The sequence below is a fragment of the Pithys albifrons genome, chromosome 2, assembly GCF_047495875.1.
Source record: "Pithys albifrons albifrons isolate INPA30051 chromosome 2, PitAlb_v1, whole genome shotgun sequence".
Lineage (NCBI taxonomy): Eukaryota > Metazoa > Chordata > Aves > Passeriformes > Thamnophilidae > Pithys > Pithys albifrons.
The window spans coordinates 3,321,111-3,444,613 of NC_092459.1; the positions used below are offsets into that span (position 1 = coordinate 3,321,111).

General features: G+C 43.4%; 14 protein-coding genes and 5 pseudogenes across 14 annotated transcripts; 2 read left to right on the top strand and 17 right to left on the bottom strand.

Moving 5' to 3' along the window:
* Nucleotides 1–4,110: 4,110 nt before the first annotated feature.
* On the top strand, nucleotides 4,111–14,361 carry ANKRD66 (ankyrin repeat domain 66). The gene is made up of 4 exons (XM_071548237.1): nucleotides 4,111–4,215; nucleotides 4,312–4,556; nucleotides 6,214–6,442; nucleotides 12,604–14,361. Exons 2-4 carry the CDS (start codon nucleotides 4,418–4,420, stop codon nucleotides 12,782–12,784), a joined length of 549 nt encoding a protein of 182 aa, XP_071404338.1. The 5' UTR covers nucleotides 4,111–4,215; nucleotides 4,312–4,417; the 3' UTR covers nucleotides 12,785–14,361.
* A 1,310-nt stretch (nucleotides 14,362–15,671) lies between these two features.
* LOC139668229 (taste receptor type 2 member 2-like) lies at nucleotides 15,672–16,625 on the bottom strand. Its single transcript, XM_071547752.1, has one exon. The coding sequence runs from the start codon at nucleotides 16,623–16,625 to the stop codon at nucleotides 15,672–15,674; it is 954 nt and encodes a 317-aa protein (XP_071403853.1).
* A 2,107-nt stretch (nucleotides 16,626–18,732) lies between these two features.
* On the bottom strand, nucleotides 18,733–19,680 carry LOC139668230 (taste receptor type 2 member 110-like). The gene has a single exon (XM_071547753.1). It carries the CDS (start codon nucleotides 19,678–19,680, stop codon nucleotides 18,733–18,735), a length of 948 nt encoding a protein of 315 aa, XP_071403854.1.
* A 6,456-nt stretch (nucleotides 19,681–26,136) lies between these two features.
* On the bottom strand, nucleotides 26,137–27,087 carry LOC139668231 (taste receptor type 2 member 2-like). The gene has a single exon (XM_071547755.1). It carries the CDS (start codon nucleotides 27,085–27,087, stop codon nucleotides 26,137–26,139), a length of 951 nt encoding a protein of 316 aa, XP_071403856.1.
* A 2,602-nt stretch (nucleotides 27,088–29,689) lies between these two features.
* On the bottom strand, nucleotides 29,690–30,636 carry LOC139668535 (taste receptor type 2 member 9-like; annotated as a pseudogene).
* A 3,619-nt stretch (nucleotides 30,637–34,255) lies between these two features.
* Nucleotides 34,256–35,209, bottom strand: LOC139668232 (taste receptor type 2 member 103-like). The gene has a single exon (XM_071547756.1). It carries the CDS (start codon nucleotides 35,207–35,209, stop codon nucleotides 34,256–34,258), a length of 954 nt encoding a protein of 317 aa, XP_071403857.1.
* Nucleotides 35,210–38,811: 3,602 nt separating this feature from the next.
* Nucleotides 38,812–40,115, bottom strand: LOC139668536 (taste receptor type 2 member 123-like; annotated as a pseudogene).
* Nucleotides 40,116–43,393: 3,278 nt separating this feature from the next.
* On the bottom strand, nucleotides 43,394–44,341 carry LOC139668233 (taste receptor type 2 member 9-like). The gene is given in 3 exon segments (XM_071547757.1): nucleotides 43,394–43,960; nucleotides 43,962–44,206; nucleotides 44,209–44,341. Coding segments are annotated over 3 exon segments (945 nt in total).
* Nucleotides 44,342–46,293: 1,952 nt separating this feature from the next.
* LOC139668234 (taste receptor type 2 member 7-like) lies at nucleotides 46,294–47,115 on the bottom strand. The gene has a single exon (XM_071547758.1). The coding sequence runs from the start codon at nucleotides 47,113–47,115 to the stop codon at nucleotides 46,294–46,296; it is 822 nt and encodes a 273-aa protein (XP_071403859.1).
* A 3,898-nt stretch (nucleotides 47,116–51,013) lies between these two features.
* Nucleotides 51,014–51,967, bottom strand: LOC139668235 (taste receptor type 2 member 105-like). The gene has a single exon (XM_071547759.1). It carries the CDS (start codon nucleotides 51,965–51,967, stop codon nucleotides 51,014–51,016), a length of 954 nt encoding a protein of 317 aa, XP_071403860.1.
* Nucleotides 51,968–55,290: 3,323 nt separating this feature from the next.
* Nucleotides 55,291–56,859, bottom strand: LOC139668236 (taste receptor type 2 member 7-like; annotated as a pseudogene).
* Nucleotides 56,860–58,235: 1,376 nt separating this feature from the next.
* LOC139668238 (taste receptor type 2 member 9-like) lies at nucleotides 58,236–59,183 on the bottom strand. The gene has a single exon (XM_071547762.1). The coding sequence runs from the start codon at nucleotides 59,181–59,183 to the stop codon at nucleotides 58,236–58,238; it is 948 nt and encodes a 315-aa protein (XP_071403863.1).
* Nucleotides 59,184–61,844: 2,661 nt separating this feature from the next.
* On the bottom strand, nucleotides 61,845–62,798 carry LOC139668237 (taste receptor type 2 member 40-like). Its single transcript, XM_071547760.1, has one exon. It carries the CDS (start codon nucleotides 62,796–62,798, stop codon nucleotides 61,845–61,847), a length of 954 nt encoding a protein of 317 aa, XP_071403861.1.
* A 2,191-nt stretch (nucleotides 62,799–64,989) lies between these two features.
* On the bottom strand, nucleotides 64,990–65,702 carry LOC139668537 (taste receptor type 2 member 9-like; annotated as a pseudogene).
* Nucleotides 65,703–70,532: 4,830 nt separating this feature from the next.
* LOC139668239 (taste receptor type 2 member 123-like) lies at nucleotides 70,533–71,486 on the bottom strand. The gene has a single exon (XM_071547763.1). It carries the CDS (start codon nucleotides 71,484–71,486, stop codon nucleotides 70,533–70,535), a length of 954 nt encoding a protein of 317 aa, XP_071403864.1.
* Nucleotides 71,487–75,194: 3,708 nt separating this feature from the next.
* Nucleotides 75,195–75,896, bottom strand: LOC139668539 (taste receptor type 2 member 114-like; annotated as a pseudogene).
* A 3,126-nt stretch (nucleotides 75,897–79,022) lies between these two features.
* LOC139668240 (taste receptor type 2 member 2-like) lies at nucleotides 79,023–79,976 on the bottom strand. The gene has a single exon (XM_071547764.1). The coding sequence runs from the start codon at nucleotides 79,974–79,976 to the stop codon at nucleotides 79,023–79,025; it is 954 nt and encodes a 317-aa protein (XP_071403865.1).
* A 5,056-nt stretch (nucleotides 79,977–85,032) lies between these two features.
* LOC139668241 (taste receptor type 2 member 7-like) lies at nucleotides 85,033–85,989 on the bottom strand. Its single transcript, XM_071547766.1, has one exon. The coding sequence runs from the start codon at nucleotides 85,987–85,989 to the stop codon at nucleotides 85,033–85,035; it is 957 nt and encodes a 318-aa protein (XP_071403867.1).
* Nucleotides 85,990–92,659: 6,670 nt separating this feature from the next.
* Nucleotides 92,660–119,555, top strand: LOC139668540 (adhesion G protein-coupled receptor F5-like). The gene is made up of 20 exons (XM_071548143.1): nucleotides 92,660–92,825; nucleotides 94,462–94,683; nucleotides 95,608–95,757; nucleotides 97,995–98,174; nucleotides 99,707–99,834; nucleotides 100,299–100,357; nucleotides 101,614–101,756; nucleotides 102,584–102,790; nucleotides 104,741–104,974; nucleotides 106,747–106,911; nucleotides 107,044–107,262; nucleotides 107,524–107,742; nucleotides 109,550–109,702; nucleotides 110,936–111,132; nucleotides 111,647–111,826; nucleotides 113,247–114,617; nucleotides 115,544–115,585; nucleotides 115,683–115,742; nucleotides 117,109–117,187; nucleotides 118,606–119,555. Exons 1-20 carry the CDS (start codon nucleotides 92,660–92,662, stop codon nucleotides 118,683–118,685), a joined length of 4,254 nt encoding a protein of 1,417 aa, XP_071404244.1. The 3' UTR covers nucleotides 118,686–119,555.
* Nucleotides 119,556–123,503: the final 3,948 nt, after the last annotated feature.

Sequence of the window (123,503 nt, forward strand, 5' to 3'; positions counted from 1 at the left end):
TGGCACGGGAGATTGAACCAAAGAGCCATTTCTCATCACCAGGGCATGGAATTACTTTAGTTCCTGCCCCAGATACCAAAACATTTCAACATTCATAGATTCTGGGGGGAAAAAGCACATGTAAGCACTGTGACAGCATTCACCTGAGAGCCCCAGCTCTCGTCCCTGCTTTTAAATACCCCGCTTTAAGCACTGAAGAAACATGTTACTCTTTGCTTTCTAGTTTGGGCCTGCAGCCTGACTTGGGTGGTGGGAAACCTTTCTGCTGCATGGCTGGAACATGGGAATGTCAAGTGGAAGCAGCAGGATGTGGCTCTGCAGGCAGCAGGAGGCACTTAGGTTCAGTCTTTCCATAAACTGTGGAGTTTCTGGATCCAAGAGCCAAATTCAAGTTGATGTCTCAGATCAGAAACATCCCCTCCCAATTCTCTGGAAGTATGACTCAATCCTCTACAGAACAGTCCCTTTCTCCCTCGTATCAGCTGATTTTGAAGAGATAAAGTGTTTCACTCCCAGCAGGCAGAGAAGGGGTAGGCCATCTACTAATAACATGGAAGATGGAGATTGGAGTATCTCCCATTTCCTGAGCTGCCCATTAGAGGATCCTGTGTGACCCCAGCAGTAAGTCACAACACCTTCTTGGCTGCTGTAACCATGTCAGTGGGGATGGTAAATGCAAGCCCAGGCAGCACCACCACCCCCGGTTCCTCACCCGGTGGAGCCACCGCCTACTGCTCCTGGAGAGGCTCGGATGGTTTGTCACAGGGTAAAGTACAGGCAGGCACTTCTGGCGGGTCCACCTGGCTGCCCTTGCAGTCCACCTCACCCCTGTATATGAGCCCATCGGGCTTAAATCACACCAGGAAAAGCACATCCCAAAACCATCCCTCTCCCCACCAGCAGCTGTAGGTGCCTGGTCCCGTGCAGGTTTCAGGATGCTGGGTATGGGGAGATGAATGCTGTGCAGGCAGAGCACCCAAAACCTCCTGCTCTGTGTATCTCTCAGCCTCCCAGAGGTATTTTGGTGGGCAGGAACACCAGAGGTCACCTGGTCCAAGCCCCTGCTCAAAGCAGGACACATACGGGGCTGCCTCGGGGCTGCACGTCTCGGTGCTGGACTTCTAAAGCAGAGTTTAACCACTCAAGCTGTGAATTATTTTTTCCCCTTCCATCTAGTTGCATTTCCCCTGCTGCAGCCTGGCACTGCTGTCAGGACCAGTGGGTTACTTTTCCCCACTGGAAAATCTCCCGTACACGGAGCTGCAAAGGGGCATGTCCATCCTTCCCCCCTCAACTTATCCGGAGCGAATCCCACCGCTCCGCAGGGACGCACGGGGAGTTGGGGCCAGATAAGGCGCTGGATGGGAGCAAGCGGAGCAGCGCGATCCCTCGAGGATTGGGAAGAAGCGTCTGCAAGACCAGGCTGAAGCCGCAGCGGGAGCATTGACAACCTGTGTGAGGGTCTGCGCAGAGACGACTCAGCTCCTTAAAATCCCCCTCACGCGACCGTCGCTTCTCCCCAGACCCTTTTTTTTGCCCTTGAGCAGTGCCCGGTGCTTCACGTACCTGCTGTGCGGTGTCCTGGTCGCGCTGTGCCCCCTTCCCGCGGGCCGGAGGAGTGGGATGGCCACGCACCGCCCTCGGGAACGCGGGGAGCGGCCGCGCTTCCCAGGGCACGACGTGTGTCTCGCAGGCACAGCCACTGCCCGGCTCTCCCCGAAGGGGAGGGACCAAACTTTGCCTTGGTTTTCAGCTGAGACAACGTTCCCGGGAGAAGTTTCCTCTGGGCCTGGAAAACAAGTTTCTGGCACGGAGCCATCCCCAGCAAAGACTGCGCGTCCCAGCGGACCCCGCGGCCGCCAATGCCGGGCTGTGCCTCCGTGTGGCAGAGACGGGATCATACAGAATTCTGGCTTTCCCGGCGGTGCTGCCGAGCGCGGCGGCGTGGGGCTGGGTCAAGAACCAGGAACCCCACGAGAAAGTTCCCCCGGATGGGTTGCAACATCCCGTGGAGGAGCTGTGGCTGTGCGAGGAGGGGGACTCCCTGCGCCGGGTCGCTGCGCTTTGGCTCAGTGTTGCCCCGTTAAAAGTCCAAATCTTTTTCTCTGGCCTTATGAGGAAGGGGTAACCACACTCAAGGGAAGCGTATCCCATTTTGGGAACAACTTCTGGAGTGATTTAAACCAGGTTGAGCACAGGTCCCTCTGGCGGGGCAGATCTACACTCACCCCTTTTGCACTGCCCTGGTGTTTGCCCCTTTGGTAACGGTGAGTTCAGGGAATTAACCCTAAAACCAGCACCAATACTAAAAGTTTAATTTATGAGAGATCAACAGCTATGAAACGGCCATATGAGCTTCAGGTTAGCAAAGGGAAGCAGCAGGGGAGAAGGGGAGGTAAAATTTGGCTTGGCCTAAATCAGTTATGAAGCTATTCCAGAGACTGTCCCCTTGGAGAATTGGTGAGCTCCCGGAGATGGATCAGTGGCTTCGGAGATGGATCAGTGGCTTCTCTTCCTCTCCCTCTGCGTGTCTGTGTGTGGGTGTGATCTGAAGCTGACAAAGAATATGAAAGTTGTATGAAAAGGTCCAAGCAGGTTTTTTTTCCTTTACTTTTGTCCAGCCCTCATTTCAGTGATGGGCTGGATGCAGTAAAGTGTGACATTTTCAGAATAGGTTTAATGCTGTCGAAATGCCTTGAAAGATAAATCAGAACATCTCCGCTTAATCTAAAGGAACAGGTTCTTCAAGGTTAGCAGAAGGCAATGAGGAGGAGGAGGCAATGCCCAGCTAGTTGAAGTAACAGAGACATGTCAAAGCCAATACTTCTGTGACCCACTAGGAGTCCAAAATTTATTTCATTTTTTTAATATATTCAGATAGTCCCAGACATGCCAGAATCAAACTCAGTAGAAGACAAGTATGGGTCTTTCTTTTGGATCATATCTACACAGTCCAACCACATAAGTCTGAAGCAGGCTGTGAATCCCTCTGAGCTTTGTATCTCATCTTTTTCTTACAAGACAGAGTAGAGATGATTTCATGTCCTTCCAGGATGGGTTTGGGATGTGATTGGGATGTTTATGGGAGCTGGGAGAAGGGAAATGGCCCCATCCACCTCTGGCTCCAGATGTAGCCCTTAGGATTGCAAATCTTCCCTCACAATCAGCATCTGCAAGCTCTGATGTTGGCCCTTTCCAACATGCTGAACTTCAAAATCATACTCTTTTCAAAGCTGTGAAGATTATGAAGTGAATGCAATGCAGAGGCTGGAGCAAATCCTAAAATTCTTCTGGTTTCTCAGGGTGATGGGACTAATTAGCTGAAGACCAGCTATTGGTATGGAAATATAAAAGTTTTCTCCCCATTGGTGTGACCAGACTGGAGAAAATATTGCAGTTTCCATTCTCATGATGATGGAATAGCCTAGTGATCCTTGAAATCTGCTTAAATTCTCTGCTAACAAAGCAGCTGGGAAATACCCGCTAGCACAGGTATAATTATTGAACTCTAAAGCCTTGCAGGGGCTGGAGATCTGCTTGATGGGGGTCTGTTGTATGGGGCTGTGGAGGAGAATTTTAAGCAATGTGCCATAGCTGTTATTTCCTAGAATTATAGAATGGCCTGGGCTGGAAGGGAACTTAAAATGATTCACCCCCCCTGCCATGAGCAGGAACACCTTCCACTAGACCAGGTTGCTCCAAGCCTCATCCAACCTGGCCTTGAACACTTCCAGGGATGGGGCAGCCACAGCTCCTCTGAGCAACCTGTGCCAGGGCCTCACCACCTCCACAGGCAAGAATTTCTTCTGAATGTCTAATCTAAACCTCTCCTCCTTTAGTTTTAGATGATTCCTCCTTTCCCTATCACTATCTCCCCATCCCTTTTTTTTTATGAGTTTCATTATTATTATTATCCCTTATTATTATTTGCAGCAAAGAACATCAGAGGATACTTGCACAGACATTTCTGTCATTGCAATAAAATGCTACCAGTAACAGATCTGCAGCACTGGCAAGGGAGGAGCCAGTTTCCATAGTTAGTGAGCACAACAGAACCGTGGCAAATGTTCACTGTGAGCTGGATTTTAGCAGCAACTTCCTTCAGAAGGGTTTTAGCTACAAGTTCTTTATGTGAGTCCTTTATAAAAAGGTCTGCACTTTGCTCCAGGTTTCCACAACTACAGACCAAATGTCACCATCAGTCTGTGACCACAGGTTTGAAAATAAATTATTTCCCCTCCTCTCATTCCTTTCCCCTGATTTTTGGATAAATCCTGGTTTCTCAAAGTTTCCATCTGATTTTTAATCCAGGTGCTGCTTGATCTATTAAAACTGTTCTGAGAGGAGCTGATACATCAGAGTACACCCACCAAACGCCCATCACTCTGTTACCAGGCACCTTTCTGAAGGGTGCAGCATGACAGAGCTCCACGAAGCCGTGGCTTTGGGGGACTATGACCTGGTGGAAAAGATTTTGAAGACGGGACACTGCGACCCAAACCACAAGGATGTTGACTGGCATGACAGGACCCCACTGCACTGGGCTGCTGCCAAAGGTAAGGGCACCCTGGCTCTGTTTCCTCTGCTAACTGGCATCATAAAAGATAGTGCTGATTGTAATTAAATCTATGCTGGCAGTAATCACAGCTTCTATTTGATAGTTTTGTCCTTAATGAGCCAAAAAAAGATATAAAAATACCAACTTAAATGGGAACTTTGCTTATAAAATAATTCATGTGTTTGCCATCAAAGTGATTTTTAGCTTTTTTTCTTCCATCACATGAAAATTTGCACTTTACATAGTCTGTACATAGAGCATGGCTGCTTGTCCCCTACTTTAGTTTTCTATCTCTTTACAGCCCAAAACAAGAGATGATGCAACAACATATAATGTATAATTGTTCAGAGTGTAAAATGGCAGACTGGACCTCTACTCCTGCATGCTGTGGTGTTTGTTCCATGTTGGGATCTCATGTCATGGCATCTGTCTTTACTCAGAAATTAAGTGTATAATTTGCTGTTTTCAACTTGAGACCATGTGTTTCTTTGGCCTTGATGGATTATTATGCAACTAGGGATCAGCAAAGGGAACTGAGCTACTTAAGAAAATGATGAGAGACTGACATGGCCTAAATGCCATTGGAAATGATTTAACTCAGTCAAGGCAGTGTGAAGTGGGGTAGAATTAACTTTTTTGCTTCTTTAAGAAATTCCGCATCTTAGAAAAATGTGAAGGTGAATGAAAACAAGTAGTTTCTCTACCTCCTGTCCAACAGACTTTTAAGTAAAGCTGTTCACAGGTTTTCCTATTCTTAATGTTTAAATATTATATTGCATTGAACTAAAAAACAAAATGAAGGTAAGAATTAGACAATTGGTCCATGACTAATTGAGATGTGCTGCTCAGAAATTAGAAAGCGTTTTGACCTAATTTTTGTTTCTGTGAGTGACCCTTCCCCCCCAAAAACAGGACTCTGAGCACTTTAGTGTAGGGTAAGATAAAAAGTAAAGGTCCTTTAATATCACAGGGCCTACAGCCCACAGGAATACAGGATGACATGCATGTGCCCCAGTTCTTGTTTCCATGGCTTTATAATAAGATCCCTCCAATCATTGCTTTACACATTTCTCAGTCCAGCCCCAGTCCCACCCCTGGTCCAACCCCTGGAATTGGGTCTGGGGTCGTCAAGACCCTCTGTCTTCATCAGCTCTTCTTCCTCGGGCACACAGAGGTCTCTTGGAGCTCATCCAGTTCTGGCTTTTGGGTCACTCTGACCTGTGTTTATGTTTCATTCTGTGGGCCTTCTGATATCCTTCAGCTCTACCTTGGAAAGGAGTCTAAACAAGATTAATTAACTAAAGGATATTGAGCTCCCTGTTCTGGGACAGGGGTAGTGATAGAAAGGCATTAAACTTAAACTGTTAGAAATATTAACCCTCTAAAGATCCACAACTACTGTGTTCCTAAAATCTACAAAATGGGAAAATCAGAACAAAAACCCTTTCGGCATCAGTGGTAAAATTTTTGTGGAAGCAGTTTTTTGGGAAAAACTAACCAGCATTTCCTACTGAATATCATTTATATGATAAAACAAGTGGTCACGTTGTGGGTAAAATCCATGACTGAGGGAATTATGATCAGCTGTGTGGGGCTGAAGGTATAAATTCTAACTCAGTTGCATCTTCTCTCCTTATTTTGCTGCCCACTGCAAGGGCGGTCGGATCTGGTGAAGCTCCTCGTGGATCACGGTGCACGGCTTTGCCTGCGGAGCAACGTGGGCTGGACTGCGGCTCACTTTGCCGCCGAGTCGGGGAGGCTGAGGGTGCTCCGCACCCTCCATTCCCTGCATGCTGCCATGGATGCAGCCGACCTCTTCGGCGACACTCCCAAGAGGCTTGCGGACATCTACGGTCACCAGGACTGCTCCAAGTTCTTGGAACAGTGAGTAGTGAGGGCAGGTGCCAGTGTGGCAGCTAACGGGGCTCCAGCAATGAAAATCAAACAAACTGCTCTGTAGAGGAACAGAACAAACAACGTGTTACTTATCTGTCCACCTAAAGCCTACTGAAGCCATAAGGCACAACCAGTACTAGATAAGCAAACATGAGTCTGTTACAGGGAAGTCACTGAGAAGAAATTCTTTTGTTCCACTGCCTCCTGTGGTTTGCCTTGGTATGTTTTCAAAAGCATTGCCACTTCATGACATCATTGTTTTTGTAAGGATATTACAGGGTGATTATTAAGCAACAGAAATGAAAGCAATAGCTGACAAAGATTAACCCCTTAGTGTGGCAAATACTGAATACATGTCTTGAATTGTTTAAGAACAGCCCTTCAGCAGCAGTTTGTGTATATATATGTATATCACCTGGCTTTTCTTATAGTAAAGAGCCATCATGTTTTTTACATAATTATTGAAAATTAGACCATTTGATCTGTTAATACAATGGCCACATATTACTTCCAGATTTTGGGAGACTGTTGTCCTAGCTGTTTACAGTTAACACTGTGGCACCACATGCTGTGAGAAATATGCTGTTAGAGGATTCCCAATTACCATTCCTGTTTTTCAGCCACTGGTTTGACTCACAGTGTTATGGGCTCACCCAGGTGGGCCTAGATTTGGGCTCTGAAGTCTGGACTAGGCTGAAGCTGTCAGCTGACTTGAGCTGGGCTGGGCTAACAGCTGACCTCTTCTAGCCAGTAATTTTGTATTCCATACCACATTATGACATCATCTCCAGGGAAGTAGGAACCAGTGTGGGAGTGGTTAAGGCAGTCGCTTCTCAGCCCTCCTCTTGGGGGGACACACGATGCTGTCCCGGGGGGGATGGAGAGGACCAGGCCCACCACTGGCTCACAGGGTACCTCAGGAAAGTAAAATGTGTTGTTCTGGGTCTCTCCTTTCTGCTTGAGTTTGTCTCCCTGGGGAATAAGTCTTTTCTTAAGTAATGTGTAGTTAAGACAGTAGAATTTGTGTGATCGTTAAGAAGTGGGAAATTTGTTGTTGCAGACTTGTGTGAGTGAATATTTGTACTCTCTTCTAATTGTCTCTTCCTTTCTGCAAAAATATATGTAGTTTTAGCATAAACATGAAGTATTTTTTTTCTTTCCTCTCTCTTTTCCTCCTTTTCCCTGGTGTTAGGAGGGAGGCTTTTCTCTCTGTGCTTGGGGGGGTTGGCAGTTGCTTATCTCAAACCAAGACACACAGATAGTTTCATCCTTGCAGAGCTGTTTCTCTGCATCATGATGCTGTACTTCACAGCTGTGTCCCATACCTGTATCTCTCTAAAGCAGTGGGAGGGACACACCACCAGAGGCCAACCAGCTTGTTCAGTGCAAACCACAGTCCCACCCACTAACTGGTATATAAATGCACTGCCCATGAAACCTGCAAATGCCAGACCCCGGAAGCCTGAGAGCTCCCTAAATCTTTTTCTCCCTTGAGTTTTTATGTGACTTTACAGACCCACCATGGTCCTTCACTGTCATGTTTTTTACCACTGCCACAGTCTCAAGACTGCTTTGGCACCATATATATCCTAGAATTTTTTTATAGACACGTATCCAACTCAAAGTCTCCAGCTTGCCAGTGCAGCACAAGAGCTGCCAAGGTCAGAATCAGGCATGGTGAGTGGGCAAATGTCTGAGAAGGCCACAGTCTACCAATTGCTACTTTTCATTAATCCTCATAAACGTTTTCGTAGGTACTGCTGTCCTTTAACTGTGGTTCTGCAGCTTGTTTCCTACTGAAATGCTCCATGCCCACCTTTTATCTTCACACAGCATCAGTATCCTTCTACAGGAAAAGTGTCTTGGGTTGAGCTGGCTGTGCTGGTTTAAAGGCAAACCAGCAGGGGAGATGAACTCACCATGGAGAGATTATAAGTCAGAGCTAAAATTTAGTAATAATATTACAATAACAACACTGACACAAAAGGAAAATTGCTTTCAACTCACAAAACCCAGCAGTATAACCCAGTGTCCTGGGGCACAAACCCAAGGGGGTTTGTTTGCCCTTGTGCTGAGACCCCTGTGGCTCCCCCAAGTCCAGAGCAAAAGGAAAAGAAAAACCTGTTGGTGCAGGCGAGGGCTGTGGTCTGGGCGAGAGCGGTGATCTCCTCCTGTCGTGGTCCTGCTGCTCCTCTGGATCCAACAAGAAGTTATCAGACTTCTTACCCACCACTTATGTACCCTCAGGGAGCACCCAGTCCCTCCCCCTGGGCGGGGACTCACACAATGGGTGATTAACTCTGGGAGCCAGGGGGTATTGAACTGTTGATGGCCCATTGGCAGCTCCGCCCCTCAGGCTGGGTGTGAAGGTGATAATGGCTCCCTGGGCAGCTGCTGCTAATGGTCCATTGTCCTTGGGGAATGAATAGAGGGGGTAGAATACACAGCTTTGATCACTCCACACACAGTGTTAGGTGGTCCCTCCTGCTGAACTAGGACACTGGCTAAATGCCAACTGTCCAGTACAGAGTGAAAAGGGTTCCTCCTCCCCTCAACCAGCTAAGGGAAAAAGAAGAGGGAGAGGAAAAAAACTCCTCAAACCAGGTTTATGCTGAAACAAACTATATGTATTTATACAGAAATTAGAAAATTAAGAGAAAACTACAATATAACACACACTTACACAAGTTATGTATAACAAGAAATAACTTCCCACTCCTCAGTTAATATAACCCATTTTAACTGCAAATCATTCTAGAGAAGTCATTTTTTTCAGAGACAGACTTAAGCAGAGAGAAAAGCTAAGAACAAACATTTTACTTCCCTCAGATAACATGATGTAAGCTGGTGCTCTGGGCTTGGGCCTCCCCATCCCTCCTGGGACGGCAGAGTGTCTTGCTGGGACCACAGCTGTGAAGCAACTAACTAAGCCACTCCCACACACTGGATTTTACACCCTTTGAGATGATGTAGTATGGTATGGAATACAATATTATTGGCTGGAAGAAGTCAGCTGTGAGCTAGCCCAGCCCAGCTTAAATCAGCTGACAATCCCAGGCCTAGCTGAACTTTAAAACCTAAATTTAGGCCCACCTGGCCAAACTCGTAACAAAAAGGCACCCAAACTGTGCTAAATCTTCCTGTACAAAACCCAAAAAGCTTTCTAGGGGAGCCACATGTTCCAGTGGCTAAGCTCTGGCTGTTGTGGAAGCTGCTGGAGCCTTTGCATTTTACCAGCCTACCCAACACAGAATCAGAGAATCATAAAATGGTTGGGAGGAACAATAAAGCTCCTTTCATTCCAACCCACTGCCACAGGCAAAGACACCTTCCACTAGACCAGGTAGCTCCAAGCCCCATCCAACCTGGCCTTGAACACTGCCAGGAATGGGACATGCAGAACACCTTGGAGATAAAGCCTTGCTGATTTTGGAGCTGACATGCTGCAAACCCTCACTATTCACCACCTTCCATCCACACAAAAGTACCAGCTCTTCTTATTCTCAGATCTTCAGTTTAAAGACATTTGAATAACCAGCAGCTGACACCTAAGCTTTGCTAATTAGGTTCTTTCTACTTAGACCCTGGCTTGGTAGTAAAGCTCAAGTTTGCCACACGTTTGAGAATGGGCCACTGTGTTCCAGTGGGATTTCTCTGTGTACTGTTCTCAGCTCTTGGCATGCTTGGTTCTATAGCAGCACAGGTAAATATTGTCTAACCCAGAGAGTGAAAGTCTACAGGCTTCTCTCCCTCGATGGATCATTTATAGCCATTACTTATCTTTCAATGCTGTCCTTCACTTGGCTGCACTCTAAAGCCATGGCAGTGTGGTGACAGCAAGGGTAGGGGAATTGCCTGGATGATGCCAACGGGTGGTGCCCGTGGCAGGCAGAGGTGCCTGGGAGAATGATTGACAGGCTGATTGACAGGATGATTGACATCCTCATCTGAAACACCTTAGCAACAGCCTAAGGTGGCTCAGGTAGCAGATGAAGGGTTTTCTGAGCTGAAAAACTCATTTAAGGTGGAAATCTTGTCTTTCAGAGTCATGTGCTGGCCTGACTCACCCCACAGCTGAATGGCTCAGCTAGGAGCATGGCTGAGGGAACGTAGTAACTGGGAAGATGCTTTGAATGCCCATGCCCAGGACATTTTATAAGGCACACAAAGCCTGTGCAATCACCTCACATCCATAACACAGCCTGTGGGCAGTCAAGAGTTTATCACTGTGGCTCAGGAATACCTTTTTTAAATCCAGCCACTATAAATTATAACTGCAGTAGATGCCTTCACCCTCATGCAATGCCTTTACCTCCTCACTCAGCAAATCTGGAGCTGGAATGGCTGGCATTTCTAGTATAATTTTGATTACCTTCTGCTCCTTCAGATGTGAAGAAGATCTCAGAGGTGGTCAGGCAGTGTCAGCAGCTCTGATGGGAGCTGGGCAGTACTGGTGTGTGCTGCAGACAGAGAATTAACTGGGTGCCTGCACATAATGCTGCACAGCACAGAAAAGGCCTGCACTCCACTCACAGTGTCTGTGGTATATAAATATGAGGAATATTTTGTTGCAGAGCATCCCCTTCAGTTCTGGATATTTGCCTATCATGCAAAAAAAGAGAAAAAGCAGTTTATACATTTTTAAATCTGAGGGTCTGTGTCAAATGAAGGGCTAATGTGCATATCTAAATAGTGCTGTGAGCATCCAAGTCCTTCCTAAATCCCCCTCTAGCACTCCCATGACCCTTGAATGCTGTGTCTGTCCCCAGGTGTTGCCAGCTGTATAAACTACCTGCCTGCTTGGGCTGGGCCACTGCTCTATGCTGAAAACTGTTTGCATCCACATGGAAATACTACATGTATTGACATGTAAATATTATTAACATGCAAATATTGAGAATTTTCTGCTACCATGTGCCCATACCACTCACTGAGGTTTGCATGGACATGTAAAGGTTAGGAAACAGCCTTCAAAACAGCTGTGTCTGAATAACAAACACATATTTTGCATCAGATTTGTTTTGCATGAGAGGGCCTTTACCTTGATTGCTGTGAGAGCTGCCAAGGATGGTGCTGAGCTGGTACAGACACCATGGCCTGTGCCTGCCACAAGTGTATCTGCAAAGTACCAACTGTTGAACCTGCACCAAAGGCTCCTGCTATCTGTGCCCAGAGCGTATATATATACTCATGTGTGTGTGTATGTGTATAAATATATTTAAAAGTCTACAGAAAGAGGTTTCTTTCCCTCAGTAGCAGATGCTGAAGAGAAGAGGATAGTTCACTTGAAAGGGACCTGCCACAATCATTTGGTCCTTTGGCCTGACCACTTCTGTGCTGACCAAAAGTTAAAGCATGATATTAAGGGAGTTTTCCAAATGCCTCTTAAACACCAGCAGGCTTGGGGCACTGACAACCTCTGTCAAACACTGGGTCTGTGGAGACCTTAGAGCACCTTTCAGTACCTGAAGAGAGCCTACAAGAGAGTGGAGAGGGACTTTGGGCAAGGGCATGAGTGAGATGACAAATGGGAATGGCCTAGGTTAGTAAGGTTAGATTAGACATTAGGAAAGAATTCTTCACTCTGAGGGTGCTGAGGCACTGGAACAGGTTGCCCAGAGAAGCTGTGGCTGCCCTATCCCTGAAAGTGTTCAAGGCCAGGTTGGATGGGGCTTTGGGCAGCCTGGTTAAGTGGAAGCTGTCCCTGCCCATTGCAGGGGGTTGGAATGAGATGGTCTTTAAGGTCCCTTCCAACCCAAAGCATTCTGTTATTGCACTGATATGACAGAGCTGCCCTATGACAGAAAAAAGGATTTTTCCTGATACTGATATTATTTCTGACAGAACTGCAGAAATCCTGAGTGCCTACAAAATCAGAGCTCTGCAGTAGGAGGAAAGGGTTTGCCTTCTCTTGGACAAGACTTACACCTGGAGTTTCCACGTCCAGATCCTGGCAGTGGTGGGGCCCGGGGGGGGAACTCTGAGAGCAGAGGTTGGTGGTGCATCATTTTGGGCACATGGCAGGGTTTCCTCAAGTGTTGCTGGCAGCAGAGTTTTCACCAGACTGAGACACAATCCCTAGCCCTGTGGATGGGCCCTCATGAATGGAGGTGTGACTGTGCTATGCTCACTTTTGTTTTCTCTCCCAGAGCAGAGGTGGAGAGCAGAGACTACCACAGGACAGCTGCAATGAAAGGAATCTCCTTAGACCAGAGAGATGAAGACTGGGAACTCAAGAAAGAAGAGCTTGAGAGAAATCCACCATGCTTTTGGGAGAGCTGCACAACCTCTGGTCAAAAGAAAAATGGGGAAAAAAAGGGGAAGCAGTAGTCTGCCTGTCTGTTTTGTGCCTCTGAGCACTTGCAATGCAGAGCAAAGGCACTGGCAGATCTCAGGTGGATCTGCAGGGTGATGTACAGGTGAATGGTGGAAGCAGATGGGCTGAAAGGATGAATCCTTGAGATACACTGAAAACAATGTCCTTAACAGGGGAGAGGTAGAAGTGCTTCTGTCTTTCTGTGTGTTTCCATGTATCAGATCTCAAATGTCAAAAAACTGCAGCATATGTTTAAATATACCAATACTATAAATCATTGAAATGTTTAAAGTTATTGAGATGACCAGTAGTTACCCATATTGTGAGGGAGGGAAATAGTTTTGCTTCTACCTGAATCACAAAAGCATCTGGGACTGTGGTTCTGTTTGCTCTGCTGATGTCTATGGCCTTTACTTGTTTGTTTCTGGTCCTTCATCAGCCGGGAGGTTCTACACGTGCCTGTAGCTTCTCTCTTTTCTTGACAGTGGTGTGTAATTGTTTCTACTGGCTGAAGCTGAGACATTGATTTTGAGCTTTCGTCAGACACAGGGGTCTAACAGCCTGAATCTCCCATTCCTGTCCCAGCAAAAGAGAAAATGGGCTCCTCCTTGCTGCTTTTAGAGAGCTGTGCCTTTCAAGAGTGTTGGGGCACTGCCTTATTTTCAGCAGTGCTCCCAGCTATTTTTATATCTCTGCACTTAGGAATGCTGTGAAACTGGTCCTGAGCCTTTGATCATCAACACTTTCCATGGCAAAAGCATTTTTAAATGTTTCATTCATCAGTCATTAAAACTTTGAATGTGACCCAAAGCAGTTTTCCACAGAGTGCCAGCACTGGGCAGCCCCTGCCACTGACCTCTGACATCTCCTGTGTGTCAGCTTCCCTGGGCTGGGCACATCACTGCATCTCTCCATGTGGGCTGTGCTGGGGGATAACATGTCCCCTGCAGGTCCAGCTGAGTGTGGCTGGTGCACTGGGCAGTGGTGCTGTGCTGGGTGTCATGTTCTCAAGGCTTCCATGGAGCTGGCAGAAGGTATCTGCAGTGTGGTTTGCTGGGGCTGCCTTGTTCAGTGTGGTGACATCTGCCAGATGCTGGTTTTGCTTGCTGAGCCTTGTGGCATGTGAGGTTGTGAGGGGTGATGTTGCATGGGATGTGGGGAATAAGATGGATCTTCCAGGGCGTTTTTGCAAAATCAGTTTGAACTGTCATTTCAAAGGTTGAAGTGCATGAGCACCAGCAGGGAGAGAAGGGAGGTGTGTTAGTGCCTGTTGGGGTTGATTGGGTTGACAGTGGGTCTGCTGACCCCCTGACTCCTGAAGTAATTAATCTTGAGCATTTTAAAGTGTACCCTTGAAACAGAGAAAGACATGCAGATAAAGTAACAGATAAGTAAGTTAGAAGATGTATGCACAGTAGAACAGGATGTGTAGCACTGGTAGTATATGCAGACTTTGTAGCCTTCTGATATGTTTTTATCTATGCTTGAGAGGCCTGAATAAACAATGGTGAATAGGCCTAATGTTGTATTAAAGATATAAGAGAAAGCTGTAACCCAGAAGGGGGGCTCTCTCTCCCAGAATAAAGATTTGCTGCTGGGTGTAAATCCTGCTGTATCTTGGATTTGCTTTTGCTTTCTTGGCTGTCACGACCCTCAATTGGTGCCTGTCCTTTCAGGGCCTTTCAGTGAGGAGATGTGTTCAGATGAGGTTCTTAAGATCTGTCTCCAGACATGAGCTGGTGACAGAAATTACCAATGCAGGTTCTTCTATTTCATGTTTAGGGGACCTGCTGTGGAGGGTTGACCTTGGGAACCTGCCAGACCCCCACCCAGCTGCTCCTTCATTCTCAATGCATAAACAAGACAGGAGTGAAAAACAGAATGGAAAAGCTTATGGGATAAGGACAGGGAGATCACTCACCAATTACTGTGATGACAAAACAGACTTGACTTAGAGAAAATGAATTTCATTTATTTCCTATTGAAATAAATTGAGTTGGATGATGAGGAACAGACACAAAATTAGAATACAGTGTCTTCAACAGCCTTATTCATCCCAGGCTCAACTTCATTCTGTTGTTTCCAGCTTCTCCACCTCCTCCCATTCGGCAGCACTGGGGCAAGGTGATAGGGGTTGCAATCAGTTCATAACGTGTAGTCTTCTCCACTCCTTCCTCCTCACGGTCTTCCATTCATCCATCACAGATCCTATTTCCTGAGTATTTTACTGGGCCAATGTCTGTTAGGAAAATCCATTCTCATCTACAAGTTAAAACAGACCAAGAGAGCAGAACAGAGCAGGGCAATCCTGTTTGTGCAGAAAATGGGGCAGTGAGGACACACAGGGCTGGTGTGGGATGTGGGCTCTACACCCACCTGTGCACCCAACGGCCCTTCCTGCATCGCTGTTTGTGCATCAGTGACCACCTGTGGACAGTGACAGGGAGCAACATGTTCAACTGTCAGCTGTCAACCACTGCCAGACAGTGACACAGCTCATCACATTACACTGGAACAGAGCCACAGCAGCAAGAAATGTGAACCAAAACAGATAAACCTGTTGTTTAGGTCAGGTGTTTCAATCAGCAAATACCAAAGTGTTTGAGGAAGGTTTGCATTATTGTTATTGCCCTTCTTTGTCCAGCCCATGTACCAAGTCTAAGTAAAGTTGTTATTGACAATAATTTAACTCAAGAATTACCAAAATAAAATTAAAAGTGTTTTATTTAAGCGACACTATTTTCGTTCAAAGTATTTGAATGGTATCTTCTTAAACTCAGTGATGAAAAGTAAACATCCGTATCGCCTACACTGACTGGAAAGTTGCATTAGAGATTTAATGACTCCTTTTCTATAATGAAGTATCAATATTTTGCAAATGCTACAGCATTTTTACAGTTCCTACCTCATGCAAACCCTGAACTTCACACAGGGCAGAATCCTTAGTAATGCCTTTTCCAGTTTGGGATTGCTGAATATCAGAAATAGGGAATGAACACCTGGAAAAGCGTACTGAAATAGCACGATGAGAAACATCACAGGACTTCCCTTCTTCGTGGTATAAACCATTGTCAAGATCAAGGATGCAAAGTTGATGGTGTACATTACTAGGAAGGAGAGAATAGATTTCATGGCTTTGATGTGGGCATCCATGCTGAGGTCCTTCATGGAATTTGTCTGCATGTTGCATTTGTGTTTCCAGAGTGAAAAGAGAAGGAGAAGAGCAGCAAAGATGACTGCCATGAATGAAACAGCGTATTCAAAGCCCGTGAGAAAAAAAGAAGGGAAAAAATGTTTATCCATTTTGATATTTGTAATCCAAAAACTACCTCGTCCAGTGGAATTGCGATTGTTACAGTGCACTTTATCAGCAATGTCATAGGCAACGATGGCGATAACCAGGGACAAAAGTACAGCCCCAAACAACAGCCAGGGCACAATCCTGTCAATTTTTACCTTCAGGTAGATGAAAAAGCTGTTCCCGAAATTGGCAATTTTTATACAATAAAAGACACAAAGACAAGCAGAAACCCACAAGTTGAAACAATTAAAAAAGCCCTGACAAGATACAACTAGTTGAAGGGTGGGGTGAACATAAAGAGAATGGGGATAAATCCTTGAAAGAAAGGAATATAACCATGAGAAGAACAAATACCAAAACCTGGAGAATCCCAGTAACAGCAAAATCTTCTCATTAGAATTCAAGGTTTTCTTTTTGATGCAAGCCATGCAAAGCACAGTAACAATGAAAGTATTTATCCACATGACAGCAAATGCCTGGAGGGTCATAATGGCCACAACCATGGCATCATTTGAAGTGACATTGAATTGCTCTTGAGAGTGACAAGTTTCCATGGTCGGAGCTGGGGAGCAGTGCTGTGCTGGACAAGGGGGCTGTTGCACCAACGCCAAACACAGGTCAGTGGCTGCTGTTCCCTGAGTGTCACGAATGGCAAGAGGAGCTTTATAGAGCTGCTGGTGGGAGGGGGGATTTTGGTGCTGCTGTTGTTGAGAGCAGGGCAGGTTGCAGGGATGTAAATGTGCTGGGTATTCTGTTACCTGGTGTCAGCGTCACTGTTGAATATTTGAATTTTGGTTCAGGAGGGCTGTGTTGGGTGGCACAAAGAACAGAGATGTTTTTCTGCAGTGGACAGTGTTGTGATTGTGTGAGTGACCCATGTTTGGTCCCTGTCAGGATTCAGGATCTGGATTTTTGTATGCTTTATTCTCCTACAATGATCAAGTTAGTTTTGGATGCAATCATTCAACAATATTGTTTCTTTTCATAAATTTTAATATGGAGTCAGGGGAGAGTATTTTCATTTCCCGATGCTATCTGTCATCTGGTTTATGCTTTGGTGTGAGTTTCTTCTTTTTTTTTTTCTGGTTTTATTTTCCCCCTCAGAACAGTAAATATGATGTTGTATTCTGGTGGGTTTTTTGGTTACTTTTCTTTCTTTCTTTCTTTCTTTCTTTCTTTCTTTCTTTCTTTCTTTCTTTCTTTCTTTCTTTCTTTCTTTCTTTCTTTCTTTCTTTCTTTCTTTCTTTCTTTCTTTCTTTCTTTCTTTCTTTCTTTCTTTCTTTCTTTCTTTCTTTCTTTCTTTCTTTCTTTCTTTCTTTCTTTCTTTCTCTCTTTCTTTCTTTCTTTCTCTTTCTTTCTCTTAATTCAACCTCAAATCCTCCCTTAGACACAGAGGGATAACTGGCATGTTCTAAAGTAACATTAGTTAATTGTTTGCTTGTTTCTGGACAGTTGCTGTTCAAAGAGAGGTGGGTTGGTTGGTGAGGCAGCCTGAGAGGTTGTGTGGTGTTTGGAAAAGGAGATATTGCAGGAGTTGAGAGGTTGCTCTGGCCTGAATTGTTCTTTCTCTTATTTCGTGAACTGAAAGGAAGATTTTTGAAGGGGATATTGTGAGAAATGCAACCCTGGCACTTGGCATGAGGTAAAATGTCCCTCTGAGCCTGAGCTGGGACAGCCATGAACAAATCAGATTTTTTTCTGTTGATGTTGGAACTATTTTACATTTACATGACCTGCTCTGGATGGTGAAACTCAGACACTTGCCAGACCCTCACTTAGCCTCTCCTTTACTCTCACTGTACAACAGGGCAGGGGTGAAAAATAGCCCAGAAAAGCTGATGGGTCAAGATTAAAGACATGGAGATGACTTGCCAGTTACTTTCACAAGCAAAATAGACTTGACTTGCAGAAAAGTAAATTTATTGTTGCCAGTTGAATATAGAGTAGGATGATAAGAAACAAACACAAAACTAGAACCCTTCCCTTCACCCCTCCTTAATCACAGGCCAAAACTGACTCTCTCATTCCCAGCATCTCCACATGCTCCCCCACAGTGGCAGAGTGTGACAGGGAAGGTGGGTTGTGGTCAGTTCATAGTGAGTTGTCTCATCCGGTTCTTTCTGCTCTTCTGTTGCTCAAGTGTGGATCCCACCCCTGGGCTGCAGTCCTTTTGGACACACCATCTCCAGTGTGAGGTCTCCATAGGGTGCAATCCTTCAGGGAACACCCACCCCACCTACACTGGCAGACACTCATCCAACTGGTAATATTGCAAAGAGCAGCAGAAAGAAATGGAAACGAAACTTGAGACAAATCTGTGGTTTAGTCCAGTCATTTCAATCAGCATAAAAGTCAAAGTGTTTGAGGCAGGTTCACACTATTGTTATTGCCCTTTCACATACAGCCCATGTGATGAGAACTCAATGAATTCCTTATTGACAATAATTAAGTCCAATGATTTATATAAGTGAAATGAGAATGATTATTTTAATCATACATATCTGGTTTAAAGAATTTTCATGAAGTTTTCTTCCTTTCAATGGTGCAGAGAGAAATTCTGTATCTTCCACTCTACCTGGAGAGTTGCATTAGAGATTAAAGGACTTGGTTTCTGTCATGACATATCAACATTTTGCATGGGCTCCAGCTCTTTTTACAGTTCTACCTCATGCAAACCTTGCACTTGACACAGGGTAAAATGCTTAGCAATGTCTTTTCCAATTTGGGATTGCTGAAAATCAAAAGAAGGGAATGAACAACAGGAAAAACATACTGAAACACATAAATAAGAAACATCATGGGATTCTCCTCCTTCATTGAAGAAATCAGTGTGGAGGTCAAAGATATAAAGTTGATGGTGTACATTACTAGGAAGGAGAGAATAGATTTCATGGCTTTGATGTGGGCATCCACACTGAGGTCCTTCATGGAGTTTGTCTGCATGTTGCGTTTGTGTCTCCAGAGGGAAAAGAGAAGGAGAAGGGCAGAGAAGATGACTGCCATGAGTGAAGTGACAAATCCAAAGCCATAGATAAAAAAAATAGGGAGAAAACCATCATCCATATTGACAGTCACTTTTGAAAAATTTCCTTGACCAGTGGAATTGTTACAATTCTCTTTACCATCAATGCTGTAGACAAGGATACCATTAGCCAAGGCTAACAGCAGTGATCCCACCAGAAGACAAGGCACAATCCTCTCAATTTTTACTTTGAGGTAGATGAAAAAGCTGTTCCTGAAATTGGCAATTTTTACACAATAAAACCCACAAAGACAGGCTGAAACCCACAAATGAGAACACTCAAAAAAGTTCATAATAAATAAAATTAGTGTATATGTGGGCTGAACATAAAGAAAATGGGGATAAATTATTAAAAGAAAGGAATATAACCATGAGAAGAACAAATACCAAAGTCTGGAGAATCCCAGTAACAGCAAGATCTTTGCATTGGAGTCCAAGCTTTTCTTTTTGATCCAAGCAACACAAAGTACAGAAACAATGAAAGTATTTATCCACATGCCAGCAAACACCTCCAGAGTGACAATGGCCAGAATCGTGGCATCATATGAAGTGACATTTGGTTGGTCTGGAGACTCACAGGCTTCCATGCTCAGAGCTGGGGTGCAGTGCTGTGCTGGACAAGGGGGCTGTTACACCAATGCCAAACACAGGTCAGTGGCTGCTGTTCCCTGAGTGCCACAAATGGCAAGTGGAGCTTTATAGAGGTGCTGGTGGGGAGGATTTTGATGCCACTGCTGTTGAGAGCAGGGCAGGTGCAGGGATGTAAATGTGCTGGGTATTCTGTTACTTGGTGTCAGTGTCACTGTTGACTATTTGAATTTTGGTTCAGGAGGGCTGTGTTGGGTGGCACAAAGAGCAGAGATGTTTTTCTGCAGTGGACAGTGTTATGATTGTGTGCGTAACCCATCTTTGGTCCCTGTCAGACTTCAGGATCTGGTTTCCTCTGTCCCTTGGTTGCTTTCAATGACCAGGTTAGTTTTGGATACAGTCATTCAAAATAATAATTTCTGTTGATAATTACTAATGTTGATGAAGGACAGAGAATTGCCTAAAAGCGTTTTTGATGGAGTTTTCATTTCCTGATGCTGCCTGTGCTCTGTTTTATGTTTTTTTGTAAATGTTTTCTGGTTTTGCTGATAGAACAGGAAACACAGTGTAGGGTTGGATGGTTTTTGTTTGCTTCTTTCTTTCTTTCTTCTTCTCTTCATATGTATGTGAGGAGAAGTTATATCTACAACAACCTTCTGAAGATTGATTTCCTTCCATGGGAGTTTCGTTCAGGCTGAATCTGTTTCCTCTAAAATATATCTTTCTATCTCATTTTATGGTATGGGGAATCCAAGATAATTGGCCCTGGTTATCTCTGTACTCAGGCTATTGTTTGCCTAAGTTCTGGCCAAAGCCATTACCCCTCTATATCAGGTGCACTGCACAAGCATGTTGATGTCATTAAGAACTGGAGAGGAATGGTCTGAGAAACAGCTCCCACAGTTGGAAATTTCCCATTGCCCACTATAACCCAGCTGAAAGCCTGAGAAAATAAGACTTTTCCTTTTGGAATGCCTGTGTTACTTGCATTACATATAGGCTGGTTTTGCCCAGCTGTATGGGCTGCTCTTGTTTCATTTGCTCTGCAGTTTGGCTGATTAATGCCCTTGTTCCTGCTGGCCAAACCGAGCAGCACAGCTCTGCCCCAGCACAGGTCACTCCCAATGTGCCACCTCCAGGGAGCACTGGGGTGCTGAGGAACAGCCACTTCAACTGGTATCAGTGAACCCAGAGAATGTCTGTAGGTGATGAAGGCAGGGAATCCTGATCTCAGGAACCTGCATGTTGATTCCTGAACCCTTCCCACCTTATCACTTCTTAATAGCCCCAGCTCAGTACAAGCAGGGAGGAAATGAAGATATTTTAGCAATAAAAATGTTCAGAGCATCCTCCTTCTTTTATTTTTTTTATTTCCCCTTTTTTTTTGGGGGGGGGGGGCACTCTTTTAAATTTTGAAGAATTCACGATTAAAACCAAACTGTAAATGTGTGTTAAAATCCTATGGATATCAACTCTGTTTACACTTTGGAAATGAGAAAAAATGAAAGCTTCTTTTTAAGCATTATATATATATATAAATGTGTATATATATATTTATACATATATTTACATTTAAATATGCATGAAACTGATATTTGATGCTATTTCTGACAGAGCTGCAGAAAGCCTGAGTGCCTGCCAAATCAGAGCTCTGCAGTAGGAGGAGAAGATTTGCCTTCTCTTGGGCAAGACTTACCCTTGGTGTTTCCATTCCAGATCCTGGCAGTGGTGGGGCCCAGGGAGGGTCTCTGTGAGGAGAGGTTGGTGCTGCACCATTTTAGGCACATGGCAGGGTTTCCTCAAGTGTTGCTGGCAGCAGAGTTTTTACCAGATTGAGACAAAATCCCAAACTTGTAGATGGGCTCTCATGAATGGAGGTGTGACTGTGCTGTGCTCACTCTTGTTTTCTCTCCAGAGCAGAGGTGCAGAGATCCACCAGCAGGACAGGTGGATTGAAAGGAGTCTCCTTAGACAAAAGAGATGAAGAGGGGAAACACAAGGGAGAAGAGCTTGAGACAAACCCAAATTGTTTTGGCTGAGAACAATGTTGCCCTGGAATATACTCGCAATGGCTTCTCTGTGGGAAAAGGAGATCAGAGACACCTTCTGCTCACGGAGGTGCATTAAAGGTTGTTGTCAAAAGGCAGCAGGGTGAAAGCTCAACAGCCCCTTATGGACAGAATCCATGTCCAGCTGGGCTGATGCTACCCTTGACATGATGCTCTGAAGATAATTTTGGATACATCTGAATTCTGCAGAGTTTCGAGAGGCCTCTCATGTTTGGGCTTCACACCTGGCAGACATTTTCCTTCTGGGAGGACAGAAGCCAAAAGAAAAACTGATGAAAAACATGAAAAACACACCTTTGGCAAAAGGTGGGAGGCAAGGTGCCTGCAGACCTGAGTGACATTTCTGGAGACAGAAATGACCAATTCAGGTTCTGTTCTGTTCATACTGGAACTATCTCATGTTTAGAGGACGTGCTGGGGACAGTTGACCTTGGGCACCTGCCAGACCCCCACCCAGCCACTCCTTCCCTCTCACCCATACACTCATCAGGGTGGAAGATAGGTTGGAAAAGCTCATGGGTTGAGATAAAGACAGGGAGACCACTCACCTGGTACTGTCATAGAGAAAACAGACTTGAATTGCAGAAAAAAATTTAATCTATTGCCTGTTGAAACTAGAGTGGGATGATGAGGAAAAAAGACAAATCTAGACCCCCTTTCATCCAACCCTCCTCTTCTGCCTAGGATCAGCTTCACTCCTCACTCCGAGATTTCACCTCCTTCCCTGCATCAGTGCATAGGGACTGGGATAGGTGTTGCTGTAAATTCCTGACAAGTTTTCTCTTCCACTCCTTCTTCCTCATGCTCTTCTCCTGCTCCAGTGTGGGTCTGTGTCAGGGTCAATGGGTTTGACAGCAGGTCTGCTTGGCATGGGTAGATCAGGTTCCTGAAATACAACGGTCTCCTTTAAATTGAAATCCATTCCACCCAGCACAACTTGAGAAGGGGAAAGAATGTCCCAGACTTGGTATTTTGTAGCCCATGTTGTTATTTTAGGTGCCCTTGTGCATCTGCAATGGATCCTGACCCCTGTGTTTCAGCATCTGAATGAATCCACCTGTATGAGGGATCTGAGAGACACCACACAAAAACTGAATTGTTTCCTTCAGAGCTTCATTCAGGCTAAACCTCTTCCATTATCCTTGTCTTTCTTCTTTACCATGGGAAATCTGAGATGATTAGCCTTGGTTGGCTATCTACTTAGGCTATTACTTGCCCAGTCCATCCATAACTCAACTTCAATCTTCAGAAAGTCACAAATGTTTCAGGATTCAGTCCTAGGAACCAAAATAAAAATCTCCTCTGGGCAGGTGTTATGATCTTGTTATGAAGACCTTAATTCAATCCCAAATCCTGCTTGGACACAGAATGAGGGCTGGCATGTTCTTAAGTGGAGTAAGTTATTTGTTTCATTGTTTCTGGGCAATTGCTGTTCATAGAGAGATGGGTTGGTCGGTGAGGCAGCCTGAGAGATCGTGTGGTGTTTGGAAAAGGAGATTTTGTGGTGTTTGGGAGGTTTCTCTGACCTAAATGGTAATTTCTCTCATTTCATGAACAGGAAGGAGGCTTTTTGAAGAGGGTATTTTAAGAAATGCAACCCTGGCACTTGGCATGAGGTGGAATGTCCCTCTCAGCCTGAGCTAGTGAAAGAAATAACCAATTGAAGTTCTGCTCTGTGTTAGGGAAACATTCCTGTGTCTCCATCCAAGAGACACTCTCTCAGGTCCCACACCCAAACCAGAGACTTTCTCTGCTGGGACCAAAGGCCCTTTGCAGAGGCAGCTCCTGTGAGCCCATAGGTGCCCCTCTTGAGCCCCTGTACACACCACACACACAAAGTCAGACCACCTTTCCTTACCAGCTTGACACTGTTTCCCAGAGCAGAGTCTCAAATGTCTGGATCCTTAAAGCAATTTAATCATGGCACAGTAACAAGGAAGCAGCTTGAGCTGGGTTCTCTGAGAAGAGTCTCTCGGTTTGGGCTTTTGCATCCTTCCAGTGTATGCACATGGTATCTGGGGTCTTTCTTCTGAGTCGTTTGCTCCTGCTGTGTCTCTGAGTGTCCTGTCACCAAGCTGGTGCCTCATGTCCCTGGGCCCTTTGTTGTGCAAGGCATTGACACCATGCCTGGGGCTGCCTCCATTTCTCCACAACCTGCAGCTCTCAGTGCAGCTGCAGACTGATCTGGCTGCACCGTGTGTATTCCTCAACACTGGATCTACTTGATGTTTAGAGGCTCCATCATGTTGGGTTAACGTTGGGCACCTGTCAGACTTCACCCATTCACTCCTTCACTCTCACTCCATAACAGCGCAAGGGTGGAAAATAAGATGGAAAACTCACAGGTAGACATAAGGACAGGGAGATCTCATATCAGTTACTGTCATTGAACAAAACAGACTGAACTTGGGGAAAAACAATTGAATTTATTGCTTATTGAAACCAGAGAAGACTGATGAAGAACAAACACAAAACTAGAACACCTTGTCTCCACCCCGCAATGATCCAAGTCTCAACTTCAGTCATTTTCAGATCCTCTACTTCCCCCTCCCTCCCAGCAGCACAGGGGGACAGGGAATGGTAGTTACAGTCAGTTCATTCTGTGTTCTCTCCTTCGCTCCTTCCTCATGCTCTTCCCCTGCTCCCATGTGGGTCTCTTCCATGGGATGCAGTTTTTCAGGATAAGCTGGCTCCAGCATGGGCTCTCCATGAGCTGCAGTGGTTCAGGATACACCCACCCCACCTACACTGCTGTGGGATCATCCAGGGACTGAAGGTGGCCTTTCATGGGCTGCAGGGGCACAGCTACTTCCCGACAGTGCTCTCCATGATCTGCAGGGGAACCCCTTCTCCAGGACATGAAGGAATCTCTCTCTGTGCTTCCCTGGCCCTGTTTGCTGCAGGATTGTTTCTCACAATGTTCCTTACTCCACACTTCCAGGCCTGTTTTCTCCTGTTCTTCAATATATCCTTCCACAGGAGCCAAGAGCATTTGCTGGTGGACTGAGCTGTGTCTTGAAGAGGGTCCTTTGGAGCATCTGCCAGAGGCTTTCCCTGCCATGGGGCAACACTGACTGTGCCTCATGGAGACCCCACAGATCCCCAGCTGCCAGCACTTGGCCCAAGTACCCTGTACATCTGCCTGTGGGTCAATTGGAGGTGAAAGTAGGATGTGATCCCATGCTGCAGGTTGCATACAAACAAGTGAAAGCAGACCAGGAGAGCAGTCACACAGAGCAATCCTGTTCTTGTAGGAAATGGAGCAGTGAGGACACCCAGAACTGGTGTTGGAAAGGGGCTCTGAACCCACCTGTGCACCCCACAGCCATTCCTGCATTGCTATTTGTGCATCAGTGACCACCTGGGGAGAGTGACAGGGATCATCAACATGTTCAACTATCAGCTATCAGCCACTGCCAGACAGTGATATAGCTTATCATGTAACATAAGTATAGAGGCACAACAGAAAGTAATGCAAACTACAATTGAGACAAAACTGTTGTTTAGTTCAGTCATTTCAATCAGTGAATGCGAAAGCATTTGTGACAGGTTTGCAGTATTGTTATTGCCCTTTTGCAGCCAGCTGTAACAGGATGGGTTCTAGGAGATGTTGGGAAGTGAGACAAAAGTGCTGCTCAGAGGTTAGCAAAACAGTATCCTTATTACCAGAAGTGGCTAAGTAATGGGACCCCACTCACCAAGGGGTTACTCATGTAGGTTGTCTTACCAACTCGGGACACTCCCTCAAAGGCAGGGACTACGTCTTCTAGGCATTGGCAGACAGCAAGTGTCCCCACTGTCTTCTTTGGGAAAATACCCACACCCAGAGCACGAGTCCTCTCACCTTTATTCAGCCTGCTGGTGACGTCTACCTAGGGAGGTGTGGCCAGCACCGCCCAGGTAGAGGTCTCAGGCTCTGCCCTCTTTCTTCCTCCTTGCTCTCTCTTCTTCAGCTCTCCTCCAAAGGCTGTCAAACAATAGGAGAGACCCAATATGCAAACTCTGTCTTCAAGGACAAACCCTTCACTTTTATTCCCTAGAACTTGGCAGGAAAAGAATAAATCTTCCACAGGGGGCATGAGCGAAAACACAGAATAAAACGTCAACACTTTTAATTCCCAATTCACCCAGCCCATGTATACAAGGTGAAAATGACTTTGCTACTGACAATTATTAGCTCTAGCAACTATATAAATTAAATGAGAATAGTAATTTATTTAAATCACTATAATATTAGTTCAAAGAGTTGAATGATAGATTCTGAACATCAAATGTGAACATCTGTATCATCTACACTGGCTGGAGAGTTGCACTGGAAAATAATTGACTTGTTTTCCATAGAGAAATAACAACATTTTGCAAGGGTTCCAGCTTTTGTTACATTTTCTATTTCATGCAAACCTTGCACTTCACCCAGGCCGGGATCCTTACTGTGTTTTCCAATCTGGGATTGCTGAAAATCAAAATAACGGAATGAACACCTGGAAAAGCATACAGAAATACAGAAATAAGAAAGATCACATTATCTTGGCCCTTCGTTTCATAAATCAGTGTCAAGATAAAACATATAAAGTGGATATTGCAGATTACAAAGAGGGAGAGAATAGATTTCATGGCTTTGATGTGGGCATCCACACGGAGGTCCTTCGTGGAGTTTGTCTCCATGTTGTGTTTGTGTCTCCAGAGTGAAAAGAGAAGGAGAAGTGCAGGAAACATGACTGCCATGAATGAAGCAGCAAACAAAAAGGCAACGATAGCATAATTAGGGGGCAAATATATATCTATTCCAATATTGGCTTTCCAAATAATTCCTTGGCAGGTCAAATTGTGGTATTTAGAGAGAGCTTTACCAGCAACGTCACAGACAAGGATTCCAATCAACAAGGAGAGAAGCACTGACCCCAACAACAGCCAGGGCACCATCCTGTCAATTTTTACTTTCAGGTAGATGAAAAAGCTGTTCCTGAAATTGGCAATTTTTATACAATAAAAGACAGAAAGACAGGCTGAAACCCACAAGTTGGAACAATTGAAAAAGCTCTCAGCACTCTGAACTAGTGGAAATATGGAGTGAACATAAAAATAATTGGGATAAATTACTTCAAGAAAGTAATTCACCCATGCAAGGCACAAATACCAAAACCTGGAGCATCCCAGAAACAGCAAGATCTTCTCATTAGAGTTCAAGGTTTTCTTTTTGATCCAGGCCACGCAAATCACAGAAACAATCAAAGCATTTATCCACATGCCAGCAAATGCCTCAAAGGTGACGATGGCCACTGTCATGGCATCATATGAGGTGACATTGGATATGTCTGCAGAGTGACAAACATCCATGGTCGGAGGTGGGGAGCAGTGCTGTGCTGGACAAGGGGGCTGTTGCACCAATGCCAAACACAGGTCAGCGGCTGCTGTTCCCTGAGTGTCACTTATGGCAAGAGGAGCTTTATAGAGCTGTTGGTGGGGGGGATGTTGGTGCTGCTGTTGTTGAGAGCAGGGCAGGTGCAGGGATGTAAATGTGCTGGGTATTCTGTTACATGGTGCCAGTGTCTCTATTGACTATTTGAATTTTGGTTTAGGAGTGCTATGTTGGGTGGCACAAAGAGCGGAGATGTTTTTCTGCAGTGGACAGTGTTGTGATTGTGTAAGTGACCCATGTTTGATCCCTGTCAGGGTTGTGGATCTGGGCTCTTCTGTCCCTTGACACCGATGCAGCTGGTGCAGAGCAGAGCAAAGTCAGGGCAGTCACTGTGTTCTTTCATCCCAGAGTCTTGGAGCTTCAAAGTTCATCTAAGATGCTGGAAAACTGGTGTTCCTTTTAATCCTCAACGGGCATTCAAGTCTCTATTAGATTTCCCCCGGTAATGTCTTAAAATTAATCGAGGAACCACACAGTGGTGTGGGTGGGGAGGCTCTGATAGGACAGCTGAATGTTTTTTCTTCCAGGGTTAAGTTAAAACTTATGCAGGAACAGGGTAAAAATCATCACAAGTCCCTGTGCAAGCACTCCAATCTCATCTGCTGGCACTATGAGATATTTTAGGGATGAGACCATGCTGGGTTCCTCCCTCAACTAAATACCCACAAGCTTACAAATGAATTTCTGTCCTGAAAACTCTGAGTTTTTAAACAGGCAAGGTGTGTTAAGCTCTGTAGGGCATCCAGTGCCCTTGGACTCAGGTTAGTATGGGACCTTGCACATCAGATCTTGCACTTCAGGACCAGAGGTACCAGAGAGATCTCAGCTGATGTTGAGGAAAAATTGAAATCATAGCAAATACCTCTATGGCTACAAGAAATGAACCATTAGTAATTTCCCTTCAGAATAACAATGCCCTTTTTTCTGCAGGGCAGAAATGCAACCACTGTGTTATGTGAATATTGATATCACATCTTTTTGCATGTTTTTGTGAAGGCCCTTGTAGATTAGTGGAAAATAACAGAGGAAAACTCATGGGTTGATATAAATGCAGAGAGATGACTCACCAATTACTGTCATGGACAAAACAGCCTCGACTTGGAAAAAATGACTTGAATTTATTGCCACTTGAGAAGAGAGTAGAGTGAGGAGGAACAAAGTAAACTGGAACCTGGTGCCTCCACCCCCTTTCATCCCAGGCTCAGCATCTCTCCTTCATTCCCAGATTCTCCACCTCCTCCCCCACAGCAATGCATAGGAACAGACAATGGGGTTTGCAGTCAGACCATAACCAGCTGTCTCCACTCCTTCTTCCTCACACACCTGTCTCATACTTCAGCATGGGTCTGTCCCATGGGCTGCAGTGCTTCAGGATACACCCTACTGTGTTGTAGTGTCATCCATGGGCCAAAGGTGGATCTCAGCTCCCCCGTGGATTTGTGTGTGGGCTGCAGGTGTGCAGCTGCCTCACCATGGTCCTCTCCATGGGCTGCAAGGGAATGTCTTCACCAGCACATGGAGCAGCCCCTGCCTGTTTTTCCCTGGCCCTGTTTGCTGCAGGAATGTTTCTCACATTATTCTTCCCTCCTCCCTGCTGGGCCATATTTCTCCCCTTTGTTACATATATTTTCCCAGAGGAGCCGAGACCATCACTGGTGGGTTGAGGTGTGTCCTGTGCTTTGTCCATTGGATTGCCTGGATCAGGCTTTCCCTGGCATAGAGCAGCCTTGACCTTGCCCAACTGAGACCCCTACAGAACCCCACTCACCATCATCTGGCCTGAGCACCCTGTCCATCTGCCTTTGGGTCTCTATGGGATGAAAGCAGGATGAGATTCCACCCTGCAGCTTGTACACAAAGAAGTAAAAGCAGACCAGGAGAACAATCAGACTGAGCAAGGAAATCATATCCTTGTAGAAAGTGGGGCAGAGAGAGGATACACAGGGCTGGCATGGGAAGTGGGCTCTTCACCCACCTGTGCACCCCACGGCCATTCCTGCATCGCTGTTTGTATGTCAGTGACCACTTCTGGAGAGTGACAGGAATCATCACGTTCTCATATCAGTTACCAACCACTACCAGAGTGATGCAGATTCTAACATTACGCAGTTATAAACCACTGATGGTGACATCATATCACACAGGAAGAAAGGCACATCACAAAGATATGTAAACCAAAACTGAAATAAACTGGTGTTTTAGTTCAGTTCTTACAATCAATGAATGCCAAAGCATCTGTGACAGGTTTGCAGTACTGTTATTGCCCCTTTGCATCCAGCCCAGGTGCTACAAGATCAGAAAGACTTTGCTATTTACACCAATTTAGCTCCAAGAATTATCTAAATTAATGATAATAATTTAACTCATAATAATATATGTAGAATAGAATTTGAATTACATATTCTTAGCCCCAAAGATGAACCTCTGTATCATCTACACTGGCGGGAGAATTACATTAGAAGTTAATTGAATTGTTTTCTTTAGAGAAATGTCAACATTTTGCAAGGGTTTCTGTTTTTGCTACTGTTCCTTCTTCGTGCAATCCTTGCACTTCACACAGGGCAGAATCCTTAGCAGTATCTTTGCCAGTTTAGGGTTGCTGAAAATCAGAATAAGGGAATGAAGACCTGGAAAAACATATTAAATTAAGCGGATTGGAAACATCATGTCAGTTTCATTGTTCATTGAATAAACAAGGATCAAAATCAAAGATGTAAAATTGATGCTGTTCATTACTAAGAAGGAGAGAATAGATTTCATGCCTTTGATGTGGGCATCCATGCTGAGGTCCTTCACAGAGTTTGTCTGCATGTTGTGTTTGTGTTTCCAGAGAGAAAAGAGAAGGAGAAGGGCAGAGAAGATGACTGCTGTGAATGAAGTGGCAAACACAAACGCAATGAGAAAGCAATTAGAGAGAAAATGTTCCTCTATTCTTATATTTGCTTTTGAAATCATTCCTTGGCCGGTCAAATTGAAATTTTTATAGAGAGCTTTACCAACGATGTCGTAGAGAAGGATTCCAATCACCAGGGAGAAAAGCTCTGATCCCAACGAGACCCAGGGCACCATCCTGTCAACTTTTATTTTCAGGTAGATGAAGAAGTTATTCCTGAAACTGGCAATTTTTATACAATAAAAGACACAAAGAAAGGCAGAAACCCACAAATTGGAACACTCAAAAAAGCTCTGAGCACTATGAGCTAGCTGAAAGAGGTAGTGAACAAAAACATAATTGGGATAAATAAGTGCAAGAAAGGAATTTACCTATGCAAAGCATAAATTCCAGAACCTAGAGCATCCCAGTAACAGCAAGATCTTCTCATGAAACTTCAAGGTTTTCTTTTAGACCCATGCAACACAAACAATGAAAGTGTTTATCCACATGCCACCTCACAGGTGTTAATGGCCATATCTGCGGCAGCACGTGAGGTAACATTGGATTGGTCTGCAGAATGACAAACTTCCATGGTTGGAGCTGGGGAGCAGTGCTGTGCTGGACAAGGGCAATGCTACACCAGTGCCAAACACAGGTCAGTGGCTGCTGTTCCCTGAGTGTCACAAATGCCAAGAGGAGCTTTATAGAGCTGCTGGTGGGGGGATGTTGGTGCCGCTGCTCTTGAAAGCAGGGCAGGTTCAGGGATATAAATGTGCTGGGTATTCCGTTACTTGTTGTTGGTGTCACTGTTCACTTTGAATTTTGGTTCAGGAGGGCTGTGTTGGGTGGCACAAAGAGCAGAGATGTTTTTTCTGCAGTGGAGAGTGTTGTGATTGTGTGAGTGACCCATATTTGATCCCTGGGTTCTTCTGTCCCTTGGTCACCTTCAATGACCAAGTTAGATAATTGCTGCAGTTGATAGAGGTCAGAGCACTGGCCTGTGTGAATTTTCATTTCCTGATACTGCCTGTTCCCTGCTTTATGCTTTGTTGTGAGTTTCTTCTGCTTTGTTGATAGAACAGGAGACATGGTGTGAGGTTGGGTGGTTTTTGTTTGCTTCTGTCTTTCTTTTTTCTTTCCATATATATGTGAGGAGAAGTTACTTCCATAACAACCTGTCTGAAGATGCACTGTCTGTGCTGGGACTGTGCTTGTACAGGAACATTACATGGAAATGTTACACCAGCAGGACCAAACCACAGCTGAAGGTTGGGCTCAGCTCTGTGTGAGTAATCTAACACCTATACAAAGAACATAAAGGTATAAATCAGAGTCTCAAAGACTGGTTTTTCAATGAGTGGAATGTGTGGATTGGATGCTTGAAGCACAGCTGTCAGCTTTTCATTCAAATGCAACCCATCACTCATGAAGGGGAAAGAGTCTCACAGTCTCTCTATTTACCGTTCCATGTGCATATTTTGGATGCCCTTTTGCATCTCAAATGGAAACAGAACCCTGTGTTTCTGCACCTGGATGGACACACAGCTGTGTTGGGACTGGAGAGACATCACAGAGAGACTGAATTGCTTGGTTCAGGCTGAACCTCTTCCCTCTTCAGAATCCCTTTCTTTCTCATTTTATGACATGGGGCATCCCAGATGATTAGCCTTGGTTAGCTCATTTCTTAGGCTGTTGGTTGCCTAAGTTCTGGCCAAAGCCATCACCCCTGTATATCAAGGGCAATGCACAAGCATGTTGATGTCACTAAGAGCTGGAGAGGAATGGTGTGAGAAACAGCTCCCACAGAGGGAAATTTCCCATTGTCCAGCTGAAAGCCTGAGGAAATAAGACTTTTCCTTATGGAATTGCCTGTGTTGCTTGCATTACATATAGGTTGGTTTTGCCCAGCTCTGCATGCTGTTCTTATTTCTTTTGCCCTTGTTCCTGATGGAAACTGGTATCAGTGAACCTGGTGGAGGTCTCTAGATGATGAAGGCAGGTAAACTTGATCTCAGGAACCTGCATGTTGATTTACAGCACTCTTCCTGCCTTATCTCTTATTAACAGCTGCAACTCAATAGAAGCAGGGAGGAAATTAAGATATTTGACCAATAAAAATGTTAAGAGCATCCTCCTTATTTTTTAATTTTTTAAAATAAATTTTGGGCACTCCTTTAAATTTTGAAGAATTTAGGATTAAAACCTAATAGTAAATGAGTCTAAAAAGCCTATGACTGTCTTCTGTTCTTACACTTCAGAAATGAGAAAAAATTAAAGCCTCTTTTTAAGGTCTCTCTCTCTCAAACATGTGTAGATATATATTTATATTTATACATAGGTATATTTCTATATTTATGAGACTGGTATTTGATACTCTTTCTGACAGAGCTGCAGAAATCCTGAGTGCCTACCAAATCAGAGCTCTGCAGTAGGAGGCAAGTGTTTGCCTTCTCTTGGACAAGACTTACCCTCGGTGTTTCCATTTCCAGATCCTGGCAGTGCTGGGGCCAGGAAGGTCTCTGTGAGGAGAGGTTGGTGCTGCACAATTTGGGGTGCATGGTAGGGTTTCCTCAGGTGTTGGTGGCAGCAGAGTTTTAGCCAGACTGAGACAAAATCCCTGACCCTGTTGTTGGGCCTCATGAATGGAGGAGTGACTGTGCTGTGCTCACTTGTCTTGGGTTGAGCTGGCAAATCGCCAACTGTCCAACTTGTTTTCTCTCCAGAGCAGAGGTGGAGAGCAGAGACTACTGCAGGACAGGCGGATTGAAAGGAGTCTCCTGAGACAAGAGACATGAAGAGTGGGAACACAAGGGAGAAGAGCTTGAGACAAGCCCAAATTGTTTTGGCTGAAAACAATGTTGCCCTGGAATATACTCGCAATGGCTTCTCTGTGGGAAAAGGAGTCAGAGAAGCCTTCTGCTCACGGAGGTGCATTAAAGGTTCTTGTAAAAAGGCAGCAGGGTGAAAGCTCAACAGCCCCTTATGGACAGAATCCATGTCCAGCTGGGCTGATGCTACCCTTGACATGATGCTCTGGAGATCATTTTGGATACACCTGAATTCTGCAGAGCTTCAAGAAACCTCTGATGTTTGGGCTGCACACATGCCATACATTCTCTCTCTGGGAGGCCAAGAGCCAAAAGAAAACCTGCTGAAAAGCATGAAAAACACACCCTTGACAACTGGTGGGAGGCAAGGTGCCACTCTATGCCTGAGACAATGACAGAAATGACCAATTCAGGCTCTGCTCTGTTCTTGCTGGAACTATTTCATGTAAAGACGACCTCCTGTTGAGAGTTAAGCATGGGCAGCTGCCAACCCCACCCATCTCCTCCTTCATTTTGTTCCAATACAGAGGGGGGCTGGAAAAGGCGGTGGAAAAGCTCATGATTGGGATGAAGACAGGGAGATGACACGCCAGGTACTGTCATGGAGAAAACAGACTCAAATCAGGAGAATAATTTAATTTATTGGTTATGAAAAACAGAGTAGGGTGACTAGGAAGAAGCACAAACTTCAAACCACTTTCCCCCCTTCTTTTTGCAGTTCAAAATTCACTCCTGTAGTCTTTGTTTCTCTTCCCCCTCCTCTGCAGCTGCACAGTGGGGTGGGGAATGGGGGTTGCAGTGAGTTCATGATGAGTTTTCTCATCCAATCCTTCCTCCTCTTGCTCTTCCACTGCACGGGTGTGGATCCCACCCACAGGCTGCTGTCCTTTGGGATTTTCTGTCTCCAGAGTGGGCTGTCCATAGGCTGCAGCTCTTCAACATACACCCACCCAGCTACACTGTGGGGCACACAGTGATACAGCTGATAATGTTACAAAGAGCAGAGCCACAGCAGAAAGAAATGTAAACCAAAAGAGAGAGAAACCTTTTGTTTAGTTCATTCATTTCAAACAGAAAATATCAAAATGTTTGTGGCAGCTTTGCAGTATTGTTATTGCCATTTTGCATCCAGGCCATATGTGAGGTATAAAAATTCTGCTATTGATGATAATTTTGCTCAAAGATAAACATCAATAAAATGCTAATTGTAATCTATTGAACACATATTAATTTTGTTCAAGGTGTTTGAAGGCAAAAGTCCTTACTTCATTGGTAAAGAGAAAACATCTGTATCATTTACACTACCAGGAGAGTTGCACTAGAAATTAAATGACTTGTTACCTACAATGAAATATCAACATTTTTCAGCTTTTGTTACCGTTCCTACCTCATGCAAACCTTGTAATTCACACAGAGTAGAATCCTTAGCAGTGTCTTTTTGAGTTTGGGATTGCTGAATATCAGAATTAGGGAATCAACACCTGGAAAACTGTACGTTAATGCAGTAATAGGAAAGATCACGTGATTTTGGTTCTTCATTGAATAAATCAGAGCCAAGATCATAATAATGAAATTGATGCTGTACATTACTAGGAAGGAGAGAATACATTTCATGGCTTTGATGTGGGCATCCATGCTGAGGTCCTTCATGGAGTTTGTCTGCATGTTGCGTTTGTGTCTCCAGAGAGACAAGAGAAGGAGAAGGGCAGCAAAGATGACTGCTATGAATGCAGTGGTAGACACAAAGCCAATGATAAATAAAATGGTGAAGAAGTGTTCATCCATACTGGTATTGCATTTCAAATAATTTTCTTCACTGGTGGAATTGAGGTTCTCACACTCTGTTTTATCAGTGGTGGTGTAGACTACGATTCCAAAAACCAAGCCTAAAAGTAATGAACCCAACAAGAACCAGGGTACAATCCTGTCAATTCTTACTTTCAGGTAAATGAAGAATCTGTTCCTGAAATTAGCAATTTTTATACAATAGAAGACACAAAGACAGGCAGAAAACCATATGTTTGAAATTTGAAAAACACCTTGACTAGCTGCAAGTAATTCAAGTAGAGAGTAGACATAAAAGCAATAGGGATGAATTGTCACAAGTAAGTAATACAGCCATGCAATGCACAAATACCAAAACCTGGAGCATCCCAGTGACATCAAGATCTTCTCTTGAGACTTCAAGGTTTTCTTTTTGACCCAAGCCATGAAAATAACAGAAACAATGAAAGCATTTATCCACATGCCAGCAAATGCCTGGGGAGATATGATTGCTATAACCGGGGCACCATAGGAGGTGACATTTGATTGCTCTGGAGAGTCACAGGCTTCCATGGTCGGTGCTGGGGAGCAGTGCTGTGCTGGACAAGGGGGCTGTTGCACCAATGCCAAACACAGGTCAGTGGCTGCTGTTCCCTGAGTGTAACTAATGGCAAGAGGAGCTTTATAGAGCTGCTGGTGGGAGGATGTTGGTGCCGCTATTGTTGAGAGCAGGGCAGGTGCAGGGATGTAAATGTGCTGGGTATTCTGTTACCTGGTGTCAGTGTCACTGTTGACTATTTGAATTTTTGTTCAGGAGGGCTGTGTTGTCTGACACAAAGAGCAGAGATGTTTTCCTGCAATTTACAGGAGTGACCCATGTTTGGTCTGTGTCAGTCTTCAGGATCTGGGTTATGTCCCTTGGCCATCTGTGATGCTCTTTCTGAGCTACTTATTATCTCAGCAGAGCACAGTCAGGGATGTCACTATGCTTTTTCATCCCTGTTTCCAGGACCTGCAAATTTTAACTGAGATTCTGTTACTAGAGTTCATTTATCCTTGTCAGGCATTGAAATCCCTGCTAGTTTTCCCCATGGTAATAATGCCTTAAGATAAAGTAAGGCGCCACATTGCTGGATGGGGAAGGCCATTGAAGAAAAATCAGGACCTTCTTTACCCAAAGTTCAAGATGAAACATATAGAAGAAAAGGGCAAAAATTGGCAGAAGTCTTTGTGGAAGGCTTCACATCTCATCTGCTGGCAATGTGAAAAGTTTAGGCTTGGGACCATGCTGGCTTTCCCCTGCCCTGAAATCCCATCAAGCTTCTAAACGAATTTAAGTTCTGAAAGCTCTGGGGTCATTATCTTGGTTTGGATTCAATCATGTAAAAATACTAGTTCTTTTGATAATTGATGTTGGTGTAGGGCAGAGCATTTGCTTGAGAGAATTTTCATTTCCTCCCTTGGCCTATTATGTGCTTTATGCTCTAGATTGATTTTTCTATGGATTTGCTGACAGAAAACATGGTGTAAGGTTGAGGTTTGGTTTTCTTACCTTGTTTTTCTTCTTGTTGTTTTTGATTTCTGCTTCCTCTCTGCATGCATATATATATATATATATATATGTGAGGAGAATACAAATTATTTGAAAAGCAGAGGGTCTGAAGAAGAAATGAAACAGTATTTATCAAAGTGATGTTTTCTTATTGGTAATTGCTATTCATGTGAACTGACATCAGCAAGAGTGTAGACTGAGCATACACGGTTAACAGAAGAATGTTGATGTCATGAAGAGCTGGAGAGGAATGCCCTGATAAATAATTGCTGTGGAGGGAAATTTCCTGACCTCTTATCCGGTGATTTGGAACTTGATGATACTTAAGATCCCTTCCAACTCACACAATAGCCTTGTCTTAATTGCATTAAGTACAGCCTGATTTTGTCCAGCTCTCCAGGCTGCTTTTATTTATTTTACTCTTGAGGTTTTTTATGTTAATGCCCTTGCTTCTGCTGTGGAACTACTCATGAGCTGTCCCTCTACTCATTAATATTTTGCATGGCAAAAGCACTTTTAACTGTTTCACTAGTCAGTCATAAATCTTGGAATGTGACCCTGTGATATCCTGTTATGGGTTTAGCTTGGTGTGGGGCTAAATGTAGGCTTTGGATTTCAGAGTAGGCCTGAGACTATCAGCTGACTTGAGCTGTGCTGGTCTAGCTGACAGCTGACTACTCTGGCCAATAGTATTCCATACCATATTCCGACATCATCTCCAAATATAAAAGCTGGAGTAGGAGTGGCTTAGTCAGTTCCTTCAAGCTGTGGTGCCAGGAGGACACACTGTACAGCCCCAGGAGGGACAGGAGGGCCAGGTCTGGCACCACCTTACCACCATGTTAGCTTAGAGAAGTAAAATGTTTGTTCTTAGTCTTTCTCTCTCCTTGGGTCTGTCTCTGGGGAATTGAGTTCTCCAGACTGATTTGTAGTTAGAATGGTGAGATTTGTGTTCGAAGAGGAGTGGCGAGTTATTTTTTCTTATTTCTAACTTGTGTAAAGTGTGTGTTATATTTTAGTTTTCATTTTCTCCTTTATGTATAAATATATAGTTTAAGCCTGTTTTGAGGTGTTTTTTTTTTCTTTTCTCCCTTTTCTAGGCACAGGGTAGGAGGCTGACACTCTGTATGGGGCAGTTTGCATTTTCCATGGCAAAACCATTCCTAACTGTTTCACTAATCAATCATAAAAACTTGGAATGTGACCCAAAGCAGTTTTCCATGGAGTGCCAACTCTGGGCAGCCCCTCCCACCGACCTCTGACATCTCCTGTGTGTCAGCTTCCCTGGGCTGGGCACATCACTGCATCTCTCCATGTGGGCTGTGCTGGGGGATAACATGTCCCCTGCAGGTCCAGCTGAGTGGGGCTGGTGCACAGGGCAGTGGTGCTGTGCTGGGTGTCATGTTCTCAAGGCTTCCATGGAGCTGGCAGAAGGTATCTGCAGTGTGGTTTGCTGGGGCTGCCTTGTTTAGTGTGGTGACATCTGCCAGATGCTGGTTTTGCCTGCTGAGCCTTGTGGCATGTGGAATTTTGAGGGATGATGTTGCATGGGATGTGGGGAATAAGATGGATCTTCCAGGGCATTTTTGCAAAATCAGTTTGAAGTGTCATTTTAAGGGATGAAGTGCATGAGTACCAGGTGGGAGGGAAGGGAGGTGTGGTGGTGCCTGTCCTTTGAAGGCCTTTCAGTGAGGAGATGTGTCCAGATAAGGTTCCTAGGATCTGCCTGCAGACCTGATTGACATTGCTGGAGACAATGAAATGGTCAGTTCAGGTTCCTGTCTGTTTATGCTTAAACTATTTAATCTTTATAGGACCTGCTGGGGAGGGTTGACCTTGGGCACCTGCCAAACCCCTATCTAAGAAGTTGTCTCCTCTACTCTTTCCTCCTCATGCTCTTCCCCTGATCCAGCACAAATGCTCTTTTCTAGTGGTTTTACTGTGCCAGAGTCCACTGGTAAAAGTCAATCTCACCTACAAGTAAAACCTGACCAGGAGAGCAGTCACACAGAGCAGGGCAATCCTGTTGTGCAGGAAATAGGGCAGAGAAGACACACAGGGCTGGTGTGGGACGTGGGCTCTGCACTCACCTGTACACACCACGGCCATTCTTGCATTGCTGTTTGTGTGTCAGTGACCACCTGTGGACAGTGACAGGGATCAACATGTTCAACTATCAGCTATCAACCACTGCCAGACAGTGAGACAGCTCATCACATTACACTGGAACAGAGCCACAGCAGCAAGAAATGTGAACCAAAACAGATAAACCTGTTGTTTAGGTCAGTTGTTTCAATCAGCAAATACCAAAGTGTTTGAGGAAGGTTCACAGTATTGCTATTGCCCTTCTGTGTCCAGCCCATGTACCAGGTCTAAACTGAGTTGTTATTGGCGATAATTTAACTCAAAGGATTACCTAAACAAAACTACAACTGAAAGTTTTGTATTTAAGCCACACTATTTTAGTTCAAAGTATTTGAATGACTTCTTCTCAATCTCAGTGATGAAAAGTAAACATCTGTATCATCCACAGTGCCTGGAAAGTTGCATTAGAGATTTAATGACTCCTTTTCTATAATGAAATATCAACATTTCACAAGTGCTACAGTATTTTCCACCATTCCTACCTCATGCAAACCCTGAACTTCACACAGGGCAGGATCTTTATCAATGTCTTTTCCAGTCTGGGATTGCTGAATATCAGAATAAAGGAATAAACTGAAATACAGTGAGAAATATCACAGGACTGCCTTTCTTCGTGACATAAACCATTGCCAAGGTCAAGGATGCAAAGTTGATGGTGTGCATTACTAGGAAGGAGAGAATAGATTTCATGGCTCTGATGTGGCATCCATGCTGAGGTCCTTCATGCAATTTATCTGCATGTTGGGTTTGTGTTTCCAGAGAGAAAAGAGAAGAGCAGCAAAGATGACTGCCATGAATGAAACAGTGTATCCAAAGCCTGTGAGAAAAAACAGAAGAAAAAACATGTTCATCGGTTTTGATATTTGCATTCCAAAAACTACCTGGTCCAGTGGAATCACGGTTGTTACAGAGTAATTTATCAGTGATGTCATAGGCAACAATGCTGATAACGAGCACTGATAAAAGCACTGCCCCAAACAACAGCCACCGTACAATCCTGTCAATTTTTACTTTCAGGTAGTTGAAGAAGCTGTTCCTGAAATTGGCAATTTTTATACAATGAGAGACAGAAAGTCAGACTGAAACTCAGAAATTTGAACACTCCAAAAAAGCCCTGAATAGATACAATTAGTTGAAGTGTGGGCTGAACATAAAGGCAAAGGGAAGAAATTATTGAAAAAAAGGCATGAGATGAACAAATACCTAATCTAGAAGAATCCCAGAAACAGTAAGATATTCTCATTACAGATCAGAAGGGTTTTTTTATCCAAGCAGTGCAAATCACAGACACATGAAAGTGTTTATCCACAATCCACCTGCCAGCAAATACCCAGAGAGTCATGATGTCTCCTGAATGATTGGCCAAACTTCGCAAACGAAGATTTGGGCAGGGCTGTCCCCCCACGTGGGTGTGCCCTTCCAGCCCGCGCAGTGGATTTTTTAGGTGAGGCTCAGCGTGCGCAGAACTGGCCCCACCGTTTAAGTCCCAAGGTCCATCTGCTACTGCCGAGTGAGCTTGGACAGTGCCAGTGAAGTCCTCAGGACTGTCTACAGCACCCGGTACTAACCGGGGCTGACCCTGCTGAGCATCTGAGATCTGACGGGATCAGATGGCAGGGAGGCTTTAACTGCCCAGTACGGTCTCCACTGAGACTCGAACTCACGACCTTGTGATCGGAGTTCGGAGTGCTCACCATTACACCACGGGACCACCCTGATGTCTACTACTATGTCATCATATGAAGTGACATTTGATTGCTCTGGAGAGTCAGAAGCTTCCATGGTTGGAGCTGGGGAGCAGTGCTGTGCTGGACAAGGGGGCTGTTGGTTCAGGAGGACTGTGTTGGGTGACACAAACAGTGGCGATGTTTTTCTGCAGTGGACAGTGTTGTGATTGTGTGAGTGACCCATGTTTGTTCCCTGTACAGCTTGAGGATCTGGGTTCTTTTGTCCCTTGGTCACTGTTGTAGTTTGGAATTATTATGTAAATTCTCTCCCCTGCCACTAACTGCCCATGCCTGTAGTTAACAAAAAGAAGTAGTTAACTGCTGATCGCTTAGGTGGGGGCAGGTTGTCACTTTTGGTTTTAGGGACATTTTTTTTTCCATTCTTAGCTCAGTGGAACGCAGGAGCGGGGGTTGTGCTGCCGAGGAGGGAAGCTGTTCTTTTTTAATCCTGCTCCTGCTGCTGGCACTGCTGGGGCTTCTTGCTGAGCTGCTGCTTTTCTCCTCGCCACGGTTGTTCTCCTGGTTCCCGCATCTGGGGTCCCAGCCTCTGCTCCAGTCTCACCGCCGCCTGCACCGTCACAGCCTGCCCGCCCCGGCTGGGGCAGTGACCTGGGAGAGAGAAGTTTGCAGCTGCTTCCCAGGACACGCGGCGTTTCCCCACTTCCAGTTTTCTTTCTTCATTTGGGACAAGAGACACAGAGAGAGAGACAGAATTCAACTGGGAACTCACCCTGCCGGACTGTGACACTGATACTGCCTCATACGTATAACTCTTCTCCCGGAGGAAACTTGCCAGTGTGGGGGTTGTTGTTGGGTTTTTTTAACTGTGGTGTTGGGGAAGGGGTTTTGCTCTGTTCTGTTTATAGCTGTATCTATACCTACATATATATATATGTATCTATATATATCTCAGTTAAGAACAGTTATCCTTCTTGTATCCATTGTCTGATTAAAGTTCCTTTTCTTAAATTTGATAAAGAGTGGTGTGATTATTGTGGAGGAGGCTCCCTCCCCCGCTTGTGGGTAAACGTTTTGGTTTTTCCCCTCAAACCAAGACAGTCACCTACAATGACAATGTTAGTTTTGGATGCAATTGTTCAAAAATTTTTTTTTTGGTTTTATGATTTTTGTATATTGAGGTAGGGGAGAATATTGCCTTGAGAGAATTTCCATTTCCTGATACTGCCTGTTCTCTGCTTTATGCTTTGGTGTGAGTTTCTTCTGGTTGTTTTCACAGAACAGTAAACATGATGTAGGTTGGGGAGGGGGGTTGTGTTTTCTGTTTGTTTGTTGGTTTTGTTGTTGTTGTTGTTTTTCCCCCTTTTTTTTTGTTTGTTTGTCTTTTTACTTCTTTCTTTCTTGCTTGCTTACTTTCTTCCTTTCTTCCTTCCTGGCTGCCTGTCAGCCTTTATATGTATGTGAGGAGAACAGACATTATTTCAATTACAATAGGTCTGAAGATGAACTTTCTGTGCTGCTACTTTGCCTGTACAGGAACATTAAATGAAAATGTTTCACAAGCAGGACAATACGTGGACTGGAGTTTGGGCTGAGATCTCTCTGCAGAATCTGACACCTTGTAAGAATATAAAGGTTTAAATCCAATTTTCAAATGCTGCCTTCTCAAAGCAGGAAAATGTGGATCAGATGCTTGAAACACAGATGTCTGCTTTTAATTCAAATCCATCCCCTCCAGCACCACTTAAGAAGGGGAAGGAGTCTCCCAGAGACTATGTATTTACCAGCCTATTTTAGATGCCCTCTTTGGATCTCACATAGCACCAGACCACTGTGTTTCTGCACTGGATGAGCACATGAATGTACTGGGATCTCAGAAACAACACACACAGACTGAACTGCTTCCACTGCAGCTTGGTTCAGACTGAACCTCTTCCCTTCCCAAGATCTCTTTCCTTCTCCTTTTGCTATGGGAGAGCTGACATGATTAGCCTTGATTAGCCAACTACTCCGGCTATTGGTATAAAATCTCCTCTGGGGAGATGTTGTGAGCTTTGCATTGAAATCTTAATTCAACCCCAAATCCTCCCTTAGACAAAGAGGGATAACTGGCATGTTCTAAAGTAACATTAGTTAATTGTTTGCTTGTTTCTGGACAGTTGCTGTTCAAAGAGAGGTGGGTTGGTTGGTGAGGCAGCCTGAGAGATTGTGTGGTGTTTGGAAAAGGAGATGTTGCAGGAGTTGAAAGGTTGCTCTGGCCTGAATTGTTCTTTCTCTTATTTCGTGAACTGGAAGGAAGATTTTTGAAGGGGATATTGTGAGAAATGCAACCCTGGCACTTGGCATGAGGTAAAATGTCCGTCTGAGCCTGAGCTGGGACAGCCATGAACAAATCAGATTTTTTTCTGTTGATGGTGGAACTATTTTACATTTACATGACCTGCTCTGGATGGTGAAACTCAGACACTTGCCAGACCCTCACTTAGCCTCTCCTTTACTCTCACTGTACAACAGGGCAGGGGTGAAAAGTAGCCCAGAAAAGCTGATGGTCAAGATTAAAGACATGGAGATGACTTGCCAGTTACTTTCACAAGCAAAATAGACTTGACTTGCAGAAAAGTAAATTTATTGTTGCCAGTTGAATATAGAGTAGGATGATAAGAAACAAACACAAAACTAGAACCCTTCCCTTCACCCCTCCTTAATCACAGGCCAAAACTGACTCTCTCATTCCCAGCATCTCCACATGCTCCCCCACAGTGGCAGAGTGTGACAGGGAAGGTGGGTTGTGGTCAGTTCATAGTGAGTTGTCTCATCCGGTTCTTTCTGCTCTTCTGTTGCTCAAGTGTGGATCCCACCCCTGGGCTGCAGTCCTTTTGGACACACCATTTCCAGTGTGAGGTCTCCATAGGGTGCAATCCTTCAGGGGACACCCATCCCACCTACACTGGCAGACACTCATCCAACTGGTAATATTGCAAAGAGCAGAGCTACAGCAGAAAGAAATGGAAACGAAACTTGAGACAAATCTGTGGTTTAGTCCAGTCCTTTCAATCAGCATAAAAGTCAAAGTGTTTGAGGCAGGTTCACACTATTGTTATTGCCCTTTCACATACAGTCCATGTGATGAGAACTCAATGAATTCCTTATTGACAATAATTAAGTCCAATGATTTATATAAATGAAATGAGAATGATTATTTTAATCATACATATCTGGTTTAAAGAATTTTCATGAAGTTTTCTTCCTTTCAGTGGTGCAGAGAGAAATTCTGTATCTTCCACTCTACCTGGAGAGTTGCATTAGAGATTAAAGGACTTGGTTTCTGTCATGACATATCAACATTTTGCATGGGCTCCAGCTCTTGTTACAGTTCTACCTCATGCAAACCTTGCACTTGACACAGGGTAAAATGCTTAGCAATGTCTTTTCCAATTTGGGATTGCTGAAAATCAAAAGAAGGGAATGAAAAACAGGAAAAACATACTGAAACACATAAATAAGAAACATCATGGGATTCTCCTCCTTCATTGAAGAAATCAGTGTGGAGGTCAAAGATATAAAGTTGATGCTGTACATTACTAGGAAGGAGAGAATAGATTTCATGGCTTTGATGTGGGCATCCACACTGAGGTCCTTCATGGAGTTTGTCTGCATGTTGCGTTTGTGTCTCCAGAGGGAAAAGAGAAGGAGAAGGGCAGAGAAGATGACTGCCATGAGTGAAGTGACAAATCCAAAGCCATAGATAAAAAAAATAGGGAGAAAACCATCATCCATATTGACAGTCACTTTCGAAAAATTTCCTTGACCAGTGGAATTGTTACAGTTCTCTTTACCATCAATGCTGTAGACGAGGGTGCTGAGAGCCAAGGATAACAGCAGTGAACCCACTAAAAGCCAGGGCACAATCCTCTTCAATTTTACTTTGAGGTAGATGAAAAAGACTGTTCCTGAAATTGGCAATTTTTACACAATAAAACCCACAAAGACAGGCTGAAACCCACAAGCTGGAGCAATCAAAAAAGCTCTGAATAGACATCATTAGTGTGTATCTGGGCTGAACACAAAGGTAATGGGGATAAATTATTAAAAGAAAGGAATACAACCACGAGAAGCACAAGTGGAAAAACCTTGAGCATCCCAGTAACAGCAAGATCTTCTCATTGGCGTTCAAGCTTTTCTTTTGACCCAAGCATTGCAAATCACAGAAACAATGAAAGTATTTATCCACATTCCAGCAAATGCCTGGAGAGTGATTAAGGCCACAGCTGTGGCACCATATGAGTTGACATTGAATTGCTCTGGAGAGTGACAATCTTCCATGGCTGGAGCTGGGGAGCAGTGCTGTGCTGGACAAGGGGGCTGTTGCACCAATGCCAAACACAGGTCAGTGGCTGCTGTTCCCTGAGTGTCACAAATGGCAAGAGGAGCTTTATAGAGGTGCTGGGTGGGGGGATTTTGGTGCTGCTCCTCTTGAGAGCAGGGCAGGTGCAGGGATGTAAATGTGCTGGATATTCTGTTACCTGTTGTCAGTGTCTCTGTTGAGTATTTGAATTTTTTGTTCAGGAGGGCTGTGTTGAGTGACACAAAGAGCAGAGATGTTTTCCTGCAGTGGGGAGTGTTGTGATTGTGTGAGTTACCCATGTTGATCCCTGTCAGGCTTGAGGATCTGGTTTATGTCCTTTGGTCACCTTCAAAGACCAAGTTAGATAATTCCTGCAGTCTATAGAGGGCAGAGCATTGCCCTGAGAGAATTTGCATTCCCTGATACTAGCACTTCTTTGGTTTATGATTGGTGTGAGTCTATTCTGTTTTCCTGATAGAATAAGATATACGGTGTGGGGGTTGGGTGGTTTTTGTTTGCTTCTTTCTTTCTTTCTTCTTCTTTCTTTCTTTCTTTCTTTCTTCTTTCTTCTTTCTTTTCTTTCTTTCTTTCTTTCTTCTTTCTTTCTTTCTTTCTTTCTTTCTTTCTTTCGTTTCTTTCTTTCTTTCTTTCTTTCTTTCTTTCTTTTCTTTCTTTTCTTTCTTTTCTTTCTTTCTTCTTTCTTTCTTTCTTTTCTTCTTTCTTTCTTTCTTTCTTTCTTTCCTCTTTCTTTCCTTCTTTCCTTCCTTCTTTCCTTCCTTCTTCCTTCCTCCTTCTTCTTTCTTTCTTTCTTTCCTTTCTTTCTTTTCTTCTTTCTTTCTTTCTTTCTTTCTTTCTTTCTTTCTTTCTTTCTTTCCTTTCTTTCTTTCTTTCTTTCTTTCTTTCTTTCTTCTTTTCTTCTTTCTTCTTTCTTTCTTTCTTTCTTTCTTCTCTTTTCTTCTCTCCACATGTATGTGAGAACAGAAGTTATTGCTATAACAAGCTCCATGAAATTACTGCCATGGAGAAAAGAGACCGGACTTGGGAAAAATTAATTTACTTTATTGTCTGTTGAAAACAGAATAGGATGATGAGAAAGAAGCACAAATCTAGAACCCCTTCCATCCCTTCTTCCATTCCTGGCTTCTCCACCTCCTTCTCTTCAGTGGTAGAGGGGGATGGAGAATGTGGGTTGCAGTTGGGTTCATAAAGAGTTGTCTCTTCCACTCCCGCCTCCTCATGGCTTTTCCACTGCTCAGGTGTGGATCCCCACCCACAGGCTGCTGTCCTTCAGGATTTTCCATCTCCAGAGTGGCTCTCCATAGGCTGCAGCTCTTCTAGGTGCACCCACCCCACCTACACTGTGGGGCACACAGTGATACAGCTGATAATGTTACAAAGAGCAGAGCCACAGCAGAAAGAAATGTAAACAAAAGAGAGAGAAACCTGTGGTTTAGTTCACGTTTTTCAATGAGCAAATACTAAACTGTTTGAGGAAGTTTTACAGTACTGTTATTTGCCCTTTGTCAACGAAATCATGTGTAGAAGGTGTAAATATTTTATTATTTACAATAGTTTTGCTTACAGAGTTACCTAAATTAAAGGATAATATAATTTCTTCAGCTCATTTTAATTTCAGTCCAAGTATTTGACTAATATAATTGTAACTTCAGTGATAAGGAGAGGGGATATCTTTGCCTTCCCTACCTCCTGGACAACTGCATTAGGGGATTAAATTACTTTTTCTCTATAATGAAATATCAATATTTCAATGGGCTCTAGCTTTTATTACAGTTCCTACTTCATGCAAACCATGAATTTCACAACAAGGCAGAATCCTTAGCAATGTTTTTTTCAGTCTGGGATTGCTGCAAATCAGAATAAGGGAATGAACACTTGGAAAAGCACAAAGAAATACATAAATAAGAAAGTATCACATGATTTTTGTTTTAAAACGTGAATAAGACAGAGTCAAAATCAAAAATACAAAGTTGATGCTGTACATTACTAGGAATGAGAGAATAGATTTCATGGCTTTGATGTGGGCATCCACGCTGAGGCCCTTCATGGAGTTTGTCTGCATGTTGTGTTTGTGTCTCCAGAGTGAAAAGAGAAGGAGAAGGTCAGAGAAGATGACTGCCATGAATGAAGTGACAAATCCAAAGCCAGTGATAAAAAAAACAGGGAAAAAGTGTTCATTTACTCTGATACTTGCTTTCCAAATACTTCCTTGACAGGTGTAACTTAGGTTTTTATTGAAAGCTTTATCAGTGATTTCGTAGACAAGGATTCCAATCACCAGGGAGAAAAGCTCTGATCCCAACAGCAGCCAGGGCACCATCCTGTCTATTTTTACCTTCAGGTAGATGAAAAAGCTATTCTGGAAACTGGCAATTTTTATACAATAAAAGACACAAAGACAGACAGAAACCCATAAATGGGAATAATTTAAAAAGCTTTGAATTGATAAAATTAGTTGAAATGTGGGGTGAACGTAAAGGTAATTGGGATGAATTACAGAAAGAAAATAGTATAGGGATGAGATGCACAAATACCAAAACCTGGAGCATCCCAGTAACAGCAAGATCTTCTCGTTAGAGTTCAAGGTTTTCTTTTTGACCCAAGCCATGCAAATCACAAAAATGATGAAAGCATTTATCCACATGCCAGCAAATGCCTCAAAGGTGACGATGGCCACAACTGTGGCACGATATGCGGTGACATTGGATTGGTCTGGAGAGTCACAAAGTTCCATGGTTGGAGCTGGGGAGCAATGCTGTGCTAGACAAGGGGGCTGTTGCACCAATGCCAAACACAGGTCAGTGGCTGCTGTTCCCTGAGCGTCACAGGTGGCAAGAGGAGCTTTATAGAGGTGCTGGTGGGGGGGATTTTCGTGCTGCTGCTCTTGAGAGCAGGGCAGGTGCAGGGATGTAAATGTGTTGGGTATTCTGTTACTTGTTGTCAGTGTCTTTGTTGACTATTTGAATTTTGGTTCAGGAGGGCTGTGTTGGGTGACACAACGAGCAGAGATATTTTTTTCTGCAGTGGACAGTGTTGTGATTGTGTGAGTGACCCATGTTTGATCACTCTCAGCCTTCAGGTTATAAGTTCTTCCATCCCTTGGTTGTGTTTAATGACCAAGTTACTATTCGATGCAGTCATTCAGAATTTTTTTTTATAATTTTTGATTATGAGGGAAGGGAGAATATTGCCTTGAAAGAATTTTCATTTCCTGATACTGCCTGTTTTCTGTCTTATCCTTGGTATGAGTTTCCTGTGGTTTTTCTGACAGAACAGGAAACATAGTGTAGGGTTGGGTGGTTTTCATTTCTTTCTTTCTTTTCTCTATAGGTATGTGAGGAGAAGAGCAATTATTTCTATAAGAACCTGTCTGAAGATGAATTTTCTGTGCTGGCACTGTGCTTGTGCAGGAACATTACATGAAAATGTTACACCATGATGACCAAACCAGAGGTGAAAGTTAGGTTCAGCTCTGTGTGACTAATCAGACACCTTACAAAGAAGATAAGGATAAAAAATCTGAGTCTCAAATACATTTTTTTCCATGCATGGAAGGTGTGGAACAAGTGCTTCAAACAGAGATGTCAGCTTTGAATTTAAATCCATGACATCCAGCATCACTCGAGAAGGATTTTCACAGTCTTTGTATTTACCATCACATGTGCATATTTTGGATGCACTTTTGCATCTCAAATTGTAGCACAACCCACAAATGGCAAGAGGAGCTTTGTAGAGCTGTTGGTGGGGTGGATGTTGGTGCCGCTGGTCTGGAGAGCAGGGCAGGTGCAGGGATGTAAATGTGTTGGGTATTCTGTTAGCTGTTGTCAGTGGCTTTGTTGACTATTTGAATTTTGGTTCAAGAGGGCTGTGTTGGCTGACACAAAGAGCAGAGATGTTTTTCTGCAGTGGGGAGTGTTATGATTGTGTGAGTGAGCCATGTTTAGTCATTGTTAGCCTTCAGGATCTGTGTTCTGTCCCTTGGCCACCAATGTTGCTCTTGCTGAGCAGGGTGTTCTCTCAGCAGAGCCCAGTCAGCACAGTCACTGTGCTCTTTCATCCCAGAGTCTTGGAGCTGGAAAATTCATCTGAGCTGCTGGAAAACTGGTGTTCCTTTTGATCCTCGACAGACATTCAAATCTCTATTACTTTTCCTCATGAAAATGCCTTAAGATTAAGTGAGGAACCACATTGTGAGGTGTGTGGGGAGGCACTGATAGGACAGCTGAATGTTTTTTCTTCTGGGGTTAAGTTAGAACATATGCAGGAACAGGGTAGAAATCATCACAAGTCCCCGTGCAAGGGCTCCAGACTCATCTGCTGGCAGTATGAAAAGTTATGTCCATGGAACCCAACCACCATGTTGGGTTCCTCCCTCACCTAAATACCCTCAAGCTTACAAATGGATTTCAGTCATGAAAACTGAGTTTTTGTTTTGGTTTGAAACCTTGGCAGAATGCTATAAACCATAGTGACAATGATGCCTACCACCGCTGAGAAAAGGGAGAAATAACTGGGAACTTAAACCTGAAACAGACAACTGGGTTATATATTTACACACAAAAAAAGGGAAAATTGAAAGTAAACTACAATATAAAGTAGTTAGATATAACAAATAATTCTTTCACCTCCCCACCCAACAGAAAACTGAACCCTTCCAAACACAAATCTCACTATTCTGGCTACAAAATCACCCCAGATAACTCAACCTCCCAAGGGACAGACCCAAAGAGAGAGAAAACCAAGAAAAAATATTTTATTTTCCTGAGACAACATAGCAGTGAAGAGGACAGCAGCAGCGTCCTGTAAGTACTATGGCCATAGTCAGAAGAGAAAAGCATCTCCTCCTCCACTGTATTTATATTTGAGATGACATAAGAATATGGTATGGAATACCATTGGCCAGTCGAAGCCCAGCTCACATCAGCTCATAATCTAAGGCCTGCTCTGAAAACTAATGTCTAAATTTAGACTTACAGCTACTTAAACCCAGGAAATTTTTTCAACATGAAAAGTGTGTTAACCTCTGTAGGGCATCGAGTGCCCTTGGAGCAGGTTAGTACAAGACCTTGCACATGAGATCTTGTACATCAGGACCAGAGGTACCAGGGAGATCTTGGCTGATGTGGTGTAACAAGGAAAAATTGAAATAACAGCAAAAAGCTCTGTGGCTACAAAAAATATATCACCAGTAATATCTCTTCAGAATAATGATGTCCTTTTTATCTGGGGGACAGAAATGCAATCACTGTGTTCTGTGAATGTTGATATCACGTGCTCCTGTTTGCATGTTTTTGTCAAGGCCCTTGTACATTGGTGGAAAACAACAGAGGAAAACTCATGGGTTGATATAAATGCAGATAGGTGATTCATCAGTTACTGTCACGGACAAAATAGAGTCGAATTGGAAAAAATTAATTGAATTTATTGCCACTTGAAAAGAGAGTAGAGTGAGGAGGAACAAAGACTAAACTGGAACCTGCTGCCTTCACCTCCCATTCATCCCAGGCTCAGCCTCTCTCTTTCATTCCCAGATTCTCTACCTCCTTCCTTCCCAGATTCTCTACCTCCTCCCCTAAAAGCAATGCATGGAAACGGAAAATGGGGTTTGCAGTCAGATCATAACCAGCTGTCTCCATTCCTTCTTTCTCACATGCTCTTCTCCTGCTCCGGTGTGGGTCTGTGCCATGGGCTGCAGTTCTTCAGGATACACCCTATTGTGCTGTGGTGTCATCCATGGGCCAAAGGTGGATTTCAGGTGCCCTATGGACTTGTGTGGGCTGCAGGTATGCAGCTGCCTCACCATGGTCTTCTCCATGAGGCAGCCTTGACCTTGCCCAACTGAGACCCCCATGGACCCCATCACTAGCACCCTGCCTGAGAACCCTGTACATTTGCCTGTGGGTCACTGTGGGATGAAAGCAGGATGAGATTCCATGCTGCAGCTGGGACACAAAACAAGTAAAAGGAGACCAGGAGAAGAGTCACACAGAGCAAGGCAATCCTGTTCATGCAGGAAGTGGAGTAGAGAGCAGCTACAGAGGACTGATGCTGGAAGTGGGCTCTACAACCACCTGTGCACCCCACGGCCATTCCTGCATCGCTGTTTGTGTGTCAGTGACCACTTCTGGAGAGTGATAGGAATCAACATGTTCTCATATCAGTTAGTAACCACTGCACACAGTGTTACAGATCCTTATATTACACAGTTATAAACCACTGACAGAGACATCATAACACACTGGAAGACAGGCAGATCAGAATGATATATAAACCCAAACTGAAACAAATTAGTGTTTTAGTTCAGTTCTTACAATCAATGAATGCCAAAGCATTTGTGGCAGGTTTGCAGTACTGTTATTGCCCCTTTGCATCCAGCCCAGGTGTACAAGGTCTAAAAGTCTTTGCTATTTACAACAATTTAGCTTCAAGAATTATCTAAACTAAATGAGAATAATAATTTATTGAACTCGTAATAATATTACTACAAAGAATTTGAATTACATATTCTTAACCTCAGTGATGAACATCTGTATCATCTCCATTGGCTGGAGAGTTGCATTAGAAATTAATAGATTTGTTTTCTATAGAGAAATATCAACATTTTGCAAGGCCTTCAGGTCTTGCTACAGTTCCTACTTGATGCAATCCTTGCAGTTCACACAGGGCAGAATCCTTAGCAGTATCTTCTTCAGTTTAGGATTGCTGAAAATCAGAATAAGGGAATGAAGAACTGGAAAAGCATAGTGAATTAAGTAAATTAGAAAGATCATGTCATTTTCATTTTTCTTAGAATAAACGAGAGTCAAAATCAAAGATACAAAGTTGATGCTGTACATAATTAGGAAGGAGAGAATAGATTTCATGGCTTTGATGTGGGCATCCATGCTGATGTCCTTCGTGGAGTTTGTCTGCATGTTGTGTTTGTGTCTCCAGAGAGAAAAGAGAAGGAGAAAAGCAGAGAATATGACTGCTGTGAATGAAGTGGCAAATACAAAGCCAATGAGAAAGTAACTAGGGAGAAAATGTTCCTCTATTCCAATATTTGCTTTCCAAATAATTCCTTGACAGGTCAAATTGGCGTTGTTCCTGAGTGCTCTGTCAATCATCTTGTATACAAGGATTCCAATCACCAGGGAGAAAAGTACTGATCCCAACAAAAGCCAGGGCATCATCTTGTCAATTTTTACTTTCAGGTAGATGAAGAATCTGTTCTGGAAATTGGCAATTTTTATACAATAAAAGACGCAAAGACAGGCTGAAACCCAGAAATTAGAAAAATTTAAAAAGTTCTGAACACTCTCAGCTAACTCAAATACATGGTGAACAAAAATGTAATTGGGATAAAATGTTGCAAGAAAGGAATTTACCCATGCAATGCACAAATACCAGAACCTGGAGCAACCCAGGAACAGCAAGATCTTCTCATTAGAGTTCAAGGTTTTCTTTTTGACCCAAGCCATGCAAATCACAGAAACAATCAAAGCATTTATCCACATGCCAGCAAATGCCTCAAGGGTGACGATGGCCACTGTCATGGCATTGTAGGAAGTGACACTGGGTTGGTCTGGTGAGTGACAATCTTCCATGGTTGGAGCTGGGGAGCAGTGCTGTGCTGGACAAGGGGGCTGTTGCACCAATGCCAAACACAGGTCAGCGGTTGCTGTTCCCTGAGTGTCACTTATGGCAAGAGGAGCTTTATAGAGCTGCTGAGGTGGAGATTTTGGCGCCGCTGTTGTTGAGCAGGGCAGGTGCAGGGATGTAAATGTGCTGGGTATTCTGTTACTTGTTGTCAGGGTCTCTGTTGACTATTTGAATTTTTGTTCAAGAGGACTGTGTTGGGTGACACAAAGAGCAGAGATGTTTTTCTGCAGTGGACAGTGTTCTCTCAACAGAATAGAGTCAAGACTCTTTCATCCCAGAGTCTTGGAGCTGCAAAGTTCAGCTGAGATGCTGGAAAAATGGTGTTCCTTTTGATCCTTGACAGGCATTCAAATCTCTATTAGATTTCCACCTGGTAACGTCTCAGGATTAAGTGAGGAACCACATAGGGGTGTGGGTGGGGAGGCACTGATAGGACAGCTGAATGTTTTTTCTTCTGGGGTTAAGTTAAAACATATGCAGGAACAGGATAGAAATCATCATGAGTCCTTGTGTAAGGGCTCCAATCTCATCTGCTGGCACTACAAGATGTTTTAGGGATGGGACCATGCTGGGTTCCTGCCTCACCTAAATGCTCTCAAGCTTACAAATTAATTCCCGTGCTAAAAGCTGTGTTTTTCTAACAGGCATGGTGTGTTATGCTCTGTAGGGCACTGACTGCCCTTGGAAACTGGTTAGTACCAGACCTTGCATACTGGACCTTGCACATCAGTAGTACGGGTACCAAGGAGATCTTGGCTGATGTTGGGCTGTAAGAAGGAAAACCTGAAATCACAGCAAAAAGATCTGTACAAAAAGAAATGAACCACCAGTAATTTCCCTCCAGAATAATGATGGCTTTTTTTTCTGGGGGAGAGAAATGCAATCACTGTGTTCTGTGAATATTCATATCACATGCTCCTGTTTGCATGGTTTTGTGATGTCTCTTGTAAATTGGTGGTAAATACCACAGGAAAACTCATGGCTTGATATAAATGCAGATAGATGACAACAAGTACTGTCATCGACAAAAGAGAGTCGACTTGGAAAAAATTAATTGTATTTATTGCCACTGGAAAATAGAGCGAGGAGGAACAAAGACTAAACTGGAACCTGGTGCCTCCACCCCTACTGTGTTGTGGTGTCATTCATGGGCCAGAGTGACTCTCAGCTGTCCAATGGACTTGTGTGGGCTGCAGGGGCTCAGCTACCTCACCATAGTCTTCCCCATGGGCTGCAAGGGAATTTCTTCACCAGCACATGGAGCAATCCCTCCCTGTCCTTCCCTAGCCCTGTTTGCTGCAGAACTGTTTCTCACTTTATTCTTCACTCCTCTCTGCTGGGCCATATTTCTCTCCTACTTTAAATACATTTTCCCAGGGGAGCCACGATCATCATTGGTGGGCTGTAGCAAAGAATTTCTTACAGAGAATGGAAGTGTGAGCAATCCTGCCTCTTTGCATTCTCTGAAGCTGGTGGAGAGATAAGCTGAGGCAAGACACCTGCGGTCAGCTATGGGAAAGAAGTATGCTGACGTAGTTTAATGTAAACATTGTATTCGTGGACCTTTGTATGTAACCAATGAGAGGTGTTATTCTGTCACGTGAACACTCTCATTTAGCCAGTCTGCATAAGGAATGGGGCGTGTGAACAATGCTTTGGGTTATAATAGGCACGTGTGCAATCTGAATCAATGGCATTCACCTGATTATATTGGTCTGTGCGTGATGTCCTTTGATCCTCCGTGAAATATTTTTGCTTTAGTGGGCTGAGGTGTGTCCTTTGCTTTGTCCATTGAATTGCCTGGATCAAGCTTTACCTGGCATAGAGCAGCCTTGACATTCTCCAGCTGAGATCCCCACAGATCCCACTCACCATCACCTGGCCTGAGCACCCTGTCCATCTGCCTGTTGGTCAGTGTGGGATGAAAGCAGGACTAGATTCCATGCTGCAGCTTGCACACAAGTTAAAGGAGACCAGGAGAACAGTAACACAGAGCAGGGAAATGATATGCTTGTAGGAAGTGAGGCAGAGAAGACACACAGGGCTGATGGTGGAGGTGGGCTCTGCACCTACCTCTGCACCCCACGGCCATTCGTGCATCGCTGTTTGTATGTCAGTGACCACTTCTGGAGAGTAATAGGGATCATCATGTTCTCATATCAGTTACCAACCACTACCAGAGTGTCTTGGTTTGAGATAAGCAACTGCCAACCCCCCCAAGCACAGAGAGAAAAGCCTCCCTCCTAACACCAGGGAAAGGGAGGAAAAGAGAGGGGAAAGAAAAAAAACACTTCAAACTGCATTTATACTAAATCTACATATATTTTTCACAGAAAGAAAGAGACAATTAGAAGAGAGTACAAATATACAATCACACAAGTCTACAACAACAAGTTCCCCACCTCAACTTCTTAACGAACACACAAATTCTACTGTCTTAACTACACATTACTTAAGAAGAAGCTTATTCCCCAGGCAGACAAACTCAAGCAGAAAGGAGAGACCCAGAACAACGCATTTTACTTTCCTGAGGTACCCCGTGAGCCAGTGGTGGGCCTGGTCCTCTCCATCCCCCCTGGGACAGCATCGTGTGTCCTCCCAAGAGGAGGCTGAGAAGCGACTGCCTTAACCACTCCCACACTGGTTCCTCCTTCCCTGGAGATGATGTCATAATGTGGTATGGAATACAAAATTACTGGCTAGAAGAGGTCAGCTGTTAGCTCAGCCCAGCTCAAGTCAGCTGACAGCTTCGGCCTAGTCCACACTTCAGAGCCCAAATGTAGGCCCACCTGGGTGAACCCATAACACAGAGTGATACAGATCCTAACATTACGCAGTTATAAACCACTGAGGGAGACATCTCATCATATCACACAGGAAGAAAGGCACATCACAAAGATATGTAAACCAAAACTGAAACAAATTGGTGTTTTAGTTCAATTCTTACAATCAATGAATGCCAAAGCATTTGTGGCAGGTTTGCAGTACTGTTATTGCCCCTTTGCATCCAGCCCAGGTGTACAAGGTCTAAAAGTCTTTGCTATTTACAACAATTTAGCTTCAAGAATTATCTAAACTAAATGAGAATAATTATTTATTGAACTCATAATAATATTGCTACAAAGAATTTGATTTACTTATTCTTAACCTCAGAGATGAACATCTGTATCATCTCCATTGGCTGGAGAGTTGCATTAGAAATTAATAGATTTGTTTTCTATAGAGAAATATCAACATTTTGCAAGGCCTTCGGGTCTTACTACAGTTCCTACTTCACACAGGGCAGAATCCTTAGCAGTATCTTCTTCAGTTTAGGATTGCTGAAAATCAGAATAAGGGAATGAAGAACTGGAAAAGCATATTGAATTAAGTAAATTAGAAAGACCATGTCATTTTCATTTTTCTTAGAATAAACGAGAGTCAAAATCAAAGATACAAAGTTGATGCTGTACATTATTAGGAAGGAGAGAATAGATTTCATGGCTTTGATGTGGTCATTGTCGGATACTGAAACGGTTAATGATTTATGTATTCTAGGAGACTTTGCAGGCTTTTGACTTTGCATTATACACCTGATGGGCAGTTGGGGCCCATCCCTCCCTCCACTGCTAAAAGTGTCAAGCCCTGAAGAGGCAAGAAGAGCTGTTACCTTACCCTTCTCATGAACCCTGTGCCCATCATGAAAGGCGGGAAGAATATTGGGGGTTTGTAGCCCGTCTGGTGACACTACTTCATGGAAAACAACCCCCTGACTTGGGGGACATAAAAAAGGCTTGCTGAGGGTATATATATGGACTAGTGACTTTGGGGTTTTGGGTTCTATTCCTGGCCCAATCTGCCTGCAGATCGAGACCATGGCCTTCAGGACTGCTGAGATGCAACGCTGGATCCCTGGGCAGTGACTATGTGAACCTTTTCATTCTTATCTTTTCTTTTTCCTTGCTGTCCTGGACTCTTCTCCTGTCTTTCTTCCCCCTATGCTTCTCCCCCCCGCCCAAGGTTATTTTCTGTGTCACATTATACGGAATTGTTAAAATAAACACAGATTCTGTAGTGTCATTTCACCTTAATCCACCCCACAGGAATTATTGATAACAATCTAGGTCACTCCGGTCTCCTTTTCCAGGGGCAGGTCATAACAGGACATCCCTCATGGAGTTTGTCTGCATGTTGTGTTTGTGTCTCCAGAGAGAAAAGAGAAGAAGAGCAGAGAAGATGAGTGCCATGAATGCAGTGACAAACACAAAGCCTATGAGAAAGTAACTAGGGAGAAAATGTTCCCCTATTCCAATATTTGCTTTCCAAATAATTCCTTGACAGGTCAAATTGGCGTTGTTCCTGAGTGCTCTGTCAATCATCTTGTAGACGAGGATTCCAATCACCAGGGAGAAAAGCACTGACCCCAACAAGAGCCAGGGCATCATCTTGTCAATTTTTACTTTTAGGTAGATGAAGAATCTGTTCCAGAAATTGGCAATTTTTATAAAATAAAAGATGCAAAGACAGGCAGAAACTCACAAATTGGAACAATTAAAAAGTTCTGAGCACACTCTGCTAGCTGAAATATATGTTGAAGAAAAATGTAATTGGGATAAATTATTGCAAGAAAGTAATTTACCCATGCAATGCACAAATACCAGAACCTGGAGCAACCCAGAGAAAGCAAGATGTTCTCGTTACAGTTCAACATATTCTTTTTGACCCAAGGCATGCAAATCACACAAACAATGAAAACATTTATTCACATGCCATCAAATGCCTGGGGAGCAAAGATGGCCACAGCTGTGGCACCATAGGAGGTGACATTTGATTGCTCTGGAGAGTCACAGGCTTCCATGGTCGGTGCTGGGGAGCAGTGCTGTGCTGGACAAGGGGGCTGTTGCACCAATGCCAAACGCAGGTCAGTGGCTGCTGTTCCCTGAGTGTCACAAATGGCAAGTGGAGCTTTATAGAGCTACTGGGGGGGGCAGGGAATTTTGGTGCCGCTGGTCTGGAGAGCAGGGCAGGTGCAGGGATGTAAATGTGCTGGGTATTCTGTTACCTGTTGTCAGGGTCTCTGTTGACTATTTGAATTTTGGTCCAGGAGGGCTGTGTTGCTGGCACAAAGAGCAAAGATGTTTTTCTGCAGTGGGGAGTGTTGTGATTGTGTGAGTGAGCCATGTTTGATCCCTATCAGGCTTCAGGATCTGGATTCCTCTGTTCCTTGGTCACCTTCAAAGACCAAGTTAGATAATTGCTGCAGTCTATGTAGGACAGAGCATTGCCCTGAGAAGAATTTAATTTCCAAATATTGCCTCTTCTTTGGTTTATGCTTGGTGTGAGTTTCTTCTGGTTTTCTGATAGAACAGGAAACACGGTGTAAGGTTTATGGTTTTTTTTTCTTTCTTTCTTCTCTCCATATATATGTGAGGAGAAGAAAAGTTATTCCCATAATAACCTGCTTGAAATTACTCTCATGGAGAAAACAGACCCGAATTGGGGAAAATGAATTTACTTTATTGTCTATTGAAAACAGAATAGGATGATGAGGAAGAAGCACAAACCTAGAACCTCTTCCCCCTTCTTCTTATTCACAGTCCAAAATTCACTCCTCAATTCCTGGCTTCTCCACCTCTGTTCAGTGGTACAGGGGAGTGGGGAATGGGGTTTTCAGTCTATTCATAATGAGTTGTTTCTTCCACTCCTTCCTTCTCATGCTCTTCTGTTGCTCAGGTGTGGATCCCATCTTTAGGCTGCTGTCCTTCAGGATTTGCCAGCTCCAGAGTGGGCGCTCCATAGGCTGCAGCCCTTCAAGGTTAACCCACCCCAGCTACACTGTGGGACAGACAGTGATACAACTGATAATGTTACAAAGAGCAGAGCCACAGCAGAAAGAAATGTAAACCAAAAGAGAGAAAAAACTTTGGTTCAGTTCATTCATTTCAGTTAGGAAATGCCAAAATATTTGTGAGAAGTTTACAGTAGTTATTGCCCTTTGCAACCATCCCATGAATGAGGTTTAAATGAAGTCATTATTGACAATAATTCCATTCAAAGAATATTCTAAATTAAATGAAAATAATGATAATTTATTTAACTCTCATTAATTTAAAGTATTTGAATCAAATTTTCTTAATGTATGTGGAAGTGTCAACTTCTGTATCATCTACACTGCCTTGAGCATTGCATTAGAGATTTGTTGCATTTGCAAGGCTCCAGATTTTGTTACAGTTCCTACCTCAGGCAAACCTTGCACCTCACACAGGATAGAACCCTTAGCAGCGTCTTTTCCAGTTTGGGATTGCTGAAAATCAAAAGAAGGGAATGGACACCTGGAAAAGCAAACAAGCATACATAAACAAGAAACATTGCGGGATTTTCCCCCTCGGCTTCATAAATCATTGTCACGATGAAAGATGTACAATTGATGATGTACATTGCTAAGAAGGAGAGAATAGATTTCATGGCTTTGATGTGGGCATCCATGCTGAGGTCCTTCATGGAGTTTGTCTGCATGTTGCGTTTGTGTCTCCAGAGAGAAAAGAGAAGGAGAAGGGCAGAAAACATGGCCACCATGAATACAGTGGCATATCCAAAGCCAGTGAAAAAATAAATAGGGAAAAATTGTTCAACCATCTGAAATTTCACTTTCCACAAATTTCCTGACCCAGTAGAATTGGTACATTGCAGTTTATCACTGATATTGTAGGAAAGGATTCCAATAGCCAGGGAGAAAAGCACTGATCCCAACAAAAGCGCTGGCACCAACTCGTCAATTTTTACTTTCAGGTAGATGAAAAAGCTGTTCCTGAAAATGGCAATTTTTATACAATAAAACCCACAAAGACAGGCAGTAACACACAAGTTGGAACAATTAAGAAAGCTCTGAACACCTTCAGCTGTTTGACGTCTGGGGTGAATATGAAGGTAATTGGGATAAATTACAGAAAGAAAGGAATATATCCATGAGATGCACAAATACCAAAACCTGGAACATCCCAGTAACAGCAAGATCTTCTCATTGGAGTTCAAGGTTTTCTTTTTGACCCAAGCTATGCAAATCACAGAAACAATCAAAGCGTTTATCCACATGCCAGCAGAGACCTCCAGAGTAACGATGGTCACTACCATGGCATTGTATATAGTCATATTGGGTTGTTCTGGAGAGTGACAAGCTTCCATGGTTGGAGGTGGGGAGCAGTGCTGTGCTGGACAAGGGGGCTGTTGCACCAATGCCAAACACAGGTCAGTGGCTGCTGTTCTCTGAGTGTCACAAATGGCAAGAGATGCTTTATAGAGCTGCTGAGGTGGGGGGGACTTTGGCATCACTGCTTTTGAGAGCAGGGCAGGTGCAGGGATGTAAATGTGCTGGGTATTCTGTTACCTGATGTCTGTGTCACCGTCGACTACTTGAATTTTGATTCGGGGGGGGGCTCTGTTGAGTGGCACAAAGAGCAAGATGTTTTTCTGCAGTGGAGAGTGCTGTGGTTGTGTGAGTGAGCCATGTTTGATCCCTGTCAGGCTTCAGGATAGGTGTTCTTCTGTCCCTTGAACACCAATGACACTCTTCCAGAACAGGGTATTCTCACAACAGAGCACAGTCAGGGCAGTCAATGTGCTCTTTCATCCTGGAGCTGCCTCAACTTAGAGCTGCAAAGTTCAGCCGAGGTGCTGGAAAACTGGTGTTCCTTTTGATCCTTGACAGGCATTCAAATCTCTATTAGATTTCCCCCTGGTAATGTCTTAAGATTAAGTGAAGAACCACTCAGTGGTGTGGGTGGGGTGGCACTGATAGGACAGCTGAATGTTTTTTCTTCTGGGGTTGAGTTAAAACATATGCAGGAACAGGGTAAAAATCATCACGAGTACCTGTGCAAGGGCTCCAATCTCATCTGCTGGCACTGTGAGATATTTTAGGAATGGGACCATGCTGGGTTCCTCACCTAAATGCCCTCAAGCTTACAAATTAATTTCTGTCCTGAAGGCTGTGAGTTTTTTCAACAGGCAGGTGTGTTATGCTCTGTAGGGCACTGACTGCCCTTGGAAATTGGTTAGTACAGGATCTTGCATATTGAACTGTGTACATCAGTACTACAGGTAGCAGGGAGATCTCAGCTGATGCTGTGATGCAACAGGAAAAGCTTGAAATCACAGAAAAAAGCTCTGTGCCAAAAGAAATAAACCACCAGTAATTTCGCTTCAGAATAATGATTCCCTTTATTTTCTGGGGGAGAGTAATGCAATCACTCTGTTCTGTGAATATTCATATCACTTGTTCCTCTTTGGATGGTTTTTGGATGACTCTTGTACATTGGTGGAAAATAACGGAGGAAAATTCATGGGTTGATATAAATGCAGATGGGTAATTCAGAAAATACTGATATGGATAAAACAGAGTTCAATTGCATAAAATGGCTTGAATTTTTTGCCAGTTGAAAAGAAAGTAGAGTGAAGAGGAACAAAGACTAAGCTGGAGCCTGCTGCCTCCATCTCCCATTCATCCCAGACTCAATCTCACTCCCTTATTCCCAGATTCTCTACCTCCTCCCCTACAAGCAATGCATATGAACAGACAATGGGGTTTGCAGTCAGACCATAACCAGCTGTCTCCACTTGTTTTTGCCTCACACGCTCTTCTGCTCCAGCGTGGGTCTGTTCTGCAGGCTACAGTGCTTTAGGATACACCCAAGTGTGCTGTGGAGTTATCCATGCATGAAAGGTGGATCTCAGCTGCCCAGTGGACTTGTTTGTGCTGCAGGTGCGCAACTGCCTCACCATGGTCCTCTCCATGGGCTGCAAGGGAATGTCTTCTCCACACATGCAGCAATCACTCCCTGTCCTTCCCTAGCCCTGTTTGCTGCAGGACTGTTTTTCATATTATTTTTCACTCCTCCCTGCTGGGCCATATTTCTTCCCTTTGTTACATATATTTTCCCAGAGGAACCATGACCATCACTGGTGGGCTGAGGTGTGTCCTGTGCTTTGTCCATTGGATTGCCTGGATCAGGCTTTCCCTGGCATAGAGCAGCCTTGACCTTGCCCAACTGACACTTCCATGGACCCCCACTCACCCCCCACTGGCCTGAGCACCTGTCCATCTACCTGTGGGTCAGTGTGGGATGAAAGCAGGATGAGAGTCAATGCTGCAGCTTGTACACAAACAAGTTAAAGTAGACCAGGAGAGCATTCACACAGAGCATTGCAATCGTGTTCAAGCTGGAAGTGAGGGAGAGAGAGAATAGACAGGGCTGATGCTGGAAGTGGGCTCTGCACCCACCTGTGCATCCTAAAGCCATTCCTACATCACTGTTTGTATGTCAGTGACTATCTCTGGAGAGTGACAGAGATCCACATGTTCTCATATCACTTATCAATCAATACACACCGTGTAATAGATTCTAATATTACACAGCTATAAAGCACTGGCAGAGACATCTCATCATAACACACAGGAAGACAGGCACACAAAAAAGCCATGTAAACCCAAACTGAAGCAAACTGGTGTTTTAGTTCAGTTCTTACAATCAGTGAATGTCAAAGCATTTGATGCAGGTTTGCAGTACTGTTATTGCCCTTTTTCATCCAGCCTATATGTACAAGGTCTAAAAGACATTGCTGTTCACAACAATTTAGCTCCAAGAATTATCTAAACTAAATGAGAATAATAATTTATTGAACTCATAGTAATATTGCTACAAAGAATTTGAGTTACATATTCTTAACCTCAGAGATGAACATCTGTATCATGTCCATTGGCTGGAGAGTTGCATTAAAAATTAATAGATTTGTTTTCTATAGAGAAATATCAACATTTTGCAAGGCCTTCAGGTCTTGCTACAGTTCCTACTTTATGCAATCCTTGCAGTTCACACAGGGCAGAATCCTTAGCAGTATCTTCTTCAGTTTAGGATTGCTGAAAATCAGAATAAGGGAATGAACACTTGGAAAAGCATATTGAATTAAGTAACTTAGAAACAACACATCATTTTCATTTTTCATTGAATAAACAAGAGTCAAAATCAAAGATATAAAGTTGATGCTGTACATTATTAGGAAGGAGAGAATAGATTTCATGGCTTTGATGTGGGCATCCATGCTGACGTCCTTCATGGAGTTTGTCTGCATGTTGCATTTGTGTCTCCAGAGAGAAAAGAGAAGGAGAAGGGCAGAGAGGATGACTGCTGTGAATGAAGTGGCAAAGAGAAAGCCAGTGATAAAATAAATGGGGAAAAAGTATTCCTCTCTTCTGATATTTGCTTTCCAAATAATTCCATGGCAGGTCAAAGTGGCTTTGTTCCTGAGCCCTTTATCAACGATATCATAGACAAGGATTCCAATCACCAGGGAGAAAAGCTCTGATCCCAACAGGAGCCAGGGCACAATCCGATCAGTCTTTTCTTTCAGGTAGATGAAGAAGCTGTTCCTGAAAATGGCAATTTTTATACAATAAAAACCACAAAGACAGGCAGTAACCCACAAGTTGGAACAATTAAAAAAGCTCTGAGTACTCTGAACTAGTGGAAATATGGGGTAAACATAAAGGTAATTGGGATAAATTACTGAAAGAAAGGAATTTATCCATGCAATGCACAAATACCAGAACCTAGAGCATCCCAGAAAGAGCAAGATCTTCTCAATAGAGTTCAAGGTTTTGTTTTTGATCCAGACCATGCAAATCACAGAAACAATCAAAGCGTTTATCCACATGCCACCAAATGCCTCAAAGGTGACGATGGCCACTACCATGGCATTGTATGAGGTGACATTGGATATGTCTGCAGAATGACAGCCTTCCATGGTCGCAGCTGGGGAGCAGTGCTGTGCTGGACAAGGGGGCTGTTGCACCAATGCCAAACACAGGTCAGTGGCTGCTGTTCCCTGAGTGCCACAAATGGCAAGAGGAGCTTTATAGAGCTACTGGTGGGGGGGATGTTGGTGCTGTTGTTGTTGAGAGCAGGGCAGGTGCAGGGATGTAAATGTGCTGGGTATTCTGTTACTTGTTGTTGGTGTTACTCTTCACTATTTGAATTTTGCTTCAGGGGGGTTTATTAGATGGCATAAAGAGCAGAGATGTTTTTCTGCAGTGGACAGTGTTGTGATTGTGTGAGTGAGCCATGTTTGATCCCTGTCAGGCTTCAGGATAGGTGTTCTTCTGTCCCTTGGCCACCAATGACACTCTTGCTGAGCAGGGTGTTCTCTCAACAGAGCACAGTCAGGGCAGTCACTGTACTCTTTCATCATGGAGCTGCCTCATCTTGGAGCTGCACAGCTCAGCTGAGGTGCTGGAAAACTGGTGTTCCTTTTGATCCTTGACAGTCATTCAAATGTCTATTAGATTTCCTCCTGGTAATGTCTTAAGATTAAGTGAAGAACCACATAGTGGTGTGGGTGGGAAGGCACTGATAGGACAGCTGAATGTTTTTTCTTCTTGGGTTAAGTTAAATCATATGCAGGAACAAGATAGAAATCATCATGAGTCCCTGTGCAAGGGCTCCAATCTCATCTACTGGCACTACGAGATGTTTTAGGGATGAGACCATGCTGGGTTCCTGCCTCACATAAATGCTCTCAAGCTTACAAATTAATTTCTGTCCTGAAAGCTGTATGTTTTTCTAACAGGCAAGGTGTGTTAAGCTTTGTAGGGCACCAAGTGCCCTTGGACTCAGGTTAGTACAGGATCTTGCATATTGGATGTCTCACGTCAGTACTACAGGTAGCAGGGAGATCTCAGCTGATGTTGTGGTGTAACAAGGGAAACTTGAAATCACAGCAAAGAGGTCTGTGGCTACAAGAAATGAACCACCAGTAATTTCCCTTCAGAATAATGATTCCCTTTATTTTCTGGGGGAGAGAAATGCAATCACTGTGTTCTGTGAATATTCATATCACATGTGCTCCTGTTTGGATGGTTTTGGGATGACCCTTGTACATTGGTGGAAAATAACAGAGGAAAATTCATGGGTTGATATAAATGCAGATGGGTAATTCACAAAAAACTGACATAGATAAAACAGAGTTCAATTGGATAAAATTACTTGAATTTATTGCCAGTTGAAAAGTAAGTAGAGTGAGGAGGAACAAAGACTAAGCTGGAGCCTGCTGCCTCCACCTCCCATTCATCCCAGACTCAATCTCACTCCCTTATTCCCAGATTCTCTACCTCCTCCCCTACAAGCAATGCATATGAACAGACAATGGGGTTTGCAGTCAGACCATAACCAGCTGTCTCCACTTGTTTTTGCCTCACACGCTCTTCTGCTCCAGCGTGGGTCTGTTCTGCAGGCTACAGTGCTTTAGGATACACCCAAGTGTTCTGTGGAGTTATCCATGCATGAAAGGTGGATCTCAGCTGCCCAGTGGACTTGTTTGTGCTGCAGGTGCGCAACTGCCTCACCATGGTCCTCTCCATGGGCTGCAAGGGAATGTCTTCTCCACACATGCAGCAATCACTCCCTGTCCTTCCCTAGCCCTGTTTGCTGCAGGACTGTTTTTCATATTATTTTTCACTCCTCCCTGCTGGGCCATATTTCTTCCCTTTGTTACATATATTTTCCCAGAGGAACCATGACCATCACTGGTGAGCTGAGGTGTGTCCTGTGCTTTGTCCATTGGATTGCCTGGATCAGGCTTTCCCTGGCATAGAGCAGCCTTGACCTTGCCCAACTGACACTCCCATGGACCCCCACTCACCATCACCTGGCCTGAGCACCCTGTCCATCTACCTGTGGGTCAGTGTGGGATGAAAGCAGGATGAGATTCCACACTGCAGCTTGTACACAAGCAAGTTAAAGTAGACCAGGAGAGCATTCACACAGAGCAAGACAATCATGTCCATGCAGGAAGTGAGGCAGAGAGGACACAGAGGGCTGCTGTGAGAAGTGGGCTCTGCACGAACCCGTGAACCCCATGGGAATACCTGCATTGCTTTTTGTGTGTCAGTGACCACTTCTGGAGACTGACGGGGATCAACATGTTCTCATATCAATTATCAGTCACTGTCAGGGAGTGGTGCAGGTTCTAATATTACACCCTTAAAAACTACTGACAGAGAAATCTCATCATAGAGAAGGAGATGGGCTGTGACGATGATTGCCATGAATGAATTGGAAAAGAGAAAACCAATGTTAATAAAACTAGGGAGAAAATGTTCGTCTAGTCTGTTACTTGCTTTCCAAATAATTCCTTGGAAGGTCAAACTGAAGTTGTTCCTGAGCCCTCTAACGATGGTTTCATAGACAAGGATTCCAATCACCAGGGAGAAAAGCACTGATCCCAAAAAAAGCCAGCGCACAATCCTGTAAATTTTTACTTTCCGGTAGATGAAAAAGCTGTTCCTGAAATTGGCAGTTTTTATACAATAAAAGACACAAAGACAGGATGATACCCACAATGTGAAACCATTAAATAAGTTCTGAGCACTCTCAGGTAGCTGAAACATGTGAACAATAAGGTAATTGGGATAAATTTTTGCAAGAAAATAATTTAGCCATGCTATGCACAAATACCAGACCCCGGAGCATCCTAGAAAAAGCAAGATCTCATTGGAGTTCAAGTTTTCTTTTTGACCCAAGCATTGCAAATCACAGAAACAATGAAACCATTTATCCACACACCAGCAAACCCTTCAAGGGTGATGATGACCACAGCTGTGGCACTATATGAAGTGACATTTGATTGCTCTGGAGAGTGACAAGCTTCCATGGTTGGAGCTGGGGAGCAGTGCTGTGCTGGACAAGGGGGCTGTTGCACCAATGCCAAAGTCAGGTCAGTGGCTGCTGTTCCCTGAGTGCCATGTATAGAAGAGGAGCTTTACAGAGCTGCTGGTGAGAGGGATTTTGGTGCCACTGGTCTTGAGAGCAGGGCAGGTGTAGGGATGTAAATGTGCTGGGTATTCTGTTACCTGGTGTCACTGTCAATATTTGAATTTTGGTTCAGGAGGGCTGTGTTGGGTGACACAAAGAGTAGAGATGTTTTTCTGCAGTGGAGAGTGTTGTGATTGTGTGAGTGACCCATGTTTGATCCCTGTCAGGTTTTAGGAACTGGATTCTTCTGTCATTTGGTCCTCTTCAGTGACCAATTAGATAATTGCTGCAGTTGATAGAGGTCAGAGCACTATCCTGGTGAATTTCCATTTCCTGATACTGCCTGTTCTCTGCTTTATGCTTTGATTTGAATTTCTTCTGCTTTGCTGATAGAACAGGAGACATGGTGTGAGGTTGGGTGGTTTTTGTTTGCTTCTGTCTTTCTTTTTTCTTTCCATATATATGTGAGGAGTTATAACAACCTGTCTGAAGATGCACTGTCTGTGCTGGGACTGTGCTTGTGCAGGAACATTACATGGAAATGTTACACCAGCAGGACCAAACCACAGCTGAAGGTTGGGCTCAGCTCTGTGTGAGTAATCTAACACCTATACAAAGAACATAAAAGTATAAATCAGAGTCTCAAAGACTGGTTTTTCAATGAGTGGAATGTGTGGATTGGATGCTTGAAGCACAGCTGTCAGCTTTCCATTCAAATGCAACCCATCACTCATGAAGGGGAAAGAGTCTCACAGTCTCTCTATTTACCATCCCATGTGCATATTTTGGATGCCCTTTTGCATCTCAAATGGAAACAGAACCCTGTGTTTCTGCACCTGGATGGACACACAGCTGTGTTGGGACTGGAGAGACATCACAGAGAGACTGAATTGCTTGGTTCAGGCTGAACCTCTTCCCTCTTCAGAATCCCTTTCTTTCTCATTTTATGACATGGGGCATCCCAGATGATTAGCCTTGGTTAGCTCATTTCTTAGGCTGTTGGTTGCCTAAGTTCTGGCCAAAGCCATCACCCCTGTATATCAAGGGCAACGCACAAGCATGTTGATGTCACTAAGAGCTGGAGAGGAGTGGTGTGAGAAACAGCTCCCACTGAGGGAAATTTCCCATTGCCCACTGTATCCCAGCTGAAAGCCTGAGGAAATAAGACTTCCTTATGGAGTCCCTGTGTTACTTGCATTACATATAGGCTGATTTTTCCCCCCAGCTCTGCATGCTGCTCTTGTTTTGTGTGCCCTTGTTCCTGCTGGCAAACTGGTATCAGTGAACCTGGTGGAGGTCTCCAGATGATGAAGGCAGGTAAACTTGATCTCAGGAACCTGCATGTTGATTTACTGCACTCTTCCTGCCTTATCTCTTATTAACAGCTGCAACGCAATAGAAGCAGGGAGGAAATAAAGATACTTTACAAATAAAAATGTTGAGAGCGTCCTCCTTCTTTTTTAATTTTTTAAAATTAATTTTGGTCACTCCTTAAAATTTTGAAGAATTTAGGATTAAAACCTAATAGTAAATGAGTCTTAGAATCCTATTAATATCTCCTGGTTTTACACTTCATAAATAGGAAAAAATTAATGCTTCTTTTTAAGGATATCTATATTGTTATGGGTTAGCAAAGTAGGCCTAAATTTAGACTTTAAAGTTCAAACCAGGCCTGGGATTGTCAGCTGACTTCAGCTGATCTGGGCTTGCTAACAGCTGACTTCTAGCCAATATTATTGTATTCCATACCATACTACATCATCTCAAAAGGGGTAATATCCAGTGTGTGGGTGTGGCTTGGTCAGTTCCATCATGGCTGCACTAGGAAGAGAACGTCTTGCAGCTCCTGTCTTGGAGTAGGCCTTGCTCCTGCTGCTGCTGCTACTTGCCTTTTGTTTAAGTTCAGGGAAGTAGAAATACTTTGTTGTTATACTTTCTCTTTCTTGCAGGGTGTCTTTTAGAGTGCTTATGAATCTAGAGTAATGGGCTTTGTATTAACTGGGGAGTGGGAGGTTATATCTTGTTATATATATATATAACTTGTGTGTGTGTGTTATATTGTAGTTTTCTCTCAAGATTCTCTTTTCTGTATAAATACATGTAGTTAGTTTCAGCATAAACCTGGTTTAGAGGGTTTTTTTTCCCTCTCCCCCTTTTTCCCTTTTCACTCTGTCTTGGACAGTTGGTGTTTTCCCAGCTCAAACCAAGACACTATATCTATATACACACATGTATATATGTACACACACACACATATATATAAAGTGTATATATATATTTATTCATATATGTATTTCTATATTTATGAGACTGATATTTGCAACTATTTCTGACAGAGCTGCAGAAGTCCTGAGTGCCTACCAAATCAGAGCCCTGCAGTAGGAGGCAAGTGTTTGCCTTCTCTTGGACAAGACTTACCCTCGGTGTTTTCATTTCCAGATCCTGGCAGTGCTGGGGCCAGGAGGGTCTCTTGAGGAGAGGTTGGTGCTGCACAATTTGGGGTGCATGGTAGGGTTTCCTCAGGTGTTGGCGGCAGCAGAGTTTTAGCCAGACTGAGACAAAATCCCTGACCCTGTTGTTGGGCCTCATGAATGGAGGTGTGACTGTGCTGTGCTCACTCTTGTTTTCTCTCCAGAGCAGAGGTGGAGAGCAGAGACTACTACAGGACAGGTGGATTGAAAGGAGTCTACTTAGACCAGAGAAGAAGAGTGGGAACACAAGGGAGAAGAGCTTGAGACAAACACAAATTTTTTTGGCTGAGAACAATGTTACTATGGAATATACTCGCAATGGCTTTTCTGTGGGAAAAGGAGTCAGAGAAGCCTTCTGCTCATGGAGGTGCATTAAAGGTTGTTGTCAAAAGGCAGCAGGGTGAAAGCTCAAAAGTCCCTTATAGACAGAATCCATGTCCAGCTGGGCTGATGCTACCCTTGACATGATGCTCTGGAGATCAATGTGGATACACCTGAATTCTGCAGAGCTTCAAGAAACCTCTGATGTTTGGGCTGCACACATGGCATACATTCTCCCTCTGGGAGGACAAGAGCCAAAAGAAAACCTGCTGAAAAGCATGAAAAACACACCCTTGACAACTGGTGGGAGGCAAGGTGCCACTCTATGCCTGAGACAATGACAGAAATGACCAATTCAGGTTCTGCTCTGTTCTTGCTGGAACTATTTCATGACAGTTAACCAGAGGCAGCTGCCAACCTTACCATCTGCTCCTTCACTCTCATTCCACTACAGGGGAGGGCTGGAAAACATGAGGGAATGTCTTGGTTTGAGATAAGCAACTGCCAACCCCCCCAAGCACAGAGAGAAAAGCCTCCCTCCTAACACCAGGGAAAGGGAGGAAAAGAGAGGGGAAAGAAAAAAACACTTCAAACTGCATTTATACTAAATCTACATATATTTTTCACAGAAAGAAAGAGACAATTAGAAGAGAGTACAAATATACACTCACACAAGTCTACAACAACAAGTTCCCCACGTCAACTTCTTAACAAACACACAAATTCTACTGTCCTAACTACACATTACTTAAGAAGAAGCTTATTCCCCAGGGAGACAAACCCAAGCAGAAAGGAGAGACCCAGAACAACACATTTTACTTTCCTGAGGTACCCTGTGAGCCAGTGGTGGGCCTGGTCCTCTCCATCCCCCCTGGGACAGCATCGTGCGTCCTCCCCAGAGGAGGGCTGAGAAGCGACTGCCTTAACCACTCCCACACTGGTTCCTCCTTCCCTGGAGATGATGTCATAATGTGGTATGGAATACAAAATTACTGGCTAGAAGAGGTCAGCTGTTAGCTCAGCCCAGCTCAAGTCAGCTGACAGCTTCGGCCTAGTCCAGACTTCAGGGCCCAAATCTAGGCCCACCTAGGTGAACCCATAACAGGGAAAAGCTCATAGATTGGGCTAAAGCCAGGGAGATGACTTGCCAGGTACTGTCATGGAGAAAACAGACTCAAATCAGGAAAACAATTTAATTTATTGCCTATAAAAACAGGTAGGGTGACCAGGAAGAAGCACAAACTTCAGACCCCCTTCCCTTCCCCCCTTCTTCTTTACAATCCAAAATTCAGTCCTGCAGTCTTGGTTTCTCTTCCCCCTCCTCTACAGCTGTACAGCAGGGTGGGGAATGGGGTTTGAAGTCAGTTCATGATGAGTTTTCTCTTCCACTCCTTCCTCCTCTTACTCTTCCACTGCTCAGATGTGGATCCCACCCACAGGCTGCTGTCCTTCAGGATTTTCCATCTCCAGAGTGGGCTGTCCATAGGCTTCAGCCTCTCAATGTGTACCCATCCCACCTACACTGTGGGACAGACAGTGACACAGCTGATAATGTTACAAAGAGTAGAGCCACAGCAGAAAGAAATGTAAACCAAAAGAGTGATAAACCTTTGGTTCAATTCATTCAATACCAAAATATTTGTGGCAGTTTTGCAGTATTGTTATTGCCATTTTGCATCCACGCCATGTTTGAGGTATAAAATAATTGGCTATATTTTGATAATTTTGTTTAAAGAATTACCTAAATGAAATACTAATTGGAATTTATTACACTCATTTCCTTCAAAGTGTTTGAATGCTAAAGTCTTTACTTCATTGGTAAAGAGAGAACATCTGTATCATCTACACTGCCAGGAGAGTTGCCCTAAAGATTAAAGCACTTGTTACCTATAAAGAAATATCAACATTTTGCAAGGCTCCAGCTTTCCTTACACTTCCTACCTCATGCAAATCCTGCATTTCACACAGGGTAGAATCCTTAGCAATGTCTTTTCCAGTTTGGGATTAATGAATATCAGAATTAGGGAATCAACACCTTGAAAAGCATACATAACTACAGAAATAGGAAAGGTCATGTGAATCTGGTTCTTCATTGAATAAATCAGAGCCAAGATCATAATAATGAAATTGATGATGTACATTACTAGGAAGGAGAGAATACATTTCATGGCTTTGATGTGGGCATCCATGCTGAGGTCCTTCATGGAGTTTGTCTGCATGTTGCGTTTGTGTCTCCAGAGAGACAAGAGAAGGAGAAGGGCAGAAAACATGACTGCCATAAGTGCAGTGACATACACAAACACAATGATAAAAAAAGCAGGGGAAAAATGTTCATCCATTGTGATAATCTGTATGAAATAATTTCCGTGACTGGTGAAATTGAAGTTCTCACACTGTGTTTTATCAGTGGTGTTGTAGACAGCGATTCCAAAAACCAAGGCTAAAGGCAGTGAACCTGACAATAGCCAGGGCACAATCCTGTCAATTTTTACTTTCAGGTAGTTGAAGAATCTGTTTCTGAAATTGGCAATTTTTATACAATAGAAGACACAAAGACAGGCAGAAAACCACGTGTTCAAGCACTGAAAAGCACCATCAACAGCTGAAAGTAACTCAAGTAAAGGAGAGACATAAAAGCAATAGGGATGAATTGTTACAACTAAGTAATACAGCCATGCAATACCCAAATACCAGAACCTGGAGCATCCCAGTGACAACAAGATCTTCTCATTAGAGTTCAAGGCTTTCTTTTTGACCCAAGCATTGCAAATCACAGAAACAATGAAAGCATTTATCCACATGCCAGCAAATGCCTGGGGAGCAAAGATGGCCACAGCTGTGGCACCATAGAAGGTGACATTTGATTGCTCTGGAGAGTCACAGGCTTCCATGGTCGGTGCTGGGGAGCAGTGCTGTGCTGGACAAGGGGGCTGTTGCACCAATGCCAAACACAGGTCAGTGGCTGCTGTTCCCTGAGTGTCACAAATGGCAAGAGGAGCTTTATAGAGCTGCTGGTGGGGAGGATTTTGGTGCCACTGCTGTTGAGAGCAGGGCAGGTGCAGGGATGTAAATGTGCTGGGTATTCTGTTACCTGGTGTCAGTGTCTCTGTTGAGTATTTGAATTTTTGTTCAGGAGGGCTGTGTTGAGTGACACAAAGAGCAGAGATGTTTTCCTGCAGAGGAGAGTGTTGTGATTGTCTAAGTGACCCATGTTTGGTCCCTGTTAGGGTTCAGGATCTTGGTTCTTCTGTCCTTTGGCCATCCGTGATGCTCTTTCTGAGCTACTTATTATCGCAGCAGAGCACAGTCAGGGATGTCACTTTTATCTCAGTTTTCAGGACCTGCAAATTTTAACTGAGATTCTGTTACTAGAGTTCATTTATCCTTGTCAGGCATTGAAGTCCCTGCTAGTTTTCCCCATGGTAAGATAAAGTAAGGCGCCACATTGCTGGATGGGGAAGGCCATTGAAGAAAATTCAGGACCTTCTTTACCCAAAGTTCAAGATGAAACATATAGAGGAAAAGGGCAAAAATTGGCACAAATCTTTGTGGAAGGCTTCACATCTCATCTGCTGGCAATGTGAAAAGTTTAGGCTTGGGACCATGCTGGCCTTCCCCTGCCCTGAAATCCTATCAAGGTTATAAATGTATTTCTCTCCTGATAGCGTTGGGGTCATGTTATAGTTTGAGGTGGCAAGATGCCAACTGCCTGGTAGCCAGTCAAAAAGTCCAGTCCCAGAGAAGGAGAGTGAGGGAAAAGAGCAGAAATGAGGCTTTGAACACAGTGAGGTTTTTATATTTATACGGAAAAGAGGAGAACTTAACACAGAATATGAAATAACACACAGTGAAAGGAAACAACAACACCATCACCGAGGTCGCCCCAGCTAATAAGCAAAATTCCAAACCAACCAAAACTCGTCCCCAAAGGAAACCTCCCAGCAAAAGGGAAGGAGAAATTAACAGGAAAATGTTCACCTCCCTGAGTAAACAATCGCACGGATGGACAGCAGGGCCTGATATCAGCAGTCAGGGAGCAGGAACCCTCCTGGTCAAAAGCCTGGACTGAAAGAGAGAGAAACTCCCCCCTCTTTGCTTATTATACTCCCCGACACTTCCTGATGATGTCAGATGATATGAAATACCTCTTTGGCTGCTTAAGTCAGATGATACCTGTCCCCTCTAATCTGTGTCACATCCTTTGAGGCCTGCTAAAAACTGAGGCCTAAATGGGGACCTATGCTGGCTAAAGCCAAAACTACCACAGGTCATTATCTTGGTTTGGCCTCAATTATGTAAAAATATTGCTTCTTTCACAGTTGATGATGTTGGTGTAGGGCAGAGCATTTGCTTGAGAGAATTTTTGTTTCTTCCCATGGCCTATTCTGTGCTTTATGTTCTAGTTTGAGTTTTCTGTGTGTTTGTTGACAGAACCGAAAACATGGTGTAGGGTCAAGGTTTGGGTTTCTTACATTTTTCTTATTGTTTTTGATTTCTGCTTCCTCTCTCTATAGATATAGATATAGATATAGATATATAGAGATAGAGATAGAGATAGAGATAGATAGATAGATAGATAGGCAGATAGATAGATAGATAGATAGATAGATAGATAGATAGATAGATAGATGAGGAGAATATAAATTATTTGAAAAGCAGAGGGTCTGAAGAGGAAATGAAAGAGTATTTATCAAAGTGATGTTTTCTTATTGGTAATTGCTGTTCATGTGAACTGACATCAACAAGAGTAGATTGAGCATGCACCACTAAAAGAAGTATGTTGATGTCATTAAGAGCTGGAGAGAAATGCCCTGAGAAACAGTTGTTGTGGAGGGAAATTTCCTGACCCTCTTATCCCGCCATGATGGGTGATTTGGAACTAGATGATGCTTAAGGTCCCTTCCAACCTAAACAATAGACTTGTGTTAATTGCATTAAGTACAACCTGATTTTGTCCAGTTCTCCAGGCTGCTTTTATTTATTTTACTGTTGAGTTTTGTTATGTTAAGGCCCTTGTTTCTGCTGTGCAACTACTTGTTAGCTGTCCCTCTGCTCAGTAATATTTTCCATGGCAAAACCGTTGTTAACTGTTTCACTAATCAGTCACAAAAGCTTGGAATGTGACCCAAAGCAGTTTTCCATGGAGTGCCAGGTCTGGGCAGCCCCTTCCACTGACCTCTGACATCTCCTGTGTGTCAGCTTCCCTGGGCTGGGCACATCACTGCATCTCTCCATGTGGGCTGTGCTGGGGGATAACATGTCCCCTGCAGGTCCAGCTGAGTGGGGCTGGTGCACAGGGCAGTGGTGCTGTGCTGGGTGTCATGTTCTCAAGGCTTCCATGGAGCTGGCAGAAGGTATCTGCAGTGTGGTTTGCTGGGACTGCCTTGTTTAGTGTGGTGACATCTGCCAGATGCTGGTTTTGCTTGCTGAGCCTTGTGGTATGTGGGGCTGTGAGGGATGATGTTGCATGGGATGTGGGGAATAAGACGGTTCTTCCGGGGTCTTCTTGTGAAATCAGTTTGAACTGTCATTTCAAAGGTTGAAGTGCATGAGCACCAGGTGGGAGGGAAGGGAGGTGTGGTGGTGCCTGTCCTTTGAAGGCCTTTTTGTGGGGATATGTGTGCAGATGAGGTTCTTAAGATGTGCCTGCAGACCTGAGTGACATTTCTGGAGACAGAAATGACCAATTCAGGTTCTGTTCTGTTCATACTGGAACTATCTCATGTTTAGAGGACGTGCTGGGGACAGTTGACCTTGGGCACCTGCCAGACCCCCACCCAGCCACTCCTTCCCTCTCACCCATACACTCATCAGGGTGGAAGATAGGTTGGAAAAGCTCATGAGTTGAGATAAAGACAGGGAGACCACTCACCTGGTACTGTCATAGAGAAAACAGACTTGAATTGCAGAAAAAAATTTAATCTATTGCCTGTTGAAACTAGAGTGGGATGATGAGGAAAAAAGACAAATCTAGACCCCCTTTCATCCAACCCTCCTCTTCAACCGAGGATCAGCTTCACTCCTCACTCCAAGATTTCACCTCCTTCCCTGCATCAGTGCATATGGACTGGGAATAGGTGTAGCTGTAAGTTCCTAACAAGTTTTCTCTTCCACTCCTTCCTCCTGATGCTCTTCTGCTCCAGTGTGGGTCTGTCCCATGGGCTGCAGCCTTTCAGGATAAGCGGGGTCCATGGTGATGTCTCCATGCACTGCAATCCTTCAGGATACACCCACCACAACTACTGAGCTGTGGGGTCATCCAGGGATTGCAGGTAGGTCTTAACTCCACCAGGGACCTCTGTGGGATGCAAGGACTCAGCTGCCTCACCATGGTCCTCTCTAGGGGGTCCAGGGGAATGTCTCTGCTACCTGGAGCAACCATTCCCCTTCCTTCCCTGGCCCTGTTGCTGCAGTTCAAAGAATTCGGATGCAGTTTTCTTAAATTAAATGGGGAAGAGTGAACATCTCTGTCACCTACACTGCCAGGAGAGTTGCATTTGAGATTAACTGACTTGTTTTCTATAAACATTTTGCAAGGCTCCAGCTTTTCTTACAGTTCCGAGGTCATGCAACCTTGCATTTCACACAAGTCAAAGGCATTAGCAGTGTGTTTTCAGACTGGGCTTTCTGAAAGTCAGAATAAGGGAATGAACGCCTGGAAAAGCAAACAGGCATGCATAAATAAGAGGCATCATGGGCTTTTCCTCCTCTGTTGAATAAATCATTGTCACAGACAAAGATCTAAAGTTGATGTTGTACATTACTAAGAAGGAGAGAATAGGTTTCATGGCTTTGATGTGGGCATCTGTGCTCAGGGCCTTCATGGAGTTTGTCTGCATGTTGCGTTTGTGTCTCCAGAGAGAAAAGAGAAGGAGAAGGGCAGAAAAGATGACTGCCAGGAATGTAGTGGCAAACACAAACCCAATGATAAAATAAACAGGCAGAAAATGTTCATCTCTCCTTAATTTCACTCTCCACAAATTTGTTCAGCCATCAAATGGTCACTGTGTGGTTTATCAGTAATATCATAGGCAGGGACTCCTGCAACCAGGGAGAAAAGCAATGACCCCAACAAGAGCCAGGGCATAATCCTGTCAATTTTTACATTCAGGTAGGTGAAGAAGCTGTTCCTTAAATCGGCAATTTTTATACAATAAAACCCACAAAGACATGCAAAAACCAAAAAGTCAGAACAATGACAATAACTTTTGAATAACTGAAAGAACTAACTGGATTATGGGATGAACATGAAGATAATTGAGATAAGTTATTGAAAGAAAGGAATATACCCATCTAATGCACAAATATTAAACCTGGAGCATCCTAATAAGAGCAAGATCTCATTAGAGTTCAAGGTTTTATTTTTTTGACTGAAGCCATGCAACGCCCAGTAACAATGAAAGTGTTTATCCACATGCCACCAAATGCCTGGAGGTCACCATACCCTCATTAGGGTCTCCATCCCCACACTGGGGTCACTATCCCCTTCTCAGGGGTTTCACAATAGTGGATAACCTGGGAAATAATGTCCATGGTTAAATCCACCCCTCGGCCTCATCCACCTACAGGTGGCCTGAGGCATCCTGGGCCCATTGAGCCAGGAACAGCTCTCCCTTATGCCAGTCCAAGTGTGATGTTCCTTCATTAGCTCGGCCTTTGGGCACATGATCATCCACATGATGAATCTTTACAGATTCTACTTAAGCAGCAGTTTCAGCCACACACCAACAGCCCACATGGGCCTCTCTGTGCTTCAAAAAATCATCTTTTATCAGTCCAGCCACCCTCAGAGGGGCACTGACTGTCATCTACAAGTCAGTGTAGAGGTACAGTCTTGGCTAGTTTTCTGTTTCAGCAATGTCCAGTAGACTTGATCGTTCTCCTTCTCCTCTCGACTGGAGGCAGGGGGGCTTAATTGCTGTTCTTGGCTCTGTTCTGGGATCTCTGCTTCAACATGTAGACAGCTTTATACCAGCTTTCTTACGTTTTGATTTCCATACCTGGACTTCAAGCACAGAAGTAGATGCACTGTCCCACCTTCTCATGCCTTTCCCCTGGTCACACAGGAAGGATGACAGTTCACCATGTGACTCACGCTTGGGGTTTGCTCTCTGCTGAGGTGAGGCAGGAGAGGAAAACAGCTTGCTTTGGCTGTAAGGCTTCTCCTTGCAGTGGCCACATTCACAGCAGGTACGAGTTGAGCTGTTTGAGGAGGAACCCTTTTCACTCTGTCTTGGACAGTTGGCGTTTTGCCAGCTCAACCCAGGACAGTTATGATGGCCACAGCTGTGGCACCATATGAGGTGTCACTGGGTTGCTTTTGAGAGTGACAAGCTTCCATGGTTGGAGCTGTGGTGCAGTGCTGTGCTGGACAAGGGGGCTGTTGCACCAATGCCAAACGCAGGTCAGCGGCTGCTGTTCCCTGAGTGTCACTTATGGCAAGAGGAGCTTTATAGAGCTGCTGGTGGGGGGGGAGGGGGGGAACTTTGGTGCCGCTGCTCTGGAGAGCAGGGCAGATGCAGGGATGCAAATGTGCTGGGTATTCCCTTACGTGATTTCACTGTCTCTGTTCACTATTTGAATTTTGGTTTAGGAGTGCTATGTTGGGTGACACAAAGAGCAAAGATGTTTTTCTGCAGTGGGCAGGTTGTTGTAATTGAGTAAGTGACCCATGTTTGATCCCTGCCAGGTTTTACGAACTGAGTGCTTAGATCCCTTGGCCACCGATGACACTCTTGCACAGCAAGACCACAGTCAGGACAGTCACATTACTCTTTCATCCCAGAGTCTTGGAGCTGCGAAGTTCAGCTGAGATGCTGGAAAACTGATGTTCCTTTTGATTCTTGACAGGCATTAAAATCTCTATTAGATTTCCCTGTTGTAATTTCTTAAGATTAATTCAGGAACCTCATAGTGGTGTGGATGCTAGGGCACTGACAGGGCAGTTGAATGTTTTTTCTTCTGGGGTTCAGTTAAAATTTTTGCAGGAAAAGCATTGAAATCATCACAACTCCCTGTGTAAGGACTCATCTGCTGGCAGTATGAAACATTTTAGGGATGAGACCATGCTGGATTCCTCCCTCACCTGAACACCATCAACCTTACAAATGAATTTTGGTCCTGAAACCTGATGGAAAAATAGTGAAGGAAAATTCATGGGTTGATATAAATGCAGAGAAATGACTCACCAATTACTGTCATAGATAAAACAGACTCAATTTGGAAAAAATTAATTGAATTTATTGCCACTTGAAAAGGGAGCAGAGTGAGGAGAAATACAGACTAAACAGGAACATGCTGCCTGCACCTCCAATTCATCCCAGGCTCAGCCTCTCTCTTTCATTCCCAGATTCTCTACCTCCTCCCCTATAGCAACACATGGGAACATAAAATGGGGTTTGCAGCCAGACCACAACCAGCTGTCTCCACTCCTTCTTTCTCACAAGCTCTTCTCCTGCTCCAGTGTGGGTCTGTGCCATGGGCTGCAGTTCTTCAGGATACACTCTAGTGTACTGTGGGGGTTTCCATGGGCCAAAGGTAGATCTCAGTTGCTCTATGGACTTTTGTGGACTGCAGGTGTGCAGCTGCCTCACCATGGTCTTCTCCATGGGGCAGCCTTGACGTTGTCCAACTTAGACCCCCACGATCCCACTCACCAGCACCTGGCCCGAGCACCCTGTCCATTTGCATGTGGGTCACTGTGGGATGAAAGCAGGACAAGATTCCACACTGCAGCTTGTACACAAACAAGTAAAAGTAGACCAGGAGAGCATTCACACAGAGCAGGACAATCGTATCCATGCAGTAAATGGTCCAGAGAGGACACCCAGGGCTGGCATAGAAAGTGGGCTCTGCACCCACCTGTGCACCCCATGGCCATTCCTGCATCGCTGTTTGTGTGTCAGTGACCACTTCTGCAGAGTGACAGGGATCAACATGTTCACATATTACTTATCAACTACTGCACACAGTGATACAGATCCTAATTTTACAGAGTTATAAACCACCAACCAAGACATCTCTTCATATCACACTGGAAGACAGACACATCACAGAGATATGTAAACCAAAACTGAAACAAACTGGTGTTTTAGTTCAGTTCTTACAATCAATGAATGCCAAAGTATTTGTGACAGGTTTGCAGTACTGTTATTGCCCTTTTTCATCCAGCCTATATGTACAAGGTCTAAAAGTCTTTCCTATTTACAACAATTTAGCTCCAAGAAATATCAAAACTAAATGAGAATAATAGTTTATTTAACTATTAATAACATTACTACAAAGAATTTCAATTACATATTCTTAACCTCAGAGATGAACATCTGTATCATCTCCATTGGCTGGAGAGTTGCATTAGAAATTAATTGACTTGTATTCTATAGAGAAATATCAACATTTTGCAAGGCCTTCAGGTCTTGCTACAGTTCCTACTTGATGCAATTCTTGCAGTTCACACAGGGCAGAATCCTTAGCAGTATCTTCTTCAGTTTAGGATTGCTGAAAATCAGAATAAGGGAATGCAGACTTGGAAAAGCATATTGAATTAAGAAAATTGGAAACATCATGTCATTTTCATTTTTCATTGAATAAACAAGACCCAAAATCAAAGATATAAAGTTGATGCTGTACATTACTAAGAAGGAGAGAGTAGATTTCATGGCTTTGATGTGGGCATCCATGCTGACGTCCTTCATGGAGTTTGTCTGCATGTTGTGTTTGTGTCTCCAGAGAGAAAAGAGAAGGAGAAGGGCTGAGAGGATGACTGCTGTGAATGAAGTGGCAAAGAGAAAGGCAGTGATAAAATAAATTTGGAAAAAGTTTTCCTCTATTCTTATATTTGCTTTCCAAATAATTCCATGGCAGGTCAAAGTGGCTTTGTTCCTGAGCCCTTTATCAAGGAGTTCATAGTCAAGAATTCCAATCATCAAGGAGAAAAGCTCTGATCCCAACAGGAGCCACGGCACCATCCTGTCTATTTTTTCTTTCAGGTAGATGAGAAAGCTGTTCCTGAAATTGGCAATTTTTATACAATAAAAGACACAAAGACAGGCAGAAAACCAGAAGTCGGAACAAATAAAAAAGCTCTGAGTACTCTGAACTAGTGGAAATATTGGGTGAAAATAAATGTAATTGGGATAAATTACTGAAAGAAAGTAATTTACCCATGCAAGGCACAAATACCAGAACCTGGAGAATCCCAGAAAGAGCAAGATCTTCTCAATAGAGTTCAAGGTTTTGTTTTTGATCCAGACCACGCAAATCACAGAAACAATCAAAGCGTTTATCCACATGCCACCAAATGCCTCAAAGGTGACGATGGCCACTGTCATGGCATCGTATGAGGTGACATTGGATATGTCTGCAGAATGACAGCCTTCCATGGTCGCAGCTGGGGAGCAGTGCTGTGCTGGACAAGGGGGCTGTTGCACCAATGCCAAACACAGGTCAGTGGCTGCTGTTCCCTGAGTGCCACAAATGGCAAGAGGAGCTTTATAGAGCTGCTGGTGGGGGGGATGTTGGTGCTGCTGTTGTTGAGAGCAGGGCAGGTGCAGGGATGTAAATGTGCTGGGTATTCTGTTACCTGTTGTTGCTGTTACTCTTCACTATTTGAATTTTGGTTCAGGGGGGTTTATTAGATGGCATAAAGAGCAGAGATGTTTTTCTGCAGTGGAGAGTGCTCTGATTGTGTAAGTGACTCATGTTTGGTCCCTGTCAGGCTTCATGGTCCAGGTTCGTCTGTCCCTTGGCCATCAATGACACTCTTGCTGAGCAGAGTGTTCTCTCAACAGAACACAGTCAGGGAGTGCACTCTTTCATCCCAGACTCTTGGAGCTGCAAAGTTCAGCTGAGATGCTGGAAAACTGGTGTTCCTTTTGACTCCTGACAGGCATTTAAATCTTTTCTAGATTTCCCCATGGAAATGTCTTAAGTGAGGAACCACATAGTGGTGTAGGTGGAGAGGCACTGATAGGACAGCTGAATGTTTTTTCTTCTGTGGTTGAGATAAAACTCATGCAGGAACAGGGTAGAAATCATCATGGGTCCCTGTGCAAGGGCTCCAATCTCATCTGCTGGCACTATGAGATGTTTTGGGGACGGGACCATGCTGGGTTCCTCCCTCAACTCAATACCCTGAAGCTTACAAATTTCTATCCTGAAAACTGTGAGTTTTTCAACATGAAAAGTGTGTTAAGCTATGTAGGGCATCGAGTGCACTTGGACTCTAATTAGTACAGGACCTTGCACATTAGACCTTACACTTCAGCACCACAGGTACCAGGGTGATCGCCGCTGATGTTTTGGTGTAAGAAGGAAAACTTGAAATCCCAGCAAATGGCTCTATGGCTACCAGAAATGAACCACCAGTAATTTCCCTCCAGAATAATGATGCCTTTTTTTTCTGGGGGAGAGAACTACCATCACTGTGTTCTGTGAATATTCATATCACATGCTCCTGTTTGCATGTTTTTGTGATGGCCCTTGTACATTGGTGGAAAATGAGGGAGCAAAACTCATGGGTTGATATAAGTGCAGAGAGATGACTCACCAGTTACTGTCATGGACAAAACAGAGTTCAACTGGAAAAAATGACTTGAATTTATTGCCACTTGAAAAGATAGTAGAGTGAGGAGGAACAAAGACTAAACTGGAACCTGGTACCTCCACCTCCCATTCATTCAAGGCTCAGCCTCTCTCCTTCATTGCCAGATTCTCTACCTCCTCCCCTACAGCAATGCAGGGGAACAGACAGTGGGGTTTGCAGTCAGACCATAAACAGCTGTCTCCACTGGTTTTTGCCTCACAAGCTTTTCTCCTGCCCCAGCATGGGTCTGTCCTATGGGCTGCAGTACTTCAGGATACACCCAAGTGTGCTGTGGGGTCATCTCAGCTCCCCCAAGGACTTGTGTGTGCTGCAGGGGCTCAGCTGCCTCACCATGGTCCTCTCCATGGGCTGCAAGGGAATGTCTTCACCAGCACATGGAGCAATCCCTCCCTGTCCTTCCCTGGCCCTGTTCGCTGCAGGACTGTTTCTAACATTATTCTTCACTCCTCACTGCTGGGCCATATTTCTTCCCTTAAATACATTTTCCCAGAGGAGCCATGACCATCGCTGGTGGGCTGAGGTGTGTCCTGTACTTTGTCCATTGGATTGCCTGGATCAGGCTTTCCCTGGCATGGGGCAGCTTTGACCTTGTCTAAATGAGACCCCCATGGATCCCACTCACCAGCACTCTGGCTGAGCACCCTGTCCATCTGCCTGTGGGTCACTGTGGGATGAAAGCAGGATGAGATTCCACACTGCAGCTTGTACACAAACAAGTAAAAGTAGACCAGGAGAACAGTCACACAGAGCAGGACAATCGTGTTCATGCAGTAAATGGTCCAGAGAGGACACCCAGGGCTGGCGTGGAAAGTGGGCTCTGCACCCACCTGTGCACCCCATGGCCATTCCTGCATCGCTGTTTGTGTGTCAGTGACTGCTCTGGAGAGTGACAGGGATCAACTACTGCACACAGTGATACAGATCCTAATATTACACAGTTATAAACCACTGACAGAGACATCTCATCATATCACACATGAAGACAGGCACACCAAAAAGACATGTAGACCAATGTTGAAACAAACTGGTGCTTTAGCTCAGTTCTCACAATCAATGGATGCCAAAGCCTTTGTGGCAGGTTTGTACTACAGTTATTGCCCTTTTGCTTCCAGCCCATGTGTGCAAGTCTAAAAGTCTTTGCTATTTACAACAATTTATTTCCTAGAATTATCTAAATTTGATGAGAATAATAATGTATTTAACTCACAATAATAGGATCTTGGTTCTGCCATCCCTTGGCCACTTATGATGCTCTTGCAGAGCAGGGGCTCTGCTCAGCAAAGGTCAGTTGGGATTTATTGTCATCTGTCATCCAGTTGTCTGGGAGTTATAAATCTCAGTGAAAATGTTTTAACTGTTTTTCGTTTTCATGCTCCATGGGCACTGATATCCACCTTAATTTTACCATAGGTAATGCTGTAATTTTAGTTGAAGGGCATTGTAATGGGATTGGTGGGGACATTGAAGGGAACTGAGGACTTTCTTCTCCAGGTTGCAGTCAAACTATAGGGAGGAAAATATTAAAAATCAGCATGAGTCAATGAGGCCTCAAAACTTATCTGCTGGGAATGAGAAGAGATTTAAGGGTGGGACCAAACTGGTTTCCCCCCACCATGAAACCCCCTCCTCTTTATTTTAGGCTGGAACTTAGGGCAAAAAAAAGAATCTCTCAACTCTGGAAGGAGTGTCAGGTAACTTGGGAGGACTGTAAGGATGATGCCAGATCTCAGAAGGAGAAGATTGGAAGGGCCAAAGCCCAAAGAGGACACAATTTGGCCACTACAGTTAAAGATAAAAATAAATTCCTATAAATGCCTTGGACACAGGAGAGGATCATGGAGTGTTGTCTGAGTTTGAGGGAAAAAACAAAATGTTTACTGAAAAACAGAGGAGAGGATTCCTCCACAATAATCACATCACTCCTTATTAAATTTAAGAAAAAGGAACTTTAATTAGAAAATGGATATAAGAAGGATAACTGTTCTTAACTACTATATATCTACATATATATGTAGATGTAGATATAAGTGTAAGCAGATCAGAGCAAACTACTTCCCTAGCACCAAAACTAAAAACAAAAGAGAACAACCCACAAAAGGTAGGTTCCTTCTGGAGCAGTTATATTTATGGTCAAAGTCAGTGTCACACCTCAGCTGGCTGAGAGGTGAATTCTCACTCTTTTCCCATCAAGGCAGAGACAAGTGGTGAGCACTCACATGGAATCTCTCTCTCCTTGTCCTTTGTCCCAAACAAAGAAGGAAAACCTGGGAGCGAAGGGTGATAGTTCCCAGGAAGGAAAGTTCTGCGGTGTGTCCCGAAAGCAGCTGTGACTCCTCACCCTCCCTCCCTCCCTCCCTCCCTCCCTCCCTCCCTCCCTCCCTCCCTCCCTCCCTCTCTCCCTCCCTCCCTCTCTCCCTCTGTCTCTGTCTCTGTCTCTGTCTCTGTCTCTGTCTCTGTCTCTGTCTCTGTCTCTGTCTCAGGGTGGGTGGGCCGGTGTACACAGGGCTAGTGTGGAAAGTGGGCTCTGCACCCACCTGTGCACCCCACGGCCACTCCTGCATCACTATTTGTGTCAGTGACCACCTCTGGAGAGTGACAGGGATCAACATGTTCACACATCTGCTATTAAGCACTGCCAGACAGGGACACAACTCCACACATTACACTAGAACAGAGGGACAACAGAAAAAAATGTAAACAAAGACCAGAGATATAAACCTGTTGTTTAGTTTAGCTATTTCATTCAGCAAAAGCCCAAGAGTTTTTGGCATGCTTGCAATATTATTACTGTCCTTTTGCACCAGTCCATGTACCAGTATTGTATATTTTTTGTATTACATTAAAAGCATAATGGTTTGGTGGAAAATAAACTCACTTGTATTTCTGCTGGTCTTCAAAGGGCCTGGGTGTGGCTGGGTTTAATTTCTGATGATACCCAATTTGGCCCTGTAAATCTCTTCACAATCAGTAAGAACTTTCACAATCACAGATTCACAAATCGTGCATTTTATTGCAGAAATAAAAATTTGGAATTGCCTTTGCTACATGCAGTTACTGGATTAGCACTAAATATGTTAAAGAAAAAAAAGAACAACAATTGATAATACATTAAGCTTAACTTTACCATCAATTAACCTTACAAACTCTGTTTCACCAGAGTGCAATCTGACACAGCTGGAGGAGCAAATCTTACCAAAGAGCCATCCCTGCTTTTGCAGGAGAAAGTGAAACAATCCCATTGACCTGTCTGTGAAGAGGGGTCATATGGTCATCCTCTGCCCTGGAGGATTTCAAATGCCAAATTTATACTTCTGGGAGAAGTGGAGGTGATACTGTAGTCAAAACCCATCATGAATGGTGGAGACCAACCATCTTATATGCAAATGAAGGATAGCAAGGGTTTTGATTACAGAGGGTCTCACACAAAGGCAGAACAGAGCAGTGTTAGCATCACTTCCTCTTCTGCACCTCTCAGGCAGCAGTAAGAGGCCTCTACTGGATAATCTATCACCCCATCATCTGACTATTATGCCCTTATGGATCCCTTCACCACCCATCTCAGGAATTGAGGCATTATTACTACAACCAGAGTTAAATTACTCTGTTTAATAATAATAATATAACTCAAAGATTTATCTAAGTCAAACAACAATAATAATTCATTTAACTTACAATAATTTAGTTCAGTAAATATGAATGAAGCTTGCTTAACTTAGATGGGAAAGAGTGAACATCTGTATAGACTACAATGGCTGGAAGGTCCCATTAGAGATTAAATTACTTGGTTTCTACAGGGAAAGAACAAATTTTCACAAGGGTTCTAGCCACAGTTCCTACCTCATGCAAACCTTGCACTTCACAGAAGACAGAATCCTTAGAAGTGTGTTTTCCAGTTTGGGATTGCTGAAAATCAAAACAAGGGAATGAATACCTGGAAAAGCATACAGGTACACAAATACAAGAAACGTCATAGCATTTTCATTCTTCTCAGCAGAATAAATTATTGTCAAGATCAAACACATAAAGTTGATGCTGTACATTATTAGGAAGGAGAGAATAGTTTTTATGGCTTTGATGTGGGCATCCATGCTGAGGTCCTTCATGGAGTTTGTCTGCATGTTGCGTTTGTGTCTCCAGAGAGAATAGAGAAGGAGAAGGGCAGAAGAGATGACTGCTGTGAATGAAGCAGCATATCCAAAGCCATAGATAAAATAAACATTGAACAAATGTTCCTCCGTTTTGATACTTTCTTCCAAAAAATTTCCTCGACAGGTGGAATTGCCCTTCTTACTGTGCAGATATTCAGCAATGTCATAGGCAAGGGTACAGACAGCCAAGGCTAAAACCACAGAGCCCAGCAAGAGCCAGGGCACAATCCTGTCAATTTTTACTTTCAGGTAGATGAAGAAGCTGTTCCTGAAATTGGCAATTTTTATGCAATAAAAGACACAAAGACAGGCTGAAACCCACAAGCTGAAATGATTAAGAAAGGCATACATAGATACAACTAGTTCAAGTGTGGGGTAAACATGAAGGTAATACGGATAAGTTGCTGAAAGAAAGGAATGTATCCATGCAACGCACAAATACCAAAACCTGGAGCATCCCAGTAACATCAAGATCTTCTCATTAGAGTTCAAAGTTTTCCTTTTGATCCAAGCCATGCAAAGCATAGAAGCAATGAAAGCATTTATCCACATGCCAGCCAACGTCTCAAAGGTGATGATGGCCACAATTGTGGCAATATATGAAGAGACATTGGATTGCTCTGGAGAGTGACAAGCTTCCATGGTTGGAGCTGGGGAGCAGTGCTGTGCTGGACAAGGGGGCTGTTGCACCAATGCCAAACGCAGATCAATGCCTGCTGTTCCCTGAGTATGGAAGAGGAGCTTTATAGAGCTGCTGGGGCGGGGTGGGGGGGTGTGGGTAGGCAGGATTTTGGTGCTACTGCTCTTGAGAGCAGGGCAGGTGCAGGGATGTAAATGTAAATGTAAATGTGCTGGGTGCCAGTGTCACTCTTCACGATCTGAATTTTGGTTGAGGAGGGATGTGTTGTGTGGCACAAAGAGCAGAGATGTTTTTCTGCAGTGGACATTGTTGTGGTTTTGTGAGTGACCCATACTTGGTCTGTGTCAAGCCTTCAGGATCTGAGATATTTTGCCCATGGTCACCTGTGATGCTCATGTAGAGGAGAGGTTGTGCTCATCAAAGCACTGTCAGGGGAATGCAGTGTCAGTAATGAAGTCAGAGACTCAAAATCTGAAGGTCATACATGTTCATCTCCTTTACCCTTTATTCCTTATATCTTCTTAACAGTCCCAGCTTAGTACTGGCCAAGAGGATATGCACATATTTTCTTAGTAAAAATGTTCAGAGCATTATCCTTGTTTTCATCTAATTTTAGTCACTATTTTAAGTTTTGGATAATTTTTGAGAAAAACCAATAGGAAATCACTGTTAAAATTATATGTATCTCTCCTGTTTTTACTGGTCCCAAGCTCAAATTTGACAATACTTGAGATTATATTGTAACATGCAGTACAATTTCCCAGCAATACCTGAGCCAATGCCCAGAAACCAATGCCCTGGAAGTCCAAGAGCCTACTGGTGTTTCTCAGCTATCTCAGATGTCTAAACTATTGGTTTATCTGACAAAAGATACTATCTCTCCTTATGTCCTCTGCCAAAATTACTCCACTCAGGGAATGTTGCTATCAGTCTTCTGCTCTTTTATCCAAGGAGATGTTACTTCTACATGTTGGGTGGGTTTTTTTAAGCCACACTTATTCATTATCTCTATCTAGACTTATTGATATATGTAGTACTTTAAAAGGAGAGCAAGTGCTGTTGTTATCCTCTGCTGTGTGTTTCAGATCTGAATGCTGAGGTTGTTAACCTGGTCGTGTTTGGTAAGTTCAGTCTCATGTGTTGCTTTCAAACCCTATGAAGGGGACCAGAGTTACCTGAAATTTGAGAAGCTGGATGGGTAATTCTTTATCAACAGTTTGGTTGGTACAACTTTGATATGATAGTTTTTCCAACCCAGGAGACATTTGTTTTCAGTCTTGCTTGTATGAAGGACAGAAATACCTGAGCCACATTTCTGTCTCAGAGTTTATTTGTGTTACACTGGAGTTAAAACCAGTGCAAACAGATTAACAAAAGTATTATCTACATTTGCTGACACCATTTAGTACCTGTGCCTAGGAATCCAGGGTAGATCTGCCATTGGGTGTGGGAATACTGATGCACAGCAATTTTGGGCACTTCACACGAAACAGTGTATGAGGGTATAAGGCACCTGCTGTACTTTCCTGTGCTCTTCTGCTACTCTCCTTCCTATATTGGTTGAGCTGGGGCTACCCAGAGTGGAAGAGTAATAGCATTTCCCATCACCAGCTCCTTTACAGGAACTTCAGCCACCTGAAGAAAGAACATGCACTGCCCTCCAGGGAGGGCAAAATGAAACTAGTGCTGGAGCACCTCTGCTGTGGAAACAGGCTGAGAAAGCTGGGGCTGTTCTGCCTGAAGAAGAGAAGGCTCCAGGGAGACCTTACAGCCCCTTCCAGAGCCTAAAGGGGCTAAAAGAGAGCCCTTATATATATGAGAACAAATAAATGCTCTCAGAATTATTCGTCTTTAGATGTCCTCTTTAGGTTCTCGAGTCATTTTAAAGTTAAAGGGAATAAAACTGAAGTGTTTTTCAGACTGCTCTGATTTTGCTTCAAATTTTGTTCATTTTTCACATCCACTGCTGCACATCTGCAAATATGGTCTTTGTGACATGTTTTGACTGCCTTTGCTCACCTGTGAAAAGATGATGCATCTTGAGACATGGCTGTCTTTTACTAGGAGTTTGTCCTGATCAGATTAGACACCAGTGTTGAAGACACATGTATGCTATGTGAAAGGTCTGTCTCTGGGGCATTTATTCTCAAAGTAAGGAAAGTTCTCCATACTTTTTCCTCTGCAATGTGACCTCTTACCAATAACTTCCTGTTTTGATTTGTTTGGAAGAGAATATGTTGCCTAGGTTGAAGAACTGACTCTTTTCTAGGCCAGGCACATTTCCAATGCCAAACCTACTTGCATTTGAGGTTTCTTCACAGTGACATCCAGTGTCTCCCACCAACACTGCTTGGTGCAGTATGTGAAGAGCCTCCAAAGCACTTTTGCTTCTTTTCCTAGTCAAGCCCTGTGCATTATGCTGTGGGTGGTGGTGTTAATAGCACAAGCCTTTTCCCACCTAATTGCTGAAGACAGAGGTGGACATGCTGACTTTCATGTCTTGTAACTTTGGGTGTGAAATGAGGAAGCAGGATTCCATTGCCCATGTTAAGGGCACTGAGGCACTCTAGGGCACATAGGACATTTGCAAAGGGATAACAAGAACAATGCAGGACCTGTGGGAGAACTAGAGATTTTTGGAGCCTTGGCTCACTTAGCCCATATACCCTTCCTGCCCCACATCCTCTGAGGAAGAAGACAGCAAAGGGCAGAATAAGAGGTTTTGATCTCTGAAACCCACCAGAAAAGAAAGTGACATCAAGCTGGAAGGCCAAGGATCTACTGATGTGTGTGAGCACTTCTAGAGGCAAAGAATGGCCTGCTGTGCATCGAAGGACCTCAGTTCCGGGACAGGATCAGCTGTGGGAAAGCACTGTCAGGGCATTCATAATCATATCTTTTGTACCTCTAATCTTTACAATATGATGTTACTTATTAATTGAAAATGTCACTGGACCAAATTCTAAAGGCACTGGAGTGCCATAAACCTGGAGAAATTCTGCCTAAGTGTGTGGCTTTTCTCCTGTGCACTCAAGATCATAATGGTGATTGACAACAAGCACAATGGAAGGAGTCAGCAACTCTGGGCCTGATTGAGAACTTATGTGAAATTCTGGGTGGGTCTTTCTTCAACTGTGCTGAAAACAGGAAGTTGCCACATTCCTCTTTGTAATCTTCCTCCAAAGTGGACTTAGGTAGTTGATAACAGCAATGCCATCATGTGCCATTCAGAAGGAAAATTTTGCTGTTATAATAATGTTTCAAAGGTAGAAAGCTTGATGCTGGTTGGCTGATGCTCTGTGGAAAGCTCAGCAGCATTCCCTATATATTGCAAGAGATGAGAAGGACCAGCTTCTTTTCCCATTGCAAAAATGTGCTCCAACATCTTCCCACTGTGCCTGACACTTCTACTATGTTCCGTTTATGGTTCTCCAGTCTCTGTAAGTAAAATCTGATTTCTACAGACTGAGTAAACCCCAAATTCTACAGGCTCCTCTCAGTCCACAGACATCTCATACCTTACACTGCTTGGTTTTTGTTCTCTTACAGGTGGGGCACGACACCAGTGTAGCTGGTAAGTGCTGTGTGAGCTGGTTTGAGTTTTGAAGTGTTTTCTACTGCTTGCTTTGTGCCACCACACCTGAACACATAATGTTTTGTCTGTCTTGCAGATGCTGAAGCTGGTGAGATATTCAAAGACATTCCAGACATCAACTTGGGTGGGTTCAAGTCTCAATTCTCATGTGGCCTGAAAAGTTGTGAGCAAAATGCTGGATTTTCTGTATTGGAAAAAAGGCTGATGCTGGGTAGCTCATGGTAATGAGAAATATAATCAAGTGAGCTCCGTATCACCTTCCTCTGGCTATGACACCTGAATCTATCCCAGGACTATAACGTCATGTAAACAAGGGATGCAGAAGTCTTTAATTTCTGAAGTTTGGACAGACCCACAGTGTTAAGGCAGAAAAACAGCTGTACCAATTGGAAGGGCTCTGGAGTCCCAAGAGCATTTTCTGCCCACCTTTATATGATTTTTAGAAATTTTTTCAAAGATGAAAAGAAACTGTTTATTGAGCTTTTATAGAAGTGTTAAGAAATTAAAGGGGAGAGACACAGTACACTGTTACTTTCTTCCTCCATGTTTTCTATTTCCTGTAAATTTCCAATATCCCTCCTCAGGTATTGTTCGACATTACTATGTTCTAGAGAGCACTGTCTCTCTACATGACACTTGTCACTGCCTGAGAGCAAGCAAGAGGTTAATCAAATGAGACATGGCTAATGGTGGCCACCAGATTTCTGCCACCAGCAAATGAAGACATTGCCAAGTAGTAAATATTGAGTAGAAACTACTGTTACTTCTATTATTATCTATATTTAAGTGTACAGAGGCTGGTCCTTATATATGTTCTGTAAATGCCCAGGGACATTAACCTTGTATAAGAAGGTTCAATATGGTTTATGAAATAAAATACATTTGATGTTTCATTTATATTATCTTTCATTAAATTGCTTTCCAGCTGCTGGAGTGGATCTCTTTCAGGGTGATATCTTGCTCCCTGTAAGTAATTAAAAACTTTCTGTCACTTTTCCTAATTGTATTTTTGCTACCAATCAGCTCATCTCCACACAGCAGATGCATCACCAACTGTTAATTCCATTTTCAGAAAGATCCTCGAAATGCCCTAAGAAATGAGACCTCCAGATGGAAGTTCCCCATTCCCTATATTCTGGGTGATGACCTAGGTAATGCAGATGCTCAATTCAGATTTTAGCTCCAATCCTTATTTTCACTGGAGTCACTCTGATAAAAAATCTATCTTTTCCAGAACTCATTTTCTCATGTTAAAATTTTTAAATTCCCTAATAACAAGATAAACTAACTCCTTTATATCAAAACAATTTTTCTTTCTTTTACAGCTGACGTAGCAAAACACAGTTTACTCAATATTTTTTCCCTTTCAATCATCTTTCTTTTGGTCCCACACGTGTGTCTGTGTACACACGTTACGTCTCTAGAGGGAGTGATCTGCAGCTTGTTAAAGGTGCCGTCCTGATGCATGTTTTCCAGACCTGAATGCCAAAGCAGTAATTCTCCAGGCATTTGAAATGTTCCGCCTGAAATCCTGCGTTGATTTCAAGCCATATGAAGGAGAAGGAACCTTCATCATCTTTAGAAAAGAAGATGGGTGAGGGTTATATCAATTTCTCTTTTGTTTTCCTGTATGGAATGAGCCGAGAATTCATTCCATCTGACTCCAGCAGTCTAAAGGTTCATTGCCAGCAGAGGCAAAAAGGCCACAGAGAAAACAATGCGTCTTAACTTCTTAGACACAAAACTTAGAAGCAGCTGCCTCCTTCTACTGACTGCAGATGCTATTTAGATTATGAACTTGGGATGGGAATCTGATGTTTGAAAGGTGTCTTCAGTGAGGTGAATGCTGGCATTGCTCTGTTTTCCTCAACTGCTTCTGCTTTCCTTCCTATGGTTGTTTTCCATACCAGTGGAGGATGGAACAACCCCCATGTGCATCCTCTTGACTTATCAAGGATGTGAATAGCTAGAATTTAGATTTTTAGATCTTTGGAAGACAAGTAAAAAAAAAAAAGTGAAAAGTCAGTTTACTGTAATATTTCTGTTGTTTGGATGTGGCTCTTCTTTAATGAAGGGTTCTCTCAAAATCTGAAAGGGTTTTATACACAGAGGTTCAACTTTCCAGGACTGGAAGGATTTATTTCCTAAGCTAAATGTGTTTTGGAAGAAGATCTAGAAAAACACAAAAATCTTCTCACTATATCACGTGTGAATCTTTCTTCTTTTCCCAGAGCTTCCTAGAGGTCTATAAGCACTGATATTTCTGCCCGCAGCTCTTCTTTGGGTACTGTGTCCTACGACATTTCTCTTACTACACCACGATTTTTGACAAGTTGGTGCTGCAGAGCCTGATATTGAAAACCACAGGCTCAAGCTCTTTGTTTTCAGTACCTACCTTAGTGTGTTCAAAGCAACTTCAGCAAACTCAAACACATGGTACTTTGTGATGAGCCAATGAAGTACAGCCAAAGCAGATGCTCTTTAGCACTTACCTCTAACATCACCCTTGGGCTCCCCTAAAAAGCTCCCAGTAAACTGGCTGAGGAGCTCCTTTCCTCATTAATTATGATTAGCTTCTGCTGAATTGTGGATGAGGGCCTTGGCAGAAAAAGGTTATTTCACATCTCTGTCCAATGCAAGGCATTGGATGCAGCTATTCTAAATCCTCTTGGATCTTTTCTCCAGCAGGTGATTGCAGAACAGCTCAGCCTGCCTTGATAAGTTTACTGATTCTCTGTACATATTATGTTCCTTGGCTAAAAGGCAGCTGATGTAGGACTAGACTTCTGTGTATCTCAAAAATCTATGGTGAGCTTGTCCAGCATAGAGGATAAGTGAAATACTGGCCTCATGCAAGTGATAGTGTGTTTTTGGAAGTTAGTCTGCCTTCAGAGTACAGTGTCTGCAGAGTATCAAGGCATGTGGTCATCATCTAAATAATTATTGACATTCATCCTTTTATATTTAAAACTTTTATTATGTTACTTTTAACTTAGTGAGCAGACTGAGAACTCAAATACAGAGAAGAAAACTCTACTTCACAGAGAAAGCTCTCTCTCTTTCTCAGGTGTTGGTCCATGGTGGGTGACCTGAAGACTGGCCAGACCCTCTCGATTGGGGAAAGGTGTGACTACAGAGCAATTGTGGAACATGAAATCCTGCATGCTTTAGGATTTTACCATGAACAGTCAAGGACAGACCGGGATGACTATGTGAAAATCTGGTGGGATGAAATTATTCCAGGTGGGTATTAACCTTCCAGTCAGATTTTGTAGAGTGCAGATATATCGGTATGTCATTTTCACTCCTAAATTTGAAGACCTTCCTAAAGCTGTAATTTTAGAAACAGGGGATTGCACCTGAGGTCACTGTAAATCAACAAACTTTGGTACAACTTCTGGTCAAAGACTGGAGACTGTCTAAGGCCTGAAGCGAGAAACCCTCAAAGGACTTTATTTAACCTTGGCTCCAGGACTGGTGTGATCTCTAAATTTTGAACAAACCACTTCCTCTCTTTCTCTTTTCTCTTGCCATTTAATTCAAGTTGTAAACTTATTTAGATGGTGAGCTTTGAGATAACTCTTCTTTAATCACAGGTTCTTTCAAAACATGAAAGAATTTTATATTCAGAGATTCAAGATTTCCTGAAACTGGAAATAATCCCTTTGTGCATGAAACCCCTCAAAATTATTAGATCTGATGGGTCACATAAAATAGAACTCTATTATGCTCTCTCCTGCCCAGTGTCTCTCGGCAGGTTCTTGCCTTCAGTTTTAGTATCCTCAGATTCAGTCGCTTTATGAGTTTCAGCAACTCCTCACAGTCCCTCTGGTCCCCAGCAGGCAGTTTCTCCTGCTGACCCCTCTGAGATCTAGTTCTGTGTTACTTAATGATGATTTATTTGAATGGGATTGACTAAAGGAGGGTGGTTTTGTAAATTTTTTATAAAAGGTGCCATTCAAGTACCTGTAAGAAAACAATCCCAAGCTCTTATATAATCTCAAGCCTTGGACTGATGACCTTTACAATTTGCAGAAGGGAAGGGCAATCTTTATGCAGAGCAGCTGTAATTAGCTACCAGCACAATCATGTCCTGTTTCTTCTTTGAGAAAGAATGTCAAATATTATGAAACTATTATTTGTGTTGGAAATGTAGCTGACAATCCTTCTTTACTTCCATACCAAAGAATGTGAAATGCCTCCCTCTCTCTGCCCTAGCAGACACCTTCATAAGGAAAAACTTTCTCTGAGGAGAAATAATTTCACTAAGAAACCATGAGAAACATGTTTTCAAAAGTCATTTCAATAGAAATATCATATCAATACTGTAAATCTAGGGTAAAAACTTCTTTCTTCCCCCCGCTGTGCCCCTACCCCCCATCCCTCAGATTGCTAATGTGTTCTTCACTTCAAAGAACAGAACCTGCCGGACTCCAGGACTGTCATATCTGTCCCCTTAGTGAGCAGAGGGCTCTGGGAATTCTTTGTCCATGTATATGATCCAATATCCTGGGAAATATTTGCATCAATATGCACAGGTTCTGGAATGGATACATTAGTCCTTAAGATTAATCCTTCAGGATCCTTATATTAGACCATCTAATCTGACCTGCTATATATCCCATTCTTTACAGTTCATTGATACTTGATTTTGACCTTACTGAAGTCATCTCAGAGGGCACAGAACAGCCATCTACAGACACCGCTTTGTTGTCCAAATGACAAACACAAATCTTGCTAAGTTTGAATATTATCTTGTAAAGTAATTGATTTGGGGTATAGCAATTCTGCCTTAGAAAACTGTGTCCAAGGGGCTATGTTGAAGCCATTTTCTTTCCAATTTCCCTAAAAATGAAGCCCTTTTTTGTTCTTTCACCAGGCAAAGAGCACAATTTTGTGACATATGATGACAGCTACATCACTGATCTGAACACCCCCTATGACTACGAATCACTGATGCATTATGCACCACTTTCATTTAACAAAAATCAGAGCGTCCCCACAATCACAGCAAAGATACCTGTATTTGATGACATAATTGGCCAACGTCTAGACCTCAGTGCCATTGATCTGGAAAGACTGAATCGCATGTACAACTGCAGTAAGTCGTAATTTAACCATGGCAGACTCTTTCTTTGATTACACTTAAGCCAGGCTGGTTCACCTCCCTTATGTCTCTAAAAGCACAAAACCTCCTCTTAGGTATGCTCGAGGAGGGATGGGGAAGGACGTGTAGTGTGTAGACACAACCAGTTTATTCACTCCTCATCCCTCTCTTTGGTTCTGCTGTCATTACACTTGTGAAAGTTAGTCAAAGAAAGTCAGTCCACTCATGTTTTCTTCCAGGCTGCTCCTGGGAGTTCAGACCTGGGGCTGTGTTCTGCTGGTGCGTGGGCATCTTCCTTGTGCTTTTGTGAGGTGAATGCAACTGCACTTTGTCCTCTTTTACTGATACTTGGTCTTAATTAGATTATTTTTTACCTGAGATTGTCCAAGTCTAGAGTCCAACACTTCTATTTTGCTAATCTGGTTGAAGACCTTATCACTGATCACGGTTGCCACGGAGAAGTTATTTGTCCCCTCTGTCAGCAGAAGCATCACCTTGCAGGAAAACTCAGCTGAACCGGCATGGACTTTGCTTGAAGTGGAAGAACAATGCTCATGCTCATCAGGCAGACGAGGAATGGTTAAATACACCACCCCAGGGCCACAAAGGGACTTGTCTCTCCAAGGCTGATAAACAGGCACAAAGACATCATCAGTCACTACTACAGGGGTGTTTGTTAATCTTCTGCAAAGTGGTCCGATGTTGTTGTCTTTATGCAGGGAATCCCTCCAGAAATCACATGTGTCCTCTTTTGAATTGTTTGGCTCACATCCGCTAATGTGAGGATTGTCTTCTCCACAAGATGTTTTTAATAGTGTAAACTACTACACCATCCTCCTCCTCCCGCCGCCCAAAAAGTGGAGCAGAAATTCTAATGAGATACCACTGAGAGGTGACCATGTGTGCTTTTTTTTTCAGCTTCAACTCACACCTTTTTAGACCAGTGTTCTTTTGAGTTTGACAACATCTGCGGTATGATTCAGGGCACCAGAGATCACCTGGACTGGGTCCATCAACAGAGCAATGTGACAGGGCAGGAGGACCACACACTTTCTGGCCGCTGTAGAGGTAAAACAAAGCAACAGAGCACTTTTCTATGGAAAAAGGCTTAGCTGGAGTAATAGTCCCTCTTGCATATCTCTGTGCTTTAAATACAAAATCTGTAACAACTTCTCTTCATTGTTGTCAACCCTTGAGAAAACCCAGCTATCTAAAAACATGAGACTGAGTGATCATATTTAAGGCACAACCCAGAGAACATCTGAATTCGGTTAAGCAAAAAGCCCTTTTTCTTCTCACTTATCTTGACCCTTTGAGTATGGGTTTATGTTTGCACTTGTGCTCTCACGAAACGTTTTCAACTTAGTGAAATGTTCTTCACACTAGCAAGATAAAAGGAGACAAAGGACAATCTTAACTAGATGCCTTTTAAATATAGCATGGAAAATAATTTACTGCAGCTTCCAAAGTCTGAGTAAGAGTTAGGTTGCTTTATGATAAGAATGAAACAGCACTCCTAGCCACTCATAAATGTTGTGTTTGCAATGCACATAGTTAGTTAAACTTGAGGAGTGCTGATTCTGAAGGTAGAAGAACATTGCAAAGTAATGGTAGTAAGTTAGGGTTAATTTTTCTTTTCACTTGGTAATTTTGCCATTTTTAAAAAGCAATAAGGTCTCAAAAAGTTTGGAGCCAGCCCCAGTCACAGTCACAGGGTTCTAGCTGGCAATTGAGAATGAAAACTAAATCCTAACAGGGAGTTCTGAAAAGCAAGACCCTTATTTGTTACTACTAGACAGGGTAAACTACCACAAACTTGCAAGAAAAAATTTACTTCTGTGGTAAATTTTGCCTAAGTACAGGAGGAAGGAATCCTGGCCCAAAGCACATTCAGTTATACTTTTTTAGTCTTTGATAAAAGGGGACTTTGACTTGCTGCACTCAGGAGTAGGTTATTTCCCTCATGAGACCCACCCACTGGAAAGAACAGATCCCCGACTTCTAAAAATGCTGGTACTTGTTGATCAGGTCCAAGAATAAAATATAACTCAGGAAAACCATCTGACAGCTTCTAGAAATACATGCTTCTAACCCCCACTGACTCTTAATTATCTTTCTCTTTTTTCTCACTCTGTGCAGTATAATTGTAACTGAAAAAATAATTTGACTGAATTGTTTGAGTTTATTTGGTAAAATTCAATGTGTCTGAACCGGGCATTTGACTTTCACTTGGGCTTTAGCATCTAATGACTCACCACAAAGTAATACTGAAGAGTTAATGGAGAGGGTTGGGTACCTCTGAGGGTCTCCAGAGTCTTCAAATGAATTTCATAAGTAGGGAGTGTCTCTCCTTTTGGCATCTCCAAAGGGTCATTGATTCCATCAGGAATGTAAACTTTTTTTGATAACTGGTTCTGCAGTTATCTCGAGTGGCGGCAAATTCTAACATATGTGGATCGTATTTCCCAGACAGTTTTTATGTTCTGGGTTTTTTACTTATTCCTAGCTAAACTCAACGAGGAAAACTACTGCTTAACATCACATCTGAGTAACTAACACAAACACACCGAGCATTTACAACAATAGAGGAGATTTGGTATCTTCTAATTGCTGGCCCATAAAGCAGTGAAAGGAAGTGTTTAACAATTCCCAAAACAGCTTGCAAATGGATCTTTTAAAGGCCTTCAGGGTCACATGCAATGTAGAAGAATAATTTTGTTAATGACACATTAAGAGCAGAAAAAGTTACAGTGAAGTATTTTGTTGTGGTTTAGGTGTTTTGTTTGTTTTGAGGGGGTTGTTTGGTTTTTTGATTTATGGCTTTGTTTTGGGGGTTTTTTTGTGGATTTGTGGGAGGGGGGGGTTGGTGTTTTTTGGGAGTTTGTTTTATTTTGTTGGTTTCTTTTTTTGTTTGTTTTTAGTGCTTTAAAGCACTTTGTGGTAATGTTACCTTCTGTCACAGAGCATCTGTCAGGAGACAGTCAAAACAACACAACAGCCCAGTATTCACCTGCACTCTGAATGACCTTGCTCTTAAAATCTTTAAAAGCCTATACATTTGTTTTCAACCCAGGTAACACAGAAATATCCAATCTGAAAAGAATCATAGGACTCTGGCCAGTATGCCAGGTATATTTTTAGGATCAGGCTTCACATTTTCATTCAGTTACTTCAAAGTAATTACTGAGACTTATCACTATACGATTTAGTTGAGACCACTATCATGAAGATACAGAAAGGTAAATACTTATCATGCAATTGTTATGCCCCATTTACCATTCTCATGGCAATTCTCTGTCTGACAGTCTGTCTGCCCAGTGGTGAGAAGAGCAGCTGTTGCTCCTGTGAGGAGGGTTATGCCTGGCCGAACAGGGTGTGCAACGACATGATGCCCTGCCCTTCTCTTAGCATGGACACTGCCCTGCCCTGTAGCTACGTGCAGGAAATGCCTTTCTTGGGACCTTACTGTGAGCCCCTGACTGAAGGTAAGAGGACGCAGTGCTGAACTCCGGCACTGTACAACTCGTATACTGGTTAGAAGTCAGAAGAGCTGTAAAAGGTGGAATAAAGCAGCATGTTAGGTCTGAGCTGGCCACCACACTGCCTGTCAATGTGACAAGTCAGTATAGATGGTCTAGAGCTCCTCTCCTCGTGATGCAGGCCCACCTCGACCCAAGAACCTGCAGAGATTCAGTGCCATTTGGAGGCCCAGCTCCTGGAGTAACTCACATGCTCTTTGGGACTTCCAGATTTTGCTAAGCAAAGAGAGTTTCATCTCATCAGATTGTCCACAGAGGAACTTACAAATGTGACCAAAATGTGCCATAGTGCTCAAGAGAAGAGAAGGAACGAAAAACCCCAGCATGTCTTTGTTTTTTTTCATGACTCTCATGACAAGGTGCCAGGACCTCGTAGGAACCTGACTGATGACTGGTGACAAAAGGATGGGTGCTAAAATCTGGCAGCACTGGGGTAGAGCACTACCTGTTTTCTCTGAAATCCAAGATAAAGCCCCTTGAGCCTCTGCTTCTTATTTGTGAGGGAGCTGCATGCAGATACCCAGAGCCAGCACTAGATCTGGAAGCAGTCCCGTGTTATCAGCATGTCTGTTCCAATCAACTCTGCTTAGAGGCAACGCTTTAATCACAGCACAGTCTCATATCAATTTTGCTGTACTATTTCCAGGACTAGAGCTAATACCTGTTCCATGTGGATGTTGCACATCCCTTAGAAGTCCAGGCAGCTGTGTCCAGAGTTCCTTCTCTGCCTGGTATGGACATGTGCTTAAATGAACCCAGCATAGAAAATTCCAGTATCTCTCTAAGCCCTTTATATGATTTTGTCTTCAGTGACGAGTCTCCACCCAGATTATTATTATTATTATTATTATTATTATTATTATTATTATTATTATTATTATTATTCCACTCATTGCAGGGAAGCATAGGTGGAGATTCATTCATCCTGTGTACCTTTCACTATGTAAAAGTCAAGTCTCTCATCAGTTATTCATCCAATTAACATCCTCATATCTAGAGCAATGAAGGAATGCAACCATTGCAGGAAAGCTTCATCTTCTGAATGTTTCATCTTCTAAAGGTGTCTACAGCTTTGCACCAAATGGAAAGGGAGTCTAGGTATCTAGCAGATGGCAGACATCTAAATTAGATATAGAAAATTAGAATAATCACAACTGTATTACTGTACAGATGAATCTTGGGAAGTTGGAATTACTTTAAACTGAAAGAGGGTAGATTTAGATTAAATATTAGGAAGAAAATTTTTGAGATCAGAATGGTGTGACACTGGAGCATGTTGCCCAGAAAAGTTGTTCCCATCCCTGGAAGCGTTTGAGGCCAGGTTGGAGAGTTGTACCTGGATGATCTTGAAAGGTCCCTTCCAATCCAAACCATTATATGATTCTAAAATTATTAAGTTAGAACCAAAACCTAAAAAAATAGCTTTGTAAGCATTACTTTTGGTTATTTTACATTTATTTTTATGTCCTTCCTTACAGACTCGTGTGGTATGCAAGAGCCCATCGTAACGAATATGTCAGTCAGACTTGACATAGACTTTCCGGATGAGCTCAAGAATTCTTCCTCTGTGTTATACCAAAAATATAAAGCTGACCTTGAAAAAGCGGTAATGGCTTTAGTTTCTCATCTCTGAAGAGAGCCCTCTAAGAAATGTGGTGTTTACCCTGTCTGGGATGTCGGGTGGTCTGTCACTCTGTCACTGTGGGGACATGGGATGTATGCAGCAGTGGGACCTACAAAGTGGGCCAAAGCAGACTCCACTGGAAGGCAATGACAGTATTCCCATCCTTTTTAATATGCTGGCATAATGGGAAGTATTCAGGATCTTTACTACCTAAGGAATGAAAAAACCCCAAACCCCCACATTTTTGGTTCAAGCTTAAATCCACGTGAACATACATGGAAGAAACTATCAACAGAACTTTACCCCATGTCAGTGGTGAAAGCACTAAGCCCATTCTATCAGATGTGCTACATGCCCTTACCTCAGTCTTGAATGGAGGGTTTTCTGTTTGCACAGTGGAGTAATATACAGAGCACTTACATCCTGTCCTATCTCTTTGTTTACAGTTTAATATTAGCTACAGGTGCTTACCTGGCTTTGTGTCAACAACAGTAACTGGTTTCAGGTAAGTAAATAATTTCATTTTCCTGGAAGACACCAATCTTCCTGTCCAGTCTCAAGGAGACATGAGTTAGCCAAGGTTACATTTACTCTGACTAGAATCCACTCCCATGTGGTAGTTTTAGCTTTAGTTTTAAGTAGGTCTCATTTAGCAGGCCTCAAAAGATGTGACATAGATTAGAAGGGACAGGCATCACCTGACTTAAGCAACCAAAAAGGTGTTTCATATCATCTGACATCATCAAGAAGTGTCAAGAAATATAAAGAGGGAAGAGTTTCTGTCTATTTCAGTCTTTGCCTCAACCCCCGTGAGGACACACTGCTCTGCCTGTGCTGAGATTAGGCCTTGCTGCCATCCGCACTGTTATCTGGGGATGTAAATATTTTCTTGTTAATTTCTCTTTTCTCTTGCTGGGAGGTTTCTCTAGAAGAGTTTTTGAGAGGTTTTCTGAGGTTTGAGTAGTTCAGAATCTGTATTATTAGGTTGCGTGATCTCAGTGAAGGTGTTATTATTTCTTTTCATATTTGTATATATATCTGTTATATTATGTTTTAAATTTCCTTTTCTTCTGTGTAAATATAAAAACCTTGCCATTTCAAAGTTACATTTCTAGTTTTTTTCTCCCTCACCCTCTTTCCCTTGGAGGGGGACCCTTTGACTCTGTATTGGGCAGTTGGCATTTTGTCAAGCTAAACCATAACATCCCAGTATACACACACTGAATGAAAGTAAAATTGCTTCAAAGGAAAGCCCAGCTATGAGCATGGAAACAGGGTAAAATTCATCACTTTGCAAAAGTCCAAGAAACATAATCGTTCTCCCTCTGGATCAATGCCTTTTATGGGAAATGCTGAGTTCCACCCAAAAAGGGTAAAGGATGTGAGTAATCCTAACATAATTGCCTAGATTGGGAGGAAGATGGATTAGTACATTGACTCTGGATGCAACATTGGATAAAAGAGATATTACTTGTGTCCATAAATATTTAAATGCAGCTGTATTTTAGGTTTTCTAAGTGACGTTTTCTAGAAATAAACATCAGACAAGGAAGATGTCACAAGAAGGTGTTTGTCCTTAGGAAAGAGCTGCAGCACAACCTTTTGTATATCAATGCAAGTCTTGAGTACCAACAGGAGCCTTCACAGGTCAGCCCTGCCAAGCTTTCCCAGCCATGCAAGATGGGTCATCACAACATAGAAAACCACTAATAGTCAATAATATTTAATTTTGATGCTTCTCTCATTCTTGTATCTCTTTAGTCCGGGAAGTGTTTTTGTGAACTATGAAGTAAAAGCAGGACCAGCAAGCTTTGATCAGATTGCACAGTCCAACAAAGCTGTACTACAAGTTCTAGAGCCATTATACCAACTAAACCAATCTACCTTCACAACAGAAATAACTAGTAAGTTTAAAACTCTCTCAGTACTTTCCTTCAATTTTTATGTTAGTATTTTTAGCCTGAATCATGTAGTTGCCTTGTACTGTTGATTATTTGGTACTGGATCTTCAAAAAACATTTATTTTTGGGGATGTATAGTTTTACTATGTGTCATCAAGACTTAGTACTTTCATGAGAGGACCATGCATGCAGCACCTTCCAGGAAAAACCAAAGCCTTCCAGCTACTCCACTGGACTTGATGATCTTAGAGGTCATGTCCAGCCTAAAAAATTCTATGATCCCTGATGCAGTCTCTCTCCAAGAGAGAGAGATCGAATACCTTGAAGTTCATCTCCAGAACTGAGACAGCGCTCAGCATATCAGCTGCCAGCACATCCTACACCTTACAGCAAAATGAAAACCTCTTGCAATTTGCATGAGAACACATTCCTCTTGGCTTCCTTGGCACATTCTCCATAATGCTGCTGGACAGTGTGTTACAATTCAGTTGCCTTATCAAGTGCTCCAGAGGTGCTGTACTGTCAGTGCAATGAGTGCTGGAATGTCTGTCTCAAGAGGATTATTTCAACCTGGTTGCTTCTCCTCCTGGTTTATCTACTTAGTAGAAAGTAGTGATGGTGATATTTCTAGCTCTCTGCTGGGGTCTTTGCTGAAAAAGATAGTAAAAGAATATATTGAGGGAACATCTCCTGGCTTATATCAGAGGCAGTGCCCTGCAACTGATGCTGTGTGCATATTACTTGTGAAGCACCTGGGAACCCCATAAGGTGAAAGACCCATATAGATGTGAAATGACAGTAATGCAGAATGTTGCTCTCTGTCTTTCCAGATCAGGTAAACTTCAGCATCAAACCCTCGGACATTTTTGAAGGGGATACAGTAACATTGACCTGTGAGATAAATTCAACATTTCATAATGCAATGTGGTATCACTTTGATCAGATCATCTCCACCAGCCCCCGGCATTCAATAGAGACAATTTTAGGAACCAGAAGATCGATTCTTAAAATCACCAACGTTACGGAGGAGGATTCTGGTATGATTTTATATCATTAAAAGAGCAAATGTAAATCTCTAGTGGGGCTAGTTCTATAAAACACAAACATGAATGCAGTGACTGCATTATCCTGGAGTAAACATGAAAATTACACCGTCCCTTATAATTTTCTTGTTGTTTTTATGAATGAACTACATACTGACTGGCATTGCCAGTAAGGTGTGAACTTACTGAAGTGACTGTATGTGCCTGGATGTTCTCAGTGCCAGGCTTCACTACGGTATCACAGGGGACATGGCTGTGAGGCCTGTCCCCTGTCTTGGTGTGGTAAATTGAGGCTGTGATTGAATTTGTCCCTAATGCTCTTGCACCCTTTGCACTCATAATCTAACTAGTCAGAGCTCAGAGCTACAGTTTTGCATGTGTTCCCATTTGGGGGTTTTTGAAAATTGGAAACATGTAAACTGGTGGCATTTTGCTGGGAGGACTTATCAGGGGAATTTTTATCTATTATCAGAGCTTGGACTCAAGTTCCCACTCAGTTCTCTTTGGACCATGAATTCTACACTCAGTTTCAAAAGGGGTAGCCTGTGACCAGGTGTTTGGGCACACACATGTGAGGTAGGAATCATGTGTCCAAAAGTCTTTGGACTGATGCCCTGATGCCCTCAACCTTGGTGTCTCCACTCCCATGTAAATGTCCTACTCAGCTGGCTATCCCAGTGGGGAAGGGGAACCCACATACCTAAAGTATGTAGGAAGTTTGGAGCAATTGTGAATATCAAAAACAAGGCAGGCTGCATTTAGAGGACTTGTGCCTGAGAGAGTGGCTTACAAAGGGAAAGGGACCTGTGGGACCTGGTTGATGGCAAGTTGAATATGAGTCAGCAGTGCCTTGGCAGTCAAGAGGGTCAACCGTGTCCTGGGGGGCATCAGGCAAAGCATCACCAGCCGAGTGAGGTAAGGGATAGCCCCACTCTGCTCTGCAGTGCTATGGCCTCACCTGGAATATTGGTGCAGTTTTGGTCACCAAAATATAAAAACACATCAAGCTATTAGAGAACATTCAGAGGAGGGCCACAAGGATGGTGAAGGGTCTTCTGAGGAATAGCTGAGGTCACTTGGTGTGTTCATCCTGGAGAAGAGGAGACTGAGGGGAGACCTCAATGAAGTCTTCAACATCCCTGTGAGGGGAAGCAGAGAGGCAGGTACTGATCTCTTCACTATTGTCACCAGTTACAGGACTGGAGGAAAAAGCAAGAAGCTGAGTCACAGGCGATTTAGGTTGGATATCAGGAAAAGGGGTTTCACCCAGAGGGTGGTTGGGCACTGTAACAGTCTTCCCAGGGAAGTGGTCACAGCACCAAGCCTGACAGGGTTCAAGAAGTGTTTGGACAACACTCTCAGGCACATGGTGTGATTCTTGTGGTGTCCTGTGCAAGGCCAGGAATTGAACTTGATAATCCTGATATGTCTTTTCTCCTCAGGTCATTCTATGATTTTGTGATTCTGTGATAAATACTCTGCTCTCTTTGGCAACACCTTCCAAGCAGCCAAAGAGCCTACACTCCGAGGCCAGTTCTAGTGCAGCCCTTACTAGGCACTTAAACTCTCACCCATTCTGTGTAGGAACCTTTTGCACAGTCAGTCTACATTCTTACCATGACATATTGCTGCCAGAAGGACTATGGGCAATATACAGATTCCAAAACCACCAAGTCCACGTGATTTTAAGTATTTCAGTCCCAGAACACTGGTCTCCCTTCAAATACCTATCAACATGGAATCTTAACCTGGATACATTTGGCACCAGGAGTCTGCAGAAAGCATCCTGCAGATGGCCTGATGGTACATTGATCTGCAAGTAGCAAAGTGATTGCAGAGCAAGGAGATGTGAAAACTAGATATGGAGGTAGATCCTAATTATAAATATTGAGGCAAACCCAGGCAAACTCTTCTCAATGCTAAGATACTGTCCATGTTTTCCAGGTTTCTATAAGTGCACTTTCATATACAGCAGTCAGTCTTACAGACTGATATACTCGGGAACAGAAGAAATAACTGTCCCTTCACTACATGTCACTTCATATTCTAAGGACATGGAAGTTATATGTAACAGTCCTGAAACACAAAAGAATGGTATTCAGCTGTTCTGTTGCATTGACAGATGCTTGCCATCACTTAATGCTACCTGGACAGTAAATGGAACAATCAATATTACAGGTAAGATTAACAAAAAGTTGTCTTTCTTGTGCTAGGTTTGTTGGTGTTTCAGAGATCTCCTCCTAACTGGCTACCACAAAGTCCTAGGATAAATACAGGGTATGCTCCAAAGATGTGGCAGGGGGAGGTACAGACTCCATATGCGTCATGCAGGTGCCAGTGGGATTTTGAGCACCTCCATGTGCTGTGCAAACATTTATGCTTTAAACTTTGCCATCCTGGATGGAAACAGCTGCCTGGACCAACATCATACCAACTTCTTCCAAAAAGCTTATTTCTGCATTGTTGAATTTTGAGAGCAAGGATGAGTGCAGCAGTCTCTACTACTATCTCCAGAATGACCTTTGGGATGTAAAGAACTTCTGTGTGCCACCTAGCAAGGTTTGGCAACCAAGAGAAGAAGGTACTTTGAAACAGCTGCAGCACAGATAAATACTGAGAACACACTTTCCCTCTCCACCTGCAGCTGTGATTCAACACATACTAGTTGTGTCAGTGGCATGCCATAAGGCTTTACTTCAAATATAGAGTTAAAAAAGCACCCAGTAAATGTACTACTGGGGTGGTACGGTGGTGAAATGGAGAGCACTCCGGACTCCAAATCCCAAGGTTGTGAGTTCGAGTCTCAGTAGGGACTGTCCCCTGGCAGTTCAATGCCTCCCTGCCATCCGATCCTGTCAGATCTTGGATGCCTAAGAGGGGGCAGCCCCAGTTAGTACTGGGTGCTGTGGACAGTCCCAAGGACTTCACTGTCACTGTTTGAGCTCACTCAGCCATGGCAGATGGACCTGAGGACTTAAATGGAGGGGCCAGTTCTGTGCACGCTGAGCCTCGCCTAAAATCCACTGTGCAGACTGGAAGGGCACACCCACATGGGGAGAGCCCTTCACAAATCTCCATTAGTGAAGTTTGGCCATACATACATACATGCAAATGTGCCACAAAGAGTTACAAAATTACATCAGCAGAAATGCTCATAAGTGTCCATTGACCATCATCTTAAAAGGTTTATTGCCCTCTTAATATTTTATATGTATAAATTACCTGTTCATGGTTAACTCTTTGCTATAAATGAAATGTAATAGAAAGCAGGATATCAAAATGAGAGGAAACCTTCAAAACTCATGCACACAGTCATTTCCAGAGAGGACAGGTACTGGTGTGCAGCAGTGCTTGCAGAGAGAGGGGGGATCCTGACCTTCTGCTATGAACTGTTTTGTCCATGATTTCCTGTGGCCAGGTTTTCCCCCAGGAACTCTGCTCTGCTCTCATGCCAGACCCACTGGCAGCTGCAGCAGGGGACAGCTTTAGTGCTTCCAGCTAAACCAGCACTCTTTAGATTTAAAGACAGATGACTGTCAAGTACCTACAAACTTTTGTTTCAAAATTAGATGACACTAACCTCTGAAGTATTTACTCATGTTTTGCTTACCTTTACTCATCCTAAATATCACAGATAATGAGGTTAGGCTAAACCAGAATGCTCTTTGTTTTGTCTTATGATGGGGTTTCCAAGCAATGCTGTTTCTCTCTGACTGCTTTTGGCAGTAGGTGCCCAGCTCTATGTTGAGATTCATCTTCAGGCATTTGGAAAACCACTGAGAGCATTGCCTGAATAAAAGATATGAATGAACTTCAGCAAGGATGACTTAAAAGTACTGTCAGTTAGTTACAAACCCATAAGAGTTTCTATACCTAGAGTGATTGCTTGTAACTTCCAGAGGTGTTTTTGGACATCCATAACCCTTCAAGGAATGTTTATTTCTCTTTAGGAGTCTCCAGTTTGAGCTGCAACTGCACTACATACGTGCTCAATATCAACCAGTCACTGTGCCCACCTGAGAAGTCGGGTGCAGTGACAACATACACGTGTGAGGTGCAGACTGGACACGGAGCCAGGAGCAGTCAAAGCATCAGAGTGACGTATCTCTGGAAAGGTGAGAGTCAGGTGGCTGTGACAGACCAGCAGCTCTTTTAACACAGGGGAGGCCTCTGTGGCACATGGCATTTGCAAGCAAATGAACAAAAGTGACTCTCATTAATGTGACTTTTGTCTTGTGTTTTCTCAGCCCACATAACAATATCTTCAAGCACAAACGCATCAGTTTCTGAGGGGCATCCATTCAATTTAACGTGTGAAAGTGATTCGAGCAATTATGACAGCATCAGTTGGAAAATCCAGTCTGGTAATGACACAAAAACAGTGGACTGCGATATGTGCATTAAAAATAGCAAATTCCCTGCCACATCTGTGCTCACAGTGAAGTCTGCCACGCAGGACTGGAGCGGTGAGTGAATATGGTCTGATTGGCTACAAAGGCAGTGAAATCTCTGTGCCAGGTTATGTGCAGCATCCTTACCCATGCAAATCACTGTGAAGTCTGGACACAGTAAATAAAACCCCACAGTTTAAATTACAAGTGTTGGAGGACCAGAAGACATGATGCTGCCAACAGTACTGAACTTGTTCAGTGTTAGGGCTCATCACCATTCAAAAGCTGAGGAGCACCTCTGTTGACTGAGACACATTTTCGTATCACTTCTTTTAGGCACCCACATCTGCACATTCTCCCAGAATAACCTGGAGAGCTCTGCCAATATGACAATCAAGGTTATTTCCTTGCCTCTGAAGAAGAACATCCTGGTAGATCCCATTGTAGCATCAGTACCTTGCAAAGTGCCACAAACCCTCCAGTGCTGCATAAGTGCGAACACCACAGAAGATTACACTGTTACATTTGTGATTGGACAAAATGGATTTCCAGCTGGTAAGACACAGTTACAGAATCATTAGTTTCACTATATGTCATAACCCAGTCTCTGAGGTTTTTGTTTTCAGTTAGGTCTGTGCAAAAAATTTATACCACTTTTATGGCAACACAAGTAATCCCAAGGGTGTAAAAAACAGGGAAACAAGATTTTTTGTTTTGAATGGTTAACAGGCCTAGGGAACGTGGCTGGGATTAATAGAAGAGCAACTAAAGTCAGTGCTGTAGGGATAAATACATAATAGGTAAACTCAATGTTTAGTTTGACTTGCTAGGCAGGAAGAAGTAGGCATCCTTAGCCTTGTTCAGACTAGAAATTGCTGAACTCCATTTCTTTGCTTTTATCTTCCACTCTGCCACTTTCTCAAATGGACTACTGAGAACATGTCACTCAAGAGAAACTACTAATTCACAAAATAATATAAACTACCCTATTAAGAACGCAATTCAAAGAACAATTCTGTTTTCTTTGATGATATAAGTAACATGTCTGTAACAGCACAAAAGCCTAAGTTTCTACATCTTAAAATTTAGGGCAATTCTGACATAGTTTTACATACTATACTTTTGAGTTAGTTGTCTTTTATATACAGAAAGTTCTTAAGTGAGTTACAAAACAGTTCATTGGCCAAGAAGGCCAATGGGATCCTGTCCTGTATCAAAAATAGCGTGGCCAGCAGGCCCAGGGCAGTGACCCTTCCCCTGTACTCTGCGTTGGTGAGGCCACACCTTGAGTGTTGTGTTCAGTTCTGGGCCCCTCAGTTCAGAAAGGATATTGAGGGGCTGGAGCAAGTCCAGAGAAGAGCAACAAGGCTGGTGAAGGGACTGGAGCACAAGCCCTATGGGCAGAGGCTGAGGGAGCTGGGGGTGTTTAGCCTGGAGAAGAGGAGGCTCAGAGGTGACCTCAGCACTGTCTAGAACTACCTGACGGGAAGTTCTGGCCAGGTGGGGGCTGGTCTCTTCTCCCAGGCACTCAGCAATAGGACAAGGGGGCACGATGAGCTTAAGCTCTGCCAGGGGAAATTTAAGTTGGATATCAGAAAAAAATTCTTTCCAGAGAGAGTGCTCAGGCATTGGAATGGGCTGCCCAGAGAGGTGGTGGATTCACCATCCCTAGAGATTTTTAAACGCAGATTGGACGTGGCACTGAGTGCCATGATCTGGTAAATGGACTGGAGTTGGACCAAGGGTTGGACTCGATGATCTTGGAGGTCTTTTCCAACCCAATCGATTCTATGGTTCTATGATTCTATGATTTGAAAAAAGCAGAAAACAACTTGCAGGAATGCAAAAGCAACAGGCTGAAGAGTAAAGCAGTTGGAGACTGAGGAGTCCTTTGGCAGATTAGAAAAATACCAAGATCTTCTTGGAAGAGACTGCAGCCAGGGAACCTCAGGTACAGGCACACTGAAAAGCAATGGGAGCATGATACAGATGCTGAGTTCAAAAGAATCGTATAACAACAGCAAAAAAGTGTTCTAGCCTAAATGAAACACCTGTGGTACAGGCAGGAAGAGTATTCTACAAAATTATTTTCAAAGCAAATTTTGGTTTCTGAACAATTAAAAGGGTTTGGGCAGGATTTGCTCATAGACCAGTAACAGAAAGCTTACTGATCATTCAGAAACTGCCAGGTATATTAAGTGGGGAGTAAGAGACAAAGATCAGCACACAAAGAGGGAGTTTTTGCACAAAAGAATTTTTCTTTTCTAAGACCCACAGAAAAGAAAGTTGTGCTGAAGCTTCCTGCTATTTTTAGCTGATTGACCACAAATCTGTGTTAACCTGTCTTAATCCATCCATACAGAGAAAGAGAAAAGAGGAAATTTGTTTTGCTACACGTACAGTTACACAGAAAATGACTGTGGCAAAGAGAAAGAGCTCGTGGCATATTGCAGTATTAAAAACAGCCTTCAACAGGGAGTCGACAGTGAGCACATAAGGCTGCACCTGATACCTGGTAAGGAAAAAGTTACTATTTATAGCTGTTAAATAGGAGATCCCATTGTCTTTGTTAAATCAGATGCCACAAATTCATCACCAGTGGCATCTAAGAGGCACAGTTTTTGTTAGCTAAGAATTTTTGTCTCCTTATTTTTATGGGAAATTTTTACATACAGAGGAAAATACCAGTTTTGAAGTTATTTTAAATAATTATTTAATTAATACTTGAAATAAACAGGATGTTTTGTATTTGACAGTGGTCCCAGTATGGTTCAGTCATCTTCTATCCCTACTTCCTTCTGGTACAAGTTGCACCACCAAACTTCATCTCCTGTGTTGAAATGTGGTCATGCACCTCCTAGCTTGCACCAACAATTGATCAAAAATCAAAGACTGTGGTGCCTCAGGAAGAAGTCATCTGGCTCAGCCTATGGGAGGGCATTACACTTTGAACACAAGCAGGGCAACCTCCATCAAGTGCTGCAGAGACCAGGGCAGACCCAGCTCCCAGTCAGCTCTGCAGGCAATGGTTGGCAGTTAGAATTCAGCATGGCTAAATCCAGCTTTAATGTTTAGTTCTGACAAGAGTTTGTATATTTCAGCTTTTTTCCTGCATTGGAAAGAAATTAATGTTGGCCATTCCCATAAGGCAGAAATTTTGTTCTTTCCACAGAATGGTGCTTACAGTTTAATCAGTGTATCTGCCAGAATTCACTCTCTTAGGCAATAAATAGGCAGACACTTTAATTACTTTAATCAGCAGACACTTACTGATATGACTAATCCAATCAAAGCCAATTAGCAAGACTCACTGTTCATCAAAAAGAAGCTGAGGCCTCACTATCAAGGTCTTAATGAATTTCCTATTAGTGTTATAGCAACGTTGCATCCCAAAGTACAATAAACTTTCCTTGAATTATTGTTCATTTAGTGATCAATATAATCTCACTCCACTTCTGTCCAACCCTGTAATCTAACAGATAAATCCTAAAACTTTGGGTATTGGTTTGTTGATTTGATTCAGTACTCAAAAACTGTAGCTTTATTAGATTTCCTTGTTAATTTCATCATTCATATAAAATTGGGAATGCAAGGCATATACATTCTGAAAGGTTGCAGTTAATGAAGAGAGCTAATTGAAATCCTGATGTAAAGATCTCTGAACTTCTGGAGGTCACAGGTTTGATGGGGATAATTTATTCATCTCCCTACTTCTTGTTTTCTACCTCTCTGTCTTTTCTCTGTACAGACAAGCAGGTGGCCTGCTCAGACAGATTAGGCATTGGAAAAGAAGGGGACACATTAATACTGCCATGCCGTGTGTTAAATAATACAGATGGGTTTACCCAAGGCAGTACAGTTTACAAGTGCATCAACAACTCATGGAAGGTTGCAAGGAATGACTGCCTGTCTGTGTCAATAAACAACCTGCTGAGTAGAGCTGAGGTAACATTTATGTGTTTTCTAGAGGTTGGAGTGGGGAGGTGATGGGAGAAGAAAGAGCAAAATTTTTGTTGCTTGATTTTTGCTTATCATAATCTAAAATATATGAAGCATTAAAACTTTCTTTTCAAGGCTAAAGAATGTTTGGCTGTACCTACACAGGTCAGGACAACAGACAGGGTTCCCAGCATGCACAAGGAGCAGTCATTGGCCTGGAGTATTCCCTGAGCCATGCTCAGGCACTGCCTCAATGAACATGGTTGGCACAAATCCCAAACATGCTACAGAGCACACTAACACCTCTGGGCCACTGTCCAACCTCATTCTCGGTCCCTGTTTATAGTGCCCACTTCCTTGGCCACTGCACTTTATGGGTAGGTGCTGGGCCTCCGTTTTCAGCCTTGGTATCCCACCATAGTGCTTTGCACTTCCACAAATCATCCAGAGTCACCTTTCTCTCAGTGGGGCTAGAGAGGGAAATGTCACACCTGTGATGTACTGTTGTCTTCTGTTCCAGTCCTTGGCCAGCAGCCCTGAGTCAAAAGCAGAACTACCTAACTACCTTGCAGAGCTTAAGAAAGAGACAGAAAAGGAGATAAACACAATAAACAGTTCTCCTGCAAACCTAGGTGCAATTGTTTCCATCCTGGATACAGTCTCCTCTATCCCAGCAGATGCAAACGACCTCACTATTCGGGTAAGGTTTTATTTTAAGTCTTACCAACACCTATCATGCCCTTTGGCTCCTTTTGTCACAGGGGATGATATTGTCACTGAAGAAGTTTTATAGTTAGTTAGGATCAGGAACAGAAAAGAAAGGTAATGAGGTGAAATCACAGCAAAGACACAGCAGAATTTATAAAAAGTAAACATTCTTGTAGGAAAATTATCCTTCTCTTAAATTTAGAAGATGGCAATAACCTATGAAAAAAGGAAATATAACAAAGAGGAAATTTTATTTTCAGCACTTGCTGGGTGCCTCAAACCACAGGGGGTCTGGAAGCACACCTCACATTCAAACTTCATGCTTTTTGTAGTTTACAAAGTCCTGCCCATTTTCATCACATAATGCATATTCATCGGCTTGCTGGTCTTGCCGTAAGAAATGTCTTCTCCAAAGAGAGAGTGGGGTGTCATCTTCTCCTTAATTAGTTGTGAAGAATCCCTCACACACTAGAGGAAGGGTCTCCTTTGTTCACAGAGACCACTACATATAAAAGAGGCCTTTGTGCACAGGTGCCTCTACATGTTTATTTTTAGTACTTGGACATGAACCAGCAACGTGCTCTTGCAGCTCAAACACCCAACTGAGTCCTGGGCTGCCTAACAGAAAGTGGGACCAGCAGGTCAATGGAGGTGATTCTGCCCCTCTACTCTGCTCTAGTAAGACCCTACCTGCAGTGCTGCATTGAGCTCTGGGGTCCTGAGCATGTGTTGGAGCAGGTCCCAAGGAGTGCCAAAAATTGGTTAGAGGGCTGGAGCAGCTCTCATATGAGGACAGGCTGAAAGAGTTGGGGTTGTTCAGCCTGGAGAAGAGAAGGCTCTGGGGAGATGGTATTGCAGCCTTTCAATATGTAAAGGGTACTTATAGGAAGACTTTTAACAGGACCTGTAGTGACAGGACAAGGAGGGATGGTTTAAAATGAAAGAGGGTAGGTTTAAATTATATTTTTAATTCCCAGAACCATGTTCAAGCAAGAAATAACAAAAGAAATCCTAGAAATATTTGGGAGCCTTGATTGTAAGCTACAGAGGAAAAGCATTGCTTTTCTAAGCAGAAAAGTGCTAAAAGACTCAATGCTTTATAGCTGGAGAAGCCTACATTAGACAGACCAAGAAATCAAGGATAGCACAAAAGCTGAGGAAGGAAGGAAAGAAGGTTGGAGAAGAAAAAATACTTAGTAATATCTCAAAAAAAAAATAGTCAGCTCTGTTTTTGGAAACCTTAACTTCAAAATAGAGCATGGAAAGGGTTAACAAGTGAAGGTTTCACATGGATTGAGCAAAATAAAAAAGTGCTGGGCTTCTACAAAAGGCCAAGACCATGCATAAATTATCATCAGAAACAACAATTTGTGTGGGATTTCAGTAACTGCATTATTCTGTTGTTGTTCCAGAATTTCCTCTCCACAGTGGACTTAATTGTTGGTAATTCCACAACTAAAGCTTGGGAAGACCTGAATAAAGAGAAGACACATAAAAGTTCTTCCTTACTGCAGTCAGTAGAAAATTTTTCCCTGCGTCTCCAACCAGTTAATAACAACATTCCTTCTGTCTCTGCAAACAGTGTGCAGCTACAAGGCATGGTTATCAAAGAAAATAGCACCACAGAATACAATAAGGACTTTCACAGTACAGAAAACCTCACAGTTAATGTTCTCATTGGTGAAACTGAAATTCAGACTCTAAGCCAAAATTCAACCATTGTCAGTGTGATGTACTCAAACCTTGGACATATTTTACCCCGGAATGAGTCTGAATATGTGAATGGCTTATTGATAACAACAACTGTGAGCAGCAACAGAAGCCAGAAGTTCGAGGTTAATATGACATTTGCAAAGATAAACTTGTCTCTAAAGATGCCCAAATGTGTTTTTTGGAACTTCACACTCAATGAACGTGGTGGGGACTGGGACACTCGTGGTTGCACACCCACAGAGTTAGAAGGTTATGTCATTTGCTCCTGCAGTCACTTGACATCATTCTCCATTCTGATGTCACCTGATAAATCCTCCCAGCTAATCTTCGAAGATTACATTTCCTACATTGGCCTTGCTATTTCGATCTTGAGTTTAGTGGTCTGCATTATAATTGAATCCTTGGTCTGGAAGTACGTGACAAACAACACGACGTCCTACATGCGCCACGTCTGTATAGTCAACATAGCACTATCACTCCTGATTGCCGACGTTTGGTTCATTGTCACTGCCTCCATCAATGACCAAAACCAGCATATGAGCAGAGATATCTGTGTCATGGCCACCTTCTTCATCCATTTATTCTACCTGTGTGTCTTTTTCTGGATGCTGAGCCTGGGCCTGATTCTTTTCTACAGGCTGGTGTTCATCTTACATAACACAAGTAAGACTGCTCAGAAAGCAGTGGCATTCTGCCTGGGATATGTGTGCCCCTTTGTCATTGCAGTCATCACCATCGCTGTCACACTGCCAAGGAACAGTTACACCAGAAAGGATGTCTGCTGGCTCAACTGGATGGACAGCAAAGCTCTCTTGGCCTTCGTCATACCTGCCTTGATCATTGTGGCCATGAATTTGTCCATCACCGCCGTTGTTATAATAAAAATACTGAGGCCAACTATTGGAGATAGGTCAAACAGGCAGGAGAGGAACTCTTTGTTTCAAATTGGCAAAAGTGTGGCCATCTTGACACCACTCTTAGGCCTCACCTGGGGTTTTGGCCTTGCCACCATCATCAAAAACAGTCATCGAGCTTTCCACATCATCTTTGCTCTGCTGAATGCTTTGCAAGTGAGTTACACACATTTTTGTTTCCTCTGTGATCATTTAACATAGTGACATTATTGCAGTGCTGTGGTTGACAGGGTATAAAAACAGCTGGGAAATGCTCAGGTTTGCTCATATTCCAAAAGGGCTCTTTGTGAAACCCATTCCAGGAATTCAGCAGTATTTCATATGGTCAGCTGCCTTAACAGATATGCCTTATGGATAAAGCTGACCTAAAGATAACTTCCAACTTTGCCAGTAGCTTTGGGAAGATCTTCATTGCTGAAGATCAGGAAAATAGCCCTGTTACATTCAGGTGGGCAAGCCTGAGCATCTCTGGTCTCATTTACAGTGTATCTGGAGGCATCACATTACGCTCTTGTGGGTTCAAATATAAACAACATGAAAGTCACCAAGAACTGTGAGCAGCACTAACAATAAAGAGAGAAACTGACCAAAATACACCATTGAGAGTTTTCAGTCAGTATGATTTTTACAACAACATATTTAGGTGGCCAGTAGGATCCCAAAACAGCAAGATTTCTTTAGGAGAAAATAGTTACATCTATTCTCTCACTTTAAGAATGGCATCAAAACTGTGTGCTTCAAACCAAACTCACTGACCTTTTATGTTGTCAGTCTGCTAGTTCATCTGGGGAGAAAAGACAGGGCATTTCTTCCACACACAAAGGTACCTTCTTCCAAATATATTTAGGCCATTCAAACTATCTGTGTCATATTGTACATCAGATATGCACAGAATTTAAATAGGCCAGGGCTGGAGAACTCCTACCACACCAGCAACCCATTATGTTATACAGAGTTAGAAAAATGCCCTCTGTCAGAGTTCAGAGTTTAAATACTCACCACAGACAATGTTTGAGATAATTATGAGATACTGTAATTAAAGGTTGGTGCCATCAAACTGCATGTAATTATCTCTTTCCCAGGGATTATTCATTTTGGTGTTTGGGACTCTCTGGGACAAGAAGGTAAGAATGCAAACTGTTTCTTAAATCATGTCAAAATGTTTTTGGAATTTGAACAGATTTTTTGTATTTACTGATTGATTAATTTTTTAAAAAATAGATACGAGAAGCCCTGTTGAAGAGGAATTCAACAACCAAGTGGAGTTCACAGCAATCAAAGGTTAGAACCTTGACCTAAGAATGTATTTCAGTTACTGCTGAATAATGTAATTTTCCAAGAGTTTCTTAAGTCAAATGCACTTTGTATTCTGGATTATTTATTAGAACTAGGCAGAGGAGACAATAACAACATAAATATGAATATACTCCCCTTTTCCAAAGTTCATTATTTCACCTATAATTGGTGAAAAAAAAAAAAGAGAAGGAGGTTGGTGGACATTTGCTCTAAATTTCACAAGAAAAAAAATATAAAATGTAACTGAAACTTTTGTTAGAAAATTTCTGTGGCACAATTACTTATTCACAATGTGAGAGAAATGCAAAGGAGACTTCTTGGGGAAGATGCCCTTCAGCTATGACCAGGAGAGGATGGATTTACTGCAACTTGAACTAATGAGACAAGGAGGCAGGTTAGCCTCCCCTTTCTTCTGGGAAGAGATAATGGAAGTATGAATCTTTTGTCAAAATCATGTCTATGTGTTGCAAAGGCTCATATTTTAATGAACAAAAGACAGAAGATAAATTAATGTGTTTCTGGGAGAGGAGAGACTTTGGTCCCATACCCAGCAAACTCACAAGTTTAACACAAAATATTCCATGGCTAAAAAAAACCCTCAAACCCAAGAATCTTGCAGACAGGGACTGGATCTTTAAGGGAGATCCTGGAAGGCTTCTCTTCCATCCACAGTGCTTCTCTGGCCTAGTGGTTCTTGCACTCCTCCCTGCACTGAAGCACAGCTTGGACAGACATCTGGAAATGCAGGTGCTCAGAATATGCATCCACATTTAAGGGAGAAAACAGTTCCACTACCACCTTTAAAAGAAAAACAAAGCTCACACAGTTCCCCAGGAAAATGGCTGTTGAAGAATACAGTTAGGGAAGAAACACAGGTGGTGTTCCTGCTGAAAAGAGATGTTAGAAAATCCCACTCATCAAAGCAAGGGAAATTAGAGCAGGTTGCTTAGGACATTGCCCATCAGATTTTCAGTCTATAGGCTATCATGGACAATCCCTACTCACATAAATCCTGGCTTTTCTGGCTACCTTACTGGCTATACTGCCTCAGATAGGGGACCAGAACACCCTACTGCCCAGTATGGCTTTGGAGCCTAAGCTATCTTCCCTGGGCAAAACTTAGAGACAAGCTCTGTGTGGCCTGTAGTCCCTTTTCAAGTTGATCTCCTTCATCACCTCCATAAACATGCAAATGTGTTACCTTGATGCCTCACAAACATTTAAGTTGGCCCTCTGTGGATTGCTTGCTTCTATTGAACAACAGTTTACTGGAACCTTTTTATTTCTCCCTCAAATATGGCTACAAATAAAGTTCAAGGCTTTTGACAGAAGGCAATTTTCTCTTTTTCAGTCATCCTCCCTAGTGACACCACTGCTTGCTATGAGCTACCCATTTTCAAGAACCTTTAACAACTTATGTGGGAAAACAGGTATGTGACGATAGATCTCCGTTACTGAAGCACAAACAAGGGTTTGCCTGCGTTCTTGCTCTCAGGATCAGTCTGTTCTGGTATCTATTAACCTATTTGTCTATCCATGCATCCATAGATGGCATTTAATCTTCTAATGCAAAGGAACTGTAAGAAGTCAATTGTAGCTAAATGGTAGCAGCATAGTTGTCTATCTGTAAAACAGGTATTGGATGCTTGCATGTTTCACCAATTCTAAAACCCACTAACTGAATTGTGTTTTGAGTTTAATGAGATCATGACATATTTCATTCTTTATTCATGTAGTCTTCATCACCCTAAAGCCATATCTCGTCAAAGGTTCTCTGTTATTTTATGGACATCACCATTTAACTTAGGACTTTATTTTCAGAAAGCATTGCTGGAAATATAATTTCATTCCTAAGTGGGTAATCTTTGCATCCAAACATTGTCCAGAGAAGAAAGTGACATGTGGTCAAAGCAGGACATGAAGCAGTTTACTGTAGACAAGCATGTGCTTTTGTATGTATGTATGTATGGCCAAACGTCACGAACGCAGATTTGGGCAGGGCTGTCCCCACGTGGGTGCCCTTCCAGCCTGTGCAGTGGATTTTAGGTAAGGCTCAGCGTGCGCAGAACTGGCCCCACCGTTTAAGTCCTGAGGTCCATCTGCCACGGCCGAGCGAGCTTGGATGGTGGCAGTGAAGTCCTCAGGACTGTCTACAGCACCCGGTACTAACCGGGGCTGACCCTGCTGAGCATCCGAGATCTGACGGGATCGGATGGCAGGGAGGCTTTAACTGCCCGGTATGGTCTCCACTGAGACTCGAACCCACGACCTTGTGATCAGAGTCCGGAGTGCTCACCATTACACCACGGGACCGCCCTAGCATGTGCTTTTAAAACCCTGTTTATTAGTCAGATAATGGAAAAAAGAGACACGAACACTTTAGCCAGACACAGGAGCCTCCCATCAGAAGAATGAGACTTGCCCATAACTGCTTTCCATACTTCTGCCACCAGAAACTCTCCTATTATTATCGCTCTTCCACACTCTGCTCTCGGGCTCTGTGCACTTGGGTTTTAGTTATCCTTGAGATCACAAGAGGGAGGGAGCTGGGATTCATCTCAAGATCCTGTGTTCTGGATGCATGCCCCTGCTCAGGGAGAACCACTAAGGCCCTCCATTTATGTGAGTAAATTACTATCCTATGATTGGCTGTTCAAGCTGACAAGTCCTGGCTGTGTCACCAAACATGATGAGTTCTGTGGTTGCTGGCATTGCTGTAATCCATGTGGAGTCAGGGCTGCAGGGCAAATCAAAGCCACCTGGGTCATTGGCACTGTCCCTGCTTTACACTGCCAGCATGTCCCAGGATATCTGTCCTAATGTCTTACCAGTGTGCTTTGTTTTGCAGGAAAATACAGAGTATCTGCTTCAGAGCCATCCACCTCTTCCTCTGAGAACACTTCTAAGGCATGTTCTTTGCTAAACTGAAGCACTGCAAATGCTAAACCACATAACTCTGAAAGGACCTCTGCCCTTTCCACATACACACAAAAAGTACCTGGGAGTCATGGAGAAGTGAACTGCTTCATTTTGACTAAACTGTGCCTTGGTGCATTCTTCTGGAATAACAATTTCTGGTTAAAGTGTAAGGCAGAGAAGCTGTGGCAGGTGGAATTTTACAGGGTCTGCCAATCCCAGAAGAGATGACAAAGATTTGAAAGCCTACAAGTGCAAGAAAGGACATTGGGAATGAAGAATTCTCAGCCCTTAAGCAGGTGCTTAGCACTATGCAGTACTGAGCCATGAATTGCAGTGCTATCCACAACTGTTGTGCAGTGGTTTTGGTATTTCCCCTATCAAACCTCTGAATGATCCCAAAGGCCTGTGCAGATACACAAGTACCTCATAGCTTCTCTCCCACCCTCATATTAGACTCTGAAAAGGTATAGGGTATAGTGGTCTCCACTTTCTATTTAAGACTTTCTGGAACCAAAAATTCCCAGCTTAGAAGGTCCATTTCAGATCTTTCCTTCTGACTTAGCTAAAATGAAGACCGTGATGAATCCTGTGTGGTCTTCTTACAGATGGAATGTACTGAATGCTCCATGAGGTATATTTTTGGAGAAAAGGGAGCTTTATATCCTTAACAATATTTGTCCTTCCCTTGATAAGTAATGTGATAAGACAGAGATGGTTGCTGCCCTCTGCCACAGAGGGGACTGCATTTACTTAATGTGTAGTAGTGTTAAGTATTCAAGGAGTGTCTTGTAAAGTCTGTTTGTTTGGGTGTCTTTCCAGAGGAAAATCACACTTGGAGGGCTCAGAGAGTCACCTCTGCAGGGAATATGAATCACTATGTGCCAGGCAGGATGAATGGTTTGATATAAATTATTACTTTAACACTATATTTGTGGAACCAGTTATTTCCCAGTCAGTATACCTATAAAAGCAGGACTCGCAGAGGGTTTTAAGAGAACATGCAAAGTATTTATAACACACACAAATGGACAAAACTTAATGTAAAATATGATAGATGAAATAATGAAGACTTAGATATAAGGCCAATATCAATTACTGCTGTGAGGTGGTACAGCCCCATTTGGTTGCCAGGGAACTTTGGGCTGAATCAGGATGGAAACAGGATGCACAACCAGGACTGTTTTATCCACACTAATGTGAAGATCAATGTGCCTCAGAACTGGACTGTACAGCTGTGCAGTTCTGGAACATTTTCTTTGGACAACACAGCCAGTTCTGTTCTGGTCCCTGATGTTTTCACAGCTCAGCAGTCTGGCTGGCATATTTTTTTCTTACAATGTCCCAGGAAACATCTTTGGGAAACAACTACATGGTATGCTCAACTGCATGTTACCTCACGTAGCAGCCTCACGTTGTATGCATTAATCCAATGAGCAGAAAAAAGGAGATTAATTTCTTTCAGGGTTGCTTCCTGTACTCTCCAGCACTCATCTCCTTCCAGTCATGTGAGTTTCCATGGTCTTTTTCACATATCTCTGCCCCACAAGTTTAGGGCCTCCCTGAAACTTTTCCCCATACAAACAATGCTTTCTGCTGGTGTAACCTCCCTCACCCACCTTATCACCATCAGCTGCTAGGAAACTGGATGTGCCATGGGGAGGGCAGACCCGTGGAGGTGATGAAGATCAGTCTGGGGCTTGCTAGGGGTGAGATGGGCATATTCTGCCCATCCCTCCCTCTGTGGTGGCTCTAACAAGCTCTGCCAAACTTTAATGCTTGTAAACTCACAACAAGAACTCTCTGAGGCTTTTAGTCCTCAGCAGCTGACAGGAATTTAGAAAACCAGGGAAAGGCATATGATACAATCTACACAAAAACTAGGATAATGTCTTTGAACTTTTACACTTTCCAAAGTCCTTTCACTTTTTCTTTGTGATAAGTTATAGAATCAAAGACTCATTTAGGTTGGAAAAGACCCCTAAGATCATTGAGTCCAACCATTCCCCCAGTACTGCCAAGTCCACCACTGAACCATAACCCTCAGTGCCCCATATGCATATCTTTTAAATACTTCCAGGGATGGTTCCTGAACCATGTTCCTGGGCAACCTGTTCTAAAGCTTCACAACCCTTTCAATAAAGAAATTTTTCCCAATATCCAACCTAAACCTCACCTAGTGTGACTTGAGGCTCTTTCTGCCCATTCTATCAGTTGTTACCTGGGAGAAGAGACCAACCCCCACCTGGGAATACAACCTCCTGTTAGGGAGTTGTAGAGAGTGATAACATTCCCCCTGAGCCTCCTTTTCTTCAGGCTGAGCCCCACCAGCTCCCTCAGTCAATCCTTGTGCTCCAGATCCTTCCCCAGCTCCATTCCCTTCTCTGGAGAGACTCCAGAACCTCCATGTCTTTCTTGTCATGAGGGACCCAAAACTGAACCCACATCAGTGTCTCAGCAGTGTGGCTGAGCCTGCCGGGCCAGGCTGCATGCAATGCCAGCCCTGGCCTAAGGTTCCCCTTTGGCAGTTAAACCAGGAACTGGGAATCATGCCCTAACCCCAAGGGCAGCGGATGGAGCTACTGCACCAGGGAGGAGAGCTGTGAATGACCACAGCTGATGCGGGGCACGGCTCCTGCCACCTTCCTCAGGCTCCCTGCCTGGGTGCCTCACATCAGCTGTGTCCTGGGCTGTACTCAAGCTGTGTGACATGAAAGACTGAAGGGATTGGGTTGGAACAGGTCCAGAAGAGGCCACCAAGGTGCTCAGAGGGTTGGAGCATCTCCACTATGGAGACTGATGGGGAGAGTTGGGATTGTTCAGTCTGGGGAAGAGAAGGCTCTAGAGAGAGTTTAGCGCACCTTCTAATACCTAAAGGGGCTCCAAGAGAGCTTGAGAGGGACTTTTTGCAAGGTCATGTAGAGTTAGGACAAGGGGCGATGACATTAACCTGAAAGAGAGCAGGTTTATATTAGATATTAGGAAGGAATTCTTTCCTGTGAGTGTGGTGAGCCCTGGCACAGGTTGTGCAGAGAAGCTGTGGCTGCCCCATCCCTGGACATGTCCAAAGCCAAACTGGATATTGCTTTGAGCAAACTGGTCTACTGAGAGGTGTCTCTTCCCCTGGCAGGGGGTTGGAACTGTATGATCTTTAAAGCCTTTTCCAACCTGTCACATGAAAAGGAGGGGCAGAAATGCAAAGAATTCTTGTCCCACCTGTATTAATATAAAGTTATTAGCTATATGCACCCTTGGAACAATCAAAGCTTTATGAACCCAACACTGCCTACCTGACATTGACAGAACACAGGCTGGAAAGATTTTCGACCTTCCTGTGAGTACCACACTTTAGCCTGGGAGAACTTATTAGCTATAAGCATTCCAGAACATTGAATTCTTATGAACCCAACACTGCCTGCCTAACACTGGGCAGCACACAGGCTGAAGGGTCTTCAACACTCTGCTGTGATGACCACACGTAATAGCAAGAAAAGAACTTTCTCTATAGCAGCTCCCCAAATAACTGTTATTAAGACAAGAAAGTATATGACAGTTATTGTGGGGTTTGCGTTGCCAGTGAGAATGTTTAGCTGCATGATTGTATTTAATTGATGACCAAAAACCCCAAAACATTCTACAGGCAAGCACACCAAATTTAAGTTTCAATACAGATCCCCCATGACAGACTTAACTAACAACAGAAAACTAACCAGAAACACAACCACTTAAAACACAAATCTAGAACTCCCTCAGTAACACAGAGTAACTAAATGACTCATCGCTGTGTTCTTACAAGCATCACTTGCAGTTCTGCAGGCTGGCCTGGGCAGCTCACTCGCCTTTCTGGGTAGCTGTCCCTGCCATAGCTGTGCCCTTCCCCAGACTGTAAATAAAACAGCGTGTAGACCAAATAGAACTTGCAGAGTTTTTTCCACTTGCTGCCTGTCTGGAGCAATCACTCAAAGCAATACTTTCAGGAGAGGGTCCTGGTTGTCCCTGGTTCAGCACTGCTCCAAGCATTGCCCAAATCCTTATGCTTATGTTTTCCTCAAGGCCAGGCAAGCCAGGGGAGCCCAGAAGGAGCCTGTCCACAGCCCTGCCTGAGGCAGTGATGGCCACCAGCACTGCAGTTGGAGTCTCCATGTAACTGCAGGTCTGCAGCTGCCAGTCCAAGGAAGGACTAGGTGTCTTGATAACAACAAAGAAAATACCTGTTGAGAAGAACCATCTGGTTCCAGTCAAAGCCTTGGACAAGGGAACAACCATACAAGAGGCAGCCCATTGTGATGCTCTGAAGGAAGCCAGACCACCAAAACAGGGTCCAAATGCACCCAGGATCACCTGCTAGGACATCCTCTGTGATGGAAGCCATTTTAAGTTCTCCTAGCAGACAGGAGTCAGTGTGTGGTTTGGCACACTGAAGACTCAATCTCTCAAGCAAATGAAACAGTGTCAGAGCCTATGTATATTTTTGAAGAGCGTAGTGACAACTTGCAGTCTTATTCTTGGTGTGCCTTTACTATGGGGACACCAAAATTATATGCACTTGGCCAAGACTTGCCTAGATCCTCTCTACCTTTGGTTTCTCTGTCTCACATATTAACTAGCAAGCTGCACCATGCCATTTTATTCAACTTTATGAATCTCTTGTCTTTAATTTCATACCCCTTTGTGATTTATGAACTTGCCAACTTGGGTGGGAAACTCCCTTGACCCAAGGGAGAGTCCCCTCATCCATCTGGCAGAAGGTAATCAGATCTGTAATTACCTTTTGCCTGTTGTGAGTCCGTCCAGCCATGTTGCAGGAAAAGCTGATTTAAGTGTTTGTTT

Excerpts from the sequence above, each read along its gene's own strand:
- ANKRD66 (XM_071548237.1), top strand. The coding sequence starts at position 4,418 with ATGACAGAGCTCCACGAAGCCGTGGCTTTGGGGGACTATGACCTGGTG. Across the intron at positions 4,557-6,213 it reads GCACTGGGCTGCTGCCAAAG|GGCGGTCGGATCTGGTGAAG; the intron begins GTAAGGGCACCC and ends GCCCACTGCAAG. Across the intron at positions 6,443-12,603 it reads TGCTCCAAGTTCTTGGAACA|AGCAGAGGTGGAGAGCAGAG; the intron begins GTGAGTAGTGAG and ends TTTCTCTCCCAG.
- LOC139668229 (XM_071547752.1), bottom strand. The coding sequence starts at position 16,625 with ATGGAAACTTGTCACTCTCAAGAGCAATTCAATGTCACTTCAAATGAT.
- LOC139668230 (XM_071547753.1), bottom strand. The coding sequence starts at position 19,680 with ATGGAAGCCTGTGAGTCTCCAGACCAACCAAATGTCACTTCATATGAT.
- LOC139668231 (XM_071547755.1), bottom strand. The coding sequence starts at position 27,087 with ATGGATGTTTGTCACTCTGCAGACATATCCAATGTCACCTCATATGAT.
- LOC139668232 (XM_071547756.1), bottom strand. The coding sequence starts at position 35,209 with ATGGAAGCCTGTGACTCTCCAGAGCAATCAAATGTCACCTCCTATGGT.
- LOC139668234 (XM_071547758.1), bottom strand. The coding sequence starts at position 47,115 with ATGGAACTTTGTGACTCTCCAGACCAATCCAATGTCACCGCATATCGT.
- LOC139668235 (XM_071547759.1), bottom strand. The coding sequence starts at position 51,967 with ATGGAAGATTGTCACTCACCAGACCAACCCAGTGTCACTTCCTACAAT.
- LOC139668238 (XM_071547762.1), bottom strand. The coding sequence starts at position 59,183 with ATGGAAGCTTGTCACTCTCCAGAACAACCCAATATGACTATATACAAT.
- LOC139668237 (XM_071547760.1), bottom strand. The coding sequence starts at position 62,798 with ATGGAAGGCTGTCATTCTGCAGACATATCCAATGTCACCTCATACAAT.
- LOC139668239 (XM_071547763.1), bottom strand. The coding sequence starts at position 71,486 with ATGGAAGCCTGTGACTCTCCAGAGCAATCAAATGTCACCTTCTATGGT.
- LOC139668240 (XM_071547764.1), bottom strand. The coding sequence starts at position 79,976 with ATGGAAGGCTGTCATTCTGCAGACATATCCAATGTCACCTCATACGAT.
- LOC139668241 (XM_071547766.1), bottom strand. The coding sequence starts at position 85,989 with ATGGAAGCTTGTCACTCTCCAGAGCAATCCAATGTCTCTTCATATATT.
- LOC139668540 (XM_071548143.1), top strand. The coding sequence starts at position 92,660 with ATGGTGGGTGACCTGAAGACTGGCCAGACCCTCTCGATTGGGGAAAGG. Across the intron at positions 98,175-99,706 it reads CTGTGAGCCCCTGACTGAAG|ACTCGTGTGGTATGCAAGAG; the intron begins GTAAGAGGACGC and ends CCTTCCTTACAG. Across the intron at positions 100,358-101,613 it reads ACAACAGTAACTGGTTTCAG|TCCGGGAAGTGTTTTTGTGA; the intron begins GTAAGTAAATAA and ends GTATCTCTTTAG.